This window comes from Phaethon aethereus (assembly GCF_964289735.1).
Source record: "Phaethon aethereus genome assembly, chromosome: 11".
Taxonomy (NCBI): domain Eukaryota; kingdom Metazoa; phylum Chordata; class Aves; order Phaethontiformes; family Phaethontidae; genus Phaethon; species Phaethon aethereus.
Genome location: NC_138587.1, coordinates 8,600,337 through 8,744,515, shown reverse-complemented (window position 1 = coordinate 8,744,515; position 144,179 = coordinate 8,600,337). Strand labels below are relative to the sequence as shown.

General features: G+C 41.9%; 3 protein-coding genes across 3 annotated transcripts; 1 reads left to right on the top strand and 2 right to left on the bottom strand.

Annotated features, from left to right (window-relative positions):
• Positions 1 to 29,029: 29,029 nt before the first annotated feature.
• Positions 29,030 to 37,576, bottom strand: THOC7 (THO complex subunit 7; the record flags this gene model as incomplete). The annotated part of the gene is made up of 8 exons (XM_082004578.1): positions 29,030 to 29,097; positions 30,309 to 30,378; positions 30,501 to 30,567; positions 34,109 to 34,166; positions 35,619 to 35,705; positions 35,968 to 36,095; positions 36,927 to 37,044; positions 37,558 to 37,576. 8 exons carry the CDS (start codon positions 37,574 to 37,576, stop codon positions 29,030 to 29,032), a joined length of 615 nt encoding a protein of 204 aa, XP_081860704.1.
• A 27,011-nt stretch (positions 37,577 to 64,587) lies between these two features.
• Positions 64,588 to 125,188, top strand: ATXN7 (ataxin 7; the record flags this gene model as incomplete). The annotated part of the gene is made up of 11 exons (XM_082004523.1): positions 64,588 to 64,837; positions 65,435 to 65,503; positions 88,540 to 88,644; positions 116,974 to 117,226; positions 117,853 to 118,115; positions 118,907 to 118,989; positions 120,723 to 120,988; positions 121,387 to 121,585; positions 122,486 to 122,607; positions 122,894 to 123,851; positions 125,171 to 125,188. 11 exons carry the CDS (start codon positions 64,588 to 64,590, stop codon positions 125,186 to 125,188), a joined length of 2,586 nt encoding a protein of 861 aa, XP_081860649.1.
• Positions 125,189 to 135,018: 9,830 nt separating this feature from the next.
• On the bottom strand, positions 135,019 to 140,834 carry PSMD6 (proteasome 26S subunit, non-ATPase 6; the record flags this gene model as incomplete). The annotated part of the gene is made up of 8 exons (XM_082004521.1): positions 135,019 to 135,115; positions 135,263 to 135,340; positions 136,687 to 136,855; positions 137,607 to 137,715; positions 137,827 to 138,046; positions 139,076 to 139,221; positions 139,783 to 139,988; positions 140,690 to 140,834. 8 exons carry the CDS (start codon positions 140,832 to 140,834, stop codon positions 135,019 to 135,021), a joined length of 1,170 nt encoding a protein of 389 aa, XP_081860647.1.
• Positions 140,835 to 144,179: the final 3,345 nt, after the last annotated feature.

Here is a 144,179-nt window from a genome sequence, read left to right as displayed (position 1 = left end):
CAAAGACAGCAGGCAAAGATCTATCTGCTGATCCCAGACACAACAGATTTCAACTGCGCCGCTGAGCACGGTGCGTGCTGATGCCACTAAAAATCGCCATAAAGATAACAGCAGTATCTGTGCTTGGCTGTGAAAGAAGGCGCTTGTGGCTTTTCATTTCTCGTCTCCGATAGGACTGTGAGCAATCATCTTCCCGAGACAGGATCGGGCTGGTGGGAATCCAAGGACACAGGACAGAGGTGTGTCGTACCAGCAGGTACAGCCTGAGACCCCAGCGTGGGTCGCTTGGCTTGCCGCAGGGCGCTCTCACTTCTGAAGAGATCGTGGGGGTGTTTTTGTGAGTCTGTAGCTCAGCGCAATACAGGCTTTGCAGTGCATTTTATTAAAAGCGTAGACAAAACCAAAAAGGCTCAGACCATCTCTGACTCCACCAGAGAGCTGATGTTGGACCAGAGGTGACAAGCGCAGAGCTATTTCACTCCAACTTTACTTTTTTTTTCTAGTCTGTTTTGTTCTTACCAGGGCATTATCAGTCTTTGAGTGTGATGCTATTCCCCTCCAGAAGGTTTCCTTTCAAGATGTGGAGGGTGAACCCCATCATGGAGCCTAATGCATGCTGTGATCCTTCTGGGCTGGTTGCCCAAGAAGTGCATCTTCCCTGCTGCCAGGGCTCTAGTCCTGTGGCAAGCCTGGGGACCCATGGGAGACACCCCCCTCCAGCCTGCCCGGTGCTGGAGCTTGAGGAATTCAACCCCAGGGAAAGATCTAGATTTGAAGACAAGTCAGGAAGCTCCATCCTCCTGTTACTGGGCTTGGAAGAGGCCAGGGTAAAGTGCCTAAGCAGAGTGCTACCTTGGTCCTGGTGCATTCGAATAGGTAGTTCATTGGCTCGGGCTTTCCACGCATAAGCTATATAAATAGAGCTCTGTTGCTGGGATAAAGGAAACTCTTACTGTTTTTAGAAGTAGCTTCCCTGTAGTCACTGCACGATGACATGTTGGTACGATCATGGCATACAATAACAATCATGGGTTGCATATTGAGAAGCAACTTCACAACTTTGCTGTCTGCTCGAACTTGCCTACAGCGGGCTCTCAGACGATGCCTGTTGAAATGGAGCCACCTTGAGATACCTGTGCCTATGGAGAGACCTCCAACTGCACAGGGCAAGATGGCTTTGTTGCTGTTTTGAAAGATAAATGACCTGACTGTGAGTGGCTGTCTGCTCACACAAGGAACATTTAGTCATTTGGCATAAAGCTGAACATCTAAACCATTAAGGTGTGTGGGCTTTGCGGTGCATAAATAAGTTACAAATTAGGGAATCTGAGCGGCTGCTGGCCCCTTGTGTGCAGTGCTCCAAGTGATTACTGTTCTCCTCTTTGTCTAATCAAAGATCCTCAGCTCAGAGCAGGTTTCTAATTTAAACACTTGAGTACAACACATCTCACTAAATTAAATAACCTTTACCCAGACAAATCATTGCAGAAATCTGTGTCTGAAGCACAACAGATTCTACCCCCACCTTATATATGACTTTTTTCCTTGTTTCTGTAATATGCCTTCTTCTGAAGGGTGAATAATTTCTAATATCGACGTGAATAACCAAGGCTTTGCAGTATCGTATCTTCAAACAACTCATTTTAAGACATCTACTAGAAAATGCAGAAAGCACCCTGCAACTTTAGACATGATGTCTTGGCTTATGGGGTCTCAGGCTCCCCAGGCTAAAATTGGACTTACTTTGGGACAGGATTTGCAATAGGGCATCTTTACTTGGGGGCCTCAAACACCCGGCACCCCCGGTGCGTCTTGCAGCTTCTGTCGGTCTTGGAGTAACTGTCTAAATGAAGCGCGTGTGCGGGCATCGTAGCGCCGCTCCGTAAAGGAGCCCTCCCTGTGGAAACGCACCTTTCCGTAAGCAAAGCCGGTAGGTGGTCATCCACACAGCGCGTACTTCTAGAGCCGTAACAGCGCGTGCGTCTTTCCTGCGCTGCTGCTGGCTCTCGGCTTTTGGTGTGCTGCCTGTGGGGTGGGACGTGGACTTTAAGCCTGTCTGATGAAGAAGCCGTGCTACAACTGGCTCTGCTCCAAACTGGAAATGACTTTGCTTCTGTATATAGCAACAGAAAGATATTTAAGGTATCCAAGGGCCATGAAAGCCTATAAATACCACTCCTCTGTCTGACCCAGTGAAAGAGGGAGTGTGCCGTCCTTGGTAAATGGTGTCACCTGGCAAAAGGTACATCCTGGGGGTGAGGGATGCAAAGGGAGCATCCCTCTAAGTACAGGGAGCCACTTAATACGACCACATGTGTGCCGAGCGAGAAGATTGCCCTTGACTACATTGTGGAGGAAACGAATTAACTTAGAGCCTGACATAGATGTGTGCTTGGGCTCTAACTCACAAAAAGGGTGGCTTTTTAGGGATTCTTTTTCCCCCTGCCCGAGGCAGAGGCACCTCAATGCGCGGGTGAGCATGTTAAGGCACAGCCGACGCAAGCTGGCTGCGTTCGCTGCGCCGGGAGCCACGGCCTCGCGACAGATGCGTGAGCCATACTGCAGCAGCCAGGGGCATGGGGAGCAGGCCACAGTCACTGCCTTTGTTCCCAAATAAGCTGTTCCCACGGGTAAACTGGAGCTAAGGGTGTGTGTACAAGCATTTAGAGTTACAAACTTTTGGCTCAAGCTTGAAGTTTTTCAGACATACCCTCGTGCTGCCTTGATTCTCTTCATGTCTTGATGCTTGCTGCAGCAGAAGGTAGATTTTATCGGTGGAGGTTATCAGTTAACTGCCTTATCCTAAAACGATAGTGAAGCAGACCTTTATATGCATGAAAATATTCAAATATATGGTTTTAAATGATCTGTGAAATTGTGACTTAAAAGGGATTCTTGGGATGGGGTTATTGCAGATGGGACCTGCTGGGGCCCTGTGTGCAAGGGGTCAGCTCCGTGCTTTGCTCAAGGAGGGTCTCACTGCCTTTTTTCTGAATCAGTTCTGGCTTTTATGGAGCTCAGCTGCTTATCGTCTTGGGAAGAGTTACATCTTCCACTCTGCTGTTTTTTTGGCCAGGTTTCCCTATGGAGAGTGGTGCTGTCTTGCCAGCTCTGCCAGGCACGGGGATGGAGGTTGGGCAAAACCTCCCTGTGCCTGCCCAACTTTGCTGTAGGTAAAACCTTGCTGGCAGCCAGGGGCTCATGTACAGAGGAGCTGGGCTTTCCTTTGGGTATGATGGTAGAGTTCGAGGGCACATGTGTTAAGAAATACCCATATTTCATGTACAGTTGATCACGGAGCAGGGCCAGTCTGGTTTTATCTATGATTTGATCATCTTTCCGTCTGTTATCTTACCCATGCGTGCACAAAGCTGGGGGGAGCACCTCCTGCACGTGCATCCCTTGGCCCCTGGCAAGGAGCGGGGTCATTGCAGCAGCACCCTGGTCTCAAGGAGAAGTGCCATCCATCAGTGAGGTGGTAGCAGCAATCGATGTGGAGCTGATGCAGTCAGGTGACGAGCTGCAAATTAGACCTCCTTCTCAATAAGAAGTTCATTTACAAAGCATTTTCAGGGGTTTTTTTGGTCTAAGTGATCAACAACTCATCACTTCTGGATGTGTATCCATCAGACTGGAATTGTTCCTGCCTTCTGGTTTTGATCTAAACCATGCGCTGATGAATGAGAAAAATATTTTTAAGGACAAGAGGATAGTGGATGCCATATTTCTGGTGTAAACTTTGAATAAGGAGGCATGTCCTAAAACTCATGGCAATTTTCTGAGCATCTCTCAGAAATGCCAATCTTCCCTTGGCATGTGAATAATCCTTAATAAATAATAAAGCTGTTGAAGTCCCCAAACAAATGTTTGTCAAAGGAGCGGATGCTGTGTTGCATCCCATTGTATGGTTAAAACTCCCAGAAATGGCTTCTCGGCAAAAATTTTGCTTTTCCACTAAGTGATACTTCACAGAGTCAGTTCATTCTGCAAAATTCTAGCTCCTCAGTAAAAAGCAGAGAGCACTAGAAGTAAGATGGTGCATTCTAGCTGTGAAATGAAAATGATCTTTTTTTTTTTTTTTTCAGGGAAAAACATTTTCTTTAGTGTCCTTTAATCATTAAATACATTTCAATTGAAACTTAGATTTCTTCTTTTAATTTTTCCTTCACTTTTTTCCAGTCCACTCCTCACCGACATTATTGTAGGCGATACCTGCATTTTAGTGCCAAATTGCCCTGGGATAGACTCCACCTGGTCATTCCTGATCTTGTTGTCTGGGGTCAGAAGGCGAAACCCCTCCAGGTGTGTTGTGTAGTAACAGATCAACCTTTCTAACCTGTTGGCCAGGCCAAACTGTCTCCTGTGAGCCAATTCCTACTTTGGAATGGCATAAATGAAATAAAAAACCTCCCATGACAGCTGATTGTGCAGGCAAAGTAGCATCAAAAGGAAATAACTACTTGTTTTTGCTCTGGCTAACACTTTTTTTCACTGCTGCTTTGCAAGTTGGTGTTGGTCAGTCCACATCCTAATGTTGTCTCCAGTTCACATGCCAACGCTACGGCCCACGGGCAGAGGCTGCAGCGTGTGGACACAGAACAGCATTTAGTGTGACAGGCTGGTTGGGATGCCTGGCGTAGCCCCGTCCACGCACGGTGCTGGCGGCGTGGCTGCGACACCCTTCAAGTCCAACCAGGCTGTCTGGGGTCTGAGTCTGCAGCTCTTCGTGGTGCATCGTGTGTCGCAGAAGGATGGGGCTTCGTTCCTTCTGGAAGCGTGTTACGGAAGATGTGGGGAGTGCCTGCACCCCTGGGCTGGGATGCTCTGATCAGCAACCCAGCCGCTGCTTTTTGCTGTGGCCGGGTTCCCACCCGCTCTTTCTCAGACATTGAATTGCACTTGGCGATAGCTGTGTGTTTTTCAACCCTGATAATATAAGTGAAATTAGCACTCTTAAAAGGACTAGATAATGAGCCTATCAATACATTTTGCTTTCTAAATGGCAGGTAGGACTGTGCTGTGTTACACAGCCATGGTACAAGTTCATCCAAAAGAAATGGCCGATAACTCGTCTCTAATTGCAGGGAGCCCAGGAGAGCACAAGCCCATTACCAGATGCTATCTGAAACTGCATTGCAGGGCTGCTCCAGTCCCTAGCATAACAGTTTAGCTGAAAACTCCGGAGGTTTGTCCCACCAGTACCGCTGTCATATACAATTGCCTTTTACAGATAGGGCTTGGAAAGTGGCTGCTTATCGCTATTCTCTTCCACGTCAGTTGTAACCTGTCAGGCATTGGACTAAAACAAGCTGTTGGCACTGTAATACATTACACCGACATTATGTAATACATAATGTCGGTGAGGAGTGGAATGGAAAAAAGTGAAGGAAAAATTAAAAGAAGAAATCTAAGTTTCAATTGAAATGTATTTAATGATTAAAGGACACTAAAGAAAATGTATTATACGCATAGCGCGTGTTCTGTAGACTACATGAATCTATGTAATCAATGCAAAAAGCTGTAACTCACAGGCTTGACGTGGCTAAAATATTAAAACTCCCTAGAGAGGCACTCTCTACCATCTAGACAGCCAGATACCTGCAGATTTCACCCATTATTTGTCAAGGTGATGGGTTTCCTTTGATGTTGCAGGTACAGCCCAGGGCTGTGACATTCCAATGGTTTACATCTCTCTTTTTTTTTTTTTTTTTTTAACAATATGAAATCCAGTGTGTTAGATGATTTTTCTCAGGAATTAAACCAGGAGGGGAAATGGTATAGGCACATTGGCCAAAGATGCTACAGGGGGACTCGAACCCACCATTTGCTACTGATTGACAATCAGGAGTCTGTTCTCCATCATTTTAAATACAAAAATCCCATATGGAGGCAATCGGAGTTGTCTGCAGGGCTCCAGCTGGTAGCAGTGCTTTCTGGTGGGGAGCCGGGGGCAGATGTCCCAGTTAGGACTGGGATGGGGAAAGGCTGGAGTTACAGCTCCAGGCTGGGTGTGTTGCTGGTGGAGGAAGAGATGAAGGAATTGGAGATGGAGGAGGCTTGCTGGTAATGACAAGAGCTCCAGGAGCGTCCCATCAGGTGTATTGGCCTCTCTGGTGATGTCCCAGCAAAGCAGGTGTGAGAATCTCTGCTAATTGCTGGAACTTCTGAAATTCAGATGTATGTGTGTGTTTCTCAACCCATTAAACAGGCTGCAGAGCTTTGCTGCCTCATGATGCTAAAATGCAACTGTGTTCCTCCAACCTTGGAAATCCCTATGTCTGGACTTCGGGAGCTCTGGGAAGCTCCCCTTCTGAACCCAACAAGAAGGCTCCCCAGACTGTGCTTTCTCTGGTTCACGCAGGCTGTGCTGAGCAGCTCCACGAGCTGGGGGAAAGATGCTGCCGCTGAAACGGCGAGGCGACGAAACTTGGTGGTTTTGTGTTTATTTGGGGAAGCTTTTCAATTGCACTGATTTGTTAGTAGCTTTTTAAAAGACTGTGTTCCGTGTTTCCTAAAAGATAAAAATACTGCTTGTAGTCCATCCCAATACCTAATCCTTCCAAGCGAGTATCATTTATTCTGGAAAATGGGATAGTAAAATGACGGTGACTACATGCTTGAGAATGAGCGATTGGAACAGTGTAGCCAAGCTGTATCAGAAAAGCTGTACAAGGATCTGGGAAACTGATGGTAAACGAATCATTGGTTGTTCATAGGGACTTCTTTATCTTAGAATAATGACAGGAGGTTAGTGGCATCTTGCTCCAGACCCTTTTTTGGCTCCGGGACCCTTGCCAAAGTTTAGACTCCCATTCTGAGTGTTGACAGGTGGAGAGAGCGCTTCAAAATGTGTTATGGACATAATTAGTTACTGTTATCACAGTTTTCTTAATTAGAATATCATAAAAAGGGGAAGTGTGATGATTTACATGAGGAAGATGGGAAGAGCAGCGATTCTAAAGGCCAGAGCCTGAATGCCAGAGAGCAGTATAAAGGTTAGCTGCCTTCCGGATGAGGGATGGTGCTCACCTGGGACGCGCAGAGGGATGCCTGGAGGTGCTCTCACGGATGATTGAAGTTGTTTTCTTTTCAACTTCCCACTAACTCAGCCGAATTGCACAAGCCTTTGTTCAGCAATTGCCCATCCATCTCCTGCAGAATGGCTCACCCGCAGCCAGGATCCTTGCAATGCTGATAACTTGCAAATGTTAAAAGCAAGCTTATTTTTAAAAAGGCGGCAGCTTCTTTCATAAGCTACACTTTTTCCCTGCTGTTTCTAGACAAGAGAATCGGAGACATTCAAGTTATTTATTTTCACAATTACGGGGAGAAACTAGAAACTTAGTTAAAAAAGAACGCAAGCAGCTGAAGAAAACCCAGTTATTGCACTGGTACCTTCTCTGGCAGTGCCTTAGCACAGCCGTGCCTGGCTCCTCAGACGTGCCAACCTTAGGACGGCAAGGTGCCCCCTCGCCCAGCTCCAGCGATGCCTCCCCCAGCCCCAACCCTGACAGCCGCTTCTCTCGGCTGTTTTCCGTATCGCTCTGCCCGGTGAGGAGCAGCCAGCCCTGGCTGCCTCTGCCATGCACAAGCTCTGCTTTGCTGCCGCGGAAAGGAGCGTTTGACTGGATTTGGGGCCAGCGCCCTGGAGCAAGAGATGCCCCCGGTTCTCTCTTGGGGGCTGTAGATCTAAAGCTTGCAACAAAATATTGCCGCTGATTGCCGAAACTGCCACAAACCCAAGGGCTTTTCCCGAACGAGATGGAAACAGCGCGCTTTGGAGGAGAAGGTGCTCCGAGGCGCGCGTCTGGGCTGCGCCACGCTGCCTTCCCGTGTGCGTCCTGGCACGGGCGCAGAGAAGCGCACACGCGGGGGATGCAGCTCGCAATCAATAAACCTGTTTCTTCTGTTGCCTTAATCCTTCGTCTGCGGGTAGCGATTGAATTGGTCACGGGCAACCTGGGATGCAGCAGCCCGTGTGCGCGCTGTAGCCCCAGCTGAGCGGTGGCTCGGCACCCCGGCGTGCCGGTGGCCATGCGCTGCACCTCGCTCGGTCGGATCGGGGGGAGTTGGCTGCGTGTCCCCTCACCCCCGGCAAGGGTCCCTCTGCCCCAAGCAGCACCTTCCCCAGGCAGGAGCCCCTGGCCGTGACAGGGCCGCGTGTCACACCGGAGGGAGCAGCATGCCATCGTAAATCCGCCTTGCAGAGCGCCATGGTGCCCGGATTCGTTGGGATTAATTAACCTCCTCCCTTTCCCTCTTCCCTCCAAAAATATTTTCTGGTGAGACTGAACTTAAAATACCTAAATGAAATTCCGTGTGACTTCCCCCCCTCCCCCCCCCCAAAGTAGTGACTGAATCATAGTTTTCTTGAAGGCAAAAGCGATGTTTTTTCCTAATGGCATTCCTTGTGCATATGGCTGCACGAACTCTCTCTTCCGTATCTGCCTCTCCTCTGCTCCCTCCGGCAACGTGCACGCTCATGCTCGCACAAGCACTTGTTGCTTGGAGGAACGATGGTTTCGGGAGCCATGAAGTGTCTGTACCCGTCGGGGTAACTGAAACTACTGCTACGAGTGCTGTCTGTGTGTGATCCCTGGGAAGCACCGAGCTGAGAAGCGGGGCGGGGGGGGCGAGCGCTGGTTTTGGGGAAGCGGAGACTGCAAAACGCAGATCGTGAAAGCGTTGTGTTTGCAGGGACTTTCTCAAACCCTGGTCTGGGGTAAGGGAGGCTGAAGTTCAGGCTGTGTCACAGCGAGATATTTAGCCCTAGATGCTCAGAAGCATGGTCCTGGGGCTCCTCCGGCTGTCCAGGGGCAGCTCCAGGGGGACGTGCCCCCACCCCAAATGACTGATGGCTCAGTGCACCTTGGTGGGATGGGACGTTGCACCAAGTGCATAGGTCACCAGAAAGATTTTATTGTTTTTTTTTCCTAATTCTGCACATTAATTTCACTGACCCCTCCAGTGGGAGAGGAGCTGTGCTTGCCTGGTCGTGGGAGAGGGGCCGCAGGAGCAGGCTGGCCCCCAATGGCACATCTCACCCCAACAGAAAATTCAACTTACGGGATGGGCAGGGAGACAGACAGATTTCTTGTTTGCCTAGCCCTGGTTTGCACTGTTCTAACAATAAGGCGAGCCCAGAGGTGCAACGGTGATTCTTGAGACACCTTGGCATAAATCTGTGAAGAACCAGTATTTTTGTGCGACACTCGTCCCAGGGATGCGTCCCCGTTTGCCCTCCGTGCTGGCTGTTTTTCAAGCATAGACTGCGAAGGCCCACCACCCCGCAGCGCTCGCACCCGAATTCCCGCGGCTGGCATCGTCTTGCAGCTCTCACCCAGGAATAATGCGCAAGTACGTGCGATGGGTGTCGGCGCTGCGGGCAGGCGCCGTGCCCGCTGCGCCTCGGCTCCGCCGGGAAAGAATGGGAAAGCAAGATGGGTTAAAAATGCAACAAACTTTGCACATTTATATGAAGGGACTGTAATTTTCGCATTTAACACCCCGTTAGATCTAATGGAAAGCTGATATTTTTCTGTAGGTGTGGAATTAACCTTTCAATAAAACTAAAAGCTATCTTGAGCATTTTCAAGCTGAAGTTTAAAATAGAGCAATTATGAAACTTGCTGAAAGACTGCCAAGCTTTCTTGTTGAAAACTGCTGCAAATGAATAATGTTTCCCTTGTGATTTACAGAACAGTGTGAGGGAATTTTAGTTTGTATTTAAATCTGCTTCCGTTAAAGACTGTTTGCAGTTTAAAGACATTTAAGGGGGGGGGGGAAGTTGTCAAACTCAATCAGAGAAAATTTCTTTCAAAGTTTAATGCTACAAATTGCTAAACGTGGCATTGTTTTTGTGAATGCCACATGTAGTAATTGTATGTCTTGATGAAAGAAAATTTTCCTTTCTGAGCAAGGATGGCTGATGCTAAACAAAGTGATTCCCCTTCTTGTGGGAGGAGGAGGGGAGCCACTGGTGGCAGGGAGGGGGATGAGGGGAGTTTTGTTTTTGCTTAAATCCCAGCGGAGCTGGGTTCTTCCGCGCCATGCTCCATTATCCTCATTTAGCTTAGAAAGGAGAAGCTGAAACACATATAGGTTTTGCAATCACACATATATGCACACTCGTGGTGTCTGTGTAGAGGGTGATGTATGCCAGCGGGATTGCTATGGGATGCTTGAAAAACTAATTGAGCCAGCATCCATTCTGGAAATCCAGCCAACCTTGCATCCTACTCTTCGAAATAAGGGACTAAATACCAACTCACAGCTCGCTGCTCTCTTACACAGCGGTGTTCACTGCAGACCACAAGGAAGAAATTCCTGGGAAAATTAAATTCCTGGGGAAAGGGGCATGGGGAAGGTGGTCGGTCACGGTATCACAGCTGTAGCATCTGGAGAGAGAAGTGGAAGCTGCTTTGCTGGCCAGTTTTCTGGGAAGTGGGTTGAACTTTCTGTGAAAATGGCTTACAGGATATGAAAATAAGATGGGTCTGCAGAAAGGGCTTTAAATAAGGAATTAACATGAAAAATATTCCTGTATGGAAAGGCTTTGTGTCACCCTATACAGATACCATCACTTCATGTACACTGACACCTGCAACTTCAGTTGGATCCTCATAAACTTAACTCCTCAGTGAACTTGAAAGCTTGAGAAAGCAAGTCATACTGCTAATGCTAGGTGGTTATTAAAAATAGGTATGGTTGGTATCATATATTCCATGTAATGACAAGGTAATTCTCCAAGGTATTCATATCTGAGGTCAAAAGCAAAAGAGCGTTTATCTATTTATTTTTCGAGTTGCATTCTGAAAAGCGCACGTAAGACGCCCTCGTCTCCTGTTCAAAGCTGCCTCCGCCCTCAGCGGTGCCGCGGCAGGAGCGGCAGGTCCGCGGGCAGGAGGCAAGCGCTGCCTCCCGCGGAGGCGAGGGTGCCCGCCGGTGCTCTCCCCCGGCCCGGGACCCCGACCCTCGGAGGTGAGGTGGTCCCCGCGGGGTCTCTGCTGGCAGCTGTGCCTGGCAGCCTGCTCCAGCCCTGCCACACGCTGACAGGCATCCCCCAGCTTCGCAACATCAAAGCATTTTGCTCTTTATTCTGGTTTAAATAATTCAAGGCACGACTGCCGCAGCTCCCGGACCCGCGGCGCACCGCGCACAGCTGGATGTCCCGTGTGCGCGGGGTTAACCAGCTCGGCGCGAGCTGCCGGGGCTCCCCCCGCCCCACGTATCTCTTCTCCTTTCCCTGCCTGTGTACCCCGAGCCCCAGCTCCTTTGTGCCACGTCCAGCGAGGGGTGGGCTTGGGTCAGGCGAGGCACGGCCATGAATGGGGCGGTTTGTGGCAAACAAGGCACTTGGGCTCAATTTTACTTCACAGGTGTTGTTCTCAGCCTTGGTCTTGCGTGAAGAGCTTCCCCATCCTTGATGGACTGCTCTTTGGTGCAGAATGAAGTACATCTGGGGACCCATCCTGGTAAAGACACATTAGCTCAGCAGCAACTGAATTATCTGCAATCGCGTCTGTGCCCATGTATCTAATTAAAAAGAAACCATTATCATGTCAAAGTAACTGATATTCTTGCAGTCTCCACGATTATTCCTCCATAAATGTCTGTCAGCTGTACAAGGTTCATATATTGCCATCCCTCCTAACAGGAGGTAGGCTACTTGCCCGGCTCGTGCAGATGTGCTTGGTGCTACCTGCTTCAGCAAGGTGATGATGATTTACGTCACTGGAAACCTGTTTTGATCAATGTAATAGCTAGTAGAGAATTGATTTCTTGGTGAAATTCAGCTGAGAGATCGTGTTGAAAAACACAGCGAAGTGGCTTCTAAAAGTGATGGATCACGTTTCTGATCTCATTTATGTCAGCCTTGCATCAACGTAGCGGTGAAATTTGTCGGGGGTAGGTTCAGCTGGACCGGCGCTGGAGTCAGCATTGATTTAAAGGCTGCTGAATGTAGCTCTGCTGTCCCAGAGCCTTCCGTGCAGCCCCACGAGCAGCCAGCTCCTGGAAACACAGAGGACCTGGTCCACTGTTGATAGCATTGAACTGTCTCTGGAGTGAATCGAGCATCCAGCACAGGTACTGAGGATGGGAAGCAAGTCAGTCCCTAGAAGAGCAGGAAAAGGGACTTTTGTCATGGCTGTGTTGTGTGTCGAGTTAGTATAAAAAAGGTGGAGGTCGCTGACGGTGCAGAATTAAATGCCGAAGCGCAGTGGTCACCGTCGGGGCTCTGGCACACAGCAGTGAGCACACGTGGGGCCTCCGGGTTTCACAGCCAGAATAGTGCTGTGCAGGAACACTGCTTGAGAGTCGGGATTTTCAGTCTATTTTTAGCATACAGAAAATCACTAGAGATTGTAAAGGCTAGAAAAATGGAAGATGTTTTTTCTTAAAAGGAAAAAAGTGCGTTTTCCCCTCATTCACATACTCTGCAGGAACTTGAACGGTGGGAACGCTCTCTTCTCCACGGGTGTTCAGATGGAGAGGTGCTGCCCCAGTGGATAACTCTGGGAAATTACTTGCTCTCCTGTCTGAAATCGCTTGCCTGCAGTTCGAACCATAATTACAAGTCGTCAAAAAGCTGCAACAGACACTGATTTTTTTTTTTTTTCCCCCCCCAAAGATACACTGATTTTTATTTTTTCTTCCAAATATATTCTTGGAAAATGAGCTATACCTGCGTTTGTGCTATAAACAGCACCAAGAGCTCATCATAAACTCCTCATTATAATGAATATTGAAAACGCTGCCACACCAATAACCAGGAGCTTAGCAGCAGCCACGGGTCTGAACTGCTTTTTGTTTATGGTGTGTTGCCAGTACCAGGGGGAGGTTTGGCTGCCACTTAATATCTGAGAGTTCCCCTGTAATTCTTGTCTCCAATTCTTTTCCTGCAGCCTCATCAGAATGACCAAATTAGCTCAAATTAGTTGCTAGGTTTTTGTGTATCTGCTTTGGCTGAATAGTTTGCTATTACAAGATGCAAGAGGGAGATATTTGTGCTGGATTTCTGAAAGGATTAGATTCTTGTAAAGCTATTCATCTGGGAAGCTGATAAAAAACATGGAAAACCCACCCCTTTCCTATTTCAGGGTATAACACTGTTCCTTATGCAGTTAGCAGCACAAGGGGCCTCATTTTCGTGGAAACCTCTGACGTTTTAAGTTTTCTCTTGCCAAAAAAGCAACATTTTCTTCAGCACACCTCCTCTCCCCAAGGTCCTTCAAAATTTCTGTTTACATGAAAAATCTTACTCAATAAAACACAGTTGAGAGATTTCAACTGGCTCTCATTTTAGTCAAATACAGTAACAGAACTCTCTTTACCCTGTAGAATAAAGATTTCTTTGGTAGCCAGTTACCTGCTGCTGCCAAGCCTTTCTGGTTTTGAGTTACCTGAGCATATCAGTGGTGTGTGCTTGGGTTGTGCTGTGTGAAACTGAGCTGCAGAGAGGATCAGGGCTTGCCGCAAGGTCCTTCACACCTACCACTTGCACCATTTATGATTATTATTTCTTATTCTCACCACTGGATCCTGTTTATAAGCACATGTGCAATAGAGATAAAAGTTCTGCTGATTAAATTACATCTTCATGAAATGGAGAAGAGGGTGTGCAGTGCAAAATCTTCTAAATTTCCCATCAGAACAGGGGTACAAGCACAATATCCACAGAGATAACTGGCCTACCCCAGCCCCCCAGCAGCAACAGGAGGCTGCTTGGGGAATTTCACAAACTTTTTGGAGGCAGGATAACTCATTATCAATTATTTTGTGGCTGCCTCTAGGAAAAAAAATGCCTGTTAAAAACAGATTAAAAGAGAATAGGTTTCTGTATTTAACAAGGCCAGACAATATTAATATGCAAGTTCAGGGAAATGGCTAATGAATAGGATTCGTTCTTACTAAGGCAATCTATAACCTCTTTGAGTGCCACAAGTGGTGGGGAAGTGACTGCTGAAGTGACTAGAATGAATGAGCTGTCTCAGGAATTTTATCAAGTTGTATATACAAGTCTTTCACTTGCTCTTGAGGAGATGGATATATTCAGAGAGAGACAGAGAAAAATTTTCTTTCTATCTGCTTAAAGCCTGAATGATCATGAAGGCTATAAAACCCCTGAGCTTAGGAAGCTCTTCATGCTGAATTTTTATGGGAGCTTTGAACAGCATCAGTCCCATTAGTAAAGAAATACATTTAACCTCTTCAATCTGCTGGTTTACCTCCTATAGCTCCAATTCATCAGGATTCTTCGGTGTATGAGCACATTTAAAACGAGAGTGGTAGCATGAATAGACCGGACCAGGCATGGCCTTTGATGTAGGATTTTAATAAAGACACTAGTCTGTAGCTTGCACAAAACTGTTATTAATATTTTCCCAGGGCCAGATTGATTGAACCCCATTCTACACTAAACTGATTATTTATGTAGTAATTATAGGAGTTTTAGAGGAAAACAAAAGCTCGAGGGTCTTAATGTATTTTGTCAGTGACTGGATCTCAGGTGAAGCTGCCTCATTTCTTTGGTAGCTACATTTAGGGTGGAGTAGAAATGAAACTCCACTCTTCTGTAGAGGAAGGCTGATGCTCCCAATTGACACGTGAAGTAGTTACCCCTCTGTATGTCCTACCTTGCAGTAATTGGAGGGTAAATGCATATTTATTAGAGTAGCTGTGCTATGGCTTACTGGAAGACAACTTATTCACATGCTCACGTCACAAAATGACATGTTCTCTTAGATCAGAGCTTGTGAGGAGGGCTCGGGTGCATATTCACCCCCTTCTTTGCTGCTGAGCTCTTGGTTCAAGCAAGAGCTAACAGAGGGGCATCACTCTTCTTTAAAAGTATTTCCTTCGAGAAATTGAAAGGTCTCAAAGGCTCAGGGTGCGTGTTTCAGTGTGAGTGTATATGCATGTATTCATAATTTCCTGTGGCAACTGTCATCCTCTTTTTATTAAAAATCTCTCACACATATCTCCATATATATATATATAAATTGCATGTAGGAGTTGCTCTCTCCTGTATCCTAAGAAGAGTGCAGAATAAGGGAAGATACAGGACAGAAATGTACTTCCCTGACGTTAACATTTTGTGCCTGTGTGTAAAAGCACTACCTATAATTAGACAGTAAAAGCACTACCTATAATCTTCCTCCTGCTTTTTGCTCTTCTTTTACACTCGGGACTGTGGGTCACTTCCCAGCAAGTGCAGGAACCTGCTAGACTGCCGCGGGCGAGTCAGCTGAGGATCTCCCCTGCCCTGCTGGGAAGCGATGCTAGAGGAGCTCAGCTCCAAACGCTGCGGAGATGTACGTGGAGAAAAGGTGGCGAAGGGCGGGTTTGCAAGGCATCCCTGTGCAAACAGCAGAGACACAAGCAGAGGGGAAAAGAAGTCCTTACACAGGGTTTGTTCTTCATTATTTTTATTTTTAAAATATGAAATAGGAGGCTTGAACAAAGAGCTGAAAATAAGTAGATCAGAATCATGTGACACCTGAGGAGCAGAACAAGTGAATGAATTCAGCATTTGCCAACAGTCTTCTCAAGATGCAGCTTCAGGGCTCAGGAGGCTTTTCCAATTAGGAAAAAATGGGAAGGAGCTGTTTTCAACAGTTGCCTATGGTTTCAGAAGGGAAATGCAACCTGTGCAGGGAGGATTCTCTGAAGAGTGGTAACCACTTTGGAACTATCTTTATAAAGAGAGAGCTGGCTGAAACCCATTCAGCTAGGGATCTAATAAATACATTCTAAACTGAAAGAAGATGCTGTAGAAATGGTTCCAGTAGCATCATCAGTAAATGCTTTGCTCCTGCATAAAAGCTCTAGGCAGTCCTGTCACGAATATGGAAAGGGAGGATGCTGCAAATCCTATGGACATAACCCCAATGTTTCTTAGTGTCCTATACTGTGAAGAAGTTAAGGTCAAGCACAGGACACTTAACAGTAATAATATTCCTCCATTTACCCTTTGGACTGAGTGTATTCTCTGCTAGTGTTGAATGTCACTGCAGCAAAGCTTGAAGCAAGATCTGCACTGGAAAACTTCATTATAAGGTTTTAATAATATGAAAACTAAATTCCATGGCAAATGTTGAGGCTGCCTGGTGTTCTGAGATGTCTTTATGCAAAATCTGCTGCCAGTTCAAATTAACATCTCGCATAACTAGCCCTGGAATGAGAAGTGATCATCTGAGTGATGAACAAGCCCCAGTTTCTGTCCTTGCTCATGCCCTGCCCCGAGGGTAGTCCTCCCTCCTTCAGCACAGCTCCTCAAAAGCTTATGGGAAAAGGTGTCATCAAATCATGGTGCACAAGTTTTAAGCAGGAAACAAAAGTATTTTACCATAGCTTAAATGTCACTAGTGCCTTCTAGAAGCTAGTATCTGTAGTGCATTTGGTGCCTGCATCCTTCTGCAGGAGGGAGATGGACTCTCATCTCTCCTGGCGGAGTCCGGCGCCGAGCCCTGGGGTTGGCCTTGTCCATGGTCAGCAGGGAACTGCACGTGTTCGTGCCCTCCCTGTGCAGGGCACTGATGCTAACAGCAGTTATTTGGTTGCATCTGGATTAAACTGGGGTTTTTGTGTGGCGATGAGTCCTATGGCATACCCCTGCGTGTTTGGGTACTTGAGCTCTCCCGCGTAGAAAATTAAAGGTTTAGAAAAATATCTATGCACATTGTAAGTAACGGAAACAAATAAGTATATTTGTGGCATTTAAAATCACATGAGACCAGGCAGCGATATCTGCTTCTGCAAAGGGCCATCCCCCTCTTTCTGAGGCACACTCCTCCCGAGCTGCCACAGGTGCTGTTGGTGTAAAGATGTTGCCTCCATCCCATGATAGCCCATGGGCCAAAATTTTTAAAAGGCCCTTTAGTGCCCGAGCGCAGAGGCAGGTCCCCGAGCAGTATCTTCTGTGTGGTCAAGGAGGGAGGGAGGTCTCATGTTTTTTTTTCCAAGACATTTCTAAAAGTACCGGTAGGTGCTGCTCTCTCTGCACGTAAGCATCTAAGAGATTTGAACAGCTACCCTGTGAGCCTGTGGAGGCTGAGAGGCTGCTGCAAACGGCACAGTTTTTGTTTCTGCTGTTTTACCAGTAAGCTACTGCAGGGGAAGGGGGCACAGTGCCTGGGGAGGGCAGGCGCACCCATCCAGGGAGGCAGCAGTGAGTGGAGGAAGCCAAAGCGCAGGGACCGGAGGAGTGGGAATGAGTTGTCCAAGTGAACTTGCCGCCCCGGGGGCTCTCATAGCTGGGGTTGATGTCTTGCCCTCGCCTGCTAAGTCACAGCTTTTCTCTTGCCGCCCAGCCTGACGTTGTGGGTCACGGTGGCGTGCGATGCTCCCCGGGCAGCGGGCTGTGGGCGAGAGCGGGGGCTCCAGAGCTCGCCTGCCGGAGGGGTCCCTGCGCCAGGCAGCGTTGCAGGAAGCTCCCTAGCCGGCAGGCTTCACATCTTATCTTCCAGTGCAAGTGTCTGCGATGCCGGGGAATACCAGCTCTGTGTAATTAAGACATGGCGTGTCTCATTCAGCAGGTTTTTATTCCCAAGTGTTGCTTCTGCTGAGCTCTGCAGGGACCTTTCCCCTGAGCCAGGCCTGAAGTGTGGAAATATGTGCTCAGAAATGCATGCCAGTGCAGGTGATTTTCCAGGCAGTGAATGTCACTGTGCAAAGCCTGACCATCCCTGTGTGTCCCCAGGCAGGGGACAAGGGAAGAGCCTGTACACCAGTCCTCACTGGAGACCTGTGCTGGAAAAGGCAGGGAGGTGAGGGGGGCTGTGCCCTGGCTGGGGTTTTGTCCCCAGTGCAGCGAGGGCAAGGCTAGCCGTGTAAGCCAGGCAGTACGGCTTATCTCCTGGGTCTCGGGAGATCAGAGGTAGCTGCACGCTCCGACCTTGCAGGCAGGTAACACCAGCTGCTCTGAGCATCTTCTGCTGCAGCCCGTCTGCCCCAGGACCAGCTAGCAAAGTACAAGTCAGCAAAGGCACGTCCGGATGGTCACTCCTGCGCCAACAGAACGGCCGCGGTCTGTGCAGACTTCCCTGGATCAGACTTTGTCATTTTTATTACCCTTTTTTTCAGCCTGGGCTTGGCTTGAAGCAGTTTGACCTAATAGCATCACTTACCGCAGGGGTATTTCCATCACAGTCCTGGGATGTGCAGTGGCTGCTGCAGGGTAGGAAAGTTTTCAGTAGAAAACTCACAGAGTAGGTGATGCTGGTGTGTTTGGTTCCTGTGCGTGCGGGGCCCATTGCTGCTTGCCCCTTGGCTGTGTGCTGTTTGCCGCTCTGCTCCCCTTGACCTGCTCCACTGCCGGGTCGAGCGTGGGCTTGGGGCATGTGAGCTTGTTCAAGGACAGGCAGTCCAGAGGAAATCCGTGTCTGCAAAGTCTGAATTCCTGAATGAAGAAAAAAAGTCGGATGAACCACGGTTTGCTTTTGCAGTGGCTCAAAAGCAGAAACTGGGGAAGGGACAAGCTCCATCTTGTTTTTAATATTTTGGATATTGCAAACTGGTGAGTTCTTAGCAGCCTCCTTATGCCTAATGAAGTTTTATTGTTTAAAATGTATTTTTAAATTGTAGGTAATAACTAAATAAACCCCTACTGGTACTTAGGGGGATCACATCTTCTAAACAGAGTTCAACAAAGCTGCTCAGAGGTACTGAGCAATAAGTGGCCCAGTGTTTTGAAGGCTGAAAATGTTAAAGCAGCACTGTGTCAGCATCGGTATGATAGGAGAAAACCTAGCGGGGCACTTGCTGGCCTTAGGATGTCCCCACCCCATGCTGTGATGGACGAATCATTGAAAGTTAAAGGAAAGCCCACTACTCATTAACATAAGGACTTCACTGAAATTTCCCCGAAGCTTCTAATAGGCAAGAAACACATCTTAATAAGCAAAAAGTAAAAAAAACCCAAACCCTCCCTAAAACTTTAATTACTGGTCTATAACTCTGGAACTGGCAATCTTGCTTTTAATGGGTCTGTTGTACAGCTGGATTGTCAGCCACTGAAGATATTAGTTTATAATTAAAATGCTGGCAGTTCCTTAATTATAGGCACTGCTACAATACCATTCACCACTATAATTGTTTGGCTTTCTGATGGGGAGCATGATTAATTCTTTTTCTTCAAATAAAACATTACTGGAAAGGATATGGTCATCATGTCAGCCTGCCGGCAGGCTGAACATACTGTGTGGTGCGATGCACGGCGTGAGCGCTCAGCAGGTGACTCTGCAGGCAAAACTGATTCCAGAAAAAAAAGTTTCAGGGTGAGGTTTTTCAGCTGCCCAGGCTGACGGCGGAGTAGGATCTGATACGGTGAACGCCGGAGTTGCTCTCTCCCCTGGGCTGCTGGAAAGTCAGGGTGGCTGCACTGATGGCGGGGAGATCATAATGCTGTCCAAGAGCTGGGTTCCCATCTTGTGTGAAACCCTACGTCTTCGTCTCCTATTTTGCTGCAAAGCAATTAGAGTGCCATCAATAGAGAAGCTTTTTTTAACCTGTTCAATGCTTTGTGTAAAGGAGCAGTAGCAGAAATGCACACTAACTTCAGTGGCCAGATCCTGGCACACGAAGTCCCAGAGAGTGTGGCTGGGCTGGGGAGGGGCTGCCGAGGGAGGTCGTGTCCAGGCGATGCTGCTCGGCTGGGTGACAGAGCCCAGCTTGCCCCATGGCCACAAGGAGCTGGGACAACGGCACAATGGCCAGCAAGGGAATATCAATTGGACAGCAAGGAATAAAAATTTCCCAAAGGGAATGGTTAGGTGTTGGAACCAGGGACCAGAGAGGCTGTGGGACCTCCATCTCTGGGCACCCTCAGATACTTGGGTCCAGGCTCCAAGCAACCTTGTCTAAACCTGAAGCTGGCCCTGCTCGGAGCAGGAGGTTGGACTAAAGACCTCTAAAGTTCCTTTGCAGCCTAAATCATTGAAAGGTCCCATATGGGCAGTTCAGGTACCTTACCGTTACCTGCGAGCTACGAAAAGGCAAAGAGCAGCAGGTCACCTGGTGTGCAGGAGGGGACACGAGGGACATGCAGCATCCACACAGTGCACCCAGGCATGCCAGGTCCCTTGCGTGCACATACTCTGCTATGGAGCCCCAGGGACAGACACCTTGGAGACATTCAGTGTCTTTCTGGCTTAAGCACACCGTCCAAGGAGCTTTACAGCATGTTAGTGAACACACACAACCTGCTCCTGTTGCACTCACTGGGAATCGCTGCCGACATTAATGAGCAGGCGAAGGACCGGGTGCTGAACCCGACCTGCTGCAGCTGATATGGCTAATAGCAGGCACAGCAACAGGCAGGTAGCAATTTGGGGATAACACAATTGGGAATCTTTCTTGTCTCATTTACACTGATGTATCCATGTAATCAGTTCATTTTGGTCGGTTACTATTATTTCTTGGTGAAATTGCTGCTCTGTTCCGTGTGCCCGGTCTCGTCCCTCAGCACTCCCCTGAGAGATGAGTAATTGTAAAGCAAACAAGGGGAGGAAGTTTGACAATGGGTAATAACAGGACAATGTGAAATAGCAAGGTAGACAAACTTTCCAGTGCTTTCCCAAGTGTCAAGACAAATAATGTCAAGTATTTACTCCTCCACCGTGGCTCTGTGTGTGTACCACTGGCAGAGGCATGGGAGTGGAAGAAGCGGAGGAGGGTCTGGGCTGGCTCAATTGAGAAGCCATGGTAGAAGTGGGTGTGAGACTTTGAGCCATGGTTGGAAAAAATGGGAGCCCCTGAGTTGTGTGTGTTGATTTAATCAGTTTAAGTTTCCACTAGTGTTTTTGTACCATGTACCTGGCTGTCTGCAAGGTTTCCAGTTGCAGGGATGTGTATGTGTGCATATACATGCACATAGTGAGGCTAGAAGGTCTAGTCCTGGAGAATGGGAATAAGGCAGGGACAATCAGCTCAGTTAATTTTCTTTGCTTTTCCTTTCTTTTTTGCTGCTTTTTTCTTATTTCAGCTCTTCTAAGAAAATAAATCCACTGGCTTGCATCTCCTACACAGTCACTCCCTGCAGGCAATGCAGTGGTTTAATGCTACAGCCTGTCTTTGAGCGCTCTGTCCTGAGGTTTTGTTGTATTTTAGCTGTTTCTCCCTATGGGACTGTGTCCCACAGTTGCTTTTCACCCTCAGCCAGGCTTGGTTTGCAGCTGGCTGCATGCAGGTTACAAGATTTTGAAGTCCTCTGCTTGCTACTTGCATTAGCAGGAGAAAGTAAATATTCCCACTGCTCTTTAGCAATTCTCATCCTCAGGCGCTGTTAATGGCATAAACCATCAATCAGTTGGCAGTGGGAACTGGTACACTTGAAAAACCCATGAGATCGGATTAAAAAGCATCCACAAGCCAAGTAAACTGTGGCGAAGCCCCAGCCTGTGGGAGCAGGGAGCGGGCAGCTCCGGGCAGGCCCCGCTGCTGTGCCAGGCGAGCAGTGTCCCCGCGGTCCCCCGCTGCGTCGCCGAGGCTGGGCTTGCACAGCACAGCCTTTCCGCTGCTCTCTGCGGGAATGCTGTGCTGCCAGACGACCCTTTTGCTTTCCTTAGGATTTTGCCCTCGAACCACGCTATGATGTTTTTGTTCTCACTTGACTTTTTTTTTTTTTTTGAGTGGTTTTGCAACCTCCTTGCGTCGTTTTCAGCACAGCCTCTTACCCAGATCACAGGACCAGCGTTGTTTCCTTAAGATTTTGCCACCACTGTCCCAAAGAGAAGTGCTTGTTGTGCTAGCTGCAGGCTGCTGTCTAGCAAATCAGCATCATGTGAGAGGCCTGAAAAACAGGTGAACTGGATTTTTTTTATTACATATTACATTATTTGGTGCAGCATGGTATAGGCATACCAGGGTCAGGTGACATGCTTGTGGGATTGAGGTCTGGGTTTAGTACTATGAAGCTTAGGGAATGTCTCTATCTGCATCTTGAGAGATGCTGCAGTGGAACACAAATCCCCGTTTTACATCTCTTTACATTCAGGAAATATGCTGCTATTTACTGTATTGGAGCAAGGAGATTACATGAGGGTTTTTCTTCATGTGCCTTGAGATCCTTTGTCATTGCTTGGTGTACTTAGTGCAGCAGCTGGCAGGTTTGATGGGTTAGGCAGTAAGGAGGAGAAAGGGAGAGAATTTAAGCAGAAGTTAAATACGGATATAATCTGTCTATTCAAAGTGGGATTTTCTGCCTCTTACAGCATCCTCCCAAATGAGTAGTACTGAAACATCAAACCCAAACACACCCAAAATACACCAGAGCTCTGCTCCCCCAGCTCTTCAGCACAGCCTTTATGGCCAGGCAGGTCCTGAAGAGTGCGGCCCATGTGGCCAGCCCGGCCCCCTGGCCCCCCCACTGCCACCTTCTGCCCCACATACACAAGCAAATGGACCCACAGGCCAATATTGCCAGAGCCCACTCAATGCACGGGAAGAAATCTTCCCTTGGCTTTGGTGGATTTTACAGGGCCAGGAAAGGTTGGTCCTGGGAATTTTGTTCTCTCCCTCAATGTGCCAAAGAGTGCTGGGAAGAACTTGCTTTTATGTATGAGAAACTGAGTGAATATGTGTCCCTGACAGGATGAGTCCTGAGATGCAGAAGTTGTCTCATTCTTTCAGTGAATCACACTGCTGTTACATAGCAGCAAATAGTTTTGATCCTCACAGTTCATTTGACCAAGGCCCAGGTCTCCCAGGGAAGGTTTCTGTCATCAGGACCAACAGTTTGCCTTCAATCACTTCTCAGGTCACCTCAATAAAATGTCAGGCTGGTATTTCAGAAGGCCAGAGATCTCACACAGCTCTACAAGCTTTGAAAAGCAACCAGCACCTATTGGCCACCCCAGGGAAAAGCTCCAGCATAACCTGTCTCCTGACACCGGGGCATTCATGGGTGTGTAGGTGGGTAGTGGATGCTCCCGCTGCAGTTTCGCATCTTTCTGGGTACGGGGGACACTAATGACGAAGATGGCAGGGGTGGTGGCACCAGTGCTCCACGGCCCTTCCTGTCTCCAGCAGTCACAATAACAGAGCGAAGCAGAATTGATCCGAAAGCTTTCTGTGAGTTCATGCAGAATGAGTCAAGAGATGCCAGTGCTAACAGGCACTAAGAAAGAAATCAAGACATTATTTTTTTCCCTCAGGTTTCCTGTCAAATAAGTTAAAACATCTCCACCTTTGAATTTCCACCAAGTTGTAAAAGTTTTCTGAATATATCTGGGAGAAGCTGCTCTGGACAGTGGTGGTTGTTTCCATGTGTTGTGTCTAACTAAACCTGTCTCTTGTGCTTGGTAAGCAACCAGAGGCTTTTGGTTTCAGCTTTGAAGCTTAGTGTCCTTTGGGAGTTTTTTCAGCAACAATACAATGCTTTAGGGAAAATATTTTGTTGGGAATAGGACTGATGCATGAGGGTTTTGGTGCAGCAAGTTCTATGTAAAGATGAATTTCACTGAGGTTCATGTAAGAAGATTTAAGTGTAGTAATACTTTATGTAAGAGTCACTGGAAAGGTGGCTGCAGACAACTTGCCCTGTCAACTCAAAAATTATACGTTGTTTTTTGTTCTAAAAGGGCTACTAGTGGGGCCTATTTGTTACACGCAGTACACTGTTATTTCCAGCATGTACTTATGATGAAACGGTTTTTCGTTGAGAAGAGCCTCCTTGGAGATAAACCATCATTTTAAATTCTGTCAGTGGTGACTTTTTCATTGCATGCAAACCGGCAAAGCATAAAAAAGGTTGTTTAGGCGGTTTGGTTGTTATTTTTCCTTAACGTGAGAGCCGTTTTAAAATGCGTGTCTCTGGGCTGTGGCCTATTTTAGGAATTCTCACGCAGTGTAACACTTTCTGCAAACTTCTGCGAACTTTCTCGCTGCGATGCTGCAAGTTTCGAGCATCTTGGTATTGAATGATCCCGAAACGCTCTTGCCTTGGCCTCGGGCTGCCAGGCCGGGGGTGCAGGAGGGCCTCGCGTACCGCAGGGTGCTTGAGCCCTGCTGCAGGCACTGTCAGGCCGTGCTCTTCCTGCCCCTGCGTGGGAGAGGCAGCGTGGAGGGTTTGGTATCGCTCTGCTCTTTAACATCAGTAGGAAGATAAGTATCGGTCACCGTCTGCTTGTGTCACGTCCCGGGGCGTTACGAAGAGCAAAGGTTTCAGCATTGCGCCTTTCGTTCCTCGGCAGCGTTTTACGTATTTGGGCGTTTTAGGAGAGAGGCTTTGAGAATCGGGGTAGTTCAGGTCAGACACTGAAAACCAGTCACGGGGAACGCGGAGAAAACCCTCCGCGCACGGAAAATAAAACCTAAGGGAAGGGCTGTGCTTTCAAAAGGACGTGCAAGGCCGGGAAGCGATGAAAATACAGATATTGAGGACCGAAACACCCGCCCCCGCGCTCCCGTTGCGGGGAGGCAGGGCCCGGGGCCGGGCCCGGGCCCGGCGGCGGCGAGCGGCGGCCAGGCCGGCCTCTGCTGCCCCCTGCCGCCCGCGCCCCGCCACCGCCCCCGGCCGCGGGCACCCCCCGCACACCGGCCCCCCGGGAGCCGGACCCGGCCCCAGCGCGCGGCTCCGCGCTGGCGTCTTCCGAAGCCTGCCGCTGGGTCCCCGCTCCGCGGGCGGGGGAGCTCCGTGCCTGGGATGGCGGGGAGAGAGAGAGCCGTGTTAAACAAGCGGCAGCGTCGTGTTGTGCTGGTAAAAATCAGGAAATTCGGAGTTAGTTTTGCGCCAGCGGGGTAGAACGCAAATACTCCCTAACTCGTCCTGCCCCTGCCACGCCTCAGCTGGCGCTTGTCTGTGCAGCGATGGATCATTTCGGGGCGAGTTTCGGAGCTGCCGTAAGGCCAGGGGCCTAGTCCCGGGTGGTGTAAGCCGGCACGCTGCCTCGCTGGAGCTCCAGCCTGCCCGGCTGCTGCCAGCTGCTGTAGTTTGTGTAGCCCAAATGCGTGGCCCCACACTGAAGCCTCATGAAACACAGAGGTAACAAATGGAGAAAAGGGAGTTAGCTTCCGAGTTCCTTCCTCGTGAGCTCCTTCATTAATACCAGCTCCTGCCCTTCAGCCAGCAACAGCAGCAGCCACTGCCCAACCCGACCAGCACTCTGCTTCTAGCGAGGACAGGCCGAGAGCTCCTCTTTCCACGAAACAAGCCCTCTGACATAAGGCCCCTCATCCGTCCCTTCAGGACGCTGCTAACCTGGATAAAGACCACGTCATACTGTGTCCCTGGCTTCAGGATTACTCTTGAATATCTGGGAAACTCCTCGGACGTGAGGATGCCGAGTCCTGTCAGCGGGGATGCACTGGCATCCCATTCCCCATGCGCCTTGGGCACGTAACTGAGCAGCCTCGTGCGGCGATGCTGTGCCAGCTCCTGAGGGCTTCTTGCCCGCTGCTAGCAGGCAGGTGAATCATGTCAGGCCAGGGTGAACATCAGGCTGTCCGCTGGCAGGCTGCGGTGCATGCCCGGCTCAGGACGCTCTGCTCCAGGCCTGCCTTTGCCTCCCAGCTGTTGTGGTGCTGCTCAGTATGTGGGGGCAGAACAGCCTTCTTGTTCTGCCTTTACACAGTGCCTAGCAACGTGGTGGCCCTGGGTGATGAGCGGTGCTTCTAGGGACTTGCTGCAACACAGATGATAACGTTTATTAAAATAGACTTGGGAAATGAAGGCTGAGGTAACCCAGGAATGCATTTGATGATCGGGATGAAGTGTGAAAGGCTGAGCGCTTCTCTATTGCTAACTTGCTTTCCCTGGGGTCTGCTGTGTGCATGTATTTCAAGTGGTCCATACACTAGTATAGTATTTCCCTAATGCACATATTCTAGAAAATAAAAATCACACAGGTTCCCAGACCAAAACTAACAGTACTTGCTTGTATTTCTGAATTTTTCTCCCCCCCCTTTTTTTTAATTCACAAAAAAAGGAGATCCCTTCTGAGACCTGAGGAAGAAAATAGGGGAAAGGATGGTATGACAGCTGGAAAACGTACAGTATCAGTATCTAAAATAATTAATAATTTCTATCTCATAAATCTTTGGGATATATTTTTTGCAATTTTCTTTGCTGGCAGCGTCTGTCTTCAAATTACCATGGTTTCAGAGATATCCATCACTTGGCAGTGTGTCACCATGACCCTCTTTCTCCTCCTTACTCCATCCCTCCATGGAGCTTACTAAATCTCTCTTAAAAAATTCTGCCAAAGCTACCAATTTTGTCCAACGTTCCACTCTCCCTCCACCGCTCTCTTGTTTGGAGAGGACAGAAAAACAAGTCCTGGCATAGAAAATGTCAGCTTATCACTTCAGCATCTCTCTTTCTGGCACTGGCATTAAGATGGAGCACTTAGGCATATAATGATTTTTCAGCTCAGATACAGACAAGGTAAATCCCAAGAACAGGAAAGATTTCTTATTTAAATAGTGTGGTTGTTGAGATCTTCAGTTTATACATGTACAGATTTTTATATGTGTACATTTAGAGTCAATGCAGATAAGCAGCATCATAGCAGGAGAGCTTTCCAGGCAGGGATGAAACAGTGACTATCACCTGTGCCTTGGGAATAAGACGCAAAGAAAACTTCATCAGAAGAATAAAGGAGATGCAGGTATCTATTTTCAACATATGCATAGCAGATTCAAACCTGGAACTTCAGCTTAACAACAGAGCAGGTTAAATATTGCCTGGTATTACAATTTCATTTGGTTTTCTTTCTCTTTTGGTAAAGATCTAATGTTCAAGAGGTTAGAGGTATAAATACTGAAAAAAAATTGGTGCAAAGATTTTGGATGTCCCACTGAGGCTGCACTTGCGATGAACTGATGTCACTTTTTTTTCATTGCTCTCCACGGCAGTAGGGTGACATCACCCTCTTGCTGCCACATTGCGCTAGGGCGACTTGATTTTCCAGAGCAGTAATTGCTTTTCAAGATTGCATCACTAATTCAAACTAGAATATGCTCCGTCCTTAGCCGTACGTTTCGCTTCTCTTCCGTACGACTTTTGTTTCTGTGTATGTATTCCTTACCAGATGGACAGACTCACGCACTGGCATGTTTCTGGTCAGGTTCTATACAGAGCAGCACAAGTTCTGAGATAAGATACTTGAGTGATCCAAGTAAAATTCTAAACTACTGGGTAAAACAAAGAATAGAAAAATTTGAGGTTTTCATGACAACATTGTTACAGAGACTGTTTTTAGCTGGCAAATGTCATCCGCCGCTGCACCAAAATATAATCTAGGTAGCTCATGGAGGGCCTTTCAACGAGGAAAAATATTAATATGCTTTAAAAGTGTCTTGAGACTTTTATGACCTTTATAATTCATGAAAGTGACTCCTCCCTGATTTGGCAACAATTCAGTTATCACTGCTTTACAAAATATTTTACTATTCACTGTTGTTAGGAGGGGAAAAGACGCAGAACAGTAAATACTTTTTGTCAGTGTATTTTTCATATTAAATCCCTTTTGTTTGCTTACCTCCCTCCAGTCTGCAAAATTTGTAGTGCACAAGAAGCACTGCATGTCTACACAGGCTTTATCAGGCAAACCTGAGCTTCCCCTGCATTCTGAGATGACCAGCTGTGAACTAGAAGACTTTTGACAGCTTATTAGTCCGGGGCTGCACTTGTATGACTTCTTGTTCAGCTGGCTTGCCTTTAGCAAACTTGGAACGCGAACAAAACAAGCTCAGATATGTCTGTTCAGCCCAACGCACTCAGATCCACAGCCACTGAGAGTGGGAATAAATGGCATTTGGACTATAAAAGTCCAAAGTCACAATCCTGGAAATCCCCCCAGCTGTCACCTAGTTTGAGAAGGAGGCTCTACTCTGTGTAGCATCGTTATTTTACTTCAACCACATTTACTTGACTCTGAGCAAGATCCAAAGCACGTTCCTTTACCCGAACCACTGGAAGGCTTGATTTAACAGCTGTTTTTAGAGCATGGCTAACAGGTAGTGAGTGACATGACATACTACTGCCCCTTGTTCCTTCCTCCCTGCCTTACAAAAGCTTAGAACATACTCAGTTCTCTTCTCTGGTTGGGAAGGTTGAAACCTGTATTTCCTACCTCCCAACAAACTGCTCGGGCTGCTGGATGATCAAGGTGGATAGATTCCACCCTCCCTATTAATATTAAAAGTTATATGAGATTCTTTAACATTATGATTGTCGCTCTACTGCTTTGGTTTGTCATCATGAGAAAGGAAGGGTTCCACCATCTGTTTCAGGAGCTATGTTGTATTTCATAATAGTCAATTGACAGATAAAATCCAGAAGCAGATTATCAACGGTATCAGGATTAAATTTCTGGTTCTACAAGAACAAAGCTTTTAAACTGCAGTTTTAAGCATGTGACTTTTGATGTAGTTGCACAGAACACAGCATAGTGAGGCTCAGATCACTGCAGTTCTTAACATCACCTTAAGGAAAAAAAATAAAGCTAGTACAGTATGATTTTTGTTGTTCCACACCCCCTGACAAGCATTAATTCTATAGAAGTAATATGTTTTATACGAAACTAGCAAATTCCACTCTATTCACAGGTAAGTTCTAAACAGCAGCTACTTCGGAAAATTAAGACCTACTTAGTTCAGTTTTAGGTCCCATCTGGCCCAGTGTATGGAAGCTGGGACTCATGCAAAGATGTAGTGCCCTCAGTCCTGTGTCAAGTAAGAAAAGGAGCCCTTACGCCTTGAGGCTCAATGCCAACTAAAAACAGGAAACACTTTGTTAACACCTTTTATTGACAATGTTTTGCAAGTTCACAAGTACTGTGCAGAAGCTTCATCCTTTGTAAAATAAAATATATTTGTCACAAATTACAAAGTTTGTGGATTAATGCAAAGTGCCTGTCTGCACAGATCTGTAACTGTTTTCCCCTGAAGCATTAGCAAAACAAGTATTTTTGTATAAAAATTCACAGAAGCAGTAGAAAACTTATTTTTCATCTCTCCCTTTCTTACTGTTGGTTTCAACACAAAGTTTGGACATTGTTCAACAGTACAGTCAGTCTTCATATTACATCTACTGTTTAGTCTCTGTTTCCATCTGAGTTTCTTGAGATTCTTCAGCTTCTGAAAGTTTTTCATCATCTAAAATTCAGTATTACCATTAGTCAAACATGTTTGGTTATATTTACAGACTATATTGCACAGCTGTGTCCCACTTAAATATTTTTACGTTGATTGCCTTAAATGTGTAGTTTAGTATCTCATTATACAAAATGCTATGTTAAAAAAAAAAATCCTTCAATTTTTTTAAGGCTGTTATCTGTAACAGCTATTACAGGAAACATGGGGTAAATCCTATAGTATCAATTCAAGCAAACAGTACTGGATTGCTTCAAGTTACATGCCTTCTCTTTGCCTATTAATGGTTTATTTCAAACCGAAGCTGTGCCTTCCACCAAAACATTACTTCCTTTACAAAATTTTAGATGCTAAAAGGTAATCTATACATTCATGTGAAAATGTCTTTTAGAGACTAATACTTAAGCAAGTGTTAGTAACACATAATAACAATAACCTTCTGCTAAAGTGCACTTAGGATTAACAGTTTATTCTGCTTAAGAAGATCTAGATGGCCTTAGAGAAGGAAAGTCTGCTCTTATAGCCATCTACGTATGTTAAAGGGGTCATGCTCAAAGCCTATACCAATTATTCCATCTTGGAAAGACACAGCAAAAATCCAGTAGATAACATTGAAAACAAATTATCCATATTAGAGCATGACAAATAAGCACTTATTTGAAAATATGTTTTTGAATGACAAAAGATGAGTATGACTAAATTCCTGAATGTAGCTCTTGTCTATGACAGTTTTAGTCCCTGCTCTATTACAGACTCAGTGTCTGAGTAGGTAAGTCATTTAGCTTTCCTGTATTCCAGTTTCTTTTTAGAAAAGCCTCAGACGATACCATGATGGCAGTGACATGTTCAAAACTACTGAAACAGGAATTATAAGTTTGGAAACTATGCACAAGAATACTTTGCTGTAAGAAATGCTTTTTCTGTTTAATAAAGACAACCTCAAATTGCTATTCTCCATCCCCACATTTTAAAGAAGTCTGTTGTCTACAGATTAATCTGAAGCTAGTCAGGAAATGACATGGTAGCTAGCCTGTAGAAGGAAAAAATTCTGAGCAGTCTCAGGCTCTGGACTACCACTGGGAAAAAAAATGCTGTCAATGCAAGAGGTCACCAACCTCAATTGCACGTAGCTAGACCACTGCTGGAAGCTGTGATTCCTTTGGATCCACTGAAACACAGCCCAGTTATATGTATTACCCACGAACACCACTTACTTTCCAGGGTTTGTTGAAGCTCATGGATGGTGCTCAGCAGAACGTGAAACTGCTTTCTTCTCAGCTCCAACTGGAACGATGAAATATATATATTTTAGGAAACAAAGAGCACATACAGCCAAACAACCTACAACAGATTCTCCATTAATTATGTTCCTAATAATTATATAACAATCTCTATGAAAAACCTACCTTATCTTCAACATTTTCTTTAATATGAGAAAGATGTTGAAGTTCTTTTCCCAAAGCTTCCAGCTGCCTGAAAAGAAATTGTCACAGTATTTTTAAAAAGTTCTGTAAAATTCTTGAAAAATAGATTTTAACTAAGTGGAGGAAAAAGAACCATTAAATAAACAGCAAAGGTAAACAAGCATAACAAATGAAATTATATTAGAGGTATGGCCACTTCACATAAATGTTTAACTACTGTCATAAACTTGTAGTTTCAGGACTTTTACAGAAAAAAAGGACCCCAAGCTGGAATACAGTTGTACATTGGGCATTTGACTCTAACAATTCAGTCCTGCCACAAACATGTTATTTACTTGATGATAAAATGAAAGTTAAAGAAGTGGGTTACATTAAACACTCCTAGCATTTTCATAGGCCTCACTACTTCACTGACTTCTTTATGTTGACATGAGTAGATTAAATAAAAACATAGCATCAGCAGGGAGAATATGTTTGATAAACTTACACACCTTACAAACAAACACAATTCCCAGAAAAAACGACTGACAAAACACAGTCAAGTATCTTATCTCTGACAAAGGCCTGACCAGACAGAGTAGTGGATAACATGTAGACTTTACATATGTAAAGGCATATGTAGAATAATCCACATTTTTGATGAAACTACATGATACAGCTTATGCCTCAGCACACAGAATTTAACACTGCGATCCATGTAAATACTCATTTCCTTCTCAAATGCCAGTTTTTATTTTAATTGATTGCCTCTGACATTAACAGATGAAGTAATTGTCCAACACCAATGTAATCTTCATTGTTATTCATACATCATCTTTCAACGCCTCTTTGGGATCTTTCTGCAAACTTTGATTGTTTTCTGTTCTCACTTGGACTCACCATGGACCACCACCATCCTTTTTGAGGTAGGGCAAAGAGCAACAGGTACCATAATGTACGCTAGCTTTCAAATGAGGATGGAGCATCAACTCTTAAACTCAAACCTCCAGTTTGGCTCTTCTACTTTTCCTCTAATTCCTACCATAATTTATGCTCCATGTAATAAGAACAATCTGTTTCTTTAAAGGTGAAGTGGATTGAGGCTGACCATCCCTGATCAATTAGGAGGCAGAGCCATACAGGGGTCAGCAAGGGAATAAAAGGTGTTTTTCTGAAGCACTGACAGCTGCTGCAACTAGTCTAGGCAGGGAACCACAAACAGGCCCAAGTAACTCACAATGACTGGGAAGGAGGTCTGTTTTAGTGCTACCTGAGGGTGTTGTCTTTTTTTTTTAAGCCAGGATGCTTGGTACCTTGAAGGGAATGCCTGGAAGAGGGCTAGGTGTGACATTATCCTTTCCTGTAATGGAAACAGGCTAACAGCTTATAGGCCTATACAATCATTTCACTAGTATTTGGTTTCTAGTTTCTGAAAGACTTCTATTTGGCCAAATCTGGCTGTTTATACTGTGCTGTCGGGTATAAGCAGACTATGAGAAGACGTGCAATTTTATTCTTGTAACATCCAAGCTACACCTGGAATTTTACTACTTTTACTTTCTGCTCCAGGGAATCTTTGCCTAGCCTTCTCATTTTTGTGTCTCCTTTTCTAAGTCACAGTGTCATTTCTTGGTCCTCTTAACACCTCTTCTGATACTGCATCTAATTAGACTGTGGGCACTTCCATTTAGTAGTTCAGCTCCTGTCACTTCCTGAATTGGCTCCTGTGCGTTACTTCTGACTAAGCTGATAACAGCTTCTCTTCTTTTGTGCTGTGTGACTAGTTGTTCCAAGAAACAGTCCCTTAAAAGCATAAAGGAAGTATTTTTCTAAACTTTGTCCTATTGTGCCGTACGACCTGCAAAAGCTATAAATGTAACTCTAGCAATAAACCATGACATTTCTCTTCACAGTAAGTTTTCTCAAGTGTTTTTAGTGATTAGGAATTCCATGAAAAGCATGACATTGTTAGTGAGCCTTCCTCTCTTCTGATTTAAGGATGGTCCTTCCTGGTTCATAGCATGATTTTCTGATACTTTCCACAGACTGGAGAGAAAGGAAGCCTTGTAATTAAAACATTGGATGAAAACTTCCCTCTAGTTCCTACATTTAAAGTCTATTTACTCGGAGAGGTCAATTAAAGCTAAACTACGTATGAACCAAGCCCCCTTTAAAAATGTTCCATTCTGTTACTATGTCTTATTTCCCTATCTCTAAAATGAAGGATCATACCCTGCTATAGTTCAAGTCTGTGTCTTTGACTACAGATAAGGAAGAGTAAGGACAAAAGAACACCCTGGTATTTCAAACTGTAATATACTCTTCTAAAGAGATAATGAAATTAAGTTTAAGAAAAGACAAAATGCCAAATTTACTAGCTGTAACTTACCACCATTTTTAGCTTTGCTGAAGAAACTTTTATGTTTGGATATGTTAATCAAAATCAGACCAACCCCTCCAAACCTAAACAACCTGGCATCCTCTGAGAAAAAAGTATTATCATTTAGTTTTTTCCATTCTTAATCAATTGACTTGTCTGAAAAACTTCACTTTTGATAATTCTTTATTATAAAGCCTCACTTGATAAACGGCACATGCTGACTAATGAACTAAGTAGTCAAGCCTCATGAGAATTGCCTGTAATAATCAAAGTTGTGGTAACGAAATCCAGGCACGGAAAAACAACATACAAGAAAGAAATGTGTGAAATATTCTCAGTGGTTTACAGCTATAAAAATCCTACTATTGGGGTAATAATATAATAAAAAACCCAAACCTTCCTTTTGCTATAAAAGGCCATGGAATGTGAAAAGATAAGACTCTCTCTGCAATTTCACTGAAAGTGGGCAACAGGATAGGTGCAAGCTGCGCTTAAATGAGAACAGTAACCCCATGCTACACCTTTAATCAGGTTAAGAAGAACAAACTCATAGATGCAATGAGTTCTGGAATGTTTCTGTGGCTTGATAAAGTTAAAAAGATTGTGTCCCCACAACTGCTCAACATGACCCAAAAAGCACAGATAAGTGATCCAAATCCAACAATGACACAAGCAATACTAGAAGTTACATGCAAGATGAGTTGGACAACAGGTAGGACTAACCTGCATGCCAGGGCAGGCTATATTGTGAATACACAACGTAATAATTTATAACCAGGCATGCAGGAACAACTACTACAAAGAAAACATAAAAAAACCCCTAAGAGCTTTCTCCTGCTTTCTCTCATTCCACCTTACTTGTGTGTTATATGTTTTGCATGACTAGTGAATCCCTTACTGGCACACTTTACAGCAGTCCCCCGCTATCTCTCTTTTCTGAGCAACTCAGCCCTGGTAAACTGACGTTAGACATGCACTTACATCTGAGTTTACTTATCCATCTTAACAATGGAAAAGTTTAAAATACAAAGCAATTAGCAATGCTTCTGAACCCATACAGACGGAGATGAATTAAAGAAATCGGGTAAGGGCACAACAAAACCCAAGTTTTTCCTGTGTCAAAAGAAATTATGTAAAAGTGAGGAAAGGTCAAATTGAAACCAAGAAAATGTCAAATCTGGTGACTTCTATCTTACTGGCTTACTGTAATTCAATGTAGTCTCATACTTACTTCAGTGTTTCATGTCTGTCTGGATGGTGTTGTATGACTTTGGCCAGTGCATCATATTCTGAAAGAAATTTAAATAGTTAGTCTAAATAATTCTGAAAGTATAGATTCAAGAACCAAAAATCAGGTACCATAGAAAGGATTCTTCCTCCCTGAAAAACTATTTTACCATTTTTTAAATTTGTACGTAACACCTTACATATATTAAAAAGTACCTGCAAATATCCATATATAAAAATGTATATAATTTATACCATGCTGTAACATTTCAAAGTAGACGATTACATTAGAAGAGATTTTAAATAAACTACAGATATGATTGTAGGTCATCTACTCACTCAAACTTACCCAGTGGTAGTGATTCGTAAAGGATGAGGCCAGAAAACATGACCTTTAGATAGCTCTGCATTGCTGCATACTTGGTCTTTTGTGTACGATTCATAAGCATTGGTTTTAGATACCATCTAATGTATATGTATAGAAAATGGTGCTGATAAGATGTTAGACATAAACATTTAACATTTTTAGAAAAAAAGTATGTAATACTGCATGAGAAACAACGGGATTTTTTAACTGTATTACACATTAAGAACAATATTATGGCTATAGAGGCAACTAACATAGCCATTTCCCAACAGTAAGATTGTACATATGCCAACTACCTCATTCACATGGAAAAATCTGTGCTGCAGGCTGGACAGAACATATCAAGAAGCAAATACTTCAGACCTATGTTTGTGAAGACGTAGGAACTCTACATTCCTACTAGTTAAGGCTCTCTTAACTTCCAGTTGAGTCTAAAATTATCCACTAAGTTGATCAAACGGTTGTATTTAAAACCTCTAATCTGTTATACTTTAAAACATTTTCTTTTTGTATTTCATTTATCAAGAAAAAACAAATTCTTGCTTCTCTTCCATTGTTAATCTTTTGATAAGACAGTATTACAGGGAAATGCTTTAAGTTTCAACAGAAATTATCAGTGCATACTTTTAAGGGTAGGGAAAAAATACACCTCTCGTAACAGCTATTCAGTAAGGACACATACAGAGTTGCTGGGTGTGTACCTGGCCCCACTGTCTCTGTGTATGCCAAGACATTACCTTCCCTTAAGAGCTGAAGGAATACACTTGCACGATCCTCAGTGCTGCGTGTCAGTCTATTCAACTCTTGCCTCTCTATTAATAATGTGCTTTAGTTCTCCTCAAGGCACCTGAATTATGATAGGATGTTTTTGGGTTTTCTCTGGCCTGAAAACATCTCTCTGAACTACTGTTTTATGTTTTCTTGATGTTGCAGGTCATTGAGTTCTACTGGTTCAGTCTTGCCTGCCACATCCACCAGAAATTTTCCATAGTGGGTGTCGAACCCACCAGACTAAATACAGTATTCACCATGCCAGCATATTCCCTTGCACATTCAAAAATTTGGAATCTATTTTCTGATACAATATATTTTAAAAGATAGCAAAATAATGAAATCAATCAGTGTAAAAACAGCTATTGCTCCTTACCCTGCCGATTTTTTCGAATCCTTTTTGCTTGCAGGATTTGTTTTTTGCATTCAGAAATCTTCTCATGTGCTGCAGTTATACTATTTTCTTAAAAAAAAAAAAAAAAAAAGAGATATACAGAGTTATACTGAAATCAAGCAATACATGTAAGCAAGCCATTCTGCTAAATGATAAAAAGATAAAGAGCTGTTTGTGACATGGTGGCCTGCTCGCTCCATCAGCTTCAAAACTACATGCACTTCAATAGGTTAAAAAAGCTTTTATTTGTATGTATTTTATACACTGGTAAAATGCTTACAGCATATTTATGAGTTAGAAACAGAAACCAGTAATGTTTTCTCATCTTTACCTATGTCCTTATAGATTTTTTCATAATTTTCCATTTCTCTCAGGTTCATATCATACACCAGAAGAGTTTTTCCCATTGAAAATTCACACTGTGATAAAGTACTCAGCATTCGTTGGTACTGGCTGTAACTGAAAACAGACAAGATATTTATTCCTAAGCAGCATAAAAATACACCCTACCTTTACAAAACAAAGCCTCAGGTAGGGTAAGGAACAGGTAAATAACAATTATTAAAGAAATCAAATATTTCAAAGATTGAGCATGTAATTTTTTAAAAGCGCAGTTAGAAACACTGCACCTAATAATTCTAGCATCATGCCCTTAAAGGTGCAAAAATGAGTATTAAAGCAACAGGCACATCGATCCAGGGCTTACAAACTTCCCAGCTAAGGCTGGCTCTGAGATTAGATTTTAACACTGCAGTGCTTCTCTGGACGCACAATCGCTATGTTGTGTCCTCCGTGAATTTATAGCTAGTACTGGTGCAGACCCCACAGTAGAACACCACATTATCACTCATCCCTCGCTACTTTAGCCTGTTTAAATAATAAAAAAAAAGAACCACAGCACCAGAAATACCAGCAATACTACCCTTCCCTAACAGAACAAATGCAGAACTGCCAACTAACTGCCAAATATTCGAGTCGTGATCCTGCTATAATAGCGGGACTCTGGGATGGATCAGGCAGCGGCAGGACAATCCTGAGGGCATTCCAGCGGTGCTGGCAGATTTCATGATACAGCCTTCAGTCATTTCTGACCCGTCTCTAGTCCTCATCTCCTACCACAGCGCTCAGCGTTTGTACTGGAAACACTGTCACAGAGCCATGCTGAAAAGCAGGTGTATACATTTTAACATGGATCTTTCCAAAATGGATCAAGCCCAGTTTTCCACTGAAACACGAGCTAGTCAGTTCCAAGCCCTAAAAAAACCCAACAAAAAAACAGAAAACAAATACCCTTCCTCTTGAGATCCGGAATTACACCACTTAATGAAACTCTTCACCAACAAATTGATCCGCCTGTCATCACCAGCACCATCGCCATCGATCAGAAGTCGCTTGCGGATAACTTCATCTGAGGAAAAACTCCCGTTTAACGCCTCACGTTATGGCAGCCGCATCCCCGAGCCGAGCGCGGGTTTCACCCCGGACCTCCAGGGAACGGTTCCCGGGGCTACACCGGGAGCCTCTGTTAAAGGGAGGGCGGCGGCGGGCCCCGGCCCGGAGCGTGGGGCTGAGGGACCCTGGGGCCGGGGAGGAGAGGCCTGGGGGCGGGGGACGCCAAAGGCCCGGGCGTGCCCCGGCATGAAGGGCCCGGGAGCGGGCTGCGGGGTCGGGGCCAGCATGGAGGCCCGTGTGCGGGGTGAGAGGCCGGGCGTTGGGCGCGGGGGAAGAGGCCTGGGGCCGGGGCGCGGGGAGCTCTCTCCCGGAGGCAGCCGGGGCCGCGCGGCGGGCAGCGCCGCAGCGGGCGGGAGGCGAGGCGGACCCGTCGCGGAGGGGAACCGAGCCAAGCCGAGCGGGCCGGGCAGGGGTCGGGGCGGCGGGCGCGGGGAGGGAGGGAGGAAGGAGGAAGGGAGGGAGGTCTCACCGTCGGTCACGGCCCCCATGGCGGCGAGTGCTGGAGCCGGCGGGGCGGCGGCAGCAGCGAGTGAGGTCAGCTTCCCACAATGCAGCCGGCGAGAGCGGCGGCCATGGAGGGGGAGGCGGCGGCAGCGGCTGGGGCCTGAGCCGGCTGGCGGCGGACGCGCGGCCCGGCGGCGGCTGCGGCGGGGAGGGCCGGCGGGCGAGGCCTGCGCCCCGCGTGGAACCGGCCCCCTGGCGAGGGGCGGCCCCGCCAGGTGAGGGGCCGACGGGGGAGGGAAGCGGCGGTCCCCGCGCCCGCAGCCAGGCTCCACCTCCCCGCCCCCGCGCCCCCGGCCCCGCCGCCCCCCGCCCGGGCCGCCCCGCCATGCCCCCGGCACATGCTCCCTCGCCCTCGACGCGCCGCGGCGGGGAGGCCGCTGGCCCGGGTGTGCCTCGGCCGCCCTCCCACCACACTCCTGCCTCGGAGCGTCCTCCCGGGGCCGTCGTCACCATCGTCCTTGGCTGCCCCATCCTCCCCTCACAGCGTGCCCGCACGGGCTCGGCCCTGCGAGGGTGGTGGCGACGGCGCAGGGGAGCAGGTGGACGGACCCACCATGATGCCTAGTGCTGCGGCGATGGTGCTGCAGGGGTGGTAGGACCCACCGCGGTGGCTGGCCGGTCCTGGTGGCTGGAGGGAGCGGGAGTGCTCGCCCCGTGGTGCCTGCTCCCTTGGCGAGGGTGTGGAGGACGTGCCCATGGCGCAGGCGTGAGGGACCTGGGCTGGCCTCCCCTGGGCCACCCTTGGACTCACCCCATTCGATGCTGGGAAGACGAGCAGCAGGACCCTGGGTGTGCAAAAAAACATTATTCTGATACATTTCCTGGGGAGTTTGTCTATCACAAGTGGATAGGAGCAAAAGTTGTTTCTTTCTCCCCTGAAAAACTAATCTGGCACTGGAAAAAAAGGCTACAGGTGTCTGGAAAAAAGAGATATTGAGGTGTTACCAATACCAAGTGTTGAGTTGTAGGCTTTTGGTCCACAGACTCTGACACTTGGGCAGTGCCAAAGCTGGCAACGTTACTGTAGTACATGTACATGAGATGTATGTCCAGAGCCTGACACCCTCTTATTTGCTCTTCATTTTGGTTTGGACACTTGAGTTGCTCAGTGCTTTGTGTCGACAATTTTAGGGTCAGGGAGAAAATCAAGGCAAGAAAAGCATAAAGTGGATTCGTGCTATAATCTGTGTTTTCCTGGTTTTAGAGTTGTGAGTGATTACGAGGCACTGCTTTGTTCTGGATAGTGGCATTTAACAGCTATTTACAGATTTGTAGATTGTTTCACGCCAGTACTTTGTCTTCAGCAGGCAACTGCTCAGATTCCTTGGAAGGTGCTATTGGGAAAGTGTTACAGGTAGCAGTCATCAAAACTCCTCCTGAACTTTTGCGAATAAAGAGTTTCCAATGTAGAAAACCTGGTTAAGTCATTTCTGTTCTCGAAATTTTTATATATTACTATGTGATTTGTGAGTGATATAATTTTGTGTGACTACTAACTCTCTATTCAGCTATACGAAATTTGGGCCAAAGAACGGGCCATGAATTCATGAGCTATGTATGCGCTATTAAAAAACCTCACTTTTATGAACTCTGAATTTGTTGCTATTTGATATAATCGGTTTGACAAAAACGTTTCTTTTTCCTAAGGCTTTGGTCACTGTGATATAGCCCTAGTGTTTTGGCTTAGGGTGAGAGGAAGACCTAGCTGAACTTCTGAAGACCTAGGACTGAATCTCTACACAAATTTTATACAGTGCAGTTTGTTGCTGCCTTTCCCTCTTTACCCACTGATTACCTCTTGGAAGTCTTAAGCGTCTTGAAGCATCCAATCTTATAAAGACTTAATATTTTTCTTGCCCTTCTCTGAGGTCTTTCAGTTTTCTGAGCCCTTTCTATTATCTACCACAGAGAGAAGTTGATCTGAAGGCTGTTGTAGGTGAAAATCCACAATTATTTATTTAATCATGTTAGAATACTTTTGTGTTATTTTCTGTCACTTAATCCAATATAATCTTTCCTCACCTTTTGTTCATCATTCCAGTGTTGGTCAGACAGTCTTATTAAACTCTCCACAATGACAAATAGGTAGTCCTTGAATAATTAATTTAGAATACAGCAGTCCATATGATTAGTTAATAATATTTAATTACTTTTCTGCCATTCTTGTCTTCATATGTGTTACTAATTACAAGATTCTTACAAATTCTCTGGTCTGGGTCTTAGGCTCATAAGAACAATTTAGAGAACAAAGCCATTATTTTTCTTTTTAAGACAGGGCCTTCAGGCATCATCAATGTTCATTAACTTTTCTTTTTTAGAATGGGAAGTAGAACTTGGTAAATATATCATCAAGAATCTCACTAAGGCTACATATTGATGTAATAGCCTCTTTCCTGCTCTGTTTTGCCATTTTAAACATTCACGAGATGATTTGGTCCAGGAAGCCAGTTCCAGCTTGCTGGGTTTCTGTATGCACTTGAGTATTCACTATGTCTTTGGAGTCTTCTTTTGATTTGCTCCATTTCCAAGTAGAGTTCCTCCTCTTCTAAGTATGAAACAACCCTTGTTTCACACGTATGGAGTGTGTGTTGCACTGGGCTGTATACAAGCATGTTTTTTTCATTAATTCAGTGTCATGTATGATGTAGATCCCTGGAGCAGGGTTGACCTGCTCTTATTTATTTGTCCTTCACCAGTCCATGTGTTCTGTGCAGATTCTATCAGCTACAGTTTTTTATATATTATCTCCAATTGACTGGCAGAAATACAGAGTAGCATTGGACCTTCCTTAAGGCATCAGTATTGCAGATTCGTGCAGTGGGAAAAGATGTCTTGCACAGGGTATAGCACCTTACTCCGTGCCAGCTCTTTTGGAATAAGTACCTGTGCGTACAAGCTTTCAACCAAGCGAAATGTGATGTCGTTTTCCCTATTTCCTTTGATTCCTTTATGTGTGCCATATGGCAAGACCCTGAAGCAGCTTAGACGTAATGATTTGTTACACACCTGTCCTTGTCAAAAGTGTTAAATGATCCCCTGTAATGTTTCCAGGTGACTCTGGATACAAGGACTATGAGCTAGGTAAGTTTAATATGGCAAGATGTTACACGCATGTGGAACTGGCTCAGATTTTTCATCAGTGTCCTTTCTTTGGTGAAAACCAGATTTTTTTTTTTTTTAATTGAGGAAATCTGTTAATGTTGAAGTTTTCTTTCCTGAACAAAAAATACATGAAAGGCAAAGTTTAAAGTGACTTTATGCCTCCTCCCCTTTTCTTTAACTGTGTATATAGGTTTTTTTTCAACTGCAGAAAAAGTTAAAGGGGAGGAAGCTTTTCATAGTGTTCCAGGCTATAATGAGCTATGATTTTTAGAGCTAAGAAAACAGCTTTAACTATTGATGAGGTGGATTTAAAATATTTTTCCTAAACCTCCCTAATAATTTATGAGGTGGTTTTAGATTCCAGGTTTTCTTTGTGTTGAATAACTTCTAAATCAGACTGTTGTGTGGCACTAAATCTTAAAGGGATCTAAGTATAGTAGGTCAGAGACTACAAGGTATTTTTATCCAGTCCAACCTATATTCTTGTCAGAAAGCCATACCAAATTTATTTAGCGAGACCTATTTTCTGTAAGCCTGTTTTAGCATTACTTTTTACCACTGTCCTTTATTTCTTTGTTGATTGTGTACCATGATTCTGTGCAAAACTGATATCAAGCTAACCTATTGGTGTCACACTGTTTTCTCATTTTAAAGTATGTTAGTGTGTTGTATTTTCTTTGCAGTCTTCTTTAGCCTCGGTGTTTACTGAAAACTGGCATCAGTGTTTCAAGAGCTTGTCATCTCATTCTGTAAAAATTCTTAGGCGCTGGCTGTCTAGTTCTGCAGATACTAAAATATTCACTTTTGGCACGTAAACCTGAAATTTTTCAATCCAGTGATTGGGGTAAAAAAATAGTAAGATTTCTTTTTTTTTGTCTTCCTCAGATACTGAGCAATGTGGTTCTTAGCCTTGTAAAAAGCTTTCCTAACATGGACCCTTGTGTTTCTGCAGAGCTAGCACATTTTCACAGAATTACAACATAATGAGAGAAGGGAGAGTGAAAATACTTGTTGCAACTGTAGTGACAATAACAATAATTTAAAATGCAACATTTTCTTATCCAAACAGTAATCAGTTTTGCTGTCTACTGCCTGTGTTACTAAGATTGATTAAATGTACTTGTTAATACCATACTTTAAAAACCAGGCTCCTATCAGACAATAATGTAACCACAAGTTGTGGGCTACAGGATTGTTTTTAATTCTTATTTTTCACTTTGTAACTGAAAGAAGCATGTCAAATTACAGAATTTTTGACAGAAGCAATTTGAAAAATACAAGTATTAGAAATACTTACAAAGACATTTCATTATTACTACTGATTTTCTCATGAAGGGAGACAAAAGCTTATCTTAGTAATAAAAAAAATAGTGCTGCATGGTCCTTTCAAATACCTTTTTCCTAAGTAAGGGCTCTGGCTTTTGGTTAATCTAGGTGTGGTATTCTGATATTTCCCTTTTACAGATATCTTCACAGGAATTCTGTAACAGCTTTCTACATTTCATATCTGGATCCTACCAAATATTTATGAAGCTTGAAGATCGATTACTGTACATTTTACAGTGATCTGTCACTAATTTATTAAAGCTTGTCGAACTCAAGTTGAGACTACGTGATACTGGAAATTTAAGTATTCAGTGTAGAAAACGGAGCTCACAGGTGGAGGGATGCACCCAGCAAATGAAAGCATGCCTTTGCATGCGTGTCAAAAGGGGCTTTAATTGAGGCAGTGGAATTAGCAGAATTTAGAAGTGGTACCCCGGGTCACGGTACCTATTGCCAGTGACTTGGTAGGTCCCTACTTGGCAAGAAAGTCAAGGCTTTTCAGCAGGTATCTCATGAAACTCAGTGTCATGAAACTCAGTGTCATGAAACTGCTGCAAGACAGATTAGATGGTTAGATTTTTCTTTTAATCTAAAAATCGTTAACGCTGGAAGCTTCAGCTGCCTGTGGGATGCCTCGGAGATCCCACATGGTGTCTGCATTCTGCGATTTAAAATGACTGTCGGTAATTTTAGGGTGGCATTTTGTGTTTCGTGTCTTTTGTAAAGAAGCAGCCATTTATTCTTTTGGAATTTTTTTGGCAGGATTAGTCATTTATCTGGTAGCCTCTTAGTTTGTTGGCAGGATGTTTTCAGTGTGGCTTGCTTTATTTTTTTAATAAAAAACCCAGCATATTTTTATTTTTCCCTCTCCAATCCTTCAATTTGTGGTAGCATTTGCATTGTGCCCTGAAGATCATCAGTGGTGTGCCAGAGTTTTCAGAGGAAGAGATGGATATTGAATGAAGTTTTCACACTGACTAAGCAGAAGAATTTGTCTTTGTTGGCATGGGGCCAAATGGTAAATGTTTGTATTTAACTGTGGCTTGAAATATTAGATGAACAATAAGGGAGTTGTGAATATCGTATTTACCTGTATCATGTTTAAATAAATGTTAGTGCTACTGAGGAAATTTTGCACAAAGATTACAAAGGAAAACAGGCATTTCCTCCTTTGGAAAGCAGCTCTTGCCCGACTTCAGAGCGGCGTTTTCTGAATCACGTGCCCAGATGCTTTGACTCGGCTAAGAAAGCTGAATCAGAGCTATTGCGCAGCTTCTGAGTCAGCTTTTCAATGTTTATTAAAAGTTGGTTGGTTGGGTTTGGTTTATTTGTTATCATTTTTTTTAATAGCCATCTAAATCTGTAAAAGAAGACCTAGAAATTTTACAAGTCTTTGAGCTTGGCCAGGTCATGGAGAGATGTTGGAAGAAATGCTTCTATCTCAGAAGCAGAAGAAAGAGAGTATCAGGTCTATATCCATAAACATATGTTTCTCATTTGAAATTGGGTTTATATTTTGTTTTGGATTATTTTATGGTTTATTTTCTTTTAATAGAGTAATTCTGTCAGTGGGTAGTGTTTAAGCACAGTTACAATTTACAGTTCCCATAAAACATGATACACTGAAGCATGTTCTCAGCCCCTGATTTCTGAGTGAAGTAGAAGCCTGAGCAGTGAAACAGAAATAATCAGAGGCATGGTCGCATGCTTTGGTGTGATGTCTGCTCAGTTTTATGTTTTAGTATGTCATGTGTTGAATGAAAACACTGAGCTGTGTTTCTGACCATTGCTATCCTGCTAATAGTGACTGGAAGCAGGGTAAAACCCCAAAGAGAAGTTGTGGCCTTCTTAGGAAGAAGGCATGCTCTCCTCAGTTTCTTTTTCTTTTTCGAGTGGGCCAAATGCAGGTTCTAAAGTATTGCTTCAGTTGCTGTCAAAGCAGGTGGCTTAAACAAGTATTTCAAGAGATGTATGATGAGACAATAACTAGTCTTTTTGAGCAGAGACTCTCAGATCCAGAAGGAGCTGATCAGGTTCTGGCATTTCCTTGCTGTTCTCAAGCGGGTTGTACCAAAGGGAAAGTGGTTTGGCTGAGGCCAGTGGGGTCGTGTTTCCATGAAGGTGGAGGGGGCCAAATGCTTTAGTATTTGCAGGTATTTCATTAAAATTATACCAGCTGGATCTGCTAGGAGGTGATGATGAATCTGCAAATTTTCTGTGCAGTAGCCGAAGTAGGAATGTGCTTAAATCCTGCCTATATCCAGGACTAAGGACTTTTCTCTAGGGAGCATTTTGGATTCACGCTCTCTTGAAATTAGGATCATAAGCCCTTTCTTTCAAAAAGGGAGCAAAGGTCAATCTTTGCTTTCAAAACCCAGGAGGTGGCAATGGTTCTGGTTCCCTTTTTGTCATTAGCAGAGCTGTTATCCGCTAGACTGCTCACCACATGTGTGGGAGACTTCAACCCAGCTATCCTCCTTCCTGAGGGGATTAATGCCCATAATTCTTTCCATCAGAGTCAATTTTGTAATCACCAGGCTGTTGACTAGTATGAGGTGGTGTTGCTGCCGGAAAGATAGACTGAACACAACGGTAGAGCCCAACACAGAGATATTGGACGCCTGAAGACTAAGGTGTGTAAGGAAATGATCCATAAAAGCAAACTAGTAGTTTCAGAAGTGCAAGAGAAGAACATGCAAGTGTGGCAAAGATAATTTTTGCACTGCAGATCAGATTTTCTTCAAAGCCATATGAGTGCCTTCCTGGTGATTTCCAGATTTTATATGCAAGCAGGGATAGAATTTGGGCTTGAAAAGTATAGGCAAACAGAAAAAAAACGAATTGTAGAATAAAGTAATCATCTGTTTTGTAAACTGTTTTGGTGAGTTGCAAAAGGTAAATGGGAAAATTAATGATGTCAAACGTTGGCAAAAAAAATAAATTGGACACAAAATATGTTATGTAGAAAATGTGTGTATATAAGTATGTATTTATATATACATGTAATTTTTCAATTGAGATATAAAACTGGTTATATATATGCCCAAAACATTAAGCCCCAAATGTTATTACTATTAATAGTATTTACAAAACTCCCAAGGTAACTTGTCTTTTAGTAATGTTTTAGTAGAGACTTGGTATAAACAAGCATTCTGGTTTGCTTGTTGTTTTTTCTTTTGCGAAACATTAGTGTAGAATGTTTGTCCTCTGCCTTTTGCCTTTATTTTAATAAAAATTTGAATGTTGATTATACGTGGTGAGAACTGAACTAATAAAAGAGGCAAGGCAGGTAAATTGGATTTTATAACATAAATGTAAAAAAGATTGGCTTGTAAGAGATGAGAGTAAAACAAAGCCGTGCTAATAATAACTACAAGTATGCACCTGTGATTTTGTGGTTCATTGTAAATATTTTCACTTTAGTTTCATTCCAGTGTCACTTTGGCAGTTAGGGGTTGGGATTTTTTTTTTTTTTTCATTTTTGAGATCTGCTTGTGGTTTTTGGGGTGTGGGTGCATATGTGTGTGTGTGTGTGTGTATCTGTAAAGTTAGGATGATGTTGAACAATAACATGTCCTGAAATAAAATTGTGCACATATATATTAAAATAAATCATATGGGATTTTTTTTAGAATGTCATGAATTTGAAATTTAATCTTAAAAGTACCTAAATTGCACTTCAGCTGCAGCTGCTTTGCCAGGATTGGAATAGGAGGATATTTAGTCAGGTTTTCTAGTAAAGCTTTTCTATTGTTATGTGAAAGACTTGCACAAACAGAAGCTACTGACTGTAACTGTAGTTTATGTCATCAAACAACCAGAAGGACATAGCTCAAGAGCTGCTGTTTTCAAATGTATATGTTAAAGTCTGTCCTGGTCTTGAAGGGATTTTGAACTTTATTAGTCCTCTCAAATGCTGGTGTAGACTTACAGGATGATGATAATGCAGGTAACGAGTTTCCTAATGGCTGGAGTATTCTTATCGAATCTTCTTTATTTGTAATTGCCTCTTTATAGAGTTTGTTTCCCATGCTGTCTTTCTAGGACTGGCCTACTAAATTTGGCACAGAGTTACAATTCTAAGACAGCCATTTTGCAACCTACATTTTCTTTTCTTTCTGCAAGTATCAGTGAATATAACTGCTATTCTGTATCTTTTTTTTCTGGCGGTGATTCTCCTTGTTGCTCTTCCATGGAGATGGATGCTGTGAGAATGTGCTACTCCCTCAAAGAGGCCTCTTAAAGTTAGTCAGCAAGTACAGTGCTCTTTAAATAAGCAGTTGTTCTCGGCTGGCGTCTGTGCAGGTGGTCTTTTAAGTAGCTGCAACACTGTCATTGCTCAGGGAAAAGTAAGTAACGGGTAGCTCTAGCACAAGATGGCTTCTAGCAGGTAGGGGTAAGGTGCAGTGCTGTTTGTTGTGGTTGAGAAAAGCATTAGAGTAATTCATGTCAAAATGTGCATTTTTTTTGACAAAGCTATAGAAGTAGGAAAATATTACCTTAACTATGTGTTACTGTAGTTTAAAGAAGAACGATTTCTGCTAATCCAGTTGGCAGCAGGGCCCAGACTTTGGTAGGCTCCATTATCCTTTTTGTTGAAAAAGGAGGAGAGAGTCATTTGAAATTCCATGATCTCTTTTGCCAAAAATCATCTGATGTCGAGTCAAAGATCTTCCCAGGCAAGTGTCTTCATCAAGAGGAATGTTGAGACTGTCATCTGTTGTTATCAGAGAGTTTAAAGCTTAAGAGTAAAATTTGCTTCAGAAATATAAATACTTGAAAAATAGAAAATGTAACTTTTGAGGTTTTATGCACATAAATATAATATTGGAGGATATACAAAAGAGAAAACTGACTTTTATGTGGTCATACTTTGTGAAGATTGATGCTTTCAGTTAATTTTTTGGCTTTTTATTTTTCTTGCCATTTGGCAAGTATTTTTCTGTTTCTAGTGCTTCACCAGCTCTTTGTGCATCACCTCTGATATCAACAGGAGAGTGCACAGTTTTGCTGCAGGGCAATGGGGCCACCTTCATTTTTATATTTGTGCTCACACCTTAATAATGACATTTTATTATATCAGGAACATGACTTTTTAAAGTGATAGGAGTATCACGTATACATTTGCTTGGTTTATTTATAAGTACAAAACACTACATATGGAAGGAGTGCCTACTGTGTTCAGCTGAGCTTCCTAAGCTTCATTAGATAAAAAAATACATTATTAGGGATCCTGAATTTTTGAAAATCAGACTGCTCGTTCTCCTTGAGTTTTGAAATGAAGTATTAATTAACTGCACGTGGGCAGGACAACAGAGTCTGTATTGAATGAAGTTAGGAAAGAGGAAGTGTGGAGGTGCATGCGAAATTGCTTAAAGATCTGAAAAACACGATGCATAAACAAGGGCCAAAAGAAAGCAGTTCCTTAAGTAAGAGGGGACTGAGAGGGTGAGAAGACAGATCTATTGAAGAGCATTGCAAAGCGGGGGTGGCTTATGGCAAGTAGGGGAGGAAAGAGATCAAATTGCATCAATGAAGATTCAGGATGGACAACCACAGTTTTCTGGTGCAAGCATTGAAAGGTTGGAATAACCACGGTCTTTAAGAACAGGTTTGATTACTGTATTGTTCCCACCAGATACTTTAGTTATCGTGCCCTGGGGATGAGTGACAGACTATCTGACCTTTGGAGGTTCCTTCCATCCCTCCTTTGGTTAACAGACCTCTAACTACACATTGCACAGATTTTAATAGGATCAGAGTACAAGGCTGAGACATGCTGAAACCTATTTTCCACCTCTGTGACCTGTTCAGCAGTTCTATTTCAACTGGAATTTGTCATATCTATAAGAAAGGCTGTGGTAGCTGTCAAGTAAAGGCTATGCTTTTCAATGGCTTTTTTTTTTTGGGGGGTGTTTCTTGCCTGTCATTCTCCACAACAATGCTATAGCAAGTACCTGCCCTCCTCCCATTGAAATAATACTCTTCCCTGCTGTAATGTTGCATCCTGGCCAGTCATAGAATTGTTATTATACTTTGAAAAACTAAGAGGATTTGTGGAGTGGCTTGTGGGGAAGAAGTGTGGATCTGAATGAGCAATTGTTCCAGCTCGTTGCATGCATGCCTAAGGTAGAAATTGTTGATTTCAATAGACTACAACTTGACATTTGGTTCATATGTAGGTAACCATGTTCAACAGCGAGCTTTGTAATCCCACTTAATTTCATTTTATCTGTGAATATGTATCCCTTTAGGAAAAATTAATTTCTTAGTGGGGCTAGCAGTAAGAGGAGGTATACCGTGTGACCTGGAGGTTGTGTATCTGTTGCAATGATAAATGTGAGAAGAAATCTAGTGTTTTTGTAATGCTTCATTACCAGTCTTTTTGACTGTGAGCAGAAGAGTGAGGAAACTGGAGAACTAATTTCTTCACAAGACATTATTAGCCATCGTTAATAAACGATTGTAATAGCTAGAGTGTGCTACCACTTACGTCAACAGCTATGGCTTCATATCAGTGTATGGTTTGTAGAGAAGGTAACTGCTACAGGGAATATGTTAAAATGCAAATTATTATATTCTCCAGGTAAATAATAAGAAAATCCTTCTTTTTATTCAGTTAAAGAGTATCTAGTCATTGCTTGATTAATGCTTGAGTATTGAGTGCCCTATCTATAGCTACATAGGTAGTAGTAGTTGGAAAATATACGATTTTTATATAGTATAATAAACAACTGTGAATTAATATAGTATATAAATATGTGTCAAATTTACAGTGTGTAAGAAGTGTTGCTGGCCTGGGTGGGCTTTTGTAGATATTTAAGCCACTAGTATATTTGGGTCAGTATGAATGCATTTCTTAAAATGAAAATGTTAAGGTTTTTAAATCAAGTTTCATGCCGCTAGAAAGACATTTTTCATCTCATTAGTATCACTGATGTCATTAATATTAAAGCTTTGTCAGCATTTTTACACAGGTAGTCTTTGAAAGGTGACTGCTGCATCTTCAGCTAATGATGAAATTTTGTATTCAATTTCTTAGCATGGCCTAGCATGTTTCTTAGCAAGCAGTCTGAAACACAGGATTTACTTGAAAAGCGGTGTAGTGCTATTTTATATATATTTTCTCCACACGTACAACTTAAGTGTTTATAACAAAATGCAATTGCCATCTTCGGAGAAAAGCAGGGAGACATGGGCCAAACGCTCTTTAGTCAGGAGGCATGTGAAGAAGAGAAACCCACATAATTTAGTTTTTTAAGCTAGTCGTAACTTTCTGTGATGGGAGATCTTGGTTTTTGCTGAATGGGATGGACATTCCCCTCCTGGCTCCCACCTCGCGCTGTTCCCTGCGCGGCGGCGTGCGCCGGCTCTAGGTGGCAGTCACTGGTAGGCGGAGGGAAGGATCGTGCTGGGTTGCCTGGCTTGGACCCTGCAAGTCTCCGCACTTTATTTTTATGGTGTTGGACAGCAATAAAAGTGTCACCGCAGCTTTTCTCCCTTCCGAACTGCAGCAGAGATACTGTGAAGGGAGAGGAGAAAAAAAAAAGGAGGGCAAAAAATAAGAGAAACTGAGAAAATGCTGCAGTGAAGCATTCGCAAAAGAGAACTTTAGTAATTCTGACAATAATGAAGAGGTTTCTTTTATATCAGCAAGACTTTGTCCTAGATTAACAGAAATAAATTTGTTTATAATGGGTGAAGTTTCCCACAACATTCAGTTTAAAAGAGTAAAATAGATTGACCAAGGTGCGATCAGGGATAATAGGAATGGAGGAATGTGTGATTGTAATCTCATTTTAACAAATGAGGATTTCCTCAGAGTCACATAGGCACGTGTTGTTGGAGAAATTGTTCTTTTTGCTTAAGACATTGTGTCTTCCATGCCCCTTCGCCTCCCTATCCTCCCTTTGCAGTGTCCATCCTCTCCTCTTATTTCAGTACTCCTTCCCATCATTTTACAGGTAATTCCTTTCCTTCATACCTGTTAGCAGTCTGTCTCTTCTGACTCTCCACTCCAACTCTTCTTTTTAAAGCAGGATCAGCTTTGATTTTTTTTTTTCTCCCTGTCTTGCTATAGATGCTGTTTGCCTTCCTAACTCATCACCACTCAGCAGTTTGATGTACCATTGCAGTTAGAAAAGGCAACAGCACTCAAGCAAAGGAACAACGGTTTTTCAGCACTTGCTGTGTAGGGATGATTGCACTTCATGAGATAAATACTGCTTCATAAGAAAGCTTTTGTTATAATAAATACAGCTCAAACCCAGGAATTAATCTATATGTTTTATTGATCTCTGGTTTCAAACGCAGTGCCAAATTACAGTCTTGTTTATGTATGTACAGATCCCAAGAAACTCTTTGGAAAGCACTGGAGTCATTCTGGATTTACAGAGGTATACCTGAGATCAAGTTTTGGCCTTCAGTTTCAATAATAAAAAGATTATTTACTGTTATATTGCTTATTGTATTAACTACTGGCATTGGTAAAAGGACTGTGATCCTGTCAGCACTTTGCAAATATTCTGCAGGACAGTTTTTGCACTAAAAAAGTGTAACTGAAGATCGGATGATCTTGATTTTTACTTAACACAATCCTGGCAACACAGTTTTAATTTCTTAATATACCTAGTTTAACTGTGGGAAACTACTGATTTTTGAAAGGAAAGGTGCTTTAATTGCTGAAGAATGGAAAAAAAACCAAAACAGCCACAGGTTTAATTGGGTGTTTATTTTTACATGTTTATAGTGAAAAATACCAACTGACATTTTATGCCAAGATTTACAATTCACAGTCAAGTGCATTTCCAGGGCCAGTTTGAGAAACGTGGTCTATCATTTGTGAGGGAAAGCTTTCTGAGAGTTAGCAGTAATTTAGTACAGTTTTCTGTGTGAAGTTCATGTGCAAGAAAGACAAGATAGAGATAATCCTGGTATTATGTCAAGATTATATGTTAGGCTGACAGGTATCACAGTCCCTAATAGATTGCACAGGACAGAGATAATGAAGAGTGATGCTTTCTGTTCCTAACCCTGCCTTGGGCCTGGTAGGTAACCGTGGGCGAATCACTCCTCCTTCCTCAATTTCTCTGTCTGTAAAAATAATGATAATGATGTGGATTATTTTGTGTTTCATTTTGAGATCTAAAGGGAATACATAGAACTGGAGAGGTAGGAACATGATGGGAAGTATAAGGTGGTAAAATAAGCATCTGTATTTCAGACAGCTTTGTACTGGCAACTGATTATAAAAGTATTGATTCTTCTGCTCTTTCCTGTTGAGGGTATTACTATGTACTTGTTCACAGGATTGTAGGAAAAAAAACTTGCTATTTCTTATGCTATCCTGTCTTTCAGCTTCTCATTCAGAATTTACCATAGGGTTATGCTGCCTTTATTCTTGCCCATTACCATCTCCGTGAGGGACAGTTAAAGCTGTAGTTAATGGAGAATAAGGACAGGAAAGGTCTGTCTGTCTTTCTTTTCTCTATCTCCTCCCTTTCTATCGCTCTGTCTCTCTTTGGCCATTGAAAATGTAGGTCATATTGCATCACCATAAAAAGGAACAGTCAGAAAGGTGTTTGAAAAATGCTGACATCCTTAGCCTGGGGTGCATGCCAGTGTCCTTTGTTTACATTGAGAATAGTGTTGTACCTGTGTAAGAACCAGCATCTCTGTTAAGGTTAGTGGTATGGTACCTAAATTATGAGTCAGATTTTAAGATGACTTTCATCTGCCTGCAGTAATTTAAAATTAGACAGATAAAATGCAACCACTCACAGTAATGATATACATGAGGAGCTAATTTGAAATCTTTAATCTGCAATAACCGTGACGGTGTAGCTTGAATAATATTACCTTTAACAGAGAAGCTCACTAATAAATTTTGCAAATCATGTTAATCATGCACTCTGCATTGTCTTGATTAGCTGTGCCTTTCTGTCTTGAAAAGTATATTTATATAATACTCTTGTTATATTCTTTTTAACATTACTGTTTTACTTCATGCACCCTCTTAAATGAGCCAATCAGGATTTTATTTAGTTAAAAAGATGGAAAATCCTGATGTCTAGCATCTTATTGCTTGCTACCAGTCTTTTATTGTTTATGTTTTTGATGTAATACAAGTTGTGATAGGTATGAAATATTCCTATGGCATAAAATGGAGAACATATCTTTTTCTTCTCTACAGATGTATATAAATACCATTTTAAAAGAAATGCATAAATATAATTTCAACTGTCCTTATTTATCTTAGTTTGATGCAGCAAGCTAATGTGTTTTATGGATTGAACTTTCAAATGGATGGTGGTATAAATCATACTGCAAGATGCAGGTGTTTGGCAATATAAGACAAGATACTCTCGTATAGAGTATCTCATTATTTCCGAAACTAAATATTTTTTTAGCCTTTCTGTTCTATGCTTTGTGTGTTTGTACTTAAACAGTTGAAGTACAATATGCAAAGGCTTCTTATGACTTTGTTAATCTTGCTGCTAAAGACTTTTAAGTTAAAAGATAAATTGTTGGAAGGTAAAACTAAAAATAGTGATAACATGATTTATTGAGCAAAATAATGAATGCAGATTTTTTGCTATTGCCATTAGACAAAGGAAAATGACAGTAGTCAAAGTTAAGACCCCTCAAGTGCACTTTGTGCGTAATTATTTTGCAATTTTTATCAATTTATTTAAAATTACCCAAAAGGTTTTGTTGCTTCTCTGTTGACTAGTTATTTAAGTTTGACCCTTCTCATTATCGATGAAGATTCCTATTCATGTCTGAATTTGCTTCAGAATCAGCTTCAGCTTGTATCATTATTACTATATTTTGCACCGAATATTCTGTTGAATTTGTGTTTGCACAAATAATAGCAAATATTTAAGTAATCCTGAGAAATATTGGTATACATAGGAACTATATGTAATCTTGAGATGGTGCGATTTTGTAATTGGTATTTACAGAAGTTTGTTATCTAATCTCTATTTGAAGCATGTAGCTGGTACTTATTTTTTAACCTGTGAAGATGTAAAGAATTGTGTCTCCTGAAGGGAATAGGAGGGCCAGTTATGTAATTGGTAGAGCCCAAAGTTCTTATACCGTCTTTGACCCCCTGGGATTCTGTAGTTGGCGAGTCCCGACTCAGTCTCCAGCAGCAGTGAGATTAGCCTGAGAATTGCTCCGGTTTACCCCCGGGTGACTAGCTAGCCATAACAGCAGCCCGTCGCCTTCTGCTGGCCAGCTTGTCTTCTTTCAACACACACCTCCTGCACCCGTTTTTCCAAGGGGCAGAATAAGGTTATCCCCTCGTTAGGTTAGCCCCATAATTATAAAATGTCTAAATGAAGCCCAGTATTGGGGTGCTTATACCTAGCATGTCCAAATCTTTGTTTATATAAATGTAGACATTGTATTTTATCTTAAGTTTGGATATTTAGTAGGTAAGAAAGGAGAAGGGTTGTTCTAAAAGTTGGGCACATTCTTTGGTGCATATTTCTGACAGCTGAAAAGAAAAAGTTAAAGGGGTTTGGATAGCTGAGGCATTAGTTTTGATACTTTCAAAAGTTAGGGATGCTTTATCACATGCATTTACATTTCCTTTATTTTAATAAGTTGATTTGCAATTACAATTTTAATGTAAATGTCTTTCCCCTTAAATGGATAATACTCATTAGTCATTGTAACGATGCCTTTATTACACACGTCTATGTAGATACAATTTTGACTGGGATAGAGCTTTTGCTCTGCCAGGCTGTCATTTCCTGTTTGCATATCAGTAACTCCTCAAAGTATTAAGTAGCAATTGCAGCCAAATTTCTTTGATGGTCAGGCATCAGGAGTGACATAATGCTAAGTCTGCTTCGCTGGTTTGAAAATGCAGGCCTTTTTCCATTTTCTTGGATTGCTGCTTTGGCTGGTTTTGTCATCTTTCCATCTTTCAACTAGCTCTCCCTTTTCCAGGGTACCAAAGTGCTTACCTTCTGGAGAGAGAGCTCCTCCTGGCTTATTCTCAATCATCCGATGGCTTCCTTGCATTACTCTCTGCTGACAGTTGTAGTTGTAATTGACCTGCTGTAAATTCTCAATAAGAATCATTCCTGGGTTTTGCCACCCATTATCCAGAGAAAGAGTTCTCTTTAAAGGGTCGTTAAGCTGTCACTGTACTCTTTTGAAACTTATTCTTTTAACTTCTTTCAAACTCAACTCCAGATGTAATCCCTACAGCAAAATTCACAGGTGGTGACATAGTATGCTCTGATCTCTCACATATAGGAATAAAATTTTTGCTGATCCATCTTTCACCCTCATCTGGTCAGCTTTTTGTACTTACACTTACTTATTGCCCTACTCCTAGATTTTTAAGTCTTTGGAGAAGTCTTCTGTTTTTATAGGTAGTTTTTTATTTCATTTTTGCATGGAGCAATGGAACTTGCTTTTTATGTAACAAATAACATTTAAGTCAGGATGAAGAAAGAGGTTTTTGCATGCAGAGCTCCCATATCCCCTAAAGACATTGGGGTAGAGATGGAGGAGTGAATTACTTCCTCAGCAGGGAGGTCATGTACTTGAAGGGATTGGGACTTCGAGGCTAAACATTGAATGATCTTCTGTGAAGGGGATGGTCCATATGAATTAGGAGTCTCCTGTCCTAAACAAACGAAGGGAAAAAAAAAGCAATTTTTAACAAACATTGTGTTGCCTTTCCCAGCGAGCAGCAGCAATAGTTGAAGAGAAAGTTTTGTACTGTAGTATTCAATGAGTGTAACAAGGAAATACAGTGTTTTCTGAGACTTCTATTGGTGTAGAAATTTGTTAACGATCACTTTTATTAACCATAAAGCAGAACAATGACTGCAGGGGAGAGAGAGAAAATAATACTGTACTTGCTCTTAAATGTTGTCCACTGCACATAAGAAAATATTGGATTTTCTTGAGTAACTAGAATATAATTAAGCTTGGGTATGTTTGTTAGGATCAAGTATGTCACTGAGCAGGTTAAAGCTTAGAAATTGTAAGCACATCTGTAGGTGATCTCAGTCAAGATAGTATCAGCTGCTAAGCTGCAGTTTAAAAGAAAAGAAAAAAAAAAAAGGGTTTTCTCCTTGGTGCATAAGAAGAATTTAAAGACATGAACTCAATTTGCAGACAGCTTCCCAGAGGAGCCACAGAAACCAGGAAAAGCTGCGTTCTGCACCTTCCACTGGGGCAGAGCCCTCCAGCCTGTGGGACGGCATGGATGCCCTCTTGGACTGCATTCCTCTTGTCTGGACTTTAATCCTTGCAGGGGAAAAAAATAGTGTTCTCTGAAGTGTCATCCGGTCTCAGTGCTAGATTGGCTTATTTATATCTATTTTCACGACTTTTTAGTAGATGAAAAAAAAATCACTGGTTTAATTTCAAAGCATATATACAAATCAAGTATTTGATCTTTAATATAATCTGTGCACAAGGGTGGTTGAAATTTTTTTTTTTTAGTTTTAACAGAGCTTTGGTTTAGCTTTAACCAATTAGGCATTGATTTATGCTAAACCAAAGCAAACCGGGCTTGGATTTGGTTTATATAACCAGTGAGTCTATAAGCATTGAATGAAAGGATTTTAAAAACCTGATCTTGAGATGATAAGAGTTCCTGTCTTGGGAAATCTGTACATCTCTCTAATTGTTAAAGTCTTTATCAGAGATACAGTAATAGTCACTAATGACTATTACACGAGGGGTCATTTTTAGCTATCCGCGTTCTATGACATGGTGGTAAAAATGTCAATGACTGCGTACTGAGAGCCCCTGTTGTTGGAGTCGTGCTATATTCTAGAAAAATCCTGTGTAGAAAATCCAGCGCTGTCGTGTTACCAGCTTGTGATACAGACACAACCATCTGCTTGGAAACCTGGTCAGTAATAGTCGATGTAAGTGCAGTAACTGGGCTGAAGATTGAGATTTCATCCAATGCATACCTTTCTGGTAATGTCAGGCTGCCATTTAAAGAGCTGCTCTGTACATAAGAGTGTATAACAGTTCCCTGCTTACCTTTCAATTTTAAATCCATTGCAGAAACTGTATCTGTAAAATTGGTAAAAAGCTTCATATTAGTTTTTAAATAGATGCATTTATAGTTATGGAATGGACATAAGGTTTCAAATGTCTTAAAATGTCTTATTGCTGTACTCTCTCTGTTTTCTTTCAGAATTAATCAGGTACAAGTTAGAAAAAGCTTCCAAAATCTGAACAGATGAAGGTCAATTGATAAATCAACCCAGCGATTCACCATACTTTCAAGGTACTGTGACATGCTTACTCAAATATTTTCCTTAAGCATAATATTCACATACTTTCGATGTGAGAAGTGTGGAGAACAGGATATTAGCAGGGTTGCAAAGCAAGTCTGAAGTGTTACCAGATGCAGTGGGGAGACTTTTTTTTTTTAAAAACGCAGGTGTTTAATATATGTTTCAGTGGGAAATAAAGCAAACTTGCAATCAACCTAAAGGGACTTCAATGCATGGAACAAAGTTAAAAAGATAAAAGTAAGCTGGATTATATATCTCAATCACTTAGATGAAATGATTTGGACAAGTAAGATGTGGCAGACAGGCAATATTTTTAATTTATTTATTATATTTTAGAAGAAGTAAACTTATTTTTCTCAATAATTATTTTTGTCTATTTCCACGTTTCCATGATACTTTAAAGCGTTCGAAGGCTGTTAGGCTCTGGTATGTACTATAGCCTACCCGCTGCATCAGTTTTGTTATCTTGCAAAAAAGTAGAATTGTAAACTGAGGCAAAGACACTACAGTTGTCTCACACAGTGGGGTTATTCTCCATGACTAGCATTCCTGGCAGAATCACAGAATCACTAAGGTTGGAAGGGACCTTCAAGATCATCAAGTCCAACCATTAATCCAGCACCACCATGTTCCCTAAACCATGTCCTGAAGTGCCACATCCACACGTTTTTTGAACACAATGTTAGGAAATTGTTAGAAATGTTAGGAAATTAGAAGAATGTTAGGAAAAAGAGAAAATTATGGTAGTAAATTGACATTTTGGCTAAAAAGCTGCTAGTGCAGATTATCAGGTACTATGAATTCATTGAAACAGTATCTGTTTCTTTCTGTTTCCCTTACATTTATCTCTACTCTTTATCGTCACCTGCATTTCACCATTTTGTATATTTTTGCTTGACATCATGAGAGAAAAGACTTCACTCTTAAGTTTGCATTTTTCGTATGCACAGACTCGAAGAATTCAAGTCTGTTACAGCCTGGCTAGTATTTGCTGTGCAAATCATCTTTTAATATATTTTAAAATAGATTGCAGCAGAAGGGGCCGTTACAGTTAGCATGGAGCTAGTCTGCAGAATTTATTTAAGTGGCAGAGTTAATCTGGGCTCAAGAAGAGCGAGGAATGTTTGTCATGGTGTGGCTCTTGCAGGATGTAACATTGGAAACTGTAGTATCTGAGGTTTCTATAACAAAATGCTTCCCCTGGATTTTCCAGCAACCTGAGAAGTGGCTATATTAGTGAACCCAGAGTGCCTGGGGTCGCAAACTAAAAGTGTCGTTGTTCTTATCTACCTCCCTGCGCCTCATCACTAAACAGGGCCACAGCACCGATTGTATTTTCGTACAATCATAGGAAAGTCTAGATTGGAAGAGTCCTCTGGATGTCGTCTAGTCCAGCCTTCTGTTGAAAGCAGGTTATGCAAGATCTGGTCAAGCCAAGTGTTGAATATGTCCAGCAAGGGAAAGTCTGCCATTTCCCTGGGCAACCTGTTCCAGTGTTCAGTTCTCACAGTGAATATCTTTTTCTTGTATCCTGGCAGAACTTCTGAAGCAACTTGCCTCTTGCCCTGTCACTGTGTTTCTTGTGAAGAGAGTGCCTCCATCTTCTCAATAATTAACTTTGACTTATTGGAAGACTGTGATTACATCCCACCTGAGCTTCCTCTTCTTTAGGCTGAGCAAACCCAATTCCTTTCATTTCTTCAGTAAGTTTTCCAACTTTCTAATCACGTTGTTGGCTTGCTGCTGGACCCTGTCCAGTTTTTTAATATGTCTCTTGAACTGGCCCAGTCTTCCAGCCTGTCACTGTCTCTGTACATAGTGACACTTCCTTTGGGTGTATCTACCTGTCTTCCAAGTTCTGTGTCATCTGCAGACTTGCTGAGGATGCATTTACTCCCATCATCCAGATCATTTTAAAAGATACTGAATAGCACTGAGCCCAGTATTGGCTGCCAAGGAACTCCATTTGTGACTGATTGCCAATTTGATTTTGAGCCATTACCACCCTTTCAGCACAGCAGTTTAGCCAGTTTGCCAGCAATCTCATGGTCCACATCCATGATCTTTCAAACTAACTCTCTTAGCACCCTTGCATGCATCCTGTTAAGTCCCATAGACTTGTCCGTGTCCAATTTGTATGATATTTCGTTGTTAACTTGCTAAGCGTGTGGTCAGTGCAGGTAGCATGAGCAAGCAGCGATCAAATGTGAGAAGAATGGTATACATTTAAATTCACTTGTGCCGGGGTTCTCAGGATCCTTGATTGGATGTTAATCAGCATGTCAGAATTCTGAGGGTATGATGTGAAGCCACTTGTGTCCTTATAGGTAGGCATTGTGGTCTTAAAGAACTCTTGAGTCCTGTGGGCTGTGCTTGGACCCAGAGTCTTCTGCCTGAATGAATGCCAAGGAGCTATGTAGACAAGCTGGCAAGAAACTAGACAGGGGTAGGAAGCCTTGCATGCTAGTTAGGTTCCATCGGAAGATCATTGATATCAAACTGTTCCCATTAAGTGCTTTGATGTCAATAAATGGAAATTCAGCGCTAATGTTTTGTTACAATTGACCTGAATAGCTGTGTATTTTAATCATTCTAAATTGTAATTTCCTATTCTCTGTGTATAAATGAGAATATAAAAGGTCATACCCATTTCTGATTCCTCTGATTAAAATGATTCATCTGCATAGTTAGGTTGCCAAAATTGTTTTAACATTTCCAAATTCAAAAGGTGATTTCAATACCTTATGTAAAATTAATAAACATTAGTTTTGTTTCCAAATCATTAACTGGATGGTTTTTGTGTAGTTTTACCTATTTACCTTTAACACTTGAAAACTTTATGTCACTATTCAGTGTTTTTTCTGTAAAATTCTCTTCAAGATTTTACAGTATGTAGTGACATCTAAGCAGGGCAAAGATCTGTGTTCCTGTATTCCTTATGCTCCTTATTCTGCTTTAGATTGCTGTCATCAGTTCTTGCAGAAATTTGACTTGCATTTAAGACATATTTCATAGTTAAGAAGGAAGTGGTTGCAATGTTTTGCTAGATACTGTATATTTCATTAACACGTGGCAATGACATTGGCTTATAATTTGAGTGTAAAAATGTTACACTACCTTCAGTATAGTCATTGTGATGTTTGGGTGAACATAGAGGGGCATCTATTGCATTCTCATCCTAATGCAGAATTCTTTGCAGATTTACTTACATTTATTAGCCTCCATTCCCCCAGTCCTTCTCCTCAGAAAAGGATACCTTAAGTTAGTCTTCTAATCTTAAAGTTAGTCTTCTAATCTTAACAATATTTTTCTTTCCCCTCGTACAGGTGGCTTATAGTAGGTATCCACAAGAATTTTATATTCCAGTTTTTAAAGTAGCTGTATTCCAGCACTTCTGAGCATCTTCAGCTCCCGCTTTGAAGTGTTACTCAAAATTATACACATCAGCCTGTTTGCAGGGTCTGCAGGAAAAGGATAATAGACTGTCATGGTTGTATAATTTTTTATTGTGTCCTGCTCATGATTATTGTTCTGCCGGATCACGGTCCTGTGTATGGTTATAAAGGGAGAAGTTGCTTGATTTTACTGGAGGTGAGAGTGAACTACAGATTACCATAATGTGTTTTTTTTCAGGTATTAATATTTTTCTATAGTAGGCTTCAATGAAATGGTCTGTTTTGTTACGGCTGGATAGTTCTCTTGTCATCTGGACATCCTGATTTATATGAACTTTTTATCTCTTGCTTCCCTACTTGCCCAATTATATTCTTACACTTCTCATACTGGAGACATACTTCAAAATGCACAAAATGTACTCCCAGTTCCATTGCTGTCAGCTGGAGCTGACGGGAGGGTCAGGACTTCACTTCAGCATATCAGCTACTTGAGTTGTCATTTTGTCCTGAATCTCATCTACCAACAAGTCTTCACTAATAATACTTGTTCTTAGTTTTTAAGCCTTTCTTGATCATTTCATACCTTTTGGCTAGAATTAACTTATTTGATTTCCTTTAATGCCATAATGCCCCTCAGATCGTTTCCTTGACACGCTTTTTTGTGAATTCACTATTTTTCTTTCTTCTGAGTACTGATGAAGTGACACCCTCATAGGTTCTCCCTGTCTCTCCCTTAGCACTTCAGTTCTTGCAGCCTTTCACTTTCATTGTGGCAAATCATCGGTGAATCGTATCATTGTACTTCTGTTCTTAAAAGACTTCGGCTGCAGCTTCATCCTTCCTTTTTCATTCCAGTTAAGAGTTATCATATCTCGAGACCTATATGGAGGCTGTCTTACAGATTCTAACTGAGCAGCTGAGGTAGGTGTTCCCTATTCAAACAGCTTTCCTGGACCACCTGGCAAAAGAATGAAACCTGCTAGTAACAGGTGAAAAAATACCTGCAGTGTCATGCCACAAAATAACCATCCTCTGCAGTTTTAAGCAGTTACAAGCTGTTTGTAGGCATACATTTAATCATAGTGTCACCAGCCGTGTTTAATAAGTTGCTAAATCTATTTAGTAAGCTTTAAAACTTTTGGTTTCCCTTTTTTGTGTGTTTTGTTTCCTCTTCTTGATGACATTCCTCTTTCCTTTTGCAGGCTATGTTACACTGTTTGTCTATGCTTGCTTCACCCCGTTACTTGGCTGGTTTCTCTACATGATCCACTGTTTTCTGCTGTTTTCCCACCTCCCATTTTTCCTTCTCCACTTTCCACCTGAACTTAACTTACTCCTCCATGTCTTTTTCTCTCCATTCTGTGGATACCTGTTCTCATTCACACATACAAGCAGTCTGTGGTTATTCACATACCATCTCAGTCCCAATGCTACTTGGGCTATTTTGCTTCCTCAATTAAGCCCTTTTAATTGTAGCATTTCTGGACCACTTCTTGTTCTTTAGAAGTGGCTAAAGGCTTCTAGGCAGCACTTTCCACACATGAGTGTTCTGCCCACTCCTGAGTAGATATGTCCCACTTAATTCTGGGTACCTAATGGGGGTGCCTAATTTACATGCAAGGTCATCCTTGCCTCCTTCTGTGGTCAGTGGGAAGAGAACGGCTTCTTCAAAAAGTGCTTTGGTCCAGGTGGGACCAAACTGATCCCAAAAGTATCCCTGGCACTACGCTGATTGCCAAGGGAGCTTTGGATGACCGTACCCCTGACTTGGATGTCTCAGATCTGTAATAGTCACCTCTGTTCAAAGTCTACTGCTTGTACATGTGTTTTCAACTCTGATCTCAAACACGATGGATTTTCAGGGTTTTCCCTAATTTTCCCTAAAATCATCAATGCATCTGTGTATAGCACTATGGAAGCAATTTAAGAGAATTGAACTCGTGTGCTTAAAAAAACCCAAACACATATTCAGCACAGTGAGTCTGTGGGAAAAGAAAATGCTTTCCACCTCCAGTCCTTGTAACATTGTTTTTTCATTGGCCCCTATTCCTGCGCTCTGACTAATCGGTCTTGTGCATTGAACTGATGAACTGATCTTTCTGCTGCCACTTTCCTCCCTCTACTGGAATACTGATGTATTCACGACATTGTGGGAAAATATTTTACTAGCGGAAGAAGGTTTACTAAAGGACAGCCTGAGGCCCAGACTGCAGAATTAGATCTTGAGTGGGAATATATAAGGGGAAAAAAAAAAAAGTTGTGAAAGAGGGAGGGGAAAAAAATGCAACAACCCATTTGAAAGAGAAAAAAAGAGCAAGAAAGGAGGTAATCAAAGATGTGTGAAGCAAAGGTGCTTTACCCATTTGGCTGGCGCTTTTAAAGCAAGAGACGCTTTTGAGTAACTTGATGAGTGTCAACCTTAGAAACTGAAAAGTTCATATATATTGGCTTGTTAGTTAGATAATCAGTGTAATTTTGCCAAACTAAGCCATTTTACTTTTGCATAATTTGACGTACATACATCAGCAATGTTTAAAGAAAAGACTCATGTGATGTGTGAAAATTAAATTGACATGCCATGGTAAAATCTGACACTATTAAAAGGTAAGCGTTGGTGTTCTATGGCTCTGTTTGGTCACCCATCACTATATTTGCTTTATGAACTAGGTAAAATAAATAATAGCAAAAGCCTTTAGAAATTTGATGGACACTCAGATGTACTGAAGATCTTTTTCAAGCTGCAGCTGGGGCAGCTTTCTGACAGCTTCCCCCGGAACAAAGGAGAGGTGTATGAATGAAGTAAAATTTGTAATATAAACAGACAGATATGTATATAAGTCCTATAGAATATGACACAGAGAATATAATTTTGTCTGTAACTTGCCTTGTCCTATGGCTGGAGTCTGAATTCAGCTGTGGATGTTGTATTAGACTCCATTTGTGGAACGCTTAGAGAACTAAGCTTGAAAGAAATCACTTAGAGGTTATTTTTTTCCCCTGTCTTCTACACCACAAAAGAAGCTTAGGTTCTCTTCAGAAATTGCTTAACTGACGTTTTTCTTCCAGTGATATTCCTAGCTTTAATTATAAGTAGTTTTCTATATTATAAATGATACTGTTTGATAATTAATCAAATAATAATGCCCCCTCCATTCATCATTTATCTTTAGACTGCTTGCATAAACGCCTTTACTCATACTTACACCTAAGTTGAAGAGTTGTTCCACACTTTTGGGAAACTACAGCACAGTTACGAGCATGTGTAACTGAAAGATCAGGGCCCAGCTCAAGCAGTTCATAGCCTTTGTTAATTAATCCTGCTACAACTGTCAGCGGTAGAAGTCATTGTTGCTATCTTTATCTAAATCTCACGATGTTTGCCTTTTTTTTTAACCAGTTAAATTAGATGTACAGTGATCAAGAGGAGAGAAAAATCTCACTAGCTATTCTGTATTAGATCTACAATTTTACAAGATACATTCTGAGTGTGACGTAAATTATCGGTTGGGTGGAGCACTGAAACTATTCCTATAATTACAACCTGTCCCATCCCATATGACGATTGTCTGATGAGCTTGTATTTATACATCTTTTATATGCATAAATTTGGAAAGAAATGTCTATAGCTTGTATAGTTGCACACTTTAAATTAATATAGCAAATTGTGAGCTAAGTCTGCAGGCACACATACCTCTGCAGGACTGGGACTGTGTTGTCTAAGCAGATTTATTTACAGTTTTCATTTCTGCTGTCTAGTTTGGCAAATACGGGTATGTGATCCGTGAGCAGTTCCCCTGATGGCGCAAGTCTCATGCTCTTGAGCTGAGTACCTATAGAGGAGGCAGCAGATCAGATTTATATACGTTTTTAGCTGCTCATCGAGGATGTTACTACTGACAGTGGCATCAGATGAGGGCACAAATCTTGGCCTGAGAGTTTAATTTGACATTGGTACATTGACAATTGGTGAGAAAAACCTCTAACAAAGGGATTTGAAAACCAAATTATTTCTTTTTTCAATCAAATCGACTTGATTTTGCAAAGCTTAAACTTTGTTACTAAGAGTTTTCAGGCAGGAAAGCATCCTTTAATCCTCGTTTTTAACACCGCTTAACGTCATCACAAAGTTTAGGGCATAAAAAAAAAATCCCACAAAAAAAGTGTTTTTTAAAAAGAAATACGGAATAACAATGACAAGACCTTCCCCGCCCCCGTCCCCGGGAGACAGGTTGTGATTATAAGGCAATGGCAAGGAACTCGCTCCGGGCGGGCGGCGGCCCCCCCGTTACCCCCCCCACCCCGGGGCCGTTCGGGGTGGGGGGGGTAACGGGGGGGCCGCCGCCCGCCCGGAGCGAGTTTCCTGCTCGCCGCTGCCTTTAAGGAGGCACCCAGGTTTAAGGTGGACCGATGAAGAGGGGCGGAGCTGGGCTTGCGCGCCCCGCCCCTCTGCTGGTCCGCCACCCCTCTTCAGGAGCGGGGTGCCAGGCGAGGTTGTGATGCAGCCGTTGTTTTTGTAGGGTCGCGGGCCGGGTTGCGGAGAGACAACAGGCGGCCCATGAAGCTGGGGAGCGTCTGGTGGGCGGTGTAGCCCTACTCTTCCTTCCCCCCCGCCTCACTCCCTTCCGCCGCTTTGTTAGCGCGAACACACAAACGCGCCTCACCTACGCGGTGCAGAGGGAGGGAGCGCTCCCCATAAAATAATGGCCACCCGGCTCCTGGCCCCCGGGCCGTCGCAGAGGTGAGTCGACGCCGCCCCAGGGCTGCAGGTTCCCCCGCGGGGAGGAGAGCGACGGCGCTGACAGCGCTGCGGCGCTTCCTTAAAAAGCCCGGCGCCACCTTAAGCGCCCGATGACTTTTTCTCGTTACATTATAGCAGCGGAAAGAATGTCGGCGCGGGCCGCGGGTGACGTCAGAAGGGAGCAGCGCAGCGCGGCGGCGGCCAGGCAGCGGCAGCGGCGGCCCCGCCACGGCGAAGGAGGCGGAGGCGGAGGAGGCGGGAGCGGCGCCGGCCCCGCCGCCACCGCAGCGGCAATGGCGGCCGTCGGGGAGCGCAGGTCCCTGCCCAGCCCCGAGGCGATGCTGGGGCAGCCCTGGAGCCACTGGGTCGATGCTGCTAAACTTCACGGGAACGACGGTGAGCGGCCGCCCCCCACCACCAACCGCCTCTACCGGCCCGGCCCCTGCTCCCCGCGGGGCCGGGGCTGCCCCGGCCGCGGCCCCGCCGCGGGAGGGACGGCGGGGCGCCGACACGACGCGGCGGGGCGCCTGGCGGGAGGGCGCCGCGGGTCCCGGGCCCGGGGAGGTGGTTGGGGGGGTGTGTGTGTCCCCCACCTCCCCCAACGTCGCGGTCGAGTTCGTTGTCCGGTACGCGGCTCCCGAGGCGGCCGGAGGCTCGGGAGCGGCGCGGAGCGGGCAGCGCTGCCCCAGTTCCGGTAATCCGGGACACGGAGCGAGGAGGTCGGGGCCGGTCCCCGGAGGCCGGCGCCTCCTGCCCTCCTCCGGCCGGGGCGGGGGGCGCTCCCGCTGCAGGTGAGGCATCCCCCGCCGCTGACAGCGGACGGCCCGACTGGTCCCCGTTCCCTGAAGCTGCGCTGCCAGCCGCCCCGATGGGAGCGCCTGTCCCTGCTGTGCTGGATTGGCCCCGCAGGGGACCGTGCCGCAGGTCGGTAGCAGGGGTCAGCCCGGCCCTGACTGCTGCGTGGATTGAGATCTTTGGCTTTTTGGTTTTTAGGAACGGCGTTAGAAGAAAGTTTCAAGGAATACGGAAGAAACCGAGAAGCAATGCGACTTTGCCGAGAAGGTGAGTTCGATTCGTTCTTGAAGAAAAGTGCATGGGGAAAGTTTTCCTGCTCGTAACTTGTTATGAGAGAACGCACATGGGAAAGAGAAAAGGAACTTCTCTTCCATCCTATTGCTTTGGATTTGGGACTTGTGGCCTGTCAGTGAGTGGTGTTATTTGCATTATTATTAAATTAATATATAATCTCAAAACTACAAGGTCAGGTAGGGCATAGCTTACTTACTGTATTGTCTTTACCGTGTTTCTAGTTGGATTTTTTTTTTCTTTTGCTACAAATGGTCCTCAGGAAGCTGTGTGACCAGCACTGATAATGTCTTCTCTTGAAGTAAAATATTTTGATTCTTAATATAATCACTGTCAGTATTTGAACACTGATCCCGTTCTTTGTCCTGTCAGTGTGTTACGTTTGTTTCTTAGTGTACTGCTAAATGAGAGTGAACTTTCACCTGTGATTGGCAAAAGCCTATTAATGGCCCAGTTAGTTTCAAGAGTAAGAATGCTGTTTGAAGATGTAAGCAAATGATGAATGAAAGCTACAGATTGTTGGTAACTTTGTAACAGGGAGTGGAGAAAACAGCGATGGGTCTGATTTGTGATGTCCATTTTTCTTTTTTTATTTTTCCAGTTTAATGATTGTTTTAGAGCAGAGCAATGTTCTGAAACTTTCTTAATATTGCCGGCGCTAGCTCAGGTCTGTTGGACTTTCTGTTACTGAGAAGTACACCACAGAGCAGGCATCGTTGTTTTAAAAACTAGATCAGTTAGCCTCCAGCCATTTTACTTGACGCTGTTAGAAATGGAAGACTGAGTTTGTGAACTTGGTTTAGGATCACAGAAGGCAGGACTTGCCAGGACCTTAGGAGATGATCTGATTCAACACTTGCCTCCTTGTTAAATTAAATTAAATAAAAATTTAATAATAAACAGCAAATGAAAACTAAAGCAAGGTGGCACCGGCTAGTAAGATTGGGAGGTAGTGATCTATACTGAAGCTGAATCAAAATGTCTATTTATTGTAGAATTACTAGTGTTGCCAAAATTTGGGCAAAATCGATTTTTTTAGTGGTCGCTGACCTGTAAGAGAGATGCAGTAGGCAGCTATGCTGCGGCATTCAGAAACACTTGTGCTGTTCTGCCGTCTTCTAAGAGTATATGTAAGTTCTTCAGCATTTTGAAAAATCACTTTATTACTTCATTGCCCAGTTGCAGTCTAATAGTTGTGTTGGGTATTTAATGTACTTTTCTGAATAGGCAAATCATTCAAGTGCTAGAACAGCTTTTATACTAGTAAAGATTTTACTAATAAGGATTTTCAAACATTTTTTCTTATTTCTACCTCTTAAAATGGAAGCATCTAAGGTTTCCAGATCTTAAAGATTAGTTGGCAGGGTAAAGAATAATCTTTTTTCCTCTGGAGAGAGATCATGAAACTGTTTTTGCTTAGGCTGACCCCTGAGACACAGCTTCTCCACACTGACTCCGACCACGTGAATGATTTGTAGAGTTATGAGTTGAAGGAAGTTCATAAAACACTTTGAGAATTAGAAGTGAAACTTAGTAGCTCTGTCAGGTTTCCAGAGGTCTGTTTATTTTGGTTGCTTTATGACATACGAGTGAGACACTGACTTGGCGTATACCTGTAGCTAGTCTGCAGGGAGCTCGGCCTACTGCAAAATAAAGCCAAATAAAAAGTAGTGTTAATTAAGTTTGCACTTAAAGAGCTGGGGGAGCAGCAAAACACACCAGCATATATATGTGTTGTGTTATCAAATAAAATTTGGAGAATATTGTAACTGATTCCTTCTCCCAGGAAGAATTTCGCATTCAAAATTGAGGAACAAACATTTATTTAATAATTGGACTGTCTAAAGCATGGATCTTAACACAGAAAGGTGAACCAAATATATAAACTTTGTAAAATCAACTCTAACATCAAGAGTTTTGTCGTGGTACCACACGGTGTTTTAAATATGGCTAACAACAGGACTCGTTGTGTAAGAAAGTTATTTCTCCACAGATTGGGAGTTGCCTCAGAGGCCCAACTTCACAAAAGGATTTCAAGGTTATTTAGGCTAATTTGACCTTGCATTGCAACTCTTCCAGTTTGCATAAAAGAATTAAATATTCATGGCCTGGAGAGGGAGCGAAGGAGGGAACATGACTTTACAGCCCACTTAACTAGAATTGGGTCCAAAACCAAGAACTGTTTTCTTTATTTAACAATTGTCAGCTTTCAGGTCAGACTCTTACCAGCCTGTGTACCCCCTGGGTTATGAGTTGTTGTTTCCTTTCCCACATGCCGTTTCTCTGCATCTTCTAGCGGGAATAGCTTCATCATCAGCCTGCCTGGTGGCGAGAAGATTTCAGGCTTGCAGGCAGTAGATTTCTGGGTCTCCTGAATGAGAGTGAGTGTTCCTGTTGTCATAATGCTGTATTAAAAAGGGGCTTAACATTACCAGCTTTTCCTTTGCATAGAATCACAGAGTCTTTAGGTTGGAAGGGACCTTTAAAGGTCATCTAGTCCAACCCCCCTGCAGTAAGCAGGGACATCTTCAACTAGAGCAGGTTGCTCAGAGCCCTGTCCAGCCTGACCTTGAAAGTTTCCAGGGATGGGGCATCTACCACCTCTCTGGGCAACCTGTGCCAGGGTTTCACCACCCTCATTGTGAAAAATTTCTTCCTTGTATCTAGTTGAAATCTGCCCTCTTTTAGTTTAAAACTGTTACCCCTCATCCTGTCGCTACAGGCCCTGCTAAAAAGTCTGTCCCCATCTTTAAGTACTGGAAGGCTGCAATAAGGTCGACACAGAGCCTTTTCTTCCCTCTCTTTCGTTACACTTTAAAGGAAAACAATGATGCTTGTTCGTCTTTTAAAGGAGTAAAGGACGTAGATGTGTAATTCCAGGACGACATTTGCAAGCTGTGGAGGGAGGCAGGATTTCAGACACACCTTTGTCACTGGCATTTCCTATTTGCTGATCAGGCAGGTCCTCTCTCAGCATGCTGGTGGTTGTGAAGCCTGATGAGTCCTTAATACCTGTCAGTGATGCTAGTTCCATGTAGGGATCAGGAAATTAAAATTAGTTCATAGTTTCAAACGCTTTTTTCTGTATCTAACCCTCCTTGACATAACCAAGCTCTCATCAAAGTAGAAAGTAGAAATTGAACATTGGGAATTTGGGAAGCCCAGATTCATCTCTCATACTTCCCTGTTTCTTTTTCACTGTTCTTATATGCCTCCTATTCTGCTAATCGATAATATGCAGTCATTCCTGCTGGGATGCTTGCAGGCCTTCATCGAAGCGAGAAACTCACGGGATGCTTTCCTACATGTTGCTTTTTAGGTCAGTAACAGTCCACACTGAGCTTTGATGTACAAGTTAGAGCTGCAGCGATAAGGCATGGGCCCAATGGACTCGCTTTTGGTGCAGAAAATCCCCAGCAGATAGAAATGAGAAAGGGGCATCCTCCATCATGGGAAAATTTTACTTTTAAGTACCCTATATCATTTACTTTGACTTTGTACACTGAAATCTTCTCATGATGAGCAATACTATCAATGTAAGAGCACATTAGAAGCAATTGTGCTTCAGTTATTTTCATATGTAGTTCACGTGACAGAATCTTTTAGCTCATGCAGTCATTTAATTACTTACTGCTTGTGAACCAGCTAAAGGTGTGATTCCCCTGCCACACAGCTTTTGCTGTGATGAAGCAAGGATGGCATGTTGCATTATAATCTGTAAATGCGTTCTAAAACAGCGAGGCAGAAAATCTATTCCTCTTCATTCATTTTTCTTATATTTTAAAAGGAAACTTTGCTAAAGTGCACTTTCAAACTTGTTTGTGTGATACTGGGAGCGTCTGCCATCAGATACAGCCAACGTACTCATGTACACTCAATTCATCTTGGAGATGCAGCAGGTCTCAAAAGGAGGTAGATGTTTCTGTAGTATCTGATACTTCTTCATTTGAAGAAAATTATTCTTAGTGTCAAAGTTTGTAATCGGTGCTTGAAACACTTTGGCCAACAAGTGCGTTTTTCAGAAGATTCTCGCTAACCTGTGTTGAATTCTGTTTTCTTTTTAGAAAATGTCTAGCCCGTTATTATTGTGAAGATGATCTCTAAATAGAACTGTGTTTGTAAGCATAGAGTTCATTCATGGTAACTTTGACAAGCTTCAGCAGAGTGATTTTTTGCTTCTTGCAAAATTTGACAACAGGTTGGCTTGTTTTGCTCTGTAGAAGAGTAGAGAAGCTCTGAGTAGAAACGAGGCCTAAAGCTGTTCAGTGAGACTGGGGGCTTAACCCTCCCTTGCCCCCTGAGAAACTCTGACTCTCCCCACAGTAAATTTGCAGTTGCTACCAGTTATCATGTATGTTGTCTTAAACAAAACCAAAAAAACCCCACCAAGCCACCACAACTGCTAAGGCTGTATTGGAGAGACAGAGAGAAGGAACCTATCAATCAGCTCTTAACAAAGATCATCGTTACTTGCAGTAATACTTGTTCGTGTGTGCAACCCTTTTGAAGTGGTTGGGGTGAAAGTCTGTTAGATTCTTATATTGACTCATATGTAATTTTGAAATGTGTGTAATAATAAAAATGCAAAGGAATCTATAGCATCTCAGAATGGAAAATAAATATGTGGAGAACAGAGGAGAGATTTGGTTAGACAATTTAAAATTGTTTGGTTTTGATAGCCTATTCAGCGCATGCTGAAACCATGCAGGGGGTCTCTGCAAGAGCTTAAGCATCTCCTCATTTCGGTTATGCATACAGACACCCCCTCCCCCCTTTGTGTGTGTGTGTGTTACATCCTTTGAGAAGTGAATCCCTTGGTACTGCCCATTTCAAGCACTTCACCAGTACCATCACCATAGTTTATAGCTAACTGGGAACAAAGTAGAGAAGGAGGAGGAGAGAACACTTGTAACCTGAGTCTCGAGCTCGATTTGATCAATTGTCATTGATTATTGAATTGTCGTTGATTGTTGAATCTTGGCTAAAAAGAGGTCATTGCCACCCTTACAGCATCCATGCAGTCTGCCAGTGATTTGTTCTGTTTGTACTTGGTGCTTCTGAGAATCCCGAGGAAGTTTCTGCTTGCTCTCTGTATGTAACAGGGCTATTTCGGATGAGGTGGTCTTCTCGATGGTCATGGAGGCAGATGCAGAGGAGAGAATTACCTTAGTGTAGGTTGAGATTAGTTGGGTGATGGTCACTGATGCATTAGATGTGCTCAGAGGTATCACAGATCAGAATTGATGCTGGTTGTGTGGTGATGTAGCATGATACCATTCTTAGAGTTTTTAGTCTATACTGGTCTTAATAAAAAACTGTTGAATTTTCTGTGGGAATGCAGATTGTCAGTTTTTGGTAGGCACCTTCAGAAGACACTCCAGAAGAATTTATGACCGTAGGAATATATCAGGAGAGTGGGTGGGAACAAATTCCGTTCAGCATTGTGTCACCTGATAGCAGTTGAACTTCTGGTCTTGGACAGTTTGTATGCCCTAGGGGAAAAAAAAAAAAAAAAAAAGACTTCGTGAATCTCTAGGTCATTCAGTAGAAGCTTTGAGATTTGGTTATATTAATTGTTGGAAGTTACCAGAGCTGTGAGGGTACTGAGAGTTATGCAACGAACCCTGGTTCTTCCTGAGCCTGTGCTGGGCAGGGGTGAGCAGTGAAATCCAGGACCAGGCCAGGAAGGCTCACTAGAAGCATCTTTATCACATAGACCCAAGGTCTAGAAGTTTCCCAGCAGCAGGTTCAATAAATAATTAAAGCACTGGTGAAACTTTTGTTCCAATATGAAGTTGTAAATACAAGTAAGAGACAGCATCTTATTTCAGATTTAAATTTGTTTTTATGCAGCCTTGGGAGGTGCTCGATTTGAGTTGATTTTTGTTGTGTTAAATCATGTCAAAGATGCTTAGAGGGCTCTGTAGTCCTTGACTGCCTGCAAATACACTGTGAGAATTTTTAATAGATTGAAATAAATATTTTAAGGTGGCAGTACAAAGTACCATGCTTCTTTTTTGACATTCTGCATAGCTTTTCACAGTCCATAATCAGATAAATCTCCTCTTCATTTCATTGCATTTTAATGGACTATTTACACAAAGCGGTTTAAGGATTTGTGGACTGGTTATCATAGAACAATTAGAAGGACGCTTTAAAAGTGCATTGAACTGCTTAAGAAAATTGTAGAGATTATATGAGAGAGCATCCTTTAAAGTTGCATGTTTTTCAAGGTACTTTTGAGATTATTTGCAGTGACTGGCCCTCGTTTTCTTCTTGTCGTTTTTTTCCCCTTAAATCCAAGTTCTGTTTACAATATTTAATTATTTCTGGTGAGATGAGTCACATGTTATAAATAGAATATTGTGATGTTAGTCTGCAAGTTAGAACTGTGTCATCTTTTATGCTTTAAAGATATTTTGCAGATTTTAGATATTACCATATTATTAGTGCAATATTGCAAGGCCTTGGGGACTTTCACTGGAACTGCAGCCAGAAAACTACCTCAATCTGTCCATAATATGTGAGGAAGCAGGATGGTTATTTTAAAGGTTCTTATTAAAAAAAGTTGTGTATACGCATATATAAGTCAGAAATTCACTGTTACCTAACACTTCTTAAGTGGTATGTATGATTAGCTAGGTTATTCCTGTGCAGAAGAGGTGATGTCTTGATAATATTTGATTAAATGTTGCTTTTTGTGTAATTTCTGTTCTATATTTAACAACAAATGCTCGGTAAGAGAAGAACAATGTGATAAATATTATGTAGAAATATCATTTTCACATGAGTTGGTAACGCTATCATGTAAGTAGAGCAGGAAAGACAAAAAGGCTTAGTGAAGGGTACTTTTAAATTGGGTTAAGAGGATGCAGATTACTCTCTATTTTAAAAGCTATTTCTTCAATTGCAGTGGCTCTCTAAGAAAATGCATACAGTTCTTACATCTTTTCTGACTACACCTAGCCTATGGCTGTGACTGCAAGGGCTGGCTGGGGATATGCGTGATCTCTTATCACTTACAAGACAGAAAAGATTTCATCTTTCACAAATGATTATAATATTTCATTTGTAATTAAGTATTCTAAATAGTCTGTAAGATGCTTAAAATTGTTTATCTTCCCTTTTAATGAAGAATATCACTGCTGTGGAAGTTGGCTGCATGTATGATAGTCAACATTATTTCCTAGACATTCTCACAGTGTAGGTGACACCACAGAGATGAATACAGCTTAAGTCTTTAGCAGCAAGTGTTAAAATCTGGCAAAGGGAATTCAAAGTGTAATGGAGCAGAATAGCACAACTGTAAAAGCAGTTGTCATGGAAGGCGAGGAATTTATTGGAATTGGTGTTCCTGTTGCTAGAAGGCTTTGCACAGTCAGAAGTTCTCCCTGCTTGTGCAGGCTGTGTGCAGCTGTGAGCCAGGACCGGTGGTGCAGTGGCTCTCAGGCTGATTCTCATGGTAAGTCAGATACTCGTGGTAACCCCAGATACTACAGGCTATGACTTCAGCAAAGTAAACTGCAGACGCAGCTGCTCCCACATCACTTGGAGTCATGATCGCTAGCTTTGGAAATGGTCACTGGGATGGTAAATACCCTAGGTATGGCTCAAGTAGATTATAAATGCTCAGTTATTTGTGTGTAAATGCTGCTTGTCAGCCCTTGTGGAATAAGCTGTTTTGTGGTAACCTGTTTTCCCATGAGAAAGATCATTTATTTACAAGCTTGCTCCCACCCTGATTTCTTTGGATAGCTTCAGAGCAGCCCATAGACAAACTTCATTGATCATAAAAGGTGAAAGGGATAGTTGGTTATGCTTCCTTTCTCTTCTTGTGGGATTACAACAGCCAGAAAATTTACGCAGTGTTCTTGAGCTGCTTTTCTGTGGCTAAGCAGGACTTTCATCTTTCATCAGCTATTTGTAGTGTAATAGAAAATGCAGTGTTCTCAAATGGCACTGAAAAAATGTGTACAAAGGAGCTGAAGGGCTAAAATCCAATAGGGAGCAATTTTGAGGCTGTAAGTCCGTGATGTGCGCTTTTGTTCTGAAATCTAGAGCTCTCTCTTTTTTTTTTTTTTTTGCAAGAAAGTTTGGTGGACAATTTCATACTTGCCCGGAAGTCCTATAGCAGCTTGCGTTAAAATGAAGTGCAGAAGCATTAATGAGTTAAATTTGAAAAGCAAATAACACACTGAACACACAGTAAATTGGGTGTTTGTTTTCCTTTAACGTCAAATTCTGTTGTATTTTGCCCTTCATAAATTCAGTTTTCTGTCTACAGTTTTTTTCATTGACTGCATAAATGACAGAGTAGATGTTGTCTGTGGGAAAACTGGAGTTCTGCTAGTTTATTAAGTGGTATCTATGGATGTGAGGACGTGTCATGAACCACTGGAGTCAACAAGGGTTTTGCTTGTGACTGGAGGGAGGACGCAGGACCAGGTTATGGGGCTCGGTGGGCCAGAAGAGCATGTGTGGGACAGCCACATTCACTAGAACCTTGTGATCAGACAGCCGACAGAGAGGTACTTCGCTATGCAAACATTTTAATTGTCAGTCCCTAGATATTGTAGCCATTGCTTTGTCAAGGTGTATATAGCCTAAGTGACACCCTCTGGCTATTGTTTCAGGCTAAAATACAGAAGAAAATCTGTATCACTTTACACCTAAGGTGTGGTTCTACAATCTTTTTTTTTTTTTCCTCCCAGTAATGCTGGATTAAGCAGGTCCTCCATCTCCGCTGAGTGAAACATTTGTGAGATAATGGTCGTGTTCTAACTTTAAAGTGGTTTCCAAAACAAGGTGATGGTTGCTTAAAGAAGATACTGAGTTTTCCAGCATGTATTTGGTCTGGTAATCCTAGAATCCATTGGGCCATCCTTGCTTATGTATCTTTTCAGAGTGAATCTAATCTGAGTTTTACATGGCTACCTATGCGATTGTATGGTATAGTAAATCTTGTATCTTGGTTGTCTTTAAGAGTGTTAGAGATATCAGTGAGTAACTGTAGTATAAATCAGGATCAATTATAATATGTAAGTGTATTTTGAAAAGTAAACAGCAAGTAAGAATTAGTTTATATTATTTAATGTATTGGTTAGTTTTTAAATTTATTTGCCGTAATTAGCTATGTTAAAAAATAGGTAATAGAAAATAAAAGTTTCTTTGACTGAAATGCCAGAAGCAGTTCCCAGTAACTTTGTGAACAGGAGAGGAGAGTTACGGCATCATTTATTTTTGACTCCTACTGGAGGGCTGTTGCAAATGATGCCAAAATGAGAAAGAGGCATCATCTATATACAGTATACATAAATGTGAACCATACCAAATATTCTTTTTATCCCTTCAGAACAAATCTGTAGTAACGTGGAATAAATTTGGATTAACTGGCTGTATGTTTGATGGATGTTTCAAAGCAGTGGAAATTGTTCCCAAGTCAGACACTGTGGGTGTTGGAGTGTTGGATTATGGAGACAGCCATGTGTCCTGGTTTCTAAACCACGACACTATGTCAAATAATTTGGAAAGCAGCTTTCAAAATAATAAAATTTTCCCAGGAATTTTCCCACTTTTCCTAGGAAATGTTAAAATTGTCTGTTTCACTCCAGTTCAATTAGGATGACTGTAGAAATGTATTAAAGGAGTTTAACTTGCCTCTGGCAACTAGAAGACTTTGGGGTTTGGTTTGTAATGAATATACTTTTGGGTTTTAGGTTGTTTTCTTCACTTAATTTGTTTTTTGAAATGTGTAATCTGTGTTTGAATGTGTCTGTTCTGCTCGACTAGAAGAGATGGCAGTCATCCTGCTCTCGCTGGTACTAAATGGAAGTATTTGAGAGGAAAGACTTAAATGAATTTCCTGATAGGTAGCATTAACTTCATAAAAGTACTTAAAGATGAATTTTGGAAAGCAAGTTTGTTTTTCATGTCTGTGTAAGTTGTGTTACCCAAAGCAACGGTCTAGAAGTCATACTTGTTATGGAGCTTCTGTTCCATATTGCACTTTGTAATTTACAGAGGAGAAGTTTTGAGCCAAATTCAATATATCTGTGTTGCCTACCAAAGCTAGTGTACTATGTGCTTATATAATAGATTGCAAATTTTTGTCCTAAATTATCTTTTTTGTGGCTAAAGTGATTGAAGGAAGATTTCTACTACCAGTTGTGTTCTGGGACTTAGGAGGAAATACTGATGTCTGAACCATACCTGATACACTTTGATTATGTCTTGTTTGTAGGCTGGGCAGAGCCCTCTCCCTATCTGTTGTTCCTCTGTAGGACCTACTTAATAGCCAGCTGACTCGGTTTGCTTTGCCTGGCTATTTCAACACCGCTATTTCCATGGGGTGTTTGGAGAAGGAGAATTCCAAAATGCATCAGCCCTTATTTGGGAAGTTTCTTTCTGGTTCTGCCTGTCTGCCTGTGCCCTGAAATGTAGGGGCATAGACCACTGTGTCATTGCCGGAATAAAACTTCCAAGTCTCTTCTGTTGTTTTTGTGGCCTGAATTTAATGATCTGAAGTGTTGGCTTGATAGCCTTGGAGATAAGAGTGCTATTTTTATCTGCAGAGTAGGTAGAGCACAAGAGTAAAGTCTTCAGTGTGCTGTCAGTGTGTCTCGTCTGAAGCTTGTTTACAACTGCTTGGGATGAGCAAGGGGTTCTCTGTGCAACTCTGTCACCCTGCTGACACCGTCGAGAGTTGTCATGGATAACCACGACCCTGTGAAGGAAGGCCCCTGTCCTGGGAAAGGACCAAAATCACAGTCTGGATAGATGGTGCTCTGCATTGTAAAATGGGAAGACATGATGGTAAGGTGCAACATCAGCAGTTTTATTTATAGTTTAATCATGCTGAGAGTTTTCCTGAGCTCCTGCGAGTGGTGGTGTGAGACCAGGGCTTCACAGGAAGCGCTGTGATCGTCATTGTGGTGATTCAAGGTGATGTCACCAACTGACAGGAGCATTTGGCGTGTCTTTAGTGTTATGGTGGCCCTGTGATACCCTTTCATGGACTCCTTTGGCATCTTTCCCCAAGTGCTCAGCACTGTTGCTGGAAGCAAAAGCTTTTGAGCAATTTCCAAACACAAAGCGGTGCATTGTGGGCCGGCGCTGGGAAGACTGGCTCAACAAGTTTGGCAGCAGTGGCTTTGGCGTCCTGCCTACCCTGGATAGGCACCAGTAGAGATTGCCGTAGTCTTCGGGCGGGTTTGCGCCGAAGACCTCAGCCTAGGTCCTGAAATTCATGTGCGTGCAACTGCTGCATCTGGCAAAGGATCCGCTTCTGTTGTAAACCACGTTTTTGTTATCCTAGATACGCTTGCAGTAGTTATCTGTTGTCTGCTTTAGGAAGGTGGATGTGTTATTTGTTTTCAGTGTACTGGAGGGGGGTAAACGCTACAAATTTGTCATAATATCAAAGGATCCTGTTTACCTTTCAATTCTCTGTTATCTGTTTAATGTCATGTACCATTGTCATCCTGAGTCATCTAGGGGCAGTTAACTAGCGCTCTGAAATGTTCTTTTCCATGCCTTTTTTTAAATACCAACTCTGTATGTTCTTTGCTGCATCTCTTGCTTAATACTGACATCTCCTCTGCAGGCCTTTGCAAAAAGGCTTAGTCTCGTAACATGATGTGCTGGGACCACCGCTTGAGGTCTGTGGGGCTCTTGTGGGGGTGCAGGACACTTGCCTGTGTCTCATTGCACAGTCATACACAAAATATGTCTAATTTTCTTGTATCTGCATAAGGATGACTCTCTGTCTTGCTGCTTGTATAATCAGGTTTATTCTTATGCCCTTTTTGACATGAGATTCCCCCCCGCCGTGTATTTTAGAGCCATTCATATGTATCCATATACCATCTTCCCAAGTGTGACAAGAGCACTGTTAGCTGCAGCGGGACCAGAGGAGAGAAGTAGTCTTAGAACTGTTTGTCAAAAATGTGAGTTAGACCAAACTAACCAAATTGGTACATTAAGTAGTCTGAGCAAATTCTTCTCTCCTTCTGCTTCGTTTTGTTTTGCTGAAGGTATTACCTTCCGTATACATCACAAGTGGGCTGGCGTTCTGGTTATTTTATAGAGGCACAGACCATGAAGGAGCAGAAAATTTATTTTAAAGCATGTCAACCTTTTCAGATCTTCTATACAATATGATCTAAGCGATCTTAATTTTTTTTAATACATCTAAATTTAAAAATATTAAAAGTTGCACTCCTTTCCAACCTGTTTCTATTTAAGAGTGAAATGGATGATTTCAGTAGCAGAGAACTAGTTTCACATATGTAAGGATAATACCTGGTATGGATTTGTTCACCCAGTGTTTTCAAAGTCTTTCTTATTTTCTAACAGATACCATGTGTTTTATGTGTAATGTATGGAGATGGAGTTTTGGAAAATTTTGTGAAGACGGGCTCCTAAAATAAGGCAAATCACTCTTAACAGTGAAGAAATACATCTTGAAATAAAAGGGTAGTGATAGGCTTATTCTAAAAGGGAGATGACATACAAAGGCAAAACCTAAATTTCTTCTTCAGAAGAATTTGAAATTCCATAACAATAAAAAAAATTTCACTTGCATGAAGAGTTTTTAGGCTGAACTGTGTGTGTGTTGTATCGGAAGCAATCAGCCGTGGATTTATTGACCTTATAGTATGAACAGGTAGGCTAATTTTCTTCAGTGCTTACCTATTTAGTTAATATAACTGTGTCTCAGAGGACGCCTAGCACTGGTTTAGAGCCTAACACTTCTGAATAGATAGATCCCCTCGTGGAAGGGTAACCCTGACGGCTGTAGCTCTGTATGTGCTGGATTATATCATTTGTGAGAAGCAAAGACTTACGGTTTACTGGTTGCTCAGCTGTGTAATTGAAATAGTCATATTTATTTGTCTAAAGGTATGCAATGGCCAAGTTTAAAACACTTTGTGTTGCTACACGTGTGTTCAAATACATAAGTGGGTTAGCTTTTTTACTGCACTATAACAACAAAAACATTGTCTTATTTTACACTTTATCTTTTAATCTTATTAAAAATCACAGTACTGTTGGGGTGGTTTTTGTTGTGTTTTTTGTTTTTTGGTTTTTTTTCTGTAGTACATTTATATGCCTGTTGCTGTGCAACTTACTTTTCTTTTTATGGTAGCAAATCAACCGCTAGTGAATCTGTAAAGCAAAGGAAGTAAATTCTAATGGACAAACTAATAGTACTGCCAAACTGAGAGGGATGCAGAAATGTAAGTTGGTATGTGAAAATTGACAGGCATCAGTTTCCTTATAGCTATATTAGACATGATTGAAACAGTCTTATTTTTGAAGTGGAGGTTCCAGCGTGTGGAGAATGGGAGTGGCAGGGGTGGGGTGGTTTGAGGTAGTTGGGTTGCCTAATAAAAGAAAATACTGAAATAGGATTCAGTAGACAGATCATCTGTATTTTCCTTTTTTTTTTTTTTTTTTTTTGCATATGCTTATTTGCTGCCTCAGGTATCAGGTGCTTGATGTAAAATATGTGCAGAGTATTCTTTGTGCCAAGATTCATTGTCTTTGAACATTCGAAGAATGCTGTGCTGGTATCACACAGGAGCTGGGGCCATGGTCAGCAGGGAAGAGGGTAGAAGAGGTTAAGAGCACTATGCGTCTCCTATGTAGCAGGGAAAATAATGTATTGACTGATGATGCTTTTATTACGAAGATCGCAGTAATGCCATCATGCAAGAGATGCATAGCTGTCTCTAGTTCTTATTTTTATTGGTTTTGAAACAGTTTATATTTTTAAAGACTGTATTGACTCTGGTATTTCTGATGTTACTTTTTTGTTTATTTTTTAGTATTACTAAATCTTGTTGCTTTCTCCTATCACAAAAGATACAGTCATGCATACGCCGTATTCTTCAGTTCTCAGTAAAAAAAAAAAAAATGTGTAAATCTGTAAGTGAATGGTTGTTATCTCTCTACTTCCTCAGTTACTGGGTGGCGAGATACAGCCAGTACCCAGTTGCATTGCTGTGACATGGATGGTTACGTGGGGAAAGATGTCAAAAAACACACATGTGAATTTTTATTTTTTATTTTTTCCACAAAAGCCTAGATAAGGGTTGGGAAAGGGTGAGGAGCTTGGAACACGTTCACCACTTGCAGTCACTACGTATCAAAATACTTCTGCTGCAACAAGCAGTTTTATGTAAACTGTGAGTTTAGATTTAAATAAAACAAACTTCCTTTTTCCTACTACAAAAGTACAGCTGCTGCAAAGTACACAGAGTGCTGTGTGTGAAAGAGGAGAAAAGTACCAAACCTGTTGACGTTAAAACAATTCAAAACAGTAGCATGCTTTGGGGTATATGACTTAAGATGCAATTCAGAATATTCTCTGGATGTTACAGCTAATTTTGATTGAGGTTAGGATTGTGACTAGTTGCTTGGTCAGAACTTTTTGTGCTCTCATAATAGACCTGGTTTTTCTTCATAATAACTGAAGTGTTTCTGTGTACCCTTTCATATTATGTTGCCCCAGATTTTAATATTACTGTGTAAACCCCAGGTTTATTTCCTGAATTCTGGTTAACTTTTGTGTCCTAATCAGAAAAATTAAACTCAACATTGATGGTTCCTTAAGGTATTTTAGGATTAGCTATGTAACAAATAGAGTTTTCTTGCCACAAGAATAATAATTTGTTGGCTAAAATATAGCAGTGGCACAATGACATCATATCACCTAAAAATAATGCATGACTGAAGATTTCTTATATGACAAATTGTATGTTCAACATTTAAATAACAGTATACAGATTGGCTGGATAAATTTTAAATATCTTCAACTCTGAAAACTAATTAATGAGTAAATGGGAATAGTTTTTGCAGATGACTGACTTCATTCAAATTGCTGATGAAAACCTGATGTAACAGAATACAATGCATGCAGGGAGATTTCTTCATCTGCTGAAAAGCTTTAAATATACTACTTGTGTTTCATTGAGAAATTTATTAGTCCTTCTACAGATAATCTTCTGTAAACTTGCTCACTGAAATTTTGCATAATTCTGTATAATAAAGTTAGAAAAACTGTTTAATAGTTTTGAAGGAACAATTTGACGATTTGGAAAAAGATTAATTGTGTGTAGCTGAATTTGTATACAAAGAACTTAGTTAAATACTTCGATGCCTGCTTTAATATGTGCTTTATATATAATTACAGGAACATTCAAATCTTGGGGGGGGCTAAAATTAGAACTCCCAGCTGCACGGAAGGATGCAGGTGCATGTGTGCATGACGGGCTTCTCTCTGGTATCTGCTGCCCAGCTTTTATCGATGGGCACAAGACAGAAACTTCCCGAGACTGTTAAAGAACTGGAGGTGCAGCGACTGTCAGTGCCGCATTCTGCAGCCTGAGAGAGAGGAAAGGCTGCGGGAGAATTGCAGGGATCGTGTGCTCGTAGCCTGGCAGAAGGACTGGGGTTTGGATTTGCCGCTTGGGTATGCCCAGGGGAGCGTTACTGCCTGCAGCGTGGGGCAAACCTTTCTGCTAGAGGTGAAGCTGGAGGGGCACGGTGCAGGGGATGGGATTTGGAAATGCAGCATGGCTGAACCCGCAGAAAAAGTGAGCTGGCAGAGGTAGGTCCTCCTTCACCCTTTCAGGTTTTGCTGGGCAAGATTCTGCCTTGAATTTGGGAAAGCAAAATAAAAGATACAGAACCGTAGTTTTGGAAAAACAGACTGTCTTGAGTTTTGAAAGGCGACTGGGCAGAGGGGACTCTGCTTTTAGAGACAGTGTTCTAACAGTAGTCAAGATCTACAACTGATCAAATCTCATAATGCAACTCCTGTGCTTCCACTAGACCATGGAGTTTTTTTGGTCTTGAAGTGAAAGTCGTTTCTCTGAGCCAAAACTTTGAGGCTGGGGTATTCTTAGGACTTTAATAAAATTCTTTGTAATTGCTATATTTGCTAAAGTGGAAAATGCAGCAAAAACATTTAATCAAGTCTTCAGCTGTTCATTCCTTCATCCGATCAATCAGCAACTGCACGGTGAAACGGAGTTCATGCACTTGTGCTGAGAACCCAAGGAGAGCTGTGCCTTTCAAACGTCTCCTCAAATAGCTGGGCTTTCAAAACTGTGTGTGCCGGAAATCTAAGTTACTTAATGTACAGAGCGGACTTGGCAAGGAATTTAAAAAAATTAGATAACCTTGCCGAAAATACTTTATCAATGCTTCCTTCTGAGCCTAAATGAAACAGCTTGGGTATGGGAATGTCCATTTGTTTTGCTTTATTTTGTATTAAAAGATTCTTTTCTATCTGAGACGATAATGAGCACAAACCTTATGGGACAGATTTTTTTTAAAAAGTCCTTCTGTATGTAAATTTGGTTGGGTTTATGTTTGGTTTGTTTGATTATGCGTATGTTCTTTGCAGGCACAAATTTGTTATGCCTGCACATATGGTTCATAAAATACTGGTGTTCTATTAATACATAAATGTTCATTATTTGAAATTTTGCAGAAACCCCTCACGTATGTATATTTTACTAGAATCTCTTATTTTAGTTTAAGACTTGTGTAAACCAGAGCACTCGGAATATTATGTGGTTTTAGTTATTTTGTTCACAGTATCTGTTTAGGAATTTTTTTTTTTTTATTATTATCATCTTGCATAGTACACAGTAAAAAATTACCAGTAGTTTAATGTCATTTCAACATTGATAAGTATACCAAAACACGTGTGTTCATGAATGACAAGCAATTGAGTGTTTCTGGAAAATACTCTGGAAAAATATTGTGTAGAAAATAATAATTTAGTTGCAGAAAGTCAAGTATTTGTGTATGAAAGGTAAGTTTTGAGATGCTAACTTAGATCACTTTGTTGAAAAGCATTCACTTAAACTAAAATAAGGGACTATATGACTTAGCATTGATGGGAGCTTTACTTAAGATAACTAAGTTCATTAAGATTCCTTGTAGTGCTGCTTGTGCAGAAAGCTTGCTGCTTCAGGCTTGCATCTAAGAACATCTTTGCACCTGAAAATTACTTGTTATTGATAACTAATGGCAGCAATAGATCCAGCAGGGCTCCTGGTGTGCAGATTTCTTGGCGGAATTTTAGCGTTGGGGGCTGACTGTAAGCCGTTTAGTCTGATTAGAAAAGCTAAGCTTTCTGTTTGAAACAGAAAGCTCAGCTTTCTGTTTGAAATCTGCCCGGGTCTGGTGCAGGCTGTTTCATGTGGTCCTAAATGCTGGTTAGTCACCTTCCTTCTTCCTTCTTGTGCCTCTCTTCCCCCAAATCACAAGCTCTTAAAAATAGTAATATGGGATGTTTTGTCTGCTTTCAGTTATTAAAATGACATTCATATTCTCCACAGCCATAAAGGGTAAAACAAGAGAAATATTTTTATTACTTTAACACGATCTGACAGTAGCTGAGACAAGTGTTACAGGTAAATTACGGGAGGTGGCACAAAACTTTTTTTCCTTCAAGATGTCAACTAGTTTTAAGTTACTGCAGCTGTGTTTATCTCAACCTTTCAACATTTTTTCAGATGTTACTGAAGAGTTGTGTTATCTTAGAGGAAAGTTCTAACAAAAGCATGCCTTTAGAGAAAGAGATCTACTAAAACTTCTCACATGTTTTTACCCTTGTATGATCAAGACAACTTCTCTTCTAACGAGAAGGGAAAACACAGCTTAAGTACGGAGCAACTGTATTCAAGGTAGCTTTTGCGTACACTATTTGAACTTACTTGGTCCATGAAGTAAATAGTTCAAACAATCCAGAGTTGGCAACATTTCAAAATAATGGGATATATTTACAATTTCCTTATATAGTACTTCTAAAGCAGTTCCCTGATGTCTTAATGGAAAGCCTAGTGAATCGATAAAATTTGGTACATTTACTTAGGGTGGATGTGGATCAGGTCCCAGTCAAAAGAAAAACAAATTCTGTGTTTGAGGATTTGTAAAGATAATAGGGCGCTATATCTGTTGTGAGTGTGAAGTTAATAGTCATGGGCATTGTGTTTTTAATGCATCTAATACTAACTACGGTGATTAAAAATATTTTGGAAGTATAATCAGGTTGGTGTTGTGCTGAAGGTGTGTTACGTTATGCCGTGGGGATCTTTGTAGTCAAAACACTTCACTGTTCACATTGGGCATCAGCATGAAATGTCCATTGTCAAACACACTAAGTGGCAAGCAGTGCCTACATGTTTGTGATAAATGAGACTCAGGCTTTAAAAAATAATCTTAATAAGCAGATGTTTATGCTGGGAATGGACAGGGAAGAAGTGAGCATTAATGGTGTTCTGGCTTAAAAAAAAAAATACTGCTGCAGTACTTCTGTGTACTCCTGCCACTTTGAGCAAGCTTTCTATTCTTTTGCCCAAACTCTGATAGAGTTTGTTCTTTGCCCTTTCACTTCTGCCCTTGCTAGTTTTGCTTTCTCTTCCTCTGTTTCAGTTTCCACTCTCTTCCTTGTTTTTCAGTCGCAGTGAGCAGACTTGTGCAAAATAGGAAACTTGTGTTCTGGTCTCTGCAAACAGCCAGGATTAGGGTTCCTTTTACCCTCTTCCTCTAGAGTTTGTTTGCTGTCCTGCAGAAGATCTTGACCTCATTTTTTTGGTGATATTTCACTTCATATCTAGAAGGGTTGTTGTCTTATTAGGTGCTGGGATAGATTGACCGTGCAGTGGTCCCAGTCTGAAAAGAGACAACAAGATTTGTAGGAAATTTGATAAATTTTGGGGGCTAAAAAAAAAAAAATCACAGTGGAAATGTGTGTGGTAGTCACTAGTGGGCTCAGTAAATGCAAACTGCCAACCTGTTCTCTAGCTGTGTGATTTTTAGCCTGTTTTATTTGTTCTCTTGTCTGTGATATGAGCACTGGAATTGAGAGTTCACAGACACAGTTACTTTCAATGACCACAGGCATGAATTTCTGTAGTGTAACTGTCCTGAAAGAGAATGCTGGAAATGCTGAGAAATTACTAGATGGCTTACGTGCTTCTACATCCCTCCAGAGAAGAGGAGATGGCAGCTCAGTTTAAGGAATTTTTTCAGAGTAGACATGCTGAGCTCCATGTTACGTGATGTACGGTATGTCAGATTGTCCATTATTGTTTTTCCTTCGTTATTAGAAAAGACGCTATATTGGCCTTTTCCAAATAAGAAGCATTTTCCTTATTACACGCTCAACAAATAATGCAGCTCATATATCTCAGAATTGCCTATGGCATGGGCTTGTTCTAGTCTTGGTGAAGAGTACAGCAATACATTTTTAAAGTTACCTTTTTAAAAACACTGTATCTAAGTTACATTTGAAAGGAGAAGTGAGTTCTGGAGGTCACAACGTTCAGAGGTATCGTATTATGGAGGTAAATGGCATTGTTTTTCTTTATGGCTTTAATAGAATTAATGTAACTAGCGGCTCCTATAACAGTATTTGTATGTTGATAACGTATAAATATTGCATTTATGGAAAAATAAATAGAAAGTTTGAGGTCTTGGTTTAAATTTTTAGTTTGACCTTGAAAAACATTCCCAGATGGAGAGAGTTAAATGAGCCTAGCTTTGAAAGAGGAACGTATGAATCACGGTTGCTAGGCTTTTCCTTGAGAGGCATGGGCTTTACATTTACAGTGAAGTATTTCAAAATGTAATCTTTAAACTCAGAGGAACAGTGCATTTGAAATGCCACTGGTGAAATACTATAAACTTCATTAGACTTTTAAATAGAGAATTTGCATGTCATTAAATGAAATAGGTATAAAGTATTAGACGTTAGAATATCAACTGCAGGACTTGCGAACTTTCATAAGTGGTTGTGGGGGAACAGAAAAACTAGGCATCCATCTCCTAAGCTTTTGGTGCATGCTGCTTATGTAAGTTTTGATAAACTATTCTGTAATACTTGCATGATCTAATTTATGTCACTTTCGTAACTATACCACATAGGTGTTTGCACCATTGGAACACAGAGACGGAAACAAGATTTCCCTGAAACCTGCTCTTGCTCTGCTCGACTAAAATGACAGTGAAGCACATTAAACACATGGGAGCTGACCTCTGCCTAAGACTGAGGCTCCTTGGTTGGAAAGTGTGGATTCAGGGCTCTTCCAGTCGTCTTAACTGATGTTGGTGGGGTCACACTCTTTAGAGTTCCGAACCCATTGTTAAAACTTGTTCAGGTCTCCGTGAAGTATTGATACTGCTTTTTGCCCACTGGTATGTAGTCTGTGGCCCTTACTGGGCTGGTCTCGTGTTCATGCAGTGCTCAGCATAGTCAGGTTCCAGTCTAGTCTTATTTGGGGTCCTATGGGTTTCTCTAACAAAAGGATTTGGTTATTTTAAATTAACTGCTTTGATAAGAAAAGGCTCTTGTTTAGTTTACCTCATATGAGAAAACAAAGGGAGTTGCATTTAGGACTCTAACCTTCACTACTCCCTTGCTGGTTGGGTTTAGGTGCTGCTCTGTTACCTGTACTGTAGGAGAGTGCTACAGGGGTAGAGGTACTTTCATACTGATTTTGTGTGATCTGGCTGGAGTCTTGTGCATGACTCCGTCTGAAATCACGGCTGTGACTCTGGGTGTGCAGCAAATCCTTTTTTCTGTGTCAAGTGATTTTACTCTTAGAATGGTTCTTTATGAGTTTGTGTATTTCCTAGTGTTTTGGCGTTGCTTTCGGTCACTTGGAGCTTTGATTTTGAAACTCCGAAGATGTGCTTCACAGTGTAAAGGACGCTCATAAATTATTAGGATTTCTTGGGATCCCCAGGCTGAAATAGGAAAACATTTTTGTTTACATCAATTTCTGCCAATTTGTTTCACTTGTCATTTAAAATTGCAGCTCTGTATTGCCAGCAAATATTCATGAAAGGGTGCTTTATATATAGAGTGAGCATGATGTCTCAGACTAGTGTCAAGGAGTGCTTTATCTTGCAAGAGACACAGAAGTAGGCAATCCTTTTCTCTTAATGATTTCCCCCCCGCATCCTGTACAAGCTGGTGTAAAGTCTGTGAATCCAGCATTGTCTGAAAGGTACGGTTACGAGAACAGGTTGCAGGGTGGGGATTTACAGTTCGTTAGACATTATGCAGTAGTAGCCTGTCGGTGTGCTGTTAACAGTGTAAATAGCAGGCAGTGCGCGCTCTTCCTGGCCCATTCATCACGGTGTATTGGTAGCCAAATGGAAGTGACCCTGGAGTATTTGCTTGCCGCGTGGAAACTTTTTTATGCAGGCATGCCCAAAGAGCTCCTGCATGGAATATTAGCAATGATATTTAAGCGTATACTTTTTTTTTTCCCTTTAACTAGCTTAATATTACATCACAGAAAGTAGATATTGAAAAATAGAAGTTTCTTATTCCTATGTGATTTTTTTCCCCCAGCATATATTTACGCAGTTTTGCCTAGTCTGCAGTAAGATAGGTGTGCCTGAGGTCTTAATATTTTTTAAAAAATATAAATATCATAGAAATAAATAAGCAAGAGTTGCTACTTAATGAAGTGCAAATCAGTTTACAATTTATTATTTATTTAATGTAACCTTAATTGTGAAAAGGTACCTGTGATTCGGATAAGGGTAGCTCTGATCTGTCACAGCCATGTCAGATGTCGATGGTTGTATTTGCATCCAACTGCAAAATCCAGTTGCAGCTGTTATTGCAGGTATCATGCTTAATTTTAATGTAGCGCTAATAAGGTTTTTGGAAAACCTGGCATAGACCTTATTTTTTTTAAAGAAAGGTAATTAAATTTTTATGATGAAGATACTTACTACAAAGGGAGCCCTTAATTCTGGAAGCTGTTCGGTGTGGGTACGTTCTTTTGTCTGTGAGGAACAAAAGTGGAGTCCGTGGGGCTCTACAGGACTGACCGCATCGCACTGCCAGCGGTTACCCTGTGTTATGGTGCATTCACTCTTAAAATGCAGCCCACTCAATTTCTTTCATAATTGGTGCTCCATTAATGAACAAAAATATGGATGTTGTTAAAAATACACGTAGGCAAATTAGTAGCTTTAAAACAAAACTCTGGGGTCGGTTCTAGCACAGAGGTAAATAAGTTTAACTTAATTTCTAAGCTACTGTTAAGATAAATCTATTACTTGAGTTTTTTAAGAAAATAAGTTTTCTTCTATTAGTTTTAAACCTTTAAATAGTGTTATAGATCCTCTAGCCATGTGTTTGGCAATAACAAATTTATACCATTATGTTTGCAGTTTCCTATTTTTTGTCTTCTAATGATTGAATAACATTGTAGTTACATAAATGTAACATACCTTTAGATGTTGTAGTTAATGCTCCAGTAGTCTCTGAATGCAGTTTTAACTGTTAAACTATATTCTTAAGAAACTGTATTCTTAAAAACAAAATTGTAGAAACTAATTTTATTAGTAAAAGTCTGCAAGTATGTCTGTTATCTCTGAAATCCACACATGCTCTGACATACTGTTATCTCTATTTCTCTCTCTTGCATAGCTGTTACACAGATCTCTGGCAGCAGATGGCTGGCCTATAATGCACTGTTAAACAAATAAAACCATTAGGCATGTAATACTGCCTGGTAAATGACTGTGTATTTAAAATGGTTTAAAAAAATTAAATAGAAAATAAAGTTCAATTTTGAATACATTTAATGAAATTGGAATAAAATCCAAACCCCTTTCAGAATACATAAACTGTCCCCTCTCACGTTGTGTTTGTCACTTAAGTCAGTCTTTTTTTTATTACATTCTTGCATCTGCTATAAGATAATCAGTCCTAAATCAGTTTTCTAATAGATGTTTTCTACACATAATCACTCATTTTACATTTATCTTTGTAGGAAGATTTTTGCTTTTGTAATACTCCAGCACAAGATTATCTATTGCATTATATGCTCTTTTTTTCTCATTTTCAAATTTGGTACAAATGTATTAAAAATGTGATTCAACACTAGTGTCATGGCTCTGTAATTAAACTGTTTTTCAATAATTGTCAGCAGCTGAGAGATGCCATTTTGTCTTTTTGTTTTTAGATATGCCAATATTTGGTCTTTGCCCGGCTCATGATGATTTCTATTTGGTGATGTGTAACCACTGTAATCAGGTCGTAAAACCACAGGCATTTCAATCACATTATGGTAAGTGTTTAACTATTTTTAATAATTAAGGGTGAGGTTAAATCAGGATTAAGCCTGGCAATTTTTTTTTAAATTGATGGTACATAGATCATTACATTATAAATAATGTAAAAGAACATAACCTGTGTTTAATCATTACATATATATTGTAATGCAGTTACGTAAAGATCTTGTTCTTTTTATTTTTAATGCCGTCTTGAAATGCTGTATACATACAATTCAATTTTGAAATGACATATAGCGTATTTCACGGACAGTATGTGTAGTGTGTTTGTGTCTGTGTGTGTCGTTTCTCCATGTGTATTTATACAGATTATTTTTACATGGGTTCTGTTACAGTGTGAACTGTGAACTTGAGCTAAAAAGCTCAACTTACACAAATTTTGTTGTAAAACATAGTATGCTTCCACTGGCCAGTAAGCTTGCTTATTTATTTTCAGAAGTATCAATTTGTATTTGTTTTACTGGTCCAATGGTTTTGTATATAAACTATGCTAGGAAGCTCATGTTGTGTTGGTTGGTGTTAGCCAGTGTTTATAGAGGACTGAGAAAATGTGAAGTGCTACGCAAGTTCAAGTGCTCAGTTACTTCCTACAAACCTAACTGGGGGAGGCTGGCAGTTCTTTTTCATACTCCTTTCAAGACTAGAAGTTCATCTCAAACAGTTTCATGCCAATATTTTGATAGGAGACTTTAGGTATTCAGGTTTTGTTTCTTGAGAAAGTCAGGATACGTTTTCTAACCAAGTGCTAATAAAAAAGATGGACAAAGCATCTTCTGAACAACTCCTCCCTCCTTCTGGGTGTGCGTATTTGTGTATGTGTTCCCTTTTTTCCTAACCCAGTGCACCTGCTGATTGCCTCAGTGTTCAAAAGGGTAGAAAATGCTGGATATGGGTGGGGAGTCTCTTCTAGTGGTGAGAACAAGGGATAACTTTTCTTGCATCTTAAATACTCCAGCCCTTTGACAAGAAAAGGCATACTCGCTTCTGCTGCTTCCTAGAGACTGGGAAGGGGTCTCTGCTGTGCAGAGGGTGAACTTACCTTTTCCACCTTTCACTTCGGCGTTTTTGTGTTTCAATGCCTTATGGATTATACCCCTACCCTTGCTGTAGGATTTCTGCAGTTGTGTTGCACAGGATGTCTTTGAGAAGAATCTGATAGGTCTTGTGACGTAATTCTTACTAGTTTGGTTGTTATTCTGTGGATGGCAGTAGTAATAAAGTTTTTAAAACACCCACAAGTTTGTAGACTTAAGTCTCCAGAGCTGTAGGGAGCCATAAGAACAGAAGGGCATCAGCTTTTCTTACTCTGGTTGCTATAAGCTTTTGTATCAGCTGGGAACATATCCACTCCTTGCCAGCATGATTCCTTACCTCTCACTGAATATGGTTTGAGATGTCCAATAAGTCCTTCTAAAATACCATATTAAATTGATTCTGGTAGCTAAAAATAAATTTGTGGGGGAGGACTGGATGGTACCTAATTCTGAGTGTTTGCATATTGAATCTTCCATTTTGAGGTCAGTAATAGGGAATTGGCTCAGGTTGGTAGTCATGGGGAGCTGTGGACATCTGCAGACGCTTTGGGTTGTCATACTGAAATGAGCAGGTGAACTCCAAATACCATCTGACAAACAGGTATCTGTGCTGTAGGAACCAGCATCCTAGCTGTGGCCATGACAGCCTTGTGGGCAGGCTGAAGATGCAGTTCAAGAACTAAATAGGTACGACATTACTTCTTGTCCGTGGACATGAAAACACGGGGTGTTGTAATGCCGCTTGTAACAGTGCTAAACTTGTTATGAGAAGTTAATTCAAACTCCTCTGTAAGCACTACTTACAATTTAAAAGGAACAGAGTGAAGAGGGAACCACGAAATAAAGGTATGGAAAACAAGAGCATAAATATAAATGTAATGTTCCCATTCTGTATCACATTGTAGGACCGTGATCAATAAACATGAAACTTTCTTTAATGTAAACCTTACATCAATGACAGACTGATACTTTGAGAGAAATGTAGGAGGGGATGGAAATGAGAAGGTTATTCTTAGTATTTCTCAAGCCCATTCTGAACAATGAAGACGCTCAGCAAAGGCTGCGGCATGCAGAGGAAACAGGCGGGGTCATTCTGATGAGAAAAACAGGCTTGGGTGGGGTGAACGTCATTAAAGGACCTTAGTTTGCCAAACTAATAGCTTCAGAAAGGTAAAAAGGCTGACGTGGTGATTTTGTGTAGAGCTAGTACTCTCCTTGCTTTTTGTCAGCCTTCACATTCTTGAAATCCTTATGCTGTTGTCCCTCGTTTTAGCAAATTGAATGTGAAAGCTGATAAATACAGCAGGTGATTGATTACCAGGCAATGGTGTATTTTTATTTTTAACACAAGTGTACTTCAGGAGAAGGAAATTGCTGAAGTCCTCAAAACACACAGTTCTTTTTAAAACAAAAAGTATACTATCATGATAATGAGAAAATAAAACACTCTTTGGATTCATCACAGTCAGTTTTTTTTCCCCGAATTAGGTCTTTTATTTGTGGCATTATTTCAAGGATTGATGTAGGAGAGATTACTTCAACAAGTTCTGAAAAATTACAGTGCATCCATAAAGCTGTACCTTTGTGATGCTCTTAGGGTCTTTTAAAGTTATTTTTAATTGTTACCAGAGAAAAAGTAATATTTTAAAATATTCTGCAAATCCTGGTGATACGTGTCGCTTGTACTTGGTGTTCTTCGAAACTTGTCAGGTGGGATTTTGTTTTCTGAAGTAGAATATGTTCTTTTAAGATACCACTTTTGTCAAAGGAAGGCTAAACAAACTATTATCTAAACGTAATAAGCTAATTAATTTCTTCCAAAGCATATTTGTGATAAAGTACTAAACTAGGTAGGCTGAAAATGCATTGCAGGGCATATGCTGGCTTTTTCCTTGGACCACAAATAGTCAGAAATAATTTACATGTAACCTTGTTCATCAGAATAGCTGACCTTTTTAGTAAAATACTTTATTGATACAAATCACAGAATTTTGTTTGTAACTGGTACTTTTGTATTTCATGGGTTTGACTGGAAGAGATACTTAATTCAAAATTAAATTATATTTTTTGAGGCAATCTAAGCTTGCATTTGGAGTATGAATTACCGTTTTAATAATTTATTCTGTACTGATGGTATGTATACTATCATTTATTTGTAAAATTCAGAGATGTATTTGGTATACATAATGCCATGTGTAGGTTAGTTTTTAAAAGCAATCTAATATAATGAGATATCTGAAGCCTGTGTACAGCAGCTGACTGTCAGCGCTCTCAAATGGTTTTACCCTTTTGGAGTAGGATGGCCATGATGCTGGGGATCTGGTGGGGCAGGAGCAGACCAGCCAGCTGACGAGTTGTTTTAAGACAAATCCTCTGTTTTGTCAGATCTCAGCTGCTTCATTTTGTGGGGCTGGACAAATGATTTAAGTCCTTTATTGCTGGTATTCTTGCTGCTGCTTTTTTGAATGGTTATGCTTTCATGGTATCAGCATCTTCCTTGGATGGCTGAAAATCAATTCAGAGATGAAAGATGGAAAAAAGGTATAATGTTCAGGCATTCAGTCTTGTGGGTGAAGCACCTGAGATTGCTTATCATGATGACCTACTCTGAGAAAACACAGTACTTTTCTCCAGCTGGAGTATTTGTCTACACTCTGGATGATCATGTGCCAGCGTCTCCAACTTCCATGCCACATAGACCCTCCCTCTGTATTTAAATCAGGTGTATTGCTAAAGTCCCTGCACAGTTTCCTCTCAATACATAAATTCTTACAGTAAAAATTACTTTTCTGTCTGTTAAATTGCTAACCTAACAGGCTCCTCAAGAATGCCCCCTCGGCAGATGGCGGGATGTGCCTGTGTCCCTTTTGTTTCCCCTCTCTCCTTCCCATGAAAACGTGCTAGGTATGGTTCCCGTGCTGCACTGAAAGGTTGCTCTTTGAGGAAGCCATCGCGACAGTTATTTCAGGTTGTTCACGGAAACCTGAAGTGACGTGGTTTTCGGGCCGTATGACCTTTCGTTGGTATTTCAGCCGTTCCACAGGTTTATCGCATCTCCTTGTGGTTATCAGCCTCCTGTCTGAGGAGAGCTGCTTCTCTGCACCGTCTGGGCTGCTCTGTGGCTCAGAGACAGGAGATAGCTCAGCAGAATGGAAGTAGCATCAGTGTAAAGGTGTGGGGTTTCTTCCTTCTAATTTTTCTGAGGGTTTTTTGCAGAGTTGTTTGTTTCCTCTTGTGCCTTGGTTTCTGTAAATATAAAATGGGGTTAAACTCTCGGCAATAATACTGAAGGCTGGCTATAAAACTTAAAACTGAGAGTGTCTGTGAGTCATGCAGTGATTGTGAAAACCATTAATACAATACGTATTGGAAAGAGATGATAGCGTGTTGGGTTGTTGAGTCATGAAAAAGCTATGTCTAGTGTTTTGATTCACTTCCATGGGTTTGGCGTGCAGTGGGAAAGGTGAGCAATGCTGTGAGCTTTGCTTGCTGCTCTGTGAGCCGGTGGGGAATCGCTTAAGCATTTCGGTTTCTGATCAGTGCATGTTTAAATAAGCAGCATTGGGTTCAGAAACAGGATAATACTACAGGTTTGCCCACCTTTTGTGGTTTCTAGGAGGTTGTGCGATAGCAATAGAGGTCATCACACAACCTTATACTCAGCCTGGAGAGACTAGAGGGCAGATCCTGGCAGTAGAGAGAGAGATGTTCACTTGTGTTACTTACTTGGGTCCATCCTGCAAGACAGCGTAAGGTATCTCGTGAATCTCCTTCATATAATTTTATAACCATACTCCTTCCTCAGCCAGTTCTCACACCCACCTTTAGTTAGGAGGTTTACTACTTTGGCTACTCATAAGGGGGTTTTTTGGTGTTGGTGCTAAGTGCTTGGATTTGGAGAGAACATGTGATATTTGTTGTGATTTTAATTGGGATAAATCATCCGTTAACTATCCCTGCTTATATGCTGTTGTATTTCAGATGTTTTATCATATGTAATTTAAATATTACAGTCCCTGCAGCGTTGCGTATTTGGTTTCTTCTGACATACTGAGAACTGAATATAAATTTGCCCTACCCTCTTTCTGTTTTCTCAAATTTGGCATCAGCTAGTTGTTCTGAAAAATCTGACATCAGTCTTCAATATTTTTAAGGTTGTTTGTTTTTTTTTTAATTCTGCAGATGTTGCTTGTTTAGAATAGAATAAAGAATGTTTAGCATGGCTTACCAAATCAAAGATAAAGTATCTGTACGAGGCAGCATTTGAAGCAGATAGGAAAAGAAAGGAATGTACTGAATCTTGTTCCAAAGCCATTGGACCTGAGGACTGGGGGGGGGTTGTTGTTTAGTGGGTTTTTTGGTTGGTTGGTTGTTTTTTTCCCCTCATAGGGGATTGCCTGAGCTCATCTGCGTTTTGGAGGGATAAGCCTTCATTATGGCCTGCATACTCTTGGCAGCAAGCAATTTCTTTCGGTAATTAAGTGTCCACTGTTCACTAATGTCTTTTTAAAGCAGTATGAAAACGTTTTACATAAATCATAGGAATTTTCTTGGGTATCAGTAATCTTCTGTAGTAGTCTAATAACCAAAATAAAACTTTAATATTATGTGGTGTGTCACAGATGTGCTGGAGTAATCTGCCAAGCATATTGCCAAATGTGCACAGGTGGCATTTGGCATATTGTGGCTCGAGTTAATATATATGATTTAACAAATTATCATTGGCAGCTTCAGCAGCTTCTGTTTAAATACACAGTTCTCTCGCAGGAGTTCACACAGTCCAGATTCCAGTAGTTGGATCTTAGTCTCCAGGTCCAGCAACAACTAGTTTAATTTCTTCTTGGCAGAGATTTGTGCAATTCTGTAGCTTTTGCAAGAATCATCTCAGCATATTCCCAGAAGGGAATGGGCTCAGAGGTCAGCACAGGATTCATTTCAGAAAAAAAAGGTTTCAGCTGATTATCTAGTTATTTTTAAATAATGCAGCATTAAATAAGAAAATATTAACACCTGAAAAGAAACATTGTAAATATTTTGGGCTCTGAAATGTGTACCCCAAAGCCATTCGATGAATACCAAATGTGCTAGTTGGGATTTGAAGTCACAAACAAGTTCTGCCATGCAGATTTCAAGGAGTGAAGTTAAGCTCTGTGGTTAATTGTAACAGTGCAAACAGTTCATGTGCAGAATGCTATTTTTGTAAGCGTAATGGCTGTGGTCTTTGTTTATTACATGAAAGCATAGGGAGGCTGTTTGAGAAGTTGATGGCAGTTTTCTAGAAAAACTTTGTCCTTTTTTGTGGGTACATGGATTTGTCAAGCTCTGGTTGAAGATATAAAGCAATTTTGAGTGTCAGCTAACAAAAAGGTGATGTTCAGCTTCAAATTTAAAAAAGAAATTGATTGTTTACTGCTTACCATGTAACTCATGTTATTCTACCTATAGCACTGTGTGTGCTAAAATATTGCAAACTTAAAGTGCTTTGGCGTGGTTTTGGCTTTTCTTACCTTTGGTTAACGTGAATCGAATTTCGTGCTGTTCTGCTGTAGCAGAAGACCTACATGCAGAAATCCTTGTGTTTTATTACTGGCTGGATAAGGGATATAATTTTTTTAATTATGTTCTTACTAAAATGTTAAAGTATTTGAAACAAGTCTAACGTACAAAAATACAGAAGGGTTGCATGAAAACCCTGCTCCTTTATAGTGATCTCCTTGCTAGGCATTTGGAGGCTGGGACTGACTTTTCAAGGTAAACATTGACGAGGGAAGAACAAGTGGAAAGAAAGAAAAGCAAAGATATTTATCTTTGTGGTAAAAGAGGAAGCAGTGCTGCGTTCACTGTTGCTTACAGAAATAGTTGTTCAGTAAGAGGGGGAAGGTTAGCATGTTGATCAATAGATTGGAGTAAGATCTAAAGAGAACAAGTAATTCTAATAAAAAGTACATGTTGAGTTTATTTGACTACAGCTTCACTTTGGAAGAAGCCAGCTGGGATAGTTGCATCAGGTCTACAATTAAAGATGATTGACAATGAGAGAGTTATCCGATTTAAAAGTCAATGTTAAGTTTCATCATTCAGAACTCATTCTGAATGATGAAATGGCACGTGGAGCAGAACACAGCTCTCATAACTATCATTTCAGATTTTCTGCGGGCTCAGGGAAGGCCATTCTGCATCAGCTTACGTGCCCCACATCCTTGGAAGGTTTCCTTCACTGCTAAAAGGGCTCTTTCTAACGCCTACGCCACTCCTTTGAGCTGGAGCTCGGCCAGAGGAGGTGGCACGCGTTGCGAGGGCAGGCCATGGGCACGCAGGGTTTGGCCCGCAGCCCTGAGCTGAGTGCAGAAGAATGAAGCTGCAACCTGTTTAAGAGCTGGGGAGTGGAAGAAGCCTGGATCGGAATAAAAAAGGGCAGGCTTTCTGCTGCTTTGGAGAAGAGTTGGGAATGTGTCAGAGCTATCGAGATGTGAACTTGGTGTTGGAGGGTGGAGTTAGAAGTAGGTTAATGTCAAAAGCTAACCGTGTGCATATCAATTATTTATAAGGACTTCCTCATTTTTGGGGGAGAAGTATGTGTTCTCATGAACTGTGTAGATTATTCCAAGAACTGCAGACCTCAGATAAACACCACAGCGCTTCGTGATTCCAGGGAGAAGTGTTCTGGGAAGCTTGTAAAACAGTGCTGAGTATTGAACTGTCATGAAGAAAATAGTTCGGGTGGTTTTTTTGCCCTCCACCCCTCCTTTTTTTTTTTTTCCCATGGAAGCACATAGTTTCAAGTTGCACAGACTGTACCCTCTCATCCCACCAGCTGACTCTCAAGCAACTGCTGCATTTGGAAGGGAGAGGATTTGCACATAGTCTCTTTTTCTCTGTAAGAACAGCTACAAAGGACAGATAGGAAATTTCATCAGCAACCATCAATTACATTAATTTTTTGCCAAGATATCGCTGCTCCCAGTACAGAGCTGGGCAGCACCTGGCTGGGGCAGCAGCGGCCAGCTAGCGCGGGCAGGAGGATGGCAGCCTCGGCAGGGCTGGCTCAGCACAGCTAGAATTAAGTGGTGTGCAGTGTGAGTGGGTGTGTGTCCAAGGAGGGGAAAGAGAGGACACGGGGGAATAGCTAAAAAGGGAAATGTAAAACAAAGAACTTAAGTAAAATGCATATAAAAAGAAATAGATGAAGACAATAAGGAGGAAACTAAATAAGGAAGGTAGGAGAAAGTGACCTTGCAGGAGTGCGTATGAAGTAGGTACGGTGCTGGTTTTATTACTCGGGGTTGAGGGGGAAAAGTGGAAGAAAGGAGGAGGGCTTTAACAGGGCAAAACAAACAAAAGCTTTTTCACTAGTTTTTCCTCTCAGTGTTTTGGCAGCAATGCTATTAGTGTGGTTTGTGAAACGTCGTGGTGTTCTTGGATTTTGCATAATTTGATGGAGAGCGGGGGAGCAACAGCGTGTCCTGCTTGAAACACCAGCTTTATCAGACACGGATAGTCAAGGAAAGAGATTAATGTATGCATGTGAGTGTATTTATTAATAGGTCATCTTCTGCTTGTTTTCCTGTACATCCCTTTTACTGTTTCTTTCTGGACTTCTTAAGTTTATTTAAAAATTCTAATTTTCTGTGCTCTAAATAGTTGTTTGGTTTCTGGGTTTGTTTTTTGAGAGTGGGAGGTGCATAGGGTGTACATGTAGCTTTCGCACAGCTTTTGCAGTAGAGCGGGAAGATGAATGCCCACCAGCTCTCTACAAGTGGAGAGAAAAGGAGACAGTGTACTAGATGGAAGAAAGTTACCCATGCTGGACCTAAAAACCATGTTTTATAGGAACTTCTCCATCTGCTCCCTCTGGAAAAGGAGGCACTATCCTGAAAGCTGTATTCTCACCTACAGCAATAGTGCACCAGATGGTAGCCAACCGTGCAGATGACTGTCGCGCTTTTGGGAAAACTTGAGACAATGGTATCCTTATAAAATAAAAAGGAACCTGTAACAGTTTGTTTTTAGGCACAGCTACAAAGTCAGTGGGCTGCTACCTACTTTACTTAGGCATTATATCAAGTAATTTTCACTTGTTATTTATTTACTCATTTTGATCATCAGCTTGCTGACTTTTCACAAACAAACTTCCAGGTATTGACATGATGCTGCTTTGTTTTTTTGTTGCATTTTGGGGTTGTTTTTTCTTCCAGGCAATATGATATGCTTAAAATCTAACATTTGATACACATAAAGTCTAGAAACGGTGTTTTCAAGATATTACCAGAAGAGGGAGCGTATAACACTTTGGAACAATAAAACCTGTAAGTTTATTGATGAATAGCAATCAATAACCACATGATATACGTAATAAGTTAAAAGAAATAATAATTGTAGGCTGAAGTTCACTTTCAAAAGAGCACAATTAATGCCAACTTTTTAAGCTCCTCATTAGGCTTAATTCAGTTTAATATTAAATAGTTATATCCAAATAATGTAAATGGCCTTGAAGTCTATTCAGATTCCTAAATGTTGTGTTTTGTTTACCTGTAACAAAGATACAACAACTTTGGAAATAGCAGTCTTGGATTAGCTCTTGCAGTACCCAGCTCTGTAAGAGCTCCATAACATTGTGAAACTTGAAAGAAATTACAAATATCTTTTAAAAACATAGAAAATAACAAACAGAAATAGATAAATATGTTAGGAATTTTTACATAAGTCTGTGGTGCTATTATTGGCTAAACAGGCCATCGTTGACTACTTCAGGCAGTAACAGCCAAAATACTTTCAAACTCTATTATCTGTTATTGATGAAACAAAATCATAATGTAGTGCTTGTATAGAAAATCAATATTTTTACTCTATAATTTATGTAGATGTTCCTCCAGTTGTCCTGCAGCAGGGCAACAGGTTAATGCTTTGAACAACAGAAAAACATAGGAGAAAAAGCCATCAGTGTGTCTAATATGTAAACTCCTAATAAACTTTGCCTGTTCTGCTGCCTCATACAACTTCTGCAATATCTGAGAGTGCTGCTGGCCACAAAGATTGCAATTGCATTTTAACTTGTTCCCCCAGGTTGTAGTAGAGAAAGATGAGCCATCATCAAGAGATTCTTGTCCTCTTTTCTGTTCTCTGTTTCCCAAATAATGAGTTGCCCATGTTGGTACGAGCCTCTCACTCTCTACACTGGTTTGTAAAGGATGCAATTAGAGCAGGCTCCTGGAGAGTTGAAGCAGTTCCTACATAACTGATTTTTTTCCTCGTCGTTTGGCAAGATTGTCAGAAACTCTGTATAGAATTGTGAGTTAAAGATTAGCTTTTCAAAAGGAGGCCTTCTCTTTTAGCCAGATCACCTTCTTATGTTTTTACCCCATAGGATTTTCTTCCTCTGCCAGGCAGAAGTTGTGTTGTGCCGTGTCCTCTACATCTGACCCCGTGGGTTGCAAAGAACCTGTTTGTCGTGTCTGGTGGTGAGAAAAGCCTTAGTTTCTGCAGAGCGGTGCAGCTAATTCTGTGGGTTAGGTAGAAGGTGTACCCCTTTCAGTGCGCCCTTACACCTTTGAGCCTGGAACTTTCAGATGTTTGTGGATTATTTGTAGGGCTGTCTTGTGCTGATCAGAAGTTTTGTGTGATATACTTTGATAGTTTTAAGAGCTGTTCATTATTGTCCGCATATATTCACGTGGAATGCATGGCTTCTCTTCTTGCTAAGAGGGAATTGGCTGTGTCTCCTTTGTTACTACGTGGCTGAAGTCTTCACTGGAGTTCATAGGCTAAGCATTTTGATGTTCTGCTGTATTAGGGTGGACTTAGTGAAGTAATTGCTTTAATTTCTTTCACTTTCCCAGCTCATAATGAGAAGCCTTACAGTACTCTGTAAGGCTTTGGCCCTTCTTTTCATTGGTATGGGACTAGCTAGCACTCATTTTCTTCAGTTTCATTTTGGCCTACAGCCTCTGACAAGCCACACATAACCATGTATACGTCTGGAAGCGTGCCATCTTGGCCCTCTCCTGGCTCCTAAGGTCAAAGGAAAGGTTTTTAAACTGCCACAGATCAGTCCCCTCCCCGCCATAGTGCCACGTACTCTTTGACCAAAGGTCATCATGTGGGTCACAAAGCTATCCACCAGCCGGCTTCTAAAAATACTCGTGACTGCTTCGATATCCATAGAAATGATACAAATTTATATGTGTCTAGTGTTGCAAGGCTTGATGCTCACATCTCGCTTGTCACGGATTGAGAACGACAGCTAGTGTCCTTTAATTTTCGTAGTGGCCACTTTCTTAGCCCAGCGTGCTCTCCATAGGATTGATCGTTGTTCAGAATGAGGACCTTTAGGACCATCAGCCATCACCTTTTTCTGTGATCTCAAGAATGTACCTACGGAGGCTGGAGGCTTGGCAGATAGTTAGGACGTGCTGAAAGCCCTGACGAGCTCCTGGGCTGTTTGCTATTTCCTCTGCCCTATCCCAGTTGTCCAGGTGGCAGTGGTCCACAATAGCTGTGGCTCTGTGCCTGAGCTCTAACGTACTAAATGTCTTTTTCTGGTTTTAGTCCCTGAAAATGGCGTAAGTCTATATAGAAGCTTTCACTCACTGTGTGTACGCATGTGCTATATGGGTCACAGTTATATTTTGTATTTCTGGTATAAACAAGCACGTTGTGTAAGTGGAGTTGATGCTAAGGCATAAAATGCTGTCACTTGATTGTGCACCAACAAGCTTGTCAAGTTGTCCCTCTGTACTCAGTCATCCATTTTATTTTGAACTTGCTCCACATTTCTAAAACCTGAAGAACTTCTAAGTATGCGCACTCGGAAAAGAAAACACCAAAACCAGAAATCTTGCCTGATATATTTGTGTCTGTAGCACATAAGGCTCTCCAAAGTGGTAGCTGCTCAAGATAAAAATCCACTGATTTCAAAATTCATTGCCTTGTGTCTGAGAATTTCATTCATGATGGTACTTCAGAGGACTCGTTTCCAGCTTCAGGGAAAAAAAGACACACAAGGCCTTAAATACAAGTCAGTAGCACTACTTTTTATATGATTTTGCTGCTCCCTTCACTAAGGCATGTTTTGTAGTGTCACGTAGCGTATGGCAGGGTTCTTTCTGTGCACCCCCAATAGCAGCAAAGTCAGTCTTCCAAGTAACCACGCTGGACTTCTCAATTGATCAACTTTAAGAAGTTTAGTGTTGGCTCAAGGCCCATCATCCTTTTCCTTCCAGGAAGAGTAATAATAGTAGTCAGTAACCAAACAGTCTCTTTAAAACAAAATATTTACAACAAAATCAGTTTAGACAGTACTAAATGTAAATACAAGCAGGCTGCAGTGTAAGCAAGCTCAGTTTATGCAGTGTTGATATCAATCAGGTGAAATTCCTTGTGAATCTAAATTTTTTTTTTTTTTTTATGTACCCCTCAAAAACTTCTAGGAACTGGCAAACTAATCATTATTGCAGCTCACAACGCAGCTCTTTGTCATCCTCAGTTGCTTAGGCCTCCAGCCTGCTCCCTAGGATCGAGTCACACTTTAATTCTTGCTAGTCCTCGCTCTGTTAATTGCTAGCTTTGGCACGAGAAGGCTGTGGTTTGTGAGACTGTCAGGTCTTTGAACGGATGGTTTTGCTCTTTGTTACGGAGAGAGCAGATGGTGCGAAGGCTCGAACTGAGCGGTCAGGACTGGGGGAGAGGGCAGGAACGCTTTTTGCTGTGGCAGTATTAGTTCGCACCAGCCAGCTTAAAGTGATTGTGAAATTGGTGCCTGAGATTGCTGAATTTTGAGAAAGGATAAATGAGTTGTTTCATGTGCGGTGGAGATAATGAAGCCTGGTCGTCTGTGGCTTTGTCCTGTGTGTTTTGCCATCGCTCTCCCTCTCATTGCAACACCTCCTGCTCTGTGCGCATACATAGCTTCAGGTTTCATGTCATGTTTTGCCTTTTTTTTTTTTGCCTGCCAATTTAATAGACATACGCATGCCGCAGCTAGGCTGGAGTGTGCACGTGATGACCTGCTAGTGAAGATCTTCCTGCCTTCCTTCTGTAAGAGCACTGAGAGGTCCTACCTTTGCTGTCTGAATGCTGATTTTAATGCTAATGGTAAACCCCAGTATCTTTAGGACCTCTGTGGGCGAAGGGGGCAGGAGGGCATGCCACCTCAAATCCAGCTCTCCTGTTTACTTAAAATTAACCTATCATTTCAAAATACAGAACACTAAAATGCAGACAAGTGGAAGGAGACATGGTAGAGCTGCATTTCTCTCACTTTACAAAACCAGACAAGAAAATGTAATGTAAATAAAAGATTAAAAATTCTCTAGCTAATCTTAAAAACAATTTTCTTGGCAGTGCAAAATGTGCAGAATACTTCAGGTTGTAGAAATGCACCCCACAAATCGTTCTTAACATTCTGCAGTACTCATTCATACTAGGGAGCTACCGTATGTGTGTGCATAGTGATAGCATGAGACATGATGTAAATATCTTTTCATGTTACATGTGTTCAGTGAGGAAACGGAGAAAGGAGGGGGTTGATGCTGTTTTTCACATTAACTTGAGTAGTAGGAAGCAAACTTCCTTCCATTGCAAGGGTTTCAACACAATTCAAGTTGTCATCCTTGGATGAGGTTGCAACAGCAAAGACCTGGAAATTAGGTTCTCTGCAGTGATGCATATTGAGCGGCTGCTCTCCCGTCTGCCCTGCCTGCGCTGTCCTTCTGAGCTGGCGTTGGAGCAGGGGTCTCGTCACTTCAGCCTCCTTCCCTGGGAGCGAGCAGTGTGTGCAGATCTATGTCCCTTTGTGTATATATCTGCACAGAGTATTAGCGCAGCTTGCAAGGCTAATTTTAGGCCTCTGAACTCAGGTATTAACTGATGATACAAGTGTTTATATTCAATCTAATGTTGTTGGTGTTTTGGGGATATTTTTAAATTACTTTAAGTAGTGTTGATAGAAAAAAAAACAACTTAAAACCTCTTGCGATATTTAGCTCCAGGAAAAGAGCTTCATAATTTCATTGCCTTATATAACCGGTTGTTTTTACTATGTTAAGTAAAATTACTTTTACGTTTGTCAGAGTAGATTTGCAGCATGCGGCACATGCATCAATCTGTTTCAGAGTGAAACCCCGTGAATATTTACTGTATAAAGTTATTTAGAAGCCTTTAGTAATTGGAAAATAGCAAATAAAAAATGGCACAGACTGAGACAGTTGGCATATATGCTGCTACTGTAACATCAGCAAGCATAAAATCTGGTCGCATTCTCGGCCATTGTGTGTCTTCCCATGGGCTGTTGCTGTTCTCTCCCCGTGTGAATGTACCGTCATGCCTCTCCCTTCCATTCCAGCTCCTGCCTTGATGCCCAGCTGCTGGGGTTTCTTAGCAGTTGGGTTCTTTGTCCTCATTCTTACTCAGAAGGAAAACAGTTTTCCGTATTGTTCCACGTGGGAATTAAATTGCCTGATCTTGGTCAGTTTATTTGTGGAACAAGCAACAAAATAGAAGTTACTTGCCCTCTTGGTCCTAAAATGAGAGTAGGCCAAATCAAAGACTAAAGAAGGATAAATTCTAGTTCTTAAGACGACAAATACATCAGTGCTGGTTCCGCACATAGTAGTTTAAAGTCAAGTATTTTTGTGAACCACTAAAATCTGTTGGAGACTTACCCAGTTTTAATTACGGGTGTCAAGTAGAAGAGTGTACAGTAGAAGCAAATCTTCCAAAAACATGCATGCCTCTGGTACTAATTTTAGTGATGGAAGGAGCAGTGTTTTAAAAACAGCATAATTCAAGGAAATGTTTTTGTATTCCTGAGTTGTCCTTAACAATTAATGGGTAGGTGACATGTGCTGTCAACTTCTCTTGAAATTCAGAGCAAAAGAGGAACTGGTCACTGTCTAATATTCTGAGTGCACAGATGTGGGAAAGTTAGTATTTTGTATTTGTGGTTTAGGATTTAGTATTGATTTCTGAGTTTGTAACGGGGAGCAGTCGTCTCCAGGTTTCTGCACGTTCCTTAAAGAAAAGAAAAAAACAACCCAAACAAAACCCAGTCTGCTGAGATGGTGCTTCCTCCTTCTGTTTAACTGTTCTTAATGAAAAGAAAGTAATATGCTAACACACTGATACTAATACACAAAGGTGTTTGTACAAGCCAACTGCCTTTCCTCTTGGCAAACTTTTTATTGTAGTGAAAAAGTGATTTGCTTGGTTTTAAAGTATGACTTTGGGTGTAATTTGATAAATGAGGAAAGACCAGAAATTTCAGCTTTGATTATGGTAATTTAAAACAAGAGCAAAAGCCACAGGCTGTTTCGTCCAATTTTTTGTCAGCAGATACGCTAATTTTTGAGTGATTATTTCGGAAGTGGTCCAGAAATTAGTAGTTTGGTAAAAAGTAGATTTTGGTATCCATGTGCTAACTTCGGGGGGAAATCAGACCTTGACGTTCAGACCTCGGCATCTGGAAGTTTAGGATGTTGAGACCTATCTGGAAGATGAGGACAGTAAATACTGGAGTGAATTTTTGCTGCCGGAGAAGCACACCAGGAGTGTCCTCCGGCTCTCTGCCTGGGCGGCCGGGGCCGTGCCCCCCCGGGCACCCGCAGCCCAGGGAGCTGCAGCTCTGGGGGTGCTGGGTGCCCCCAGCCTGGGCAATGCAGCTGCAGGGGAACCGTCCCAGCCTGGGGCGGTGAGTGATGAGCACGTTCATCGGAGGAACCGTCCCAGTGCCGCCAGCACAGGCCTGGCAACTCGCCGCGGGATTCAGAGGGGATTAGTCTCCATCCACGCGGCCTGCCGCCATGGCTGTATCTGACCGACGCCGATGCCACCTCCATGGCTCCAGTGCACGTTACCAGCAGCAGGCTTGTAGGTAGAGCCGCGGCTGGCCAGAGGCCCCGGGGCAGCCATTTGCCGCAGGGTGCCTGAGGCTGGCCTGGAGCCCCAGCGCTGGTGGCGAAGCAGTCCGGCGTGGACGACGTTGCCCACGGTCAATCACAGGGCCTCGGCGGAGTTCGCCGAGCGACGTGGATAATCTCACAGCGAGGGATTAGGCGCTGTAAGTGGCCCGCGTGAGCCCTTCTGAAATGTCACCGGAGTGGTCTGGCCTGACTCCAAAAGCAGGCGGGCGGCGCGTTCGCCGTGAACGGGGACAAACCGATGAGCTCTGCTCCGCGCCGTGCCGCGCAGCCCCTGCCAGCCCCGCGCTGGCAGCTGCTGCTTCTCTCTGGAGCTGCAGGGCCGGCTGTGCGAGTACCCGACTGGCGGCCGCGGGAGGCGGCCTCTGCGCCCGAGCTGTTCCCCACAGAAACTTGAAAATCCCCCAAAAGCGCTCTGAAGCCACAGCTCTGATGGGGAGAGTGCAAGGGGAGAAAATAGCAATAAAAACTCAGGCAGCCGATTGCAATTCTGTCAGGCCTCTAGATAAGTTGGCAGCTGTTAATCAAAGTGTTAATTAAAGAAAGAAGCTATTAAGAGCGTGTTCATTTTAGCTTGTTTTCCTGAGTGTGTTCATCCGTGTAATTTATAAATCGGAGGGCAAACACATTCCTTGCTATGGCTCTGCGGATGGCTGGCTGTGGGCAGGATGGTCTGTGCTGTCATATCTCAGCTTTGGAGGAAATGGGAGATGCAGGCCCAGCCTGGATGTGTCAAGTGCAGTTGTGTTTTTATTTAAAAGGTTAAACTTGCACAAACATTTTAGTTAGCACATCCTAATTACAGCATCGCTCCATTCTTTCAAAGTGAAATGTGAAAAGGCTGGTTTATTTAATTTGAAAGACATTATTGTGCAAGCACAGTAGGTTTGTGCCCTCGTTTGACTCTATTAGTGATTTCTGTGAGACTTTGCTATGCTAATGCTGCAGTAAAATTTTAATTAGTGTATAGTTAATGTAGTCAGTGTTTTTAAACATGAAAACAGTTGTTTCATGCCAATTGTGATTGACCAGTGTGTTGTGGTTTAACCCCAGCCGGCAAATAAGCCCCACGCAGCTGCTCGCTCACTCCCCCGGCGGGGTGGGGGAGAGAATCGGAAGGGTGAAAGTGAGAAAACTCATGGGTTGATATAAAGACAGTTTAACAGGTAAAGCAAAAGCCGCGCACACGAGCAGAGCAAAACAAGGAATCCATTCACCACCTCCCATCGGCAGGCAGGGGTTCAGCCATCTCCGGGGAAGCCGGGCTCCATCATGTGTAACAGTGACTTGGGAAGACAGACGCCATCACTCCAAACGTCCCCCCCTTACTCCTTCTTCCCCCAGCTTTATACGCTGAGCATGACGCCACACGGTATGGAACATCCCTTTGGTCAGTGGGGTCAGCTGTCCCTGCTGTGTCCCCCCCAGTTTCTTGTGCCCCCCAGCCTCCTCGCTGGTGGGGTGGGGTGAGGAGCAGCAAAGGCCTTGACTCTGTGTCAGCACTGCTCAGCAGTAACGGAAACATCCCTGTATTATCTGCCTGTTTTCGGCACAAATCCAAAACGTAGCCCCATGCTAGCTACTATGAAGAAAATTAACTCTATCCCAGCCAAAACCAGAACACAGTGTTAATGAAATAAGCTGCAATGATCCTTTTTTATAATTGAAAAATGACTAATGCCCAAAAATGTTGAATCAGGGTAAAACAATGTAAGGATCTGACTTAAAACAAGAAATCAAATTATTTATTCTCTGTTTTCCATTGCTGTTGCAAATTGAGTATTTATGTTCCAAGAGATTTCAAATTTTGGAAAGTTACTCAGCTCTTGAAACATATTTTAAAAATACTGCAATTCACCCTACCGCAGGTTTCCTTCCCATCTTCCTTTTCTATCCTGAAAAAGTTAAAAATTTTGTGTTTAAAACCTCGGAACAGACAACGGGGTGTTAGCCGTGCAGGCAGAACCCCAGCTTGGATCCCTCATACTGTTCTTATTTCTCCACAAGGTTTTCCTGCGAGTGGGCACTGCCCGCAGGGGCTCGGGAACGCTTTTGTCCCGTTTGTTTGGGAAACACGAGTTGTCGCATCCATAGGGTGTGCGTGCTCAGTGCCATACGTATGGGGACAGATGTGAGAGACGCGTAACGTCAGAGATGGCGACGGGAGCTTCCTTCTCGGCTCCGTCTGTCAGCGTTTCCTCATCTCTGCCATGAGCAGTAACACCGCAGGGGAGAGGAGGGGCTGTTGTAGTTGGCGTGTGGCTAGTTCTAAGTAGCCATGTACATGTTTATCTTTTTTTAATCTTACAAAGCTTTTGTATCGTGTGGCAGTGGATGTCACTAGTTTGTGCAGTGCGTAAGAAAAATATTTGTGCTCAGTGTCTTTTTATCCTGTTGTTTCTTAATGACAAAATCAAAGAATGTGATTTACTTAGCTGACACTACTGTTTCAGTATATCCTGTGATATTTCCTCTTACTCTCCTGCTCAAAACAAAGTCAATTCACTCTTCTTGATCTCTGTCATACGGAGAGCTTTTCATTTCAAGGCTTTTTTTTTTTTTTTTTAACACCATTATCAGCACTTTATCAGTTAGGCCATAAACCTCTTTGTATTTTGGGTCACTAATAGCTTTTAAGCAAGTTTTCAACATCAGTATACTTTTTTTTGTAGCGGAGCTGAGTCTGACAGTCAACATACAACAATTCAAGTTTGCTACATGTGAAGAAATAGCTACAGGGAAAAACATTAAAATTCCTGATTGTGGCGTGAATAGAAGCATTAGCAAGATGAAAGCTAGACAGGCATTTGGATATGTGAACTCATCTGAATACGTTACACAATATTATAATATTCTGTGATAAAGTCTTGTAAGGAGTGTTCTTGATGCTGAAGGGGAAGAACATGGTGTTAAAGGTGTAAACCTGATTCCTGGATAGAAAATGAATAGAGAAAATCAGAAATAAGATGGTGCTGCTTCTCTTAATTCTTTATTCCCATGCTTTCAACACACAGTTCTTTATTAAACTTGTTTACTGAACTTTTTATTAAACTTTGCAGTAATGTTTGTTTCAAAACAAGCCTAAAGCAAATTAAGAAAAACTGAAGCTTTTCTTTAATGTCATTCAGGGTAAGCATATATGAGACAACAGTCTTCTAGCTGTATTTTTGAGGAAGCTGACCCATACTGCATCTTGGTACGATGCTGGTCTGTACTGGTTACCTTTGTCTGTTTAATGCTTTTGTTTATAATCACTGGCTTTTCTGAAGTTTATTCTGAGTAACTTTTTTTTTTAATAGCAAAAGAATTATTTATTCAATACCTGCTTTTTAATCAGACAGTGCAGGTATTGTTATGTCGTCAACAGGCTACACAGAGATTAGCGCTCATAATGTGGACATTATAATCTCTCCATGGCCCAATTACCATCTAAGACACTCTACTGTCCTTCTGTAGTAACTCTGCAATATTTATATTCCAGCACTTGACAGATTTACAAGACCACTACTGACCGAGAGGTCCAGGGGCATTCCCTGGTGAGAAATCTGTCCTTTCACCCACCTCTTCACCCACTTACTTGGGAGAGTGTACCAGAAGTTTGTTCTTGGATGTTATGCTGGAGTCTTTCTGAGGTGTTACAGCCCTTGTGTTTTGGGTTTACAAAAGGAGAGATGGAGAAGGATGGGGGAACCATCCTCCTGTGGGTAACGAAGGGGGACCTCCCATCAGTCTCCCTGGCTCCATTTTCCTTCTGGTTCTGTTCTGTGAATAATTTAATGTCCTGCCTCCATCAGTTTTCCCAAGTTGCTCTTGAGAGTTTTCGTGCTCTCCACGAGGCTCTGAATAGCTGAAACGAACCTGATGGAAGCATCCCTAATTCCAGTTTGCCACTGCACAAGGGAGCTGCAAGACACAGCAACTCTAGTCTGCCTGCAGGCTCGGGACGCCAGTATGTGCTGGTTGATGCTTCAAAGGTTACTTTACATATCTCAGGGGTAAAGCCTGTGTATTTTAAAAAGGAATTTTAAATCCTGGGGAAATTGATTACAGAACTCCTCGTGTGCGCTGAATACAAGGGGTTTTGAAAGGATTAGTAACAAATATGGAAAAATGGAAAAACTAGCCTTAGTAATGTGCAGAGCATTGTGGAGAGGCAGCAGTGGCAGAGGAGATGTACTTGAAGGTTATTTATTTAAATACATTTTACTGTTGCTATTTTTTTGCTATGTTCTTAATAATGCTATTTGCAGTCTGCTCTTTGGTCTCCTTTCTGTAGTGGTAACCTCGGGGGTCGGGGGAGGTGTGCTGGGTTTGGGGCCATTTTGCAGCAGTTATCGTAGTGGAGATGGCCATTCCTGTCCAGTTAGTGTTGTGCTATTAGAGAATTACAACACCATCCTGGCTTCGCTGTAGTTGTAGCATTTAAAACACATAATTTAAATACCCTAAATTATACTTACAGGATCGTCTCCTTTTTGAAATACAATTTTAAAGTATTAAAGTTGGCATTCAGAATCTTACTAGTGAAAATTGTCATTTTCCATTCCTCCGTTTTCTTCAGTGGCAGCAGCAAAACTGTGACCCTCCTTACGCAGAATTTCACGCTCCTTTACCTAACATGTTTTGCACAGTGATCACTTGTGAGTGAATTTTGGTTCTCAAAAGTAAATCTCTAGGAAAATTATGAACATACGTATTTAGAAATCAGAAGTTGAGTAATTGGTTTTACAGTTTTAAAAGTAGCCAGTGCTTCTCTAGAACTTCTGTAATGAACAAAATAATAATAATAGCTTATGTTTGTATTCTGTTTCTGTTCAAAGGGATGTGGTTAACTAACCATCATAACATCTCTTGGGAGTTGAGTAAATAATTTGCAAATATTAAAATTTAAATGTTAGGAAACTTCAGAGGGTTGAAGTGGCACGGTGAGGCTGGGAAAGACGAAAGCCAGGATACTTCTCAGAGGATGTTTTCCAATTCCCAACTTTGTTCACATTTCCTGTTAAGTGCTATGGTAAACCTGTTTTTAAAAACAAACCAAAGTGAAAGTTGAGCTAAAATCCATCAGTGTAGGACTTCTGAACTGATAAGACATAGGTTACATGAAACTTCTAATTAAAGTACAAATACATAATTCAAAACGTTTGGTGGCTTTTGGTTGCACTGAAGTTTGTATTTCATGAGGAAGATTAGTTAAGGGTGCTGGACCATCACAGATGTCCAGATATGTTTTATTTACATGTCTTAAATCAGTGTGAATTACTGTGGATGGATTTTGGAACAGGAATTATATACTGAAACCCAAGTATTTGTATATATGAGAGCTTTGGGTTCTGAATTGAGCATTTGTAACGAAAGCATATCTTAAAGAAAAATTTGTTCTCTGTAATTATGACTTTTCATAATAAATCAGTGCATCCTGGTTAAAGCATAGCCAAATTTTATATGCTTTTTAGGGAAACTTGTAGTGTGTGTTTTGGAGGTGATTGGTAAGGGAATGGTGCAGGAATTTGTACCTGGAACAGTGGGACCTTTGCCCTGATGGGGATTGCCGGACAGCAGAGTGGGAAGTAAATGCACCAACGCTGCCGTTCAACAAAGATGCAGAAAACAGATGCCATGTAAAGCCTAGTGGTGATACATCCCTCATTTGAGAAGTAAAAACATCTTAGGAACTGACATAAAATTTTGGAGCGTACCCAATCAGCAATTATAAAGGTCTTGATTTATTTGCTTTATTGTCTGTTGGCTTCAACAAAGGATTTTCTGAGAGGAAGATAATTTTGTGAGTTCTCATTGTGGGAGAGCATAAATGTTTCATGGCACTTACCAAGCTGAAGCCTCCACAATTTGTTTTAACGTGAAATAACATTTTATAGGGAATTGTAAAAATCACTGATATCTGTAGTTACATTTTTCTCTGTAATATATGACTTCAACTTAAATTCTATTTTTTGCCCCAAGAATGTGATTTTATCTTCTTGGGTATTAACTGTCTCATTGTAAATGTAAGACTGACTTTGAACAATGCTGTGGCCCCTATGTGGTGAAGGTGTAATGTAAAAACGTATAAACCAACACATTTTAAATCTCTGCTAGGCAGAGCAAACCTGTTAACCTGTCGAGTTCTGGAGGTGAACTCTGGGTTTTAAAATACGCTCTTCAAAATTGGCTAGGTATTGCATTTTAATGGATTTTTGAGAAGAGACACATGTTAAGTAAAGTTTTATCATTGTAGCTTAACTGCCTCTTTACGTGGTGGTTTCTATACCAATAGAAACGTTCTGTACTGCAATTGCACTGAATATTTTTAAAGTGAGGAAGTGCAGGAGATAAGGTTGCATCAGTATTGCAAACTTGGCCCTACAAAAGATATTTTATATAAAACTTTTGTTTTTTGACAAATAGTTTATGCTCATTACTATTTATTTACGATATTGAAGAACTCTGGGCAAGATAAGGAAGACCATTGTGGTAAGTGATGTAAATACATAAAGCAACATAATGCTTACATATGGGCCAGACTTGCATTTGGTATGCTGCAATGTAAATTATATGCTTCCTGTTTTTTGCTTTCTTTTCTGCTAAAATGTTGTTTTTCTGTGAATGGAGTGCCATAAGCATACGTGACTGTCAGTCAGATTCTCTTTGTGGTTTTGCTTACACCGAGTGATAAACAATAATATCAGCTGTCAATTGCAAAGCAGTGGTGGTTTTATGAAACGGTAAGAAGAATGCTCTCTAGAGACGTGACAGATTGTACTGGTGCCAATCACGCCTTGGCAGTCTGTCATACTCATAGCCTGGACTCCATAAATACTCTTTTCTGTAACTTTCTTGCTGGAGTGAAAAATGTAACTTTGCTTAGATGCTGCCTGCTCAGCAAGAGTGTAAGTTTAACCATCACACCATTGAAGATGGAGTGACCTCATCCTGACTGACAGTGCAGACAGAACCGATGGAACGATTAAAGGGGCATTGGTGGAAGATCAAGGCAGACTCCTTGGTACCTAGGCCCTGTGATTAGAGCGGGATAATGAAGCAGCAACAAGTGAGTGAGCAGCAGATCAAGATCCCACACAGGGGATTGCTCCCAAGCAGCTGCACGCTGCCAGGGTGGCATCAGAGGAAGAGTAATTAGCCTGCTATACCCAGATTGTTTTGGGTCCCGAGTTTCCCCTGCAAAATCCTCATGGATCTAACTTTTTTCTTTTTTCTTTGTCATGGTGATGTCAGAGTGATGGTGGGTCAGAGCCCAACACAGGCATTTGGGCTAGAGCCACAAAAGGGATTTTAGTTGCTTGCTGCAGTAATATCTGTAGCTATGGTGAGGTGCCCTTCCAGAGCAGTGTCCCAGGCTGTGCTCTCCTGTCATGTCATGGATCTGCTCCTTCTGGACAAATGAGAAGATCAAGTAAATTAGCTCTCCGCAATTACTCTAGAAATGTAGTAGTCAGACTGAGAGAAAATAAATTTTATCCTCAGGTAAAACATGTTTGGTTTAATATGGCTCTACTAAATAATTTTTCAAATGACAAGTCAAACAGTAGCCCAGTATGATAGAAAAAAAGGTAAGCTTGTTTTAAGTAGCACTTTTATCGCACTTGCACTTTTGGTGAGGCAGATACATGACATTAATAATAATTTAAAAATTAAAATTAAAATATTAATTAAAAATTAATAATTAATAATAATTAGTTCTGTTTCAATATACACATTTAATTCTATAGTCTGAATGATACTCTTATACCTAGGCTAACCTATTTTAAAACTTTTTCTGAATGTTAACTGAAGTTGCAATGTATTTTACTGAACTAAACTTACGTGTGTTCAAATGAGTATGCTTCATTTTTAATGACAGCTCTGCTAGCACTGACACAGGTCAGTTTGACTTTTTGCCCAGAACTTACGTAAGAAGTCAGTTTTAAAAAGTGGGTTTATGAAATTTGATCTGTACATCTTGTATTTGCTGCCCAAAGCTATTAACTGATGCCCAGGGAGAATGAACAGCACAAAACACTTCCTGGATTTCGGGAACGAAGTGTAAACCTGGGAGAAACGTTTTGAAAAATTTTGAGAGTATTGTGAATTGTTGTTGTTAAGCATACAGCAAAGAAGGTGGCATTTTATGAAAACCAGAATATTTTTCTCTATAAAAGTATATCTTCTTTTCTTTTAATGTAGAAATAAGGTTATAAATCACAGTAAGTCCAAGGGTTTAGTCATTGATGGAAGAATAAGAAGTGGTAGCAAAACATGGTGAGAAGCTGCCTCTTCTTCTTTCTTCTTTTTTGTCTTCCCCTTCCAGGTTACTTTTTTGCATTTTGTCAGAAATTAGTGCATGTTTAGTGGGAAAAATACAACGGAAAATAGGATTTTAAACACAAGAAAACTGACGACCACACAAAGGGCCAAGTGAAGCTGTTTGGAGTTTTTTGTTTATTTTTTTTTAAGCTCTTGAAGTGATTTAAATTATCAATATCCATTTTATCAGGAAGTCCTGTGTGTTTTGGCAGTATGCATATATGTAATTGCTGCTCAACTGTAAGTCCAGGAGCACACAAACTATCACTGTATTTTTCCAAATTGATAGTTAACAGATTTCCCTGTCACCAAGCAGAGACAGTCTTTGCTGGGATGCCATTTCTTTTCGCAGCTTTCTGACTCTGTACAGTGCTTCTCCCTAGGCTCACAACGATGTCATGTAAATGCAAAGATTTTTAGGGAGGAGTTTATATGTTAGGGTTTGGTGTTGAATGCAGCTTTCATTTTAGGCCAGATTCCACCCAGTGCAATGGGATCAAGGAAGACTTTCTGCTTCTTTGTCCGAAGCCAAAACTTACATCTTTCTGATATTTAAAAAAACAAAACGAAAACCAAACAACAAAAAACCCAAACAAACAAAAAAGTCTCCTCACAAATTTTAGAGTTTAGAACTGTGTTACGCAGGCGTAGTATTTGAAATATCACTTTGATGTGTTGTAAAAGCAATGATGACATAAAATGTTGTTTTTCTCTCAATAGTTATGTGAAGGGAAGGGACGTGAGTAGTAACTTCTAAAATTCGCAAACTGAACACCTGGAGATAATTATATTTTTAAAATGTTTTCAGTCTGAGTCAGAGTTAATGGCAAATGGGGATAATATTAGATTGGCAGATGATTAGTAGAATTTATCATTATAATATGCTTAGCATAATAAGCATGGTGGTCTTGATTATTCAGTGACAGTGTTTGTAGTAATTTTTCCATTAAAAGACTATGTCAGTCTGTCAATAAATGTATCCATTAGATCAAGTACGCCATGCTTAACACATGTCTGGTTTCAAAAATAATACTAGCTTTCTCCAATAAGATGAGACATCAGTAGTCTTCAGATGGTGTACAAAACAGACCTTAAGCAGATTGCACTTAAAAACATTGATTTTATAAAAAGACTGAAACATTAAATATATGCAAATCCTAGTAGCAGCCCTGCCTCTACTTGTATGTAAGTCAACACGAAACAGGTCCAGGCAGGTTATGAAAAAATAGCTGAAAAGTCTTCTCATTTTGTTGATAAAGTACACAAGTTGTGGTTACATACAGAAGGAGTAAGTGACGGTTTCACAGACTTACAACGTTATAATATCTTTCAGAAATTGTCACAAAATTCCACAAAAAGCTTGTTCAGCTTTTTTTTTTTTCTTTTTTTTGGTGTGCATTCCAAATCATACATCTCTCTGTAGAATGGAAATGCTCTCTTGACAGGTAGACTGTAACTTGGTGTGTGATCAGCTGTTAGCCTTAGTTCTCTTAGGTAATATTTTTTTTTATTATCAGCAGTTCAAAACACTTCTTTTTATATTAACTCACTTTTTTCAGACTGGTGCTATGAAACATTCATGCAAATAGTAGTCAGTAACATCTCAGTTTAGTACCAGAACAGTACCAGTTAAAGTTGCCAGAAAAGAAGTGTTCATATAATTTGGGTTAATAACTGAGATCAATATTTTGTCTAGTTTATTCCTGATGATGGGTTACAAGGAGGTACTCAGTCTTATGCTAGTCCCTTGCACTTCTCATCTGCCAGGTTTTCTGCAAGGAAGTAACACCCTCTCTTCCTTCAAAAAGAAAAAAAAAAAACAGTCAAAACAAACTCCCAAAGATGGCATTAGTCATCCACTGGTTTATTAGAGATTATTTGTAACTGTGATAAGAACTTGGACTTTGAATTTTCTAAATATACAGAAGGTGAGAGTATTGAGCAATTTTCCTCATTATCTCACAGAGTAATCTCACAGGGTGTAGCATCGCTGAACTAATGGCCCGCTAATAGTAACTTATCAGAGCTGCTCGGGGATTCTTGCCATTGCTATAAAAAGACATTTGGCAATAAGCAGTGTGTCATATTAGAAGCACAGCCATTTACTAGAACAGAAATATGCTAACATACTTCACTGACAAACTCTTCAATGGCATCTGGTTCTAGAAAACTAGATTATTTTGAACATCACAGGTAACTAGTTGTTCTAAATACTATAATTTTAAAGTAGTTGTTTCTTGAGATGGGTGATAAATTGCTGCATTTGTTACATATTTCTGTTGGGCATTTCACCTGCCCTCTCAGAGCTTTTTGGTAAATACTAATTAAGTAGTGATGACTCCTGCTGAAGGTTTGTTAGGTAGTTTGCGCCCATTTTGCAGCTAACCATAGAAACACACATCACTTGGTTCAGTCTCGGGGATAATTTCTTGACTGGAGTTTCCTAGTCTAAACTCTGTGCTTTTTCTTTTTCTTTCCCCAGCCCGAGCTAATGAACATATTTAAAATGGTGCTTCCCCACCTCTGTAAGGAGTTCGCTTGCCAGGTGTTAGACCGCTGGAGCGGCTCGGCTCTTGTCCCCTGGCTATTGCTGTTGCGCTCTGTTACAGCCTCGCTTGCGGGAGCCGAGGTGTGCCCGGCGACCTTGGCGCTGTCTTGTTTGATGGCTTCCAGCTACAAACGGAGTCCTGCTTGGTCATCATCTGGGTGGCATATGATTGCTGTATTTAGGATTGGGGCGGGACATAGGTCATATAAGCAGAACGCAGATGTATTAATTTACACTTTCTGGAGCGTTACAGACGTCCATACAGATTGCACTGGACTTGACTTTCACTCTTGGCTGTAGTTGCTGTAACTTCACGAGTACCCTGCTTCTTTCACAGTTTAAGTAAACTTAAGTCAAAATCTGTAAGTGGATCCTGGGATGGGTGCTGGATTTGGGCACCTTTAACAATACTTGTCTGAGAAAGAGATGTTACTGCTGTGGAGGAGAAAGGTGCCTTTCCACTCCCCTGAGGGACCTGCTAATTCTTGGTTCTCTCTTAGATCTGTGGTTGGCATATATTTGATTCCCAGACATGTCTCTTAAGCAGGTGTTGACTGCAGAGATCATCGAGGAATCACAGGTGACCAAGTATCAGTGGAGCGAACAGTCATTTAACATGTCCATGTGTAGGCAGAGCTGTGTACTCCCTGAAGCTGTCAGGTGTTTTGTGACTGAGAATTCGTTGTTCCAAAGAACTACCTTTATAATATGCAGTACGCTAACTGAAATGGTGTTAGCAATGCATTAATGTTAATGCTTTAATGTTAATTAAATAATTATTTTTCCAACACATTCATTGATGGAACCTGACTACTCTTAATTCAGATGTTCAGATATTAATTTTTTTGGTAGAAGAATACCTGTTGCTCCTTTTGATGTAATTCCTAAATAGAAATCCTCTCTAAACTGGTCATACTATGAAAAAAAAAATAGAATTAATAGCAGGAAAACAAAACAAAACGAAAAACCACAACACCCCAAAACCCAATGTAAGTCGATATTTGAGCTGCTGTTCTCAGGGGCATTCTGTACTGAAGGTCTTGTAGACAATGCGAAAAGGTTGTCATGAAGTGAAAGTTAAAATGTTGGCTTCAATATAATTTTGACCATTAGGAGATGTACTTACAGATAATTGTTATCCTTTGGGGAAATATTATATTTAATCTTGCTTGGCCTGAGGATAGGGGTGTCCCTGCTTTTTGTGTCTGAGGTCTAAGTCTGATTCTCACTTCCTTGTTCTTTTAAGATGGAAAGAGAGTGGGGAGTGTAATTAAAAGCTAAGCTTCAGTGGCTAAGGAATGTAGCTCCCAAATTTAAAATAGACTCTCGTAACCGCCTGGGGACCAGCAATGAGTGGAGCCTCATGGATTACAGTGAGACTTGAATCCTCTGTGCTCTGTGTGTGGCAGGGGACCTCCCAAACCAGTAAAGGAAAAACATTAATGGGATGAATGACAACATGAAGTATTTAACAATCGTTTCTGTATGGGAGCTAAAAAAACCCCTTTTTTCCCCTCTCCTTTTCAGAAAGAAGACACAGCTCCTCCAGCAAGCCGCCTTTGACTCCTCCCTCCTCTTCAGTATTTTCCCTCATTTCATCTTTCCCTTCAAAAAACAAAGGTAGCAGTGGAAGTGGGAGCAATCGTTCATCCAGTGGAGGTACTAGTGCATCATCATCAAATTCCAAGTTGTTGAAATCACCCAAAGACAAGCTGCAGATCAGCGGAAACAACAGGTTAATGCATTCGGTACAGCATAGCAAAGTTCCCCATGATAAAATGTAAGTACACGTTTTGACAAAGAGTTAAATGTTATTACTTGCGTAGACACTGCTGTTATCAGTAGAATTTCCTTTTGTCTCAGAGGGTTTTTAGTTTAAGAGATAGTTACTAAGAACTCTTGCAAAGCTGCATCTAAATCACTATAAATAACGGTCATTTTACTAGGGGCTCTTAATTCTTTGATCTAATCTGCATAGTTTGATCGTGAAGGAGTTTTAGCTCCAATTCAGGTGATTTTTGACCTGCACACGTGAGATTGCAGAACTGATAATATAAGTTACTGTCACAGAACAGGGCATTTCTCACTGGACGTAACAGGCCTATTCCAGTTGCTTTGGTGATATGGTGTATCTGTGACTCCAAATAACAGTTTATGAAGTCCCTGATGACTCTCTGAAATACTTACAAGGAAATGAGGAAAAGAGGACTGCAGAGATTATGGACATCATAAAAAAATGTGAAAATAAAAAAAAAAGAGTAAGAAAGCTGAGAATAAAGGAGGAAGGTCTACATGTGCATTGTGAATAGATCAGCATGTTGTTGAGTAATAACATATTTTAAGTACTTTTTATAATTTATGACAATAATTTTCAATTTTACCCCCTTTGTTTTTCATAAATAATAGTATGACTCCATCTGTCAAAGTGGAAAAGATTCATCCAAAGATAGATGGTGCCCAACTGAAAGCTGCTGTTGGTCCAACTTGTTCTACTACTGTGAGTTCCTCAATAAAGACTGGCCTTAATTGTCCCTCAATACCAAAGCCACCCTTGCCTTCCCCTGGACAGATACTGAATGGTAAAGGTCTTCTCTCTGTGCCTCCATTTTTGGAAAAGAAACCTGAAGAAAATACAAATAATAGGAAATTTTTACATAAAAGATTGTCAGGTAATTGTTTTTAATTACTATTTGCTATATTCCTCTTAAGTAGTGTACCTATAGAAACACATATATGGAATATATAGAAATAAGTTTCAGAAGTAAATTAAACACTTTTATAACACTGTAACTAATAATTAGGTACATTTTATATATTAGAATTTAAATCTGTCACTTGACATACTCTTAAAGGATGCAAACATCTTGAAATGTGGCTGTTGCTTTCAGAAACCGTACAGACCTCAAAGGCCTGTCAGTTCTTACAGTTTTAAAATTATGCTCTTCTACTATCTTCAAAGATTTTCTTTTCCTCCTTTCTATATGGAAGGTCCAAATGTACATAGAAAACAAAACAACTAGCACCTCATAAGCTCAGAAATGTAAACCCGGTCTGCTCTTTACACTTCTTAAACACAGTAACTCTTGAGTGTTAGTAGAATGGTAGAAAAGTTCTTAACACCAAAACCAACAACAAAAAGACACCGTTTGTTTGTCACAGTTCATATTGATGATGACCTCTAATCCTAACGTGCAGGATCTACTTCTCCATTGGGGTCCCTTACAGCTGCAAATTTCTCCATGCTGCTTGTAGACTTGAGATCTGTACTTCAGCACACCATAAACTTGCTGACAGTGTAGAAAATTTTGTTTGTACAATTTTATTGTGCATTTTTATTTTTACATTTGCCTGTGTTACTTTTGAAAACAGTTTCCAATATGGTTAATTTTTATAAGGAAAGTAACTGTTAGTATTTCAAAATGTCTTTTGATAACTTTTCAATACTGTGTGCCTTTGACAGAGAGAGAATTTGATCCTGATATATACTGTGGTGTCATTGATGTGGAAACCAGGAAACCTTGTACTAGGTCTTTGACGTGCAAGGTAGGATAACTTAATCAGAATAAGATTATGTAAAGTCTTAATTCAATTTCCTGACAAATGTGACAGAAAACAGAAAACTACAAATTTTTGCAGTCAGTAATTACCAGTACCTCTCAAAACATGTTGTCCAGGACCAAGAAGGAATCATTTTCAAAGTTCAGTTAATTATTTATTCAAAAATGTATTCCTTAAAGTAACCTGGAGATTTGTATTTTTGTATAAACCCTTTAAACATGGATGTTGACATGGGGCAGGTGATGTTACTCCACGTGTAGGTAGTAGGGGGCCAGCATGATGTTCTTTTTCGGGATAACCTTTGGGTCCTAGATCATGAATTTTAAAATTCCTCACAAGCATTAAAAGTATTATTTGTTTATGCAGGACTCAAATAAATCGAGCTCCTCCCCTCTCACACCCCTTCCTTTCCCCCCTGCAGAGTCTGCAGCAGATACTTAGGAGGTATTTGGGTAAATGCTAATGCTGCTTGATGTACGACTACAGCCAACTCAGAAACGAGTCTTCTGAAAAAGCCACGGAGTATGCCTAGAGGTCAAACTCCAAACTAAACAGTCTGTAAAAACTGTTGGTCGGATGAAATGTTCCCTCTGTCTCAAAAATCTTGGGGGACAGAGGGGTATCGCTTAGTCTCGAGGAAAGAAAAATCCAGATCCCCTGCAACTGTGTAATATTTAGCTACTTTCCTGCAAAGCAGCTAAACTGTCAGTAGGGGAAGCATCTGGTAAATAAACCACCTACAGAACAAAGGTAAACGAAGCTGGTACTGATGACCCAGAGGAACTGAACCTGAACACATTGCCCTTTTGGAATTACGGGGGGAGGCAATTGTTTTGCTAATAGAGGAGGGAAAAGCTTCAAGATTTTACAAGAGAACTAGGCAAATCAAAAGTGCAGAAGAGAAAGAAAGTAAAAACGTTTCTCAGCGATTCCTTGTATTATACCTACTCCTAAAATACTTCTGGGAATTGCTGTTTGTTTCTGAATGATGTGATAATAATTCTTACCTATTAAAATGAACCCAATCAAACCTTTTGTGCCATATGAAAAAAAGATACTGTATGTGACTTGTAACAGTTCAGAAAAATAACTTCCATCTATTTCACTTTACCTAGAATTTGTGCCATGTATCCACATACACATCTTACTATATGTGGCATTCAGGACACTCGAAGGACTTTGAGTTCTGTCTGACTGTGGATCCTGCTGTATTATTTTGCATTCCTTAGTATCTATTCAATTACATTAGTTTTCAAGGAATATATTAGTATACCGAAGGAAGCAAAATATTTTTATAAATATTTTTCATGTCTCCCATTAAAAGTCTGATTTTAAACATTGTTGTGTTAAATATTTTCATAAGTGAAAATAAATATTTAGTATTTTTGGGTGTGCACTAGTTGGCAATTAAAATATAAATGTAAAAAAGATTTTCAATTCTAGTCTTAACCTTATAAGAACTTTGGCAAGTCCTTTTCAAAAAAAATTTTGAAAGAAGCCCTTTGCTCAATTGCTGTTTTTGTTATTTTGTATCAGAGAGGGATATAAGCATCCAGCAAGCAATCTTAAAGTTTGTTTTCCAAGTCATTCTCCCATTTGTTTACTAAATCATGAGTGTGGTGATTTTCTCTGTTTTAGAGCTCTAGACACGTGTTTGAGTGTTTGGTTTTCCACAAATCTGATAGCCTGGGATTAATGATTTATGCATGGTTTTGCAGACACATTCCTTAACCCAGCGGAGGGCTGTACAGGGTCGGAGAAAACGATTTGATGTGTTATTAGCTGAGCACAAAAGCAAAACCAGGGAAAAGGAACTTCTTCGACATTCGGATCATCATCAGCAGATGCCCCCTCTCAGGGAACCACATCCCTCACCTACTAAAACTTCCCAGGAGCTGCACCAAAATTCTCATGGAGTTACTCTTACAGAATCAAAGCCTTTATTACCTAATAAACCCAAACCTCACCCCCCCAGTCTTCCAAGGTAAGGAAAATCTGCAGATCCAATGGTATGAAATTAATACTGGTAGCTTCATCAGGTGGATTTTGAACGAGCTGTATGGATCTGTTGGATGGGGCATATCTTTGCTCTAGGTCTGGCGACTGTCTGCAGTGAGCAATTACATGCTGAGCTGTAACTCCTAGCAAGGAAGGTTTGGTGTTTGAAATCAGTGAAAGCGGTTCAGCAATGATTGGGCAATGCTGCTTTTCCACGGGTACCGTGCCTCCTGTCCTTCCTCTCGGTAGATGTGTTGTGAGACTATGGAAAATATCAGAAATCTGTTAATGTAGACTTCCTTCTGTCAGTAATAGTAAGCACTGAAGCTTGGAATTTTTAACAAGACTGAGTCTAATAACACCTTTACTGCTTGCACTGCCCAGGCCTCCAGGCTGTCCAGCCCAGCACAGTGGAAATGCCCCTAGCGAGTCTCCTTCTGTCCACGAGTCCCCGCACCCTCCCTTGCCTGCAGCTGAGCCAGCATCTCGGTTATCCAGTGATGAGGGAGAATGTGATGAAAAAGAAGAGCCTGTTGAAAAACTGGATTGTCATTATTCAGGTCATCATCCTCAACCAGCCGCTGTACGTTTTAAGTAAAAGTTAACTTTGGTCTCTTGTGGGCTCTGAACTTGTAAAACAATTACTTGGGGGTTTTAAGGGTGGTTTTCTATAGTGTATGTGATTTTCCCCCCCATACCCCCCCCTAGATTTTAAGAAAATTATTCTGTTGTCTGGTAGGCAGTGAAGGTTTAACTGTAGTTGCAAAGTAAACGTGCTAAAGAAATACATTTGCAGCTCACTTCTCCAATCCAAAAGAAATCAAAATGCCAAAATACTTAAGATTAAATTGGTAACTGCTCTAAAGGGCTGTGGTTTTGGAATAAGGACATGTAAACAGTGCCTTTTTAGTGCTTTTTGGTGAGATTTTGTTCTTGGACTTTCCCATGCACACACAAGCACATTTTTTACTCAAGGTGCCGATCATCACAGTAAAGGTAGCAGTAATGTGTTGTTTTAATATTTAAATTTTGACAAAAGCTAGTTAGTCTTAACTAAAAGCACAAGCTTTATTGCCTTGCCTGTATATCAAATTATCTCCTTTTTTAAAACAGACTACAAGCAGATAGCTGATAGCTCCTCAGAAGTAGATGTTACATATATATGTTATGTTTTTATACACACATACAAACACACACTACTGTCCATCCCTGTTTAATCACAAGGATTCAAATTTTGATTGCTGCTTTTGGCCCTAAGTATGGGAGTATCAGATGGAAGAAAATGATCCCAATATACCAAGGCCCAAAACTTAAAATAGTTGTTATACCATAGAAATAAAAATCATAATTTATATTATTTTATCCTTGATTTAAACATCTAAAAGCATATTCATTTCGAAATATTCATTTATAAACAAGTGCATTGTTATTCAGAGAGTTGTTACCGAAAGCAGAAGACACCAATAAAAATCTGTCTTTTCAGTTTTGCACATTTGGTAGTCGGCAAATTGGAAGAGGTTATTACGTGTTTGACAAGCGGTGGAACCATATTCGATGTGCACTTGACTTCATGTTGGAGAAGCATCTTAATTCACAGATGTGGAAGTGAGTAGAAGTGAAAGAGTTCTTGTTCTTCTTGGTATTTGTAGAAATACACAAAGCCAGTGACTTCTAGTTAAAGAACAGCAATCTTGTGTTCATATTAATTGGATCAAAGGTTGACAGTCTATGCTTTACATTTTTTGCAACAATTAACTATTAATTTAATAAAATATTGTAGTGGCATTAATCAACCTCAAGGTGCAATCACTTTACTGTAATCATTATTAGGCTGGGTATTATTCCGGAGAATGGTAGCTATGTAGGTTTTTGTTTTTCTGTTCATTCGCAGGAAAATTCCTCCAGCATCTAGTAACACAGCATCAGTTCGTGCCCCACATCGGACAAACTCGATGCCTGCTTCACAGTATGGTGTCAGTGCAGCAGGTTTCCTCTTACCCACCACGGTTATGTCATCGCCAGCATTGGTATCCCCCTCCTGTGTCTCTCTGAATAATAAATCGGTACCATCACATGGAACGACACTAAATGCCAATCCTGCTACCTTGGGTGCAGTGGATCCTGTCTGCAGTATGCAATCAAGACAAGTGTCTTCATCCCCTTCAACACCTACAGTGCTTTCCTCTGTACCTTCACCTATGCCCAGCAAACCTCAGAAAATGAAATCCAGCAAATCTTTTAAACCTAAGGAATCTTCTGCTGGCAGTGGCACCTGTAACAGTACCGGCAGCGTCAGTAGCAGCAGCGGCTCAGGAAAGAAGCGTAAAAACAGTTCCGCACTGCTAGCACCTTCTCATTCCACAGAGTCCTTTAGAAAAAACTGTGTGGTTAACTCTGGAAACTCTGGGACCTCCTATCATCCATCGGTGACAGCTTCGTCCCACAGCGTTGGCCTCAACTGTATGACTAGCAAAGCTAACTCTGTTAGCCTCAAACATGACCAATCAGGGAGGGGTCCTCCGACTGGAAGCCCTGCAGAATCGATAAAAAGAATGAGTGTGATGATGAACAGCAGCGACTCCACGCTCTCCTTAGGGCCATTTGTTCATCAGTCCAGCGAGCTGACTGTAAATTCACACAGCAGTTTTCCACATTCGCATACTTCCCTTGACAAATTAATAGGAAAGAAAAGAAAGTGCTCACCTGGTTCAAGCAGCATAAACAGCAGCAGCAGCAGCAGCAAATCAAATAAAGTTGCCAAATTGACGTCGGTGAACAATGTTCATGCAAAACACGCTGGTGCAATCCCAGGGACGCAAGGACTGATGAACAATTCTCTTTTTCATCAGGTATGAAATTTTGGCTCGAACAGTATGAACATGCCTCTCACATGCTTATATTAGACGCGTTCTTTTAATTATTAGCCAATTCCAGATCCTATTCAAGCAAAAGACAATTCTCCTGTTTGTCCATTACTCACTTTGAGTGCTTTTATAGTACATTTACACAAGATTTTTATAAACACTCTCATAGAAAGTCTAGCCTCTTTTTTAAAGTAACCTCTAATATGATGTTCCAAGTTCCTTAGATCTTGCCTGCAAATTGCTCTCAGATGAAATTCAGTCCTCACATTTAAAAAAAAAAAAAAATTTCAAAAAGTAAGTCTTGCCAGCCAGCCATGGAACTGAGCTGCATGTCTCAGCCTGACTTCTTGTTTCTGGGTCAGTATTAAACATTCTACAAAGTGGAACACAATGATGCTGATAACAATAACTGTGATACTGTGATAAAATAAGCCTGTTATCCCAAGGTGTCATTGACTAACTTCTTAGTAATAACGAGATTAAATGTTATAAATAAGATAGAAACCTTTTTAGTCGGTAGAGCAAACGGATTTACTCTAAAGGAAGCAGATCACATGAAGATGTAAGATCCCGTTTTAAAAAATAGTTTGGCGTGTTGTTTTGTTTTTAAACAAATTGCACTAGGAAAGTAGTATATTGGGAGGAAGACTTCTTGATAAGTTAGGGTGAGAGAGAATTTGAAACCGGTAGCTCAGGCTTCTTAATAATACTATTCAAATTGACTTGGAAGATCACTTGGAGGGGTAGAAATAATTTGATGCAGCTGGAGGAGAGTATAGAAGATGGAATTCTAGAGCGTAGCTTTAGAGCTAGATTTTTTGAGATTGAAAACCCAAGAAACTTTGTTTCCTCTGGTGCTAATAACCTGCAATCTGTTTACCTGGAGAGCTAGGAGGTCCGTAAGAGCTTTTTCAGAAGGGTTTCTTAATTTTCAGGTTCAGCTATAGAGGATGATTTTCGCCATTACGTTGTGTTTACTGTAACAAAAAAAGGCATTCAGATGGCTGAATTTATTTTTGGACCTACCCAATAGTTACTATTTCAGTTATGCAATATAAATAAAGGAGAAATATAATGCAAGCAATTTAAGGAAAGAAATCATGTCTGAAACCATTATAACTTTAAAGAGCTTTAGCTTGAGAATTACCAAGTCTCGGAGAAGCTAACCGCATGTTAGTGATGTCGCATTGTGCCTGCTGATTCTCCCCAAAATAGCCTCTTGTCGGCCATAAAATGTCTTTTAAGGGCATCTGCTGTAGCAGCCTGGCTCACTCATCCTTCTCTTTCCTTTGCTTGCTCAAAAGCCAAAGGCACGTCCCTGACAGCTGAATGCACCACGGTGAGAAACGAACTGGACAGTTTTCACTACAAGCAAAACCTCCATCTGGATTTCTGGACTCCAAGATGCCTTGAGTTTTCCCAACTTCCCGTGGTCCTCAGGTGTGGAAATCTACTGGACTGTCATTTAAACAAGGAATTTCCCTGAAGCCATGTCTGTAGCAGTGAATATACTAGAAATGGACACTGGATGAAGTTCAGCCACATAATTGCTCTTATCAGTGTTAACGGTGGTCTGGACTGTTTGCTACAAATCTGTGAGATTTTACTTACAGGAGTACATCATCTTGCCACTATTTGACATAGATTGGCTGGGCAAACGAATGTTTTCTGGGGGGAAATAAACGTTACTGTGGACTTATTTTTATACTGATGGTGTCTTTTGTAGGTGATAGCTAACCAGACAGACACCCTCAATGGAGAGGACCCCGTGACAAGGGGGGAAAAAATGTGTGAGGCACAATGGAAAGAAGCCCTCAAGAAGGGAATATGGCTTTAGTGTTTTTATAGCAATGTTCCTCTAATGGAATATAAAAATAGCACAATTCAAAAAATAGTCTGTGTTTTGCCCAGCCTTTTGCAAGTAATTTGGGATAAGAAGCTATCAGGAGTTTTAAAAAACCACAAACAAACAAACAAACCCACAAACAAAACAAACCCAACAAAAACAAGAAAAACTTGAGGCTGTTGCTCAGAGAACAAGTATAAAAATGTCGTGCTTGCATGATAGAAAACCTATTTTCTATTCTTTTGAATAAGATTTGATTGCAGAAGAAAAAAAAAGTTAATTTTGTTTTTTAAAAATTCAAAAAACATCAAACAGACCAAGGTAAATAACCTCTAAAACTATATGCCCAAAGAACGTATTTATTGACCTATACTGTATACCATAGGCCTTTCTTATTTAAAAGAAATAACAACCGTATTGGTTAAATTATGCTGGATTTGCTTTCCAGCTGGGAAAAAAAGCCCTTTTAAAACTAAGTATTTAAATATTTTCTAAAAACCATAAAAGTCAGTTTCTTTATGCCTTGTTTGTATAACTAAATTGTTAACATGTTATGCTTTCAACCACTCGGTAAGATTTTTCTCTTTTTTTTTTTTAATTCTGGAATAAAGGCCAATTTGACAGCAGAGTTCACCACAGAGCGCAGATGTATGCATCACAGTCATCCCACGCCTACCCAGGCTTATGACTAAAGGGGGCTTTACACAGTTTTATATAGTCCAGTCAATTTTTATGAAATATTTTGTCTTGCTTCAAAACACCTCAAAAGTGAGTTCCACTAAAGGGCTTATTGTGTTATGATTTGATTCGTCTGGATGTTTTTGTTAAGTTTTTAAACATCAGGTATAAGTCTCAAAACTGACTAAACTTCTATTAAGGGGGCAAAGCAAAGGAAAACAAATTCCTAACCAAGAAGATTTTTTTTTCTGCCTTAAAGGGGCACCAGCTATTGCTGAGAAGAGACAATCTGAGCCTGTCCAATTGCTCACGTAGCCCAGCCTTCTCCCCGCTTCTGGTGGCAAGCAGTACATCAGGGAATCCAAAGCCACTCTGAGTAGCAGTTGCTCAGTTGTTTACCTAACGATGCTTTCAGTTGAACCTGAACTTGCTACGAAATCGTTGTTACGCAGCAAAACAAGAAGCCTCTATGCAGACACTTTAGCTTTGAGTTGATACAAAAGATCACACTGAGAAAGCAATGTGCTAGAGACACTTATTATGCAAACTTCAAAAAAATAAAATAAAATAGACAACTTTTCAGGAACAAAAGGATTCATATTTAATAGGATGCCCTCTTGAAAGGATTGTTAGGACTGCGATTGGTTTAACGTAGAAGGAAACAAAGCGATACGCCACAAAGAGAAATCAAAGTGTATTAAATCCTGCACGTTTGGAGTGAAATCCACGCTCTGATGAAGTCCTGGGGGCAGAGCTTCCACTGCAGGATAGCATCAGTCACAAGTGCAATTTGACTCCTGATAGACACAAAGGTAAAGGAAACGAAAATTTGGCAAGATTGAACGCTAGCGAGCTTGTGATCGAACTGTCCTCTCTTTTTTTTTTTTTTTTTTTTTTTTTAAGGTTCTGTTGATCTGAAAGCATAATGGCAAATGCGTGCTCCTTCCATAGCATGCAGATGTGTTAAAAATTGAATTCCTGATCGCTGCTCGTACCGAGCCAGGGTCTGCAGTCACCTGTGCCACGTGGGTTTAAGCCATTGGGAGTAAAGAGTTAGAACATCGTAAATTCTGTCTGCCCTTGAGCGTAGACCTGCGTAAATATTATGTTTTAGATCTTGGTTATAAGCAGAACATTGTTCCTGAAGCTTTTATTGTCACATAGTTCTTACTGTAAATAATTAAGGAAGCTTAAAATTAATTTTCCTTGCAAAATTGAATTTGCAGTGGCTGGGTTGTTTTTAGACAGATTTTGGTATTAATTTAAGAGATACAGTTTTTATAGTCTTTCCAACTTCTCGTTATGACTCCTGCAGTTTTCTTAACCTAAAAAATTGCTGCAATGATGAACAAAGAATTATACAAGAAAAAAAAAACCATACTTTTGTATCTTTATTTTGGAATTTCTTGTTCTATTATAAATATTGAAGTATCCCTATTTCAGAAGACATATTTTGTTAATTGATTGTACATATTTAAATATGTATTTTTGCACAGGTCTTTTTTTCTTATATCCAGTTTTGGTACAATTGAGATCATCTAGTATTTATTTATTAATTAATTAAAAAAAAAAAAAGCAAATACCTTTTTATAATTTGAAGTGGTTCACTGCCAAGCCAATAGTCAACATGCCTACTTTGCAACTTAAGGGATGCCTCTGTTTTGTGAAAGCTGTGTCCCTTTTCACGTCTTGGGAGTGGATACATGCAAACTATTGCCCGGCTCCTGCGGTCGGGTTCTGCCGCCGGAACCCGAGCGCAGGATTGGAGCCGAAGCGGTCGATACGGCATTGCTTATCAGTTGCCTGGTTCCCAGAAGACTACATTTAGTTAAGTGACACACTGCTTCTCTTTTTTTAGTGTTTGTGTGCGTGTGTGTGCGTGCGCATTTGTGTGGGTCTCACGTGGTTTAAAACTAACGGAAAAACTGAAAGTGCCTGATAAAACTAGTTTTAAGCTTGGACTGTTTAGACAGCTTCTCCTTAAAAGACTTGAATGTTCAGTTGAAATTTTGGAGCTTGCTTTTTCCACCTATATATAATATATGTGTGCGTGTATATATGTATGTGTGCATGTATATATATACACATACATATATGTGTATATATTTTTCTGAAATTAATGAGATAGGTTGACAAAAGAAAGCGAATGATGCTGGCAACTTTTGTAAAATCTTTTCATTAGAATACCTTGTGTTGGAACAATCCCATTGATATCTCATATTTAATATAATGCCAAGGGTTTGAAATATGGTTTTAACCAGCAGTTTATTTAACAGTCTCATTTGGGGAAAGGCGGGGGGGCGGCGCTATTAATAAATGAAATAATTTAGAAAATGTTCAAAATAGTTGGTATTCCAGGAAAACAAAACAAGCAAAACCCCCTAAGTACCTCTTAAAACCATTAAAAAAATAAAGACGTGATTTCCAAATGACATTTCTAAGGCCGTTGTCTTCCTGTCAGAGTTCTCTTGCCAAGGAATCTCTCTCTCGTCTTTCACTCATTCTGTCCTGGAGGAGGGAATTGGGCTTAGAAAGATTCTTAATGTTTCACTGTTCAGCAGAAAAGAATCATTTTTACCTTTTTGTGCAAGATATTTTACGTTTTAAAGATAATTTTTAAATGAGCACTACATAATGTCAATGTGAATGTAGGCCTTGAAAGCATCTTGCTCCGTGTTGAGCCTGGTTCTAAAAGCAATCTCCTGTGTAAAATGTGTGAATAGTTTGATAATTTGTATACATAATCAAGAGCATCTGATCAGCTGAACTCTGTGTTGGCTGCTGTATAGTACATGAACAAATGTCATGAGATAGAAAAATTACTTTGGATATTTAAAAGAAAAATAAATATATAGTCTATTTGTTTTGTAACAAGTTTCTGTAAATAAAATAATTTATACTATTTATAAGAAAAAGTTGTGCTTTGCTTCATGAAAAAATTAGTTTGTTGAACAAACATGTTACTAAACAAGGCAATAAAATTAGGACTTTTCAATAAATGAGGTTGGTTGCATGGAATACATATATGTTTCTGCTTCATTATAAAATCTTTCACCATTAAAGGAAAACATTATCTGTACCGGTGCCTATGTGAACTAATTTCAGAGAATTGGATGTGGTTAAATTCTGTCATCATGGCTCAGCATCGCGTGAGCGGCTACGGAGTCGGCCCGGTAGGAGCGAAGCTTTACATCCTGCAGGGTTTTGGTCCCTGTTTTTGAGAGGTGCCTGTATCAACTCCGCAGTATTTTTCCCGTGCTAAGGACGTTTTCTTACTTAAGGTTCAGGCTTTATATTGTTTTCTAAATAGTATAATGAGAAGCAGCCTTTACAACCCCAAACCGCGGTATGTTGAATGATCATGTTTCCTTTTTTTTTTTTTTTTTTCCTTCCCCATAAAAGTATCTTCTGTGTTTTCACCGTTTAAAGATCCAGTGTGTGCATTCAGCAGGTTAAATACTCCTGCAGGCTTTTCTCTGCATGTGACTCAGGACTCGCGTGTGGTGGATGACTTCTGAGGAGCGGTTTGTAAAACCGGTAAAACTTCTGTTAGTGGGATGGGACTTCATAGTTACATCCAGGGCAATGCTTCCTTTAGTCTCTCTCTCTGGTTTGTGGTTTTGGGGTTTTTCTTTTTTTTTCTTTTTTTTCTTAGTAGGAACAAAGTTTTTTCCTTAATATTTGGAATAAATGCTACAAGATATAAACAGGGTTCGGGCAACAAGGAGCTTCTGCTTTGTCTTTTTATAACGAGTACTTCTCATATTTTCCACGTTTACCTTTTGTGTTGGCTGAAGATTTTTATTTATTGTCTCGCCTTCCTGCAAATATCTTTTCTAGCAGCAGTTTCTAAGGTCTGCGCATCCCATGTAAGCTGTTGTCACTGAAGCCGATTGTACAGCCCAGCACAAGTGCCGGCACCCGGAGCGTGCCGGCGACGGGCGCTCGTGCCGCGGAGCAGAGCGCTCTGCTCATCATCGCATTCAGGCATGTTCGTGACTCCGAGCTGTCTGCGACTGCTTCGGCACTGGAGGATGAACTCTGCGTTTAACTGCATTGAGTGCAGGCTTCGGTATCTCCAAAACTGGTAAGGTGAAGAACGAGGCAAAAAGGTGTTTACCCCATATGGCCCTGAGCTCTTCGAGGTATCTCGCAGCTGTGCCGGTTTGGAGCGTCCACCCTCTCCGCTTCCTTCGCTGTGTCAGGCGCCGCAGCCGGCACCCTGCAGCGCAGCGCCAGGGAGCCCTGGCCCCGGGGCAGGGAGCAGAGCTGCTGGGTGGGTTCCGCTGCTCCCAGTGACGCCATCGGTTCAGTCAAGGGGTTTGTCATGAAAAATGCCTTCTGGCCAGGTGCTGGAGTGGAGCCCCGTAAACACAGACTTCCCTGAAGTGGGTAGAAAGCAGCCTCTTTCCTGTCACCGATTGTCTCCGAGGAAAATACTCTGGTTTGTATCCAGGGAGAGTTACTTGGTGATGTAGGAGTTTGAGCCCGAGAGCGTGTGCAATGCAAACCCGCATGTCAGAGGTTCTCTGTGTGTGTGGTTTTGTCCGCGTGTGCATATTGTCGACGCCCTTTGCATTTAAAAGTGAAGCTGGTGATGGGTCCCTTGAATCCGAAGGTGCCAGCCTGCTGGTGGAGACGTGTTTGGCTCAAAGGCTGCTACAACCTGCCTTTGGTAGAAAAAACTCCTAAATCCTGGTCCTGCAGCTGCAGCATGTGCAGCTCCGGAGGCAGGGGTGCGAAGCTGGCCCGGCGCCCGCACTGCGTACAGCCCGGCCGACAGCCAACAGCCCCGGCACCCGTTGCCTTTGTAGGCTGCCAGGCTCCGTGGCTGCTGCTACTTATGCCAACTACTGAAGCAACCAATACAAGGACTTGCAATTGGCTTCATTTAAATGCAGATTCCTGTTGGTTCATTATTATCACATTCTGCTGCAAGAAATAATCAAATACCCGTGGCTTGTAGGATCCACCGTGGGACTCTTAATTTGACTGAATGCTTTTCTCAGTGCCTTGGCTCAGAACTGCATTAGCCGCTGGATTTGTTCCCAACGAGCAGCATGGGATCTTTGTCGTGGAAAAGCAGCGTATGCTTGTTTTGGTTTTGTTTTTTCTGGCCCAACAAACTTCAGGGGAACCTCAAAAACCTTTTCTGAAGTTGTTCAAACTAACCAGGAGTCAAACTTTATTGCAAGGGTGAAACCTGGCCTGAGAAATGCAATCTAAAAGCCTCATCCAAGCCCACGAGAAATGACTGGAGTTGACATCCATAGCCGAATCGGTACAAAAGCTTTCTTCAGCATCAGCAGGGACAGCGCGTTGCTGCTCGGTTTAGCTGCTCTCCAGCACAGCGCTGGAAGTTTTCCTTGTCCTCCATTTTGCAGCTGAGCTCCCTTCACCTCTGTCCCTTCCTGTCCACACCAGGTGACTTTTTTCCAAAGCAAGTGAGTGTCTTGTCTCGTCTGCAAGGCGAGACCTTAAACTCTCTTCAGTGAGAGGAGAAGGAGCCTTTGGCAGGCCAGCAGGGACAGGTGAGCCAAAGAATGTCAGCGCTCAAACTACATTTCAACCATTTTGTAGCAGAGTTTTACTGACAAACCCTACAAGGCCCCATCGCCTCTCCCTCCCTCCTGTGTTCCCACAGCTTAGTGGCAGTGACTGTATTGCAGAGCAAGGTGGAAAGCGTCCCTGCGCTGCGGCTTGACATCCATGTCTGACTCTGGTTACCTTGTTGCTAGTATGAAGTCAGCCTTCCAGAGCAAAACTGGAGAATGGCATTAGTTCAAGGAACTGCACAAGCTTAAATTACAAGAGAGAATGTACAACTTTGGCATGTGGACTATAAATCCATGGAAAGGTGTCAAGACCAAGGCATGAACGGCTGTGTCTAGAGCGCCACTCACAATCAGAATTAAAGAAATGGAAATCGTGAGATGAAATAAACCAAAGGTAAAACTAATGTGACCATGGGACAGTGAAAGGTAACTTGAAGTTACTGCAGGGTTTAAAGGAAGCAGAAATCCTGTTGCTTCTGATTTGACACGGAAATTGAAGTAGGCAGTGGAAAATCATAGAAAAAACCATGCCCTTGATCAGCTCAAGGCCTGACTGCCCTGGCCCCCTCAGCATCCCTACTCTTTGGAAAGGACTATGTACCAGATGATTGCTTTTTGCTTTTTTTTTCTTTTTTTTTTCCTTCAGGAGAGCACTGTCAGTAACAGCTCTGGCTATGCTTTGTGCATTCAGGAGGCATTGCCTTTCCCTGCAACTGTCCAGAATTTTATCCCACAGCTACTTGACACGGCTGAGAGGCCAAACTGCTGCTGAAAGCCTTAAAATTGTTGAGGTAAAATTGCCATGACTCTTTCCTGCCAGGAGGTCTTGGCCCAAAACCTTTGTCAAGCTCTGCAGGTTCTTCCTGGATCCTCCTTCACAGGACACATGCTGAGATCAGAAAACGAGGAAGGCAAGTTGGTATCTTTAAAGGGGGCCTTTGCTCTAGCAGGGTATGTGCCCTTCTGCTTTCAACATTATTTTTTCACCCACCTGAGCAGAGAACACAGAATTCCAAAATGCATGGCTCCCACAGGGTGACAGTGATTGTTAGAATAAAATCTAAGTTGAAAACTCTGCAAAGATCTTGCAGCACACTAAGAATCTTTAGTAATACTTTTATTTTCCTCACAAAGTACACATTTCCAGGTTTTTTTTCCTGTTGCTCTTACCTACATTAAAAAAGCAGCAAGATTTCTCTTGGGTGAGTGAAGCCTTTGTTAGCCTAATTTTCTTAAGTTTCTATTCCCTTCACCTTACAGTTAAAAATATATATGGTAATACATAAGCTGAACAGAAACCCTAAGATTTATTTTGTGAAGCTTTGATATAGTTAATTAAGGTCAGTTCAAGTACAAACATGTTGGAAAGGAAAATTCATCTGTGCACCAGAAGTGAAATCCCTCAATTCAGTGAAGCCCACAGCCCATGCTGTCTGTCCTGCGGTCTTCTGATAGGCTTAACATTTGCACATATGGAAGGTGGAAAAGACATTACCAAAAGGCAGACAGAACTAAAGTCTTCCGAGCTAGCTCTACTTTATCCAATATGGAACAGATCTAGAAAAACTTTGAGACATTATTGCAGCTCTGAAGTCTGAATATTGGCCTAAATTAATTAAAGCTTTATAAGAAGCAGTATGTGTATGAACACACAAAATATAGAATCATTAGCTGACCACATGGTAAACAAACTCTAGGGTTCCCTTTTATTACTCACACTATTCTAAAGAAAGTGAACATCAGAATTTTCTTCTAGTTAGTACTGTCTGAAATTTCAATCTTTAAACTCTATCTAACTAGCTACTTCTTGGGGAAAAAACACACAACCAAAAACCAACCCAAACCAGCTTCTAGTAATTAAGTAGTAAAAGAAAACCAAAAATCATCAGGTCATATTTTGGGTTTCAGAACAGTTCAACAGAAAAGATTAATAGACCCTCAACACACTGGCTCAGGAGTCTAACTGCAGGCAGGTGGCAGCGATTCAAAGACAGGAGATCCTCCCTGATCTTGCAGTAAGAGGAGCAGGCACATGAAATTCCATGCTGTCCTATCTGTTTCACAGTAGCTTCCAAATACCAGGATCATTCTTTGGTTATATCTACCTGTTGGTGTTACTTCAAGCATTAAAGTCACCATGAATACAGAGAGTAAATGGATTCTGTTGCCAAGTGCAGTGGCATTAGACAGCTAACAGAACTAAGTCACAAACCTGCTTTTGGAGGAGAGAAAAAACCCTCAAGCCAAGCAAGCAGCACCAACAGCTGCTGCCATAGGCTCGTCATCAGTATGGCAGCAGCCTACTTGGAACATCTATTCCTCAGCCACTGTGAAGAAAGAAAGAAATCCTAACCCCCTACAGTATTTGATCAGCTGTGTCAAACTGCACTAGTATATTCTGCTGTTCCTACCATCCTTTCAAGATCTGCAAATCTAAGAGGAAGTAATTACAAATGGTAGCAAAGCATTAATGTGCTGACTTTCTTTTCAACAGCCAGCAAAAATGTCGTTTTAAGGGAAAGGCTCCTTCAGTTAAAGAAGTTCCCAAAGTTACAGTCTTTACAGTTTTCCTGGTTATATTATTGCTTCACTAGTCATTTGTATCCTTGTTTCTTCTCCATTAAGCTGCAATCTCATAACAAGAGTTCGTTCTGTCTGGACAGTGCACAAACAAAAATTTTTGGCCCCTTCACTATTATGCAACCGATTCTTTTCACCTCCAATTCAAATACAGAAGTCTTAAAGCAATCAATCATAGAATCGTCATTAGTTCTCTCTGTTCACAGATCTTGGCCCCGCTTGGCTATTAAATATTGAACGCTGTATACACAGTCAAGTAAAGGAATAAAGTATATTACAAGAGATCACCAACTGTATCATACATTTAATAAATGAACTGGGATCCATACACCAAAACAGAACATTGTTTACATAATGAAGTGGAAAGTAAAAACACTATCTTTCTCACTAGTAACTTCTTTACCTACAGTATACCAAGTTATACAATATATTTATAGGTTACTTCCAAAATGTTTTAAACATCTAAATTTTGCATTCCCTTGCATTAAAAAAATTACATATTAATTACTCTAGAAAGTTTCTGAACTCTGTTTAGCAGCAAATCTCCTTTCTTGATGGTTTCTTGGTACTGCCAATTCTTGCTATCAGGCCTAAGAATTGTGGGGGGAAAAGAAAAAAAGTTTAAAAGTGAGAATATGTTTTACACCAAGCCACTTACATTTCCGTAATAAGCGTCATCAAAATGTATAGAATTTAACTGCGCTGTAAAAAATGATTTCTAGGAATTGTTAGCATACCTGTTAGTTTCTACAATTTCATTTACTTTGTCTATTTTGCAGTGTAATCGCCCAGCTGCAATAAATCTTGAAAGCTCCCTAAGTAAAGAAAAAAAAGTTGGTTAAACCATGTTTCACCAAGGACTTGTAGACTTAGCAGTACTAAACCTGCTACTACAAAACAACATTGTCACCACACTGTATTTCTGAAGCAACAGCCTGTATATTTTCATAAGGTATCTTATGCATCCTCATCTTAGTAAAGCTTCGACATTACACACAAGAATAATCATTCTCGCAATCGGAATACAAAATGTCTTAGTATTTCCTTCTCAGGCTAAACTGTCATATTTGAGTTGAGTTAATGAGATTTATCACTTGGCTTAGCATCAACTACTCTTCAAATGCAAAGGTGTTACGTAGCGTGCCTATTTGGAATTTATCCTGATGTAAGTATCTTCATGCCAGTCAATTCATTAGAAAAGTCTCTTAATACTTCCCTACTCTCCAGTAGCCCTAAATATGCTGCTTTTCAAAAAACAAATAATTTTGCTTAATCAGCTGGTGTGGTCTACAGCACATTACTGATGGTAGAAGAAAATATTCCTGTGATCAACAGTAAAACAAGTTACAACCAGTAATAGTTTTCTGGGAAGCATAAGAACTAGTATGACTTCAAAACATTTACCTTTGAATTGAATGGTATTTGGTTTCTCTTGAAACGCTCATTAATTAATTTCTGAATATTTCAAGCAGTATTCACATTTCTGTAACACTTTTCTATGTCAGAAAATCTGAAACCTCTATGAAAGAAGACCGAGTCTTGTGAAGGCTTTTGAAACAAAAGCATTTCATGTACGTAGAGTAAAAGTCACTTTCTCACTTCACATTAGTTTGTATCATGATCTAAATCTGTTTGATTTTACACTAGAAAAGAATTGCAAATTGAGACCATGGTGTAGTTCTGATTTAGGCCAAAAAAAAAAAAAAAAATCAGATCCTGTCCACATACCAGAAAAGCAAGCAAAACTAAATAAGGATAGCTGTAGGGTACATAAAATGTGTGGATCCCCAAAGTTGTAACAATTAAGTTTTTGCATAGTTGTGAACTAAGTCATCCTCTGAAATCTTAAGTTTTATAGCATATGAAGGTCAATAAATACAGCCGTATAAAGAACAAAGTTAGTAACAAAAGACTAGTTTCTGATATGCTGTTTAGAGTAAAAGAAATACTGGAAAAGTTGTCATGAGAAGTTGCAAACAAATTATTTTCTTTACTGAAACATAAGGTTCACTTAAATTTAGCCAAGCTCTTCCATAGAAACATAACTTGGCATGTTTAGAATCAAAGTAGAACAAATACTTTTATTCATAATGGGATCACTATAAATAATTAAAAGGTGTAAAATGAGATCTTTGTGAACTTAAAAAGCCAAATTACTTACTGATCTATGAATTCTACGCTGACTCCAAATGCTTCTGCCATGTATCCTAATGTCAATGACCGATAAGACTCTAGGAGCTGGCTATACGCATGAATTCTCATTTCCCGTACATAGTATCGATAGTGAGGAGCAAACAGCCAATCTTTTTTCATCTCCTGCTCTACAATAGCTGAAAAGGAAAAATGAAAAAGAAAAGGAGTCAGTAATCTCTAAGAAATGTAAATTATTGATTATGTAAATAAAACACATAACACCTGTTAATAAGTAACCAGTGTGAACATAACGATACCATATTCCTCCATACTTCAGGACATGAAAGTTATTCTACACTAAAGAGAAGTAAATTTGTATAATTTGTATCTGTTCTCGAAGCAGCAATAACATGTAAGCAATATTGTGGCAAAGCTAATGACCCTGTTTGTCAGCAGAGAATACTTCTTTTGGAGTTTGATCTAGTCTCCCCTCTACTGCAGGTACATGGAGGGGTCAGCTGCCACACAGGAGCAATGTGGTGCAGGGAAACAAGCAGTACCTGGTAAGTAACTACTTGAAGAAATGTTGTTACCCACAGCTGGGTAAGGAAATACCATTAACTTTCTGGTCCTTCCGCTTAAATTAGTTACAAGGATTTCCAGGCACTGAAGTGACTTTTTCTCCTGACAGTTCTAGTTCTCAGCTAGTGATAAGGCCAGCAATAGAACAATGCTGCCCTTAGCTCAATCTCATCAGGCCTAGTCTTCCACAAAATGAAGGTTTTTTTTTTTTCTTCTTCTAATTTTTCTAAAAAATATCTTTTTTTTTTTCCTGCATAAAGTAGCTCTAGTTCTAGACTGTAGCTACTCCACAAAAGTTGTGCATGATCTGAAACAAATAATTGAAGCACCTGAAATAGTGTTGTAGGAAAAAAAACACAGCCTTACCTAATGACTGGAAAAAGGCTGCGTAACGGCATTCATAAAGAGAAAAGAGATACTGTCGTACGGCTGGCAAACTGTGTAACACTTCCAGAATCTCTGCTCCTTTAATAACCTGAAAGCAAACAAACAACATGTTGAAATGCCATCACTTTCAGCCTGGAGATAAACTGGTTAAAGAAAGGCTGTGTCTGCTTGAACCGGTGTTTCCATCTGCTTTGCTTACCTTTTCCCTAAGGTCAGGCCTGTCTAATGCAATCATGCTGACATAGACGGTGTAAGTTACAAATGTTTTGTAATCCATAAGTTCATAGGATGTAAATGTCGAAACTGTATCAAGGAAGAGCTCTGCTGCCTGTTTGAAATCTCGAATAGCTACACAGTAAAGGCCCTGGTATACTTTGAGACGATTCCTCCTGTCCCAGTCTCCTCCTTCTTCTATTAGACTTAAAATAGAACAAAAAGAAATATTTATTTATGTATATGTCTTATGTAATAAGTTATATGAAACAAGTACAATAAGTCAACTGATACCATCTGATTAGAGAAAGAATAATTCGTTTTATGTTACAGCTTGTTGAAACAGTCCAAGCTTTGTATAATTTTCAGGTGTAGGAAAATGGCTTCCTTGGGACAGGAGAGGCCAGATGCTTTTGCACAGTGCAAGTTTCAGCTGAAAGGAAAAGTTTATAGCCTCTAAAGTTGTGACAACAGTCTTTTGAGATGCGCAAACACTGCCAACCTTGGCTGTGGCAACATACTTCCGCTGCCTATGCTAAAGCCATCCAACTAGCAGCACCGGCAAAAAATTCAGAAGTTGCCACTTTTCAAGAATCATACCATCACAAAACAATGTGGCTATAACCAGGACCACAGGCCAAGACAAAATCTGCTGAGAAGGCAACATAAAAAATCATTGCCTGAGGAACATGATGATAACCTCTCTCCCTTGATGTCTCACAGCACCAGCAAAGAAACTGGAAACCACAGCTTGCTGCAGTTCAAAATGTTGGGAGCATGGAAGCTAGCAGTGGAAACAAGGGAAGGACAGCTGCACCAAAGCACACCGTGCTGACACCGGGCTCTTGCTTCTACAGGAAAAGCTGGCACTTCACAGAGCCAGCTGGGTGGCACTGGTGGCAGCTGGATTCAGCTGGCAATCATACAGTCTAATCACACCCAAAGTTACTTGTTTTCCAACAGCTACAAAACAAAAGCGTGAGAGCGGTGATGGGGCCTACAAATGAAAACCAAGTCAGCTGCTAGGAAATAGCTGACACAAATTATTAAGCCTTCTTTTCTTCCCCCCCTATAAAAAAAATCCAGGAACAGAAAGCTCTTTAGTATAAGGTAACACCCACCCATCGCTCTGTCTGCCTTAGTCATTTCTCAACAGCAAACTCTTTATCTTCCATTTCTTTTGTTACAGTTTGTCTCAAAAGTGCTTTAGTGCACTCAAACAACCCAAGCAGTACCTTTTTGCCTTTTCAATGTTCCGTGTGATGAGGTCGTTATCCATATAAAACAAGCCAATCCTTAGAAGATAGAACACGATATCCAGACGGTGTCCCAGTGCCACGGTTTTGTCATAAGTCTTGCGGAACGCAGTCAGAGCTCCCTCCTAGCAAGACAGCATTTTGTACTATAAGAATGTTAAAAGCACCTAGAATATTTACAAAATGTGTCGTAAGTACATGCATTGTCTTCTGCCGACAGTCACGACTTTGTTAGTTTCCCACAGAACTTTAATGTTATGCATTCTGAATAATCTTAAAGGATCAAAGTTTAAAGAGAAGATCCCCAAATATCCTTTAGATCTAAAGGCTTTGAAAATCTACTGTGTAACTTGAAATTAAGTTGCACTGTGTAAATGGCTTAGAAAAGTCTGAAGACAAAGGGAAGTGAAAAATAACATCTGCAAATGAAAAATAACTTTTTCCTTTTTCAAGAAAAATATGTTTTCTTTTAAGGCCTCCTTGGGTTTTTTTTCTAGATAATTTAAATTTCAGTAACACCCTCCCCTGTCTCCCACCTATGTCTGAGTTGTGCCTTAGAGAAAATGCACTGTAAGTCATGCAGCTTCCTCCCTGTGAACAGTGCTCACTGGAACCTGCCTAGCCAAGAGGATTACGATGCAGAGTGTTTTTAATATGAGTCCATAAAGCCTCTGCCATGGACGAACCTTGTCCCCAATCCTGCATAGGTACTCAGCTTTGGCCATCATTGCATCTCGGATTTCACTCTCCCCCAAGATCTTTTCCGCATCTTCTAATTCGTTGTCGAGACGTTTCAATTCTTCCTCATTAGCTTTCTTCATTTTGTTCAACAGATCCGTGTCTATCTGCCATTCAAGAGACTTGCAGAGTGCCTCATAATACGGAGCCATATCTGAAAGAAAAGCAGGAAGGCGTCTATTATTAATTGCTGCAACAAGTGTATGCATGTTTCTAGACCAAAGCACTGAATGACAATACAACTGATGTCAATGCCAGCTACGTCCTTTCTAGTCAGGTACCTATTAAGTCCAGACAGCACACAGCCAGTGTTTCAGCAGGTCTTGCCTGTCACACTGCTTTTTGATGATTCTTTACTACCATTGCTCTCTTTACACCTCTCCCATTTGCACTTTCCTTGCTATTTATCTGGCCCTGAGTAGAGTGGACCCCAGTGCTCAACTTGTGCTTTTTAAAACACCATTACGACTTAGCTGTGGCCAAAGCTGGGGACAAGGCCCTACACTGATCTGTCCAAACCTCTCCATTCACCTCCCCCCTCTACCCTTTGCTTTCAGACTGTCCGTGCCCCAGGGACAGACTGATGTCTTCCAGCTGGGAAACGTGTAAACATCCACACCGCCCCCGGGATAAATGGACAGAGACAGTCAGACCAGCTGCTCGCCTACACCCGCACGCCCCTGGAAGGACAGATAGAGCTGCCCCACCTCCACGAGAGGAGGGAGAGGTCCCCTGGACCCCGCTGACGGACAGACACCCACCTGCCCCCCCCTCCCCCCCCCGCACTAGGCCCCCGCTGACGGACAGACACCCACCTGCGCCCCCCTCGCCCCCCCCGCACTAGGCCGCACTCACTGTGGAGCCGCACAGCCGCCATCAGCTCATCCCGCGCGGCGGTGTCAGGCGCGCGGGGCCGGAGGCTGAGGAGGAAGCGGAGCTGGGCGATGCGGAGGTCGGGGTTCTTGGGCAGCCCCTCCTCCTCCAGGTTTTCCAGCGGCATGGCGGCAGGACAGGCCGGGGCAACGCGGCTCCGGACAGCGGGCGGGCGGCGGCGGCGCGGCCCAGTGACTCAGCCGCGACGGGCGGAAATGGCCGCGCGTTTCCGCCTTGCAGCGCCCCCTGTCGGCCCGGAGGTCTGCGAGTGCTGGGCGGGGGAGCCGCGCATGCGCGGCTTGGTGCCTGCGAGTCCTCGCAGGGGACGGAGGGCGGGTGCGAGCTGTGAGGACACGCATGCGCGGAGGGGCTGCAGGCGCTGAGGGCCGTGAGTGCTGCCGGGTGGGCGTGTACCGTGCTGCGGGGTGGGCTGTACCGTGCTGCGGGGTGGGCTGTACCGTGCTGCGCGGTGGGCGTGTACCGTGCTGCGGGGTGGGCTGTACCGTGCTGCGCGGTGGGCGGGTACCGTGCTGCGGGGTGGGCTGTACCGTGCTGCGCGGTGGGCTGTACCGTGCTGTGGGGTGGGCTGTACCGTGCTGCGGGGTGGGCTGTACCGTGCTGCGCGGTGGGCTGTACCGTGCTGCGGGGTGGGCTGTACCGTGCTGTGGGGTGGGCTGTACCGTGCTGCGGGGTGGGCTGTACCGTGCTGCCGGGTGGGCGTGTACCGTGCTGCGCGGTGGGCTGTACCGTGCTACGCGGTGGGCTGTACCGTGCTGCGGGGTGGGCTGTACCGTGCTGCGCGGTGGGCGGGTACCGTGCTGCGCGGTGGGCTGTACCGTGCTGCGCCGCGCGGACTGTAGGGCTGAGCCGGCACGGGCTGTAGGGGCTGCCGGCGCCCAGTGCGAGCTATAGGTGCTGGGCGTGCACGGGCTGCAGGGGCTGCAAACGTGGTGGCTGTAAGGGGTGCATAGCAGCTGTGCAGTGTGTAGGAGCTGGGTACACACAGCGCGGGCTGTAGGGGCCGTGCATGCGCAGTCTATAGGGGTGCAGACGCACAGCGCCCTGTCCCCGCTCCCTCCGGTCCCCCCGCCGTGAGGCCGAGGCCTGCCCGGGACCCGCCTGCCGTCCCCCCGCTCCCCCGTGTGCTCGGCTGCTCGGGACGGGCTTTGCAGGGCTCTGGTGCCTGGAGCGCAAGGCGGGGAGAGACTTAAAAGGGCGCTCGGCTTTTGCTGTGAAAAAACAAGAAAGTGGGTTTGTAACCTTCCTCGTGGCAGGAAAAAACTTGGCTATGTTACCCAAAAGCATACCTGTGGCTCAAAAAAGGAGAAGGCAAATATATGCTCCCTCAGTAAGTTTGCAGATGACACCAAGCTGAGTGGGAGTGTTGATCTGCTGGAGGGTAGGAAGGCTCTGCAGAGGGATCTGGACAGGCTGGATCGATGGGCCGAGGTCAACTGTATGAGGTTTAATAAGGCCAAGTGCCAGGTCCTGCACTTCGGCCACAACAACCCCATGCAACGCTACAGGCTTGGGGAGGAGCGGCTGGAGAGCTGCCTGGCGGAAAGGGACCTGGGGGTGCTGGTTGACAGCCGGCTGAACATGAGCCGGCAGTGTGCCCAGGTGGCCAAGAAGGCCAACAGCGTCCTGGCCTGTATCAGCAATGGTGTGGCCAGCAGGAGCAGGGCAGGGATCGTGCCCCTGGTGAGGCCACACTTCGAATCCTGTGTTCAGTTTTGGGCCCCTCACTACAAGAAGGATGTTGAGGTGCTGGAGCGTGTCCAGAGAAGGGCAACGAAGCTGGTGAGGGGTCTGGAGCACAAGTCTTATGAGGAGCGGCTGAGGGAACTGGGGGTGTTCAGTCTGGAGAAGAGGAGGCTGAGGGGAGACCTTATCACTGTCTACAACTCCCTGAAAGGGGGTTGTGGCGACGAGGGTGTTGGCCGCTTCTCCCAAGTAACTAGTGATGGGACAAGTGGAAATGGCCTCAAGTTGCACCAGGGGAGGTTTAGATTAGATATTAGGAAAAATTTCTTCACTGAGAGAGTGGTCAGGCATTGGCACAGGCTGCCCACGGAGGTGGTGGAGTCGCCATCTCTGGAAGTGTTCAAAAAACGTGTGGATGTGGCACTTCAGGACATGGTTTAGGGGACATGGTGGCACTGGATTAATGGTTGGACTTGATGATCTTGAAGGTCCTTTCCAACCTTAGTGATTCTGTGATTCTGTGAAAAAGGGCTTTTAAAAACCCGTGTTTTGGTTAAATCTCATCTGGGGGCAGGAGCGTCACTCCTGACTTCTGGCCCACATTCACATGTGCTTTTCATTTAGCTTTTCTTAGTATTTCTCCATCTCTTTATTGAACGTTTTTATCTTTTCAGACCTGGTGCAAGGCGAACGGCCGGTACGGGGGGCTGGAGCGTGTTCTGGCAAGTGCTCTCTCCCTTGGCGATGGCGAGCCAAGGCGAGTGAATGGGTGGCAGTGGGGCCGGGTGGTCCCTGTGTGTCACCCCACCCCGTCAGGCCGAGCCACAGTCCTGCCCCGCTGCCCCTGCCTGCCGGGGGCTGCCGGCAAATCGTCTGTGCCAAATTTTATAGATGGGGCATGTGGGCACAGCATCATATATGTCCTCATGAATTCCTGCGTGTGCAGTTGCTAAGGTTCAGCCCTGCGCGCTACCCTACGTCACGGTCCTTTGCTTATGCTGTAAGACACTGTGAGCCCTTGTCTTCCCCTGCACGTTTGTCTTCGCTGTTTGTAGTCGGGTAAAACCGCAGTCGGTGCTTTCGGAGCGCAGCAGGGCCAGCAGTTGCCATCGCAGCAGGTTGTTCCCTTGCCCGGGCAGTGCTGGAAGAGTGGGGACGCCCAAGCCAGGCGGTGGGGTAGGCGTGGGGCGCTTGGCCCCTGCAAAGGGCATTTTTGGGTGCTCAGGGCTATCCTGTGGGATGGAGGATCCCACCCAGCGCAGCCTGGACCACGCTTGCTTGCCCAGCTGAGCTCCTCCAGACACTTTTTGGTTTTAAGTGATGCCTTTTGCAGAAACTGGGTTTTAAACACAACACTTTTTTGCCAATGTCTCTATTTTGGGGCTGGGTTTTTCGTTGAGGCCATGGGAAAGACTGTTCCCTCGAATGTTTTGGCACAGCGTATTCCTAATATTGGCTTCTTTATATTGGGTGTGAATTATTTAGAAGTTTGCTTGAAGGAACAGTTGTCTGCTGCGTTTTTGATACGTGCTAATATTTGTTATGTTGATTCTGATTTTTTCCCTTCATTTAAATCATTGACTTGTAGTTCTAGTGGCTTAGAATAAAATAAAAGAGAATCTGTGTTTTAGGTTGGGCAGCTCCTTTGTTTCTTTAGGAGGAGTCTTTTTTCTTCTGTCTTCTATTTCTTTTTTTTTTTGAGCTGCAATCGCTTTTCTATTGATTGCGCGATAAGGAATTTATCAGTGAACTGCTTTACAGAGAACTG